The following is a 105,774-nucleotide window of genomic DNA, read 5'->3' as shown; positions in this document are numbered from 1 at the left end:
TATGGAAGTGAAACTTGGACGATCGGAGTATCTGAGAAGAAAAGATTAGAAGCTTTTGAAATGTGGTGCTATAGGAGAATGTTAAAAATCAGATGGGTGGATAAAGTGACAAATGAGGAGGTATTGCGGCAAATAGATGAAGAAAGAAGCATTTGGAAAAATATAGTTAAAAGAAGAGACAGACTTATAGGACACATACTAAGGCATCCTGGAATAGTCGCTTTAATATTGGAAGGACAGGTAAAAGGGAAAAATTGTGTAGGCAGGCCACGTTTGGAATATGTAAAACAAATTGCTAGGGATGTAGAGGGTATGGTGAAACGAAACGACTAGCACTAGATAGGGAATCTTGGAGAGCTGCATCAAACCAGTCAAATGACTGAAGACAAAAAAAACAGTAGCGCGCAAAAAAAATTGTTGATTTATATCAGTTCAATGTCTTTTTGTAATTTTAAACCTGAAATATTATAGGATATTTGCGATTATTCATATTCATCCACCAAGTGACAAAAGATGTAGTGTGTTTTAACTGAATTTTTCTAGTATTTTTGTATATGTAGTATCTTATAACATTACTGATGACATAATCGTGTCAGTTTTTAGGATACACCCATTTTTATCGTTAACAAATGCAAGTAAATCAGATCAGTTTTTTCATATCAAGGAAAAAATAAAATACTTAAAAGAAGTTTCTGTCTATGAATGTCGTTACCACCACGAGCACTTGTCTCGAACAAAGCAGCTACATCTTTTTTCCAGAATATCTAATATTATTTGTAAGATCTTCTGCATTTTGATAATACGTTTAATACCTAATGTGAAGTTTACCTTCAAAATAAGTGGGTTTTTCTTGGAGTAACTGGTTTTATATTTTAAGCACTAAATATTTCAGATAAACTTGTAAAATTGGAGAATTATCAATTCGACCTTACATTTTTATTACAGGTACTGTTAAATACAATAAAATTAACCGATTGAAATATGATAAAAACTAAATATTTTAACAAAAAATTTAAAAAAAAATTTAGTTGGGAAAACTGAGATAAAATAAAAATATATTCCTACATTTTCGAGAGTTGAAGTCTAAACACTAGTAATGTCGTTCTCCACTGCTTATTTTAAAAAAAAAAAACTAAAAAGAAAAAAATAATACTTTATTTTTAGTGGTCGACGCCAAATTAAATTTTTAAATATCGCTTTTAATATCTATTTTATTAAATGGCTTACCATTATTAAGTTATGTACATTTATTAATTCTATTTTACCTAGAATGGCAAGTTGCCTGACAAAAATGTTTTGTAAATAGTTTCAGGCAAACCTTCAATTTTTACATGACTTCTTAAGTGGCTTTCCACCTGTAATATTTGTTTATTTAAACCATAATTTTTCTTAATTTTAGAGAATAAATTTAATATTTTTTGTGCTGAGATCTGATTTATATTTGCTATATAAAATTTTCTGCCTTGTGATTAATATCACAAGATAAGAATTTCTATGAATATCATAACTATATAAAGACATTTGCAAATTTGTTTTTCTGCTGTGTTTAGTACATTTGCATCTATCTGTGAATTCTCTTTATTAGGTATCTGGATGAAGATCAGTCCAGTTGAGAAATTCTAGGGATAGTGTTTTTTATCTTAAGAAGCTTCAGCTGGCTGTATAATATATGGAGAAAAGTAAATTTGATGGAGCATTTATTTAAGCTGCTACATGTAAAATCATTAATCAGTAATGTGCTGTTCCCATCTTAGACTGTTAAAGTCCAAAAGGGTAAGGAATGGGGGGGGGGGATGGCGATCGGAACATCACTAGGCAGGTGTCTTCCCCCTAAGGAGTTGGCATGTTCTCATCTTAGATAAAAATACCCATTATCCCAGGGATTATACGCCAGGTCAATGCCACTGCCTATAGGGAAACCTGAAATTCTTTTCAATAGGTCGTCTCAATTAGTAATACCATACCTTTATCACCCTCTCCTCTCCGTTACCCTAGATTGTTTCCTTCCAGATATTTTTTGCTAGAAGAACTTTGTATCAGGGTTAAGGATGTGAAGACACCTTTGAGTTAACTTTATATTTGTGCGATTTGACAAGAATCCCTGCTATACATGTGTATTCAGTGACTGTCAAAAAAGCCTAACATAAGGCTGAGGTGCTTAGTAAAGCTGAACCTCTAGATCTTTTCTAATACAATACAACAGGGAATGTGCATCCAACCTGCCTAATATTTAGTGGTCACTACCGTCGTTTATAGACTGTGGGATGCTGTTAGGGATTTTGAAGGCACGCAGTAATCAATTTAAAAAAAAAACATCAATTTTTAACCAATTACTCAATTAAGTTAGTTTTTCTATATTTTAGGCATTAAAAAAGCACTACTTGCAACTACAGTCTAATAGATCAAAAAAGATCTTAAAGCAAAGTTCTATCTTTTTATCTAGTGGTTTTTTTTTTCAGCAGTTATGAACATTTCCCACATCCTACTCTCCACGCCTTTATCCTGGGTCGCTTTGTCCAACAAACCATGCTTTTCCATACTCTTCACCACATCCTCCAAGGCCTTCCTCTATTGTATTTGATGGCCGTCATTCTCAAACTTGTTAAGGCAATCAGTTTGGACCCATCCTGTGTATATGACCATGCTATAGCAGTAGCTATATAACTTCTACATTCTCTATCAAAGATGATGAGGCCTTTATAATTTTTCTTACTGTCACTTCTGACTCTATCCATCAGTGTTAACTTGAAAACATCTCCTCCAGTATATCAGTCTCTGTTTCAACATTTCATTAGAGTCCATATGCCACACATAAGTATTTGAACCTGAGACCACCACACAAAATGCAACCTACTCCGCCATGGAGGTCGGCATGTTATTACTTTTTTATTTTTCCTGTTTAGCCTCCGGTAACTACCGTTCAGATAATACTTCAGAGGATGATATGTATGAGTGTAAATGAAGTGTAGTCTTGTACATTCTCAGTTCGACCATTTCTGAGATGTGTGGTTAATTGAAACCCAACCACCAAAGAACACCGATATCCATGATCTAGTATTCAAGTCCGCGTAAAAATAACTGGTTTTACTAGGACTTGAACGCTGGAACTCTCGACTTCCAAATCAGCTGATTTGGGAAGACGCATTCACCACTAGACCAACCCGGTGGGTTGGCATGTTACTATTTAAAATGTATGTTCACTACCTATTCCATCACCACATTATACAAATCAGATGATTTTTTTAATTTCGTAGAGCTTGCTCTTTACTCCTGTGGTGGTTCCAACATAAGATTTTATCACAGAAGTTAAGTGAAAGTATTTTAAATTAAAAAATTAGGTCTTTACGAAGAAAATTAAAATATTTTTCATTTTCCTGTTGAAATGATTGCATAAAGAACTGGAATTTACATAGATATATTGCCTGATGCAATTCTGATATTTTTATATTTTTGTACAAAAACTGGAAGAAAATTAGTTAGCACACATAGAGTAATAAATATTCGTGTATTTTGGCTCAAGTTTGATAGCAGTCTACTTACAATTTCTCTGCATTTATAAACCTACAGTTTTTTTATGTTTTATGCAAACATCTTTTTTTGTAAGCCTTTTCATATGTTTATACTAAAAAAATATATATATTTAAAATAAATTTAATAAAAACAACCATTAATATTTTTAAAATTCTGACTTTTTGCAGTTTGCACCAAATTAAAAATTATTTGTTAATTTTTTAAACTGAAGATGTCAACAAAAAAAAAAATTGTTAACAAGAGACCTGCATTTTGATAATGAAAAAGGGAATGCACAGAAATAATGTTAAGTAACTACTACCAAGTGCTAAGACTGAAATGCGGTAATATGTATTACTTTTTACTTCCTTGTACACAGTAAAGTTAGTAATTGAGATTGTGAAAAATTTCAGATTTCAATGGATATATTCATTTTGACCATCCCTGAATCCATTTTAACTAGTTTCAGCGTGATGATGGTACATAAGTATGTATCTTGCATAACTCAAAAATAATTAGCTGTAGGATGTTGAAATGTTGGATTTAGAACTGTTGTAACATCTAGTTGTGCACCTCCCCTTTTGATTGTAATCGACTAGACCAAAAGTGTCCAAAAAAGCCCAAATTCCAAACAATTTTGACTGCAGTAACAGCCCTCATTGAGAGCTTTTCAACAATATATCATAAGTGGAACTTATTTTCATTGGTTCCAGAGTTATAGCCAAATAAAATTTAATTAATGAAATATTTGCATCTTACAAGGGGAAGGCACATTGATTCAAATCCAGCTTCATCTCTTTTTTTTTAAATTTAAATATATTGATTTATTAATAATTATTATCCTCAGGTTGTAAAAAAAAATGTTACAATAAATAATAATTCAATAACAATAAAAAAAAAAACAAAAAAACTGTGAATATTGGAAACTATTAATGAAATAAAATTTTTTGTAGTTTTCATTTAAAAAAAAAAAAAAAAAAAGGTGTATATGTAATTTAACAGGCGTACAAGGGTGTCCACATCAGATTTTTTATCTCATATTTTTCAACTGTTCATTTTGAAGAAGCTTTTTATGAGAATACATTAGAATAACTTCAAGCTGTATTTATATCATGATGATAATCCAGTACTAAGTTATGATGGCAACAAACAAACAAAAATTATCTTCTAATTATCAACATCACCACATAAATTTTCCAAAAGTTTTTTGTTTATATTGAACAAACTTACATCAGAGAAACTTTTTTTACAAAAGAAAAAATTGGGTTAGCTGAGAACCTCTTTTTTCTGAAATTAAAGAAGTAGATCAATTCTTCTCAGGCCAAACAACTATTGAATATAACAATAAAAATAATTAAATAAAAAACAACCACATCATAATACTTTATTTATTTTTGTATAATCCTTTTTTTTCAATTATAAATATTTTTTATAAATAAAATATTAATAATAAACGATAGCTCAATTAAACAATATGATTTCTTATACAATATCAATGTCTGAGCAACAATCTTGCAACGTTAATATCATTTTACAGCAACCCTTTAAAAAAGCGATAAAGGCTACAGGTTTATATTTTTTCTACAAAACTTTTATCCCAACTGAAAATTTATAAATAAATGAATAAACACAGAGATAAATAAACTTCACCTCACCTTCTATCTGCACAATATAATAAAATATCTAGATTAGAATTATTTATTTTTGTAAAAAAAGATGATTTAATTCACAAACAAAATGCTAATACATATATTGGCCTTGCTTTATACATATAAATTACATATGTTGGTTAAATACAAGGATACATAGGTTACAGGTGTGACTGTTAATGCTGTAAAGATACATGTGGGATCTCAAACTGAACCAGGGGTAGTATCAGGATACCTGACTGAGAGAGGGTTGCTAACGACAAGGAGCTAGCAGGGTTGATTCATACGGATGGCTCAAGAAGGTAAACACAATGTTATGGGTACTGAAAGCATGAAACTGGAGAAGATTTATTTGCTTTGTTTAAACTATTCAAACTGCAAAAATATTTTACCTATATTACAAACCAAGCAGTACAAAATAAATGTTAACAGCAATGATGCATATGGTTAGTCAATCAATCTTAAGATAAAAGTATTAAAACAAATATATAATATTCCATTGTTAAAAAACAGCAGCAACCAGTACATGATAATACAGAATGAGAAACTGAAAATTATATTCAAACATTAATTAACCAATCACTTACAAGAAAAAAATATTTGGAATGATATGGGACATAAGGAGAACAGAAGTAACATTATTATGGAATGTTAAGTGAAAGTTAATACAAATACCTGACCTTTACAAAGGCTTCGAAGAAGAAAAATGATTAAACAAATAAAATTGCACGAAAACCAAATTCAATTACATGAGATTATACTAATTGGAAGATAGATCAGACTATAACAATGTTTTTGAAAAATGTCTAACGATTTGTTAAGTTATCTACAATGGTAACTGTGGTAAGTACTTATTTTATCAACTAAAATTATTTTATTTAAGGCTCATGGTAAAATTATCAAAAATATAATTTTTATCTTCTCATAATGATGCAACAATAAAGTTTCAAATGATTAGGAAAAAAATAAAATATTAATGCAATGTTTTGTTATAGAATTAAACATATTTCACCAATTAAGATAGGATTAGGTGATATAAATATATCATATAGACCTCCAACCACCATAAACTATAATCCACTGATAAAGTCTCCTCAAGAACCATAATGTAATCTCTTAACAATCCCAAATTAATAATGTCTTTTGTACATAGACAGTTTTCTTTTATTTTCTTTTTGTTAGTTGCAAGGTGACAAGAATGGATAGGATTTAGAGTGAAGAAGGATGTCTCTGAAAATGTTACTTATGTGGTGGAAAGAAGACAACTGCAATGGTATGGGCACACAACACGTTTGAATGAGTAAAGATTTTCATTGAGGATATGGAATGGGTTCTTTCCAGGCATGGAATAACAGGACAACTCAAACTTACATGAAGAGATAAGTTGAGAATTTTACATGAGGGGAACCATTATGAATAGGAGGGTTTGAGAATTGGGCTATGAGAAATGGCTGTATCAATTTACCATAAAGTATTGCACGTTATTTGTTAACAATAACCAACTTTATATAATAATAAAGTAAAACTTAAAAGAATTAGTTGGTTTAAAACATGGTCTTTTAATAAAAATTATTATCTTTTTTTTTAATTTATTTACTTAATTTTTAAACTAATCTCTTAATTGTATTCAAATATACTCGTATAACTTAAAATAATAAGAGTAAAAATAATATCAACTTTATAAAAATTAATATAAATATCTATCAATTATGCATAATTTATTTTTAATCTGGCAAATCAGGATTATGAAATTATGCTGAGAATCATCCCAGGAACATAAAATAACACAGGCTGAATTGATAATTTTAGATACATACTAAGTAAATTAATTATGTAAAATTAGTTTTATATTTTCTAAAAAAATGTTACAAAAACAAAATTAAAACAAATTATGATGCAACTGAAAAAACACCTAATTAATTTCATCATTACATACAGACAATCTAAAATATTATAGAAAAGAAAAATACTTGCAATCATTTCTTATAATATATCTTACAATCATTATTAAAAAAAATTTTTTTTAAATTTGATATTCTAAAAAAATATACATCTTTAATTTGGATGGACTTGATTTTTTCCTTGAAAATTAAAAATTATCTCATCTACATTGATAACAAATCAAGAAAATTATAATCTTAAAAAATTACTGAAACGCTACTAGTTTCCTAAAAGAAATGACTAAAAAGCATTAAAGTAAAGCGATTCAGTAACAATGAAATCATATCCACATTCAACTTACATTAAATTCAATTTTGATTTTTTTTTCAGCTGTTTTTTTCTAATTGAAATGAAATTTATAAAATACGTAATATGTATAAATATCTGTTTGCTTACATTTTTTTTTTAACAATATGTTCATCCATATATAACTATAAAAGACTATCTTTTAAATGCAAACTATGTATGGAAAAATCACTATAAAAAGTTCCTAATATTTTAAACAGGAAACAGCAGTAAAGTAAACTAAAAAAATACAAATACAGAAATAACAATGCACATTAATGTGAACTGTAACAAGTCATTGATCAAGACAAGTTTTCATTTATTACATGGTAATTCTGAAATATTAAAATTATGATTCCTAACAAGTATAATCCATAATTAACAAAAGTCTGCTGCTATTTGAAGTTTAATTCTACCAATGAAAATATTTAAAGGTTAAATATCCTAGAAAAAAAAAAAATTAATTCTAAAAAAGAATTCATGAGAGGATTAATATCAAATTGTATATACATTGTAAAGGAATATTTTGGCTTTCTAAAACTGCAAGAATGCTAATAAAAATATGTATTTTGTCTTATGTTAATCTGAATATATTTTCACTGTGGAATGGCATGTTTGCAGTAAAGTGTTGGTAATGCTTTGTTCTCTTTAGTTTCTGTGCCACAGGTAAAATAAATCTAATGAATAAATAATTTAGACCCTCACTAATAGAAACCATAATTAAGTATAGTGATTATTATGAGATCTCATATTTAAAAGAGAAAAAAAAATAACAGGTTGTGAAACTGTTTTTTAATCTACCACCAAAAATTTTATAAAACTGTTTTTTTACCACTATATTTATTTTTTATTTCTCTCCTTTGTATTTTTCGTTCATTCTAATTATCATAATCTCCCACATTAGTTCATTATTTTTTTAATATTTTTTCTTTGCAGTTCTGGACTTTTGTAGTTCATGTTGGTGTTAATTAATACTAAAAGTTTAGTTAATGAACAAAACTGATTAGTTACCTACGATAAGGTGACAAATGAGAAGAATATGTAGCAGTGAAAATATAAAGTCTAACCAAGATTTGAATCCAGAATAAAAGGCAAAAATGTTATTAGTTGTAGAGAGGCAAGTAGAATTTTCAAGGTAATACCTGCTTTTTCATTAACATCATTTGGTACTACCTTGCATGCACATCAAAGATGCTAACTGTCTTATCAAACCTACTGAAGCCACTTTTATTTTACTTGATTGTGACTTGGCAAGGAAGGTTATACTTCTAATATCTTAATGTTTTGTTTGTTCTTTACTAAATGCTAACTCAGTTTTAATCAAAAAAGGTGAAATAATTTGTTTTGACAACCAATGTCTGCTGTGTGTATTATTCTTGAAAAATCAAAATGGCAGTTATTTTTAAGAATTACAACAGGAGTAAATGAGTAAGATAAATAGTTCCTACAAAAACTATTTTAATTTTTTTTGAAGTCGCACATATAAAAAAAAATCATTAGGTATATTTCATAGAAACCAGTTGTGACATTTACTTTCTAGTAGTTGCTTTCTACAATTGCTTCTTAAATTGGATGTTTAGGTATATTTTGTAAGACCAACTAGTGTCAGTTTTTTCTATAGTTCTCTAGTTTTTTATTGTTAATTGTTAGCATGTAGTTGTTATTCTAAAATATGTCACTTAGCAACTTCTGTATGTATACTTAACCTTAGTAGATTAGTAATTATTAGGTATCTGGTATAGAAAACACAATGTAATATATACTGTGGGAAATAAAATTTTTTACTTTTTGGCTTTACCAAAGTGAAATACATTTATAGTGGATATAATTTAGAAAATATGAAGTTTGATAAAAACCTTTATGATTGTAATCATTTTTGATTAACCCAATCTGCCCCTTTGACAAGTTCTACCTCATCAGAAGATGACATGACCTTACAACACTTTGACAAGCACTACTTGCCATACCATAATGGTGCCTAGCCATCTGCCCTTTTGATGTGTATCGTTCGCTGTATGTTTTATAAGGAATAATACACTCAAAATTGTTCATGCTTTCATCGATGACAGTGGAAGTCTAATCTTCATTGTATGGAACAAAATAAAGGCGTAAACCTGAGAAAAGATTTTTCATTTTTTACATCGTATTGTCATATTTCAGCTATAATATAAATTTATTTTTATTTATTTATATATTAATAATAAATTTAGATAAAGTAATCATTTTTTTTAAAACAAAACCATGGCCATAAATATTGGCCAACCTGTTGAAATCGTCAAAACGACATTCATGTATTTGGTTCGATTACGGTGTTGTTAGCTAACCTCATATTCGTGTTACAGTTTATATTCTGATTTCTTTTTTGCAGAAAAATGTCTCTATATTTATCACATTTTCACATTGAGGAATTACTTTTAGAAGGTGACAATGATAATGATGAAGATAATCTGGTGCATGGAGTGACAGATGAAGATGAATCAAGCGGCAGTGAAAATGTTCAGAGCACATCCAACTACTGTTGGAAGTACTTTACTATCATCATAGTAGTAGTAGTAGTAGTAAGAATAAATAAAGCAGTAGTAAGAAGAAAGCAGTTCCTTGGAAATGGAAAAATGCAGAAACTAATGTAAAAGTAATTCTGTTAACTGGTGAACCAGGGATTGATGTAGATGTCATGGATAAGATTATTTCTAAAAATTGTGTGAAGTATTGATTCTAAATTAAATTTTGATTGATGATTTCTACAAAATTATTGCTTCGGTGATACTAACAGGCATGCAAATGAACATAGGCCTAACCTTGTAAGAAATGACAATATTTATCAGTGGTTTGATGTTATAGTGGACAAGCTAAAAAATTATTTTGCCCTAATTATATTAATGTTGCAAAATCCTAAGTCGAAATTGCAACATTATTGATCTAAATGAGCTATAATGCACACTCCTACATACAAGGAAATAATGCCATACAAACGCTTTGTATCAGTTAGCAAATACCTACATTTTGCACATGATGTCGATAGGCTAAAAAATATTAGACCCATCATAGAATATTTTAATATAAAATTCCAGAATATTTATACCCCAAAGAAACAGTATGTATCGACGAAAGCCTTATGAAATGTAGAAGTAGACTATGCAATATCCAATTCAACAAGGCTAGGAAAGCACGTTTTGGTATCAAATTTTATAAATTGAATGAATCAGAATCCAGCTACTGCTGGAAATTTTCAGTATATTGTAGGCAAGATGAATGTAATGAAATGCTGGCTAGTAAAGCTATAGTGTTAGAACTTTCAAAGGATTAACTAAAATAAGTTATTCATTTTTTAAGACAACTGGTATAGCTCACCAAACCTTTATAAAAATTATTGGTAAACAATACCTATGCTGTAGGGAGTGTTAGGCATGATAGAAAAAATATGCCGACCAAATTTGCTCCTCAGCGGCTTCCCATGAGAGTGTGATTATCAAAGTGCTGAAAGCATTTCATGTGTAAAATGGCAAGATAAAAAAACAAGTTTTAGTTATAACCATCAAACATTCAAAACCAAATATGATTGCTATTGGAGTTATTAGAAGAAAAAGAGTTAGAAATCAAGTTGAAATTATTCCAGTTGTCAAGCTGTAGTGTGTAATTGATTATACCTTGGGAATGAGAGGTGTGGGTAAACATCACCAAGTTTTGTCATGTTTTTCTCTAATGAGGTGCTATGCCAAAAGCTACAGAAAAATATTTTTCTACACGTTTGATGTGGCTATAATGCCTATAAATTATGGAAAAAAATAACTAGAAAAGATACTAGTAAACTTTATACAATAAGTGATTTTTGTTTGACTCATTATCATCATTACTATTTGTGACTCAATTATTGCATGGACAACTCGCCCAGTGTATGAAACTCGAGGTAGACCATCCAGTGGCGCAACACCTGTACGCCTAGAGAAAAAAACAGTGGGCTCATTTTGTTGAAACAATTCCTGCTACTGCTAAAAAACCAAATCCAACAAAAAGATGTTTTGTTTGCGCAAAACAAAAGAAAAGAACTGAAACCATGTGGCAGTGGAAGAAATTTCAAATTCCTCTTCATGTCCCACAATGTTTCAAAATCTTTCATTCAAAAACATATTTTTACATGTAATTAGAAACTAAGTATAGGATTAGTTACAAGTGTTAGGATAGGAACTCAAGTTAGGCTAATTTACATAGACTCACTAAATGGTGAAAAAACACTTGTGTTTAGGACAAAATCGAACATTTTTAAGAAAAATGAAACAAGTTGTACCTCAAAAAAAAAGTTAAGAAAATTGCTTTATGTATTTTCTTCTTTTTTTTTCAGTGTATATTGTGGGCTGGATGGGTTGAAGTCTAAGAAAAAAAATATATATAACAAAAATTTTTTTAAATTAAAAAAAAAATGAATAATGTAATGTTATGTTAATAACATCATTTAAAATGTTGATTTTAGATCCGAGTATCAAATTTAATGAAAAAAAAAAATTAAAGGCTTTTTATCAGATATTATTTGCACCTATTGAATATTCTTAAGCAGAAAACAATAACTAATAATAAACAAACATAATTTGAATAAAAAATGAAACTAAAACATTGGGTTCATATTGTTTTTGTTTTTTTGGAATTAGGTGATGAAGAGTCAAAGGAGTTAAAAGGAAAAAAGAATTCCTTTTAACAATGCTCTGCTCTATCTGAAAGAAATTACTAATATCTAATATTTAAAATGAGCTACTTCATTTTTCATGGATATAAATAACATTTTATTAGAAATAAATACTAATAGCTTAAAAAATACATAAGAAATTATAATAAATATACAGTTTCTACTATTTAATAATTGTTATATATCATCACAAATAAAAACATAATATATTAACAAACTGTGATATAGAATATAAATGTTTTATAAAATTCCACATAAATACATAAACAAAAAAATAAATATACATTGTGCATTATATTACGAGAAGAAGTGAGGTGTATTACATATTGCACAAGCTATTATAATTCTCTCATAAATCCATAAAATATAACATTAGATAAAATTAATGAATTAAAATAATATTATTTTTAATCAAAACTAATAAGTTCTGCAGTTTCTGGCGGTTTATTCTGATTTTCTTGTAACTGAGGAGATGGGGGTTGTTGTTGAGGAGGAGGCTGTACTTGTGGAGGAGGTTGAGGCTGGAATGTTTGTGGAAGTGGTTGCATTGTTAAATGGGGTGGCATCATCATGGGTGGTGCTCCAGCTACCATATGTGGTTGTGCAGTTTGAGTAGTTGAATTCGGTATAATTTGTGGATTCTGACTGGTTGAAGTCTGTAACATTGGTGCGCTCTGACTTGGCGGTGCAGGGGGCATCATCGATGCGTTTTGACTAGTTGGTGGAGGCAAAATTTGAGCATTTTGACTACTTGGGGCTGTAATCATTGCTGAACTCTGGTTAGTAGGTGCGATGGAGACTTGAGTTGTATTTAAACTCATAGGGGGATGCCCTTGACTTAATGGAGGTTGTGTTTGTGGCATATGACTCATTTGCGATGGAGGTGGCTGTCCCATATTTGGTGGCATATGTTGACCCTGACTCAAAGGTGGAGCTGGAAGACCTTGACTACCTAACTGTGGATGCATTTGCGGTTGTTGGCCAATTGGTTGTGTACCCGGTGCCGGAGGCAAACTATGCATCTGTCCTGGTGGACCTACATGTGGTGGTCCCATCATTCCAGGAGGTAACATGGGATTAGGAGCAATCATGTAGCCAGGACCCAATGTTGGTGGTAACAGTTGTCTTGCCAAGCCTATTGAAAAACGAGAAAACCACATCAAAATACAAAAAGTAAATTTAAAAATATAACAAATGATAGATAAATAATTAAATAACAAACTAATAATAATTTTAAATATTGTGAAACTTTGAACAATTCAGAAATTTTAACTAGGCAAATTGTAACAGTGAAATATCCAGATATACAATTCTAAATCGATTTCCATGAAGTATTACTTAGAAAAAAACACTATGTACTTTCAAACCATTAAAATTAACCTTAGTTTTGGCAACTTAATGTTAACAGTAATGCATTAACTGGCTAGCTTTAAAAACAGATCTTTGAATGTATTATTCATATTAAATATAACATATTAATATCAAAATGTTCAGAATAAAGTGAAGAATTAATCTTAAAAAGAAAGAATTAATCTTCAAATTAAGATTGGTAATCATAACTTAAATTAAGATTAATTAAAATTATATAATTTATTATTATTAAAATTAATTAATGAAAATTTTGAATAAAAAAAAATTAAGTTTTTCAGAAAAAAACATTTTTACAAGTAAAATTAATTTCACATTATAAATAAATCGCTTATATATATATATTTATAAATAAAAAGTATTTATTTTATATTTTACTTTAGTAGTAATTTATTTTATAAATAAAAAGTTATCATTTATCTAGTATTTACAAATTTACACTACTCATCAACATCATTATTCATTACTGGTTTCTGATGGAAAACAGCAATGGTTCAATTGTCAGAATCTTCATCAACATTGTCATTATTTATTGTAAACTATCTGATTCCAGGTCTTTATGTAATATATGCCCAATACATTAAGATTCATTTTATGAATACAATAAAAAATTATACGCTTGTGGAATAATCAAAACTAAAAGATTCACAGAAAAAAACACTGCAAATATAAAAAAATCAAATACCAAATGAAAAATTTACAGTAAGCAATATATATAAGCTCGCTCAGCTTACATAAAAAATAACAGGGATAAAAAGATAATTTTATCAAACTAATGTATTTTACAGATCTGTGTAAATTGAAGAATTTCCTTGGGTATACTATGAGCAGTAATCAAGAGTTAATTATAGTATTAAAAAAAACCCAGAATTGTTGAATGCGGTTTGTGGTGAAACACTATTGCCTAGGAGTACAATATTTATATATGAATTTGGGTTAGGATTTGATAACAATACAGCAAAGTAATTTTCAGTTTCACTAACAGAAAACCATTACATATTAAACATAAAGTATTAAGAGTACTATCAATTTATCTACTGAAACAAAAAAACTTAATGTCATTTTTATCTTTACAACCATCTAAAAATTAAGTGACAACCTTAAAATTAAGTTTTCATTGCTTAGAAACATATTTCTCAGATTAACCATTAATCAGAGGTCCATTTTAAAGAAAATCTTCGTCATGTAATAGAAAAAAAAAATCACTTTAATTTTCACTGATCAATTTTAGAATTTTCTAACCCTTCCTTTTCTTTTTTCTTCCTTTGCCTACTTGATCAACCTAATTTTTTTTATTTATACAATAATACCTCAATGAAATTAAAATACTAATTATGGATCTGACTTAGATGATTAAGTAACACTATCAGGGTGAAGCAGAAGTCGGTATTAGGGTGGGGACTATGCCCTTCCATGGCGTACGGGCTATGATCCCGTTGATATAGACAGAGTGGTTTCTCGAATGGCACTGAAAAAGACACAGGAGATTAACCAACTTGATCCGGATATATTATTCCATCTGCTGCCTGTCATAAGAGAGCCGCTTGGCAAGCTGTTCTTGGGGTGCCTAGGCTGGGGCTGCTTCCCAACTTGTTGGAAAGTGGCTTTGGTGAGGATGCTCTTAAAATCAGGTTGGTTGTGGAATGGTTCTGGGAAAGAACATTGAGGTGAACTGTTTTCTAAATTGAGGCCAGTATGACTTCATGAAAGGGGTTGGCACTGAGGACTGCATCTTAAATGCTCTTGTCAAGGTGGAAAGCGCCGACTGTAAATATGTTTTGGCAATTTTTATTGACTTAGAGGCAGCATTTCCTTCTTTGTGTTGCGAGTTCTGTCCTCTGTTAATTGGAACGCCGCAATGTTCTCACAGCCCTGCAGGCCGTGGTACGTGACTGTTTGTCTAACTGTACGACTCTGCTTAAGGATGTGCACCTAGTTGTGGAAAAATCTGTTACCAGGGAAAGCCTGCAGGGTTCCGTTCTTGGTCCCCTGTTGTGTTACCTGGTATTCAACGGATTTCTGGGATTGACATTTCCAGAAGAGGTCATGACCCAGGCTTTTGCTGATGACCGTCTCCTTTTGGTTCATGGTAATTCACAACCACAGCTAGAATACCCGATGCAGGCGGCCTTGTCAACCGCAGAGGGCTGGATGGACATTCAAAATTTAAAGATTTCTGTGCCCAAGACAAATTTTATGCTTCTCAAGGGTGTAGACAAATTATTGTAGTCATAAACCCCATATTAAATATAAAGGCCGTGTAATCAGCCGAGTGAGAGTTCATAAGTACCTAGGTGTTTTGTTTGAGAAAAGTTGATGTTTAGCAACCACATTAGGCAAGTAGCAGCAAACACCATCTAAGTGATGCACAAACTTAGGAGGATTGCTCAGAAAGACTATGGGTTGTCGGGCTATCAAATGTACATGGTGTACAAAGGCGTGTTCGAAAGCATGACCTCTTACATGGCGCCTGTTTGGGCACATAGGTTGATTATGAACAGAGCAGTTCTTCAAAATTTAAGGAGTGGCCCAGTGCAGAGCCTTAAGTATATGCACTGGTGTTTTTAAGACAACCTCTTACGAGGCTACAATCGTATTGGGAAAAGCTCTCCCAATTGATTTAGTCGTAAAAGTTTGAGCAGCCATGTGGAAATTGTGAAGAGGCTGAATGGCCAAGGTATTTGGGATGCAGTTTCAAGCCGAGCCAGCACCAAAGTAGAATGATAATTACATTTCACTCGATCTAAATTTCATTCAGTTGCCCATCTCCCACCTGTGGAAGAAGCTGCAGAGCCTCGCGATGGATGCATGGCAGCTGGAATGGCACACCACGACTAAGTGAAGATCCTTGTATAAATTTATACAGGATCTGGGCGGATGGTATGCCTTGAGCTCGTTTTTAAGGTCAACGGGTCCCCGGGTGCTCACCAACGACGCTAACTTGAACCAATATCTATTTCGGAAAATTGGCCACCACAAGCGGTGAGTCAATGTGGCGAGAGCCGCATTGTTGGATTGTGTGGGAGTTCCTAGATGCGATTGTTCAATCGGCATCTGCAATTTACTTAAGGGAAAGACTCTTACTGCATTTTCGTGGGAAGCTAACCCTGGGTATGGCTGACTACCAGCCAATTATTATGGCTCCAACCGCTATAAAATAGTGAACAGGTACTTGCTGGCATTCAGCGACCTAGGCGTGGCAGTGAATTGCTGCCTAGATGAAATAAATTTTATTATGGATATCATATATATTTTTAGTAGTTGACTGGGTGCGCCTCCCCCTTTTAGCAAATATATGACAAGTGATCGGTTGGGACACATAAGCCAACTGTTCGAGGTTCAGTTGGCGTTTGTGGCACAGACATTCGGTTTTATGCTTTAGGATGACTGAATGGGGTGGTGGCAGGAGAAATGCCAAGTAAACCAAAGTAACACTATCAGGGGATGTCCATCAGGAAACTGACACCTTCCTTTAATATCATTTATAATAAATTTTTTTTTTTTGTAATTATAAACCTATATGTAATTTTATGTACATTTCATATACGTAATTTTACATGATTAATTTATAATTTTTTATTATGGTAATGTAGATGAAGGTAGGGGAGGTGGCATAATGTTTCAATGATATACAAGATAAATATGACACTTTCCAACAGATAATGGAGCAACCATTTCTTTACTGAAGTGGTAAATATGGATTTGTGAAGCTCTGTATTCTGAAGTTGCACAAAAAGAAAATTTTTAATTTTCACATATGTCTCTATCAATAAGCTGACTAAAGCTGTATGTAATATGACCTACCAATCTATTTACTTCTCTTTAGAGAGAAGAGATTCTGCCACAGATTTAACTCTTTTCCTACTTCTTTTAAGACTTATTCATTCTGTCCTTTAACAACCTACTAATTTTCAACATCGTCTCAAATACCACACTTCAAAGGCATCTGCTCTTTTTCTTTCTTATTTATCATAGTCCATATATTGTTTCCATAAAGAGTTGCACACCACAAAACAATTTTAAGAATTTCTCTCCAATTTTTATACCCGTATTTGATACTACAAAATCTGTGATGCTGCACTTGCATGAAATCAATTTTTAAGGCTGAATTTATAATTTTAGTCATAATTTTGACAATTTTAACCTTATACACGAAACTTGCACAGATGTAATAAGCATTATTTTAGCATTCAGGACAAAAAACAGAAAAATCTTTGACTGGCCATAACTTGAAAACAAAGTATTTCTGGAACCATTTTTACAAATTAAATTATTATACCTATAACTTCAAGCACGAACTTTCTGGAACACTCTTTATTAGACCCTTTATCTTATTATTTAATTTTTCATTTTTCTATTCTCTATAACTTCTGCTCTTATTTATTTTCAAACTGTGCTTCTCTCCTAGTGATATATCAATTTCGATTATCTTTCGATTTTCTTCTAATTGATTTTATACTTCTGCCAAATGAACAGTGCCATCAGCAAATCTCAACATTTTTATTGTGTCTCCTTGAATAGCTGCTCCACTCTAAAACTTTTTCTTCAATTTCTGTATTGCTTCTTTTAAACATAAATGAATAAACAGAAAAACAGTATAAACAGAAAAACAATTCCTCTGTGAAAGACAGCCTGTCTTTTTTCACTTCTATCTCTTTTTCAGTATTATCTGATTCTTGTATGAACTGCACTTAGTCTTATACATGCCTATTTCAATCCAATTTTACTTAAAATTTAAAAAATTTTACATTAACAAATGCAATAATCTGGATTTTTAAATGCTATGTAGGTGAGTTTATTTTTTTGCCCAACTTCTAAAATTATTCACAGGCCAGAATGGTCCCCTTTATGTCCATAATCTTTCTGAAACTAAAAAAATCACTATATAATTAATATTAACTATTTATTTAAAATGTTAAGCTTATTCCTAGTTCTACTAAGACAATCTGTACAAACAAAATTATTTTTTTTTAATGCCTACATTAATAAAATATAATAAATCAAATATTGATTTTTTTTTTTTTTATATCATACCTGTTTTTTACTGAAAGACATAAGTTTTTACTTTATATGACTTTTATTGGTTAAATCTTTCAACAAATAAAGGCTCATCAAAATATTGATGATAGTGGTCTTACCTGGTTGTGGAAAGGGTGTATTATAATTTGGAGCAACCGTTGGAGGAGGAAAAGGTTGATGATGTGGTGGAGGTGGTGGCGGCATAACCATATTTGCAGCACTAGGTAAACTTGTCTTATCAAAATTAGCACCTGATCATAAAAAACATAAAAAAATAAAATTCTTAATTATTTAAGACTAAGAAATAGTCATCATTATTAAATTCTAAAATTGCAATATTAACAACAATATGAGTTATAGTTTGATATACTTAAACATTATGAGTACAATATATTTATTAAGAGTTGAGTATAATATATTTATTATTCTTTCATAACTGAATTATTTCATAACAAACTGCAATAAAAAACAAAACAAAAATGCATAATGTAAATAGTGGCTAAAGCAACACATTGCTCAGTTTCTGACCACTGCTGGCAAAATTTCACCTGAAAAATTTTGGTTAATATGAAAGATGTTTTATTGTTTGTTTTTAAACCTAAAATGACAACTGTCAACTTTTACCGATATATGGTGTGGTTCAAAATGAAACTACTAGAAAATTGACACTTCATCATCTAAAATAAGAAAATCTAGTCAATAAATCTTCTGGAAAATTAAAAAAATTAGACTGCCAGAACAGAGAACATTTTTACTATCTCTTGCAATGTTAAATACTATAAAAATAAATTTTTTATAGTTTGTTTTTGTCCACAAGCAGTTTTCAATGTGAGGCAAACTTTTTTGCCCTGAGAGAGAAAAACAAAAGTCAGTACTAGTTATTGTGACTAAACATTCTTCTATCTTGCTGTTTAAAAATAAAATTAATGTCATCACCTCATATCCAAGTGTGGGGTTCATTTGTCCCTAAAGTCTAGCAGTAACATTCCTTGCTTATTTACTTCAGTTAAAGAGTAAAAAAAGATTGCAAAACTTCTGGAATGTTAAGACCTTGTATTGATTATGATTTCAAAAACTGTTTTAATTGTGTTGAATTCTTTTTAAATTAGAATCTGAATTACTAAAAGAAAATGAAACTGAAGGGATACACTTTTTGAAATGTTCCATAGCATATTAATTGTATCCAGCTTCTCTAATGAGAACAGACAGTCAACAGCAAGATAACTATAGCTCCAGAATTATAAAAAATAGCCACATATGGAATCAGAACAAGTTAATAACAAGAAAGATACTAATGAAACTAAAAATTTAAGTCAAAGGATGATCAGTTATCTGTTGAACCAAAGGGTTTAATCCTCTGAAAGACAAGTCAAATTAAATAATAAATGAAATATTTACAGAACTGCATCCTACAGCTTTAAAGAAAATTAAAACCTGATTGTTCAACTGAATATTATTAGATAAAATATTACTTTATCTATTTATTTCATTGAGATTAATCTTTTTAAGATTCAAACTACTCTTTTGAACTATTAAATTATATATTTAAAATTTTACTAAAAAAACTCACCATCTAGGCAAAGACAATTGAAATAAGACATTTCTTACCTTAATTTTATCATGATACAATATAATCTGCTAATAAACAATGAACATCTAATAATATTAAATAAATTAAATTCCTATAATGATAATTTAAAATTCACATTTGAAATACATAATAGAATGTTAAATTATTTAGATGCCAATATCAAAATAAATAAGTATAATCTAATTGAAACTTCAGTATTTAGAAAGGCTACATTTAATAATATAAAAATTTATAAATAATCAAATCTCCCTTGGTCACATAAAATTAACATTTATATAAATATGATTAATAGAGCAATGTAGTACACACAAAATAAGAAAAATAAATTATATAATGAAATAAACATAAAAACAGGGATGATCACATCAAATCTGGGACTTTTGTTAGAATAGAGTATAAATGGAGATTCCTGTGAATTCTGTTGGTTGTACACATAGGGTACAACCAACATCAGCTATTACTGCATGGTGCGCTGGCGTGAAGCAACATTAAACAACAACAATCAGTTGTAAAGAACATGGCGTGTAATGTAGTGAATGTATTTGTGGAACACCTGCGTTGTAATGAAAGTTCTCATGAATAAAGGCATAAACCTGGTGAGATTTATTCACAACTCCTTGCACAGTATGATAATGAGATTCTTAGTCACAGTAAAACACTTGAGTGGTGGAAACATTTTAAAAAACGTCATACATTAGTGAGTGACGATTCCGGTCAAGGTGGTTTGGAGCTACCAAAGTTATGGCCTCAGTTTTTTTAGATAAAAGCGGCATCATTTTGTCAATTTTCTACCATATGGAGTCAATACTAACCGTAAGAACTACTGCAAAGTTCTTAAAGATGTGCACAATACTCTCAAGAAAAAACGACCAGGAATGATCATGAAAAAACTTACCTTCACTTGTTTGGGCCCTAGAAATTGTTCCTGGGATGCCAGCATTTCAACAGTAATGATGAGGTGAAGCAGTCAGTCCTATCTTCATTTTGTACAAAAAATTTTCTATACTGTGGGTATCCAGGCATTAGTGAAACGCTGGGATAAATGCAGCAGGGGATTAAATGATGAAATAAGTATTTTATACTATCATAAGTGTGTTCTATAGTTATTAAAAATTAGTAACTCCAGATTGACCTGAACGCCCCTCGTATATAGAAGTTGAAAATGGGTATGATACTACTTTAATTAATAATATTTATAAAAAACAAAGATCAAAACATAATAACAAAATAACTAACTTACAACAACCGATACATAATAAGACAAAAAAAAGTGAAACAAAGTATTTATAAACTAATAATATATCATTGAAAACATTACTGAAATTATTTATAATAAACAGCTATTTAAACTGGTATACAAACATAATAACTACTTAATAAAATATTTAAAATTCCAAAATTGAAATAATATAATACACATATTCTGTGTGGAATTTATAAAATTAAATGCAATGATAGTGATGGTATTTATATAGGAAAAACAAATACACCCTCTAAAAATAAATTTCTTGAAGATGATAGGAATTACAAAAATAATAAATTAAGTATATCTAATTGTTCCGTTCCATGTTGAGCCGGTTGGTGCTGCACTCTAGCATCTACTAGTGCTGGTCGGCGAATTAGTCTCGTATGATGATTCGAGTGCCAAATTCTGTTCAGTGCGATCATGATTTGTTTAATGTAAAATTTCATTCGTAGTCTAATGTGACTAGTTTTATTTAGTGTTTAAAGTCTAATGTGGCTTATAGTTTTTATTGATAATGTTCAATATATTATTCTGACTAATGTGTCATTTATTCATCAGTCTAATGTGACTTGTATTTCTCGATATTCGAAAAATGTCTAATGTGACGGATTAAATTTAATTATTCAAGAAGAATATGTTTTAGCTTATTTCATCATTTCAAAATATTAATACGGCAGACCATCTAGTAAACAATAAACACTTTTTCTGATATTGACACAGAATTTAAAAATTAGAAATGAATAAAAATGACAAAAAATTCACTAGAAAAATATTACATATCACATATATAAATATAAACAAAATTTAAATTTGAAAAACCATCAGATAGTATTTGAGGAAGATATTTCTTATAAAAACTACAACAATACTACTCTTATAATAAATTAATACGTACGATTTTATTATAATATTACAATGCTATAATGAACATTACACCATGTCCATGGTATTATTTTAATGATGCAGCATATTGTTAATTTTTAATATTTTAATTTTAATGTACAATTTAATAAAATGAATTTAATCATGATTGAGGATGCAGGATCCCACAAAAGTATTATCAAGATAAAATTAAGGTAAGAAATGTTTTATTTCAATCTAGGTAGTTTATGTTAAAATTTATAAAATACTACTTTGCTGTTAAAAGACACATTACAATAGAATGTAGCAGTTGTCTGAATTAGTTGAATATTTTTAAAATCCTGTCGTATAAAATTTTACAATCAATTTATTCTTTTTCTGCATCAAAATATTTAATGAATAAGTTTATCTATTCAGTGATACTTTTTACCATAAATTACATCTAAAGGTGTAGTTTATGATAATAATAATAATAATTAATCTGAGCTTAATTTCAATGACAATTATCTCAGATTATTAAAGATTAAATAAATTCATAATTAAAAGAAAAGTTCTTTCATTATTACCTGATGGAATATAACCAAGTTTATTATAAGATCCTATCAGGTATTGCTGCTTCTGTTGCTCTTGTCTCATCTGCATTTCACGTTCTTGCTCTTGGATTCTCTGAAGTGCTAACTGCCTCTGATACTATTAAAAAAATAAAATAAAAAACAGGATTCATAACTTTTATCACACAGATAAACATTTGAAACCTAAAAATAATTTTTTTAAATTATGTAAAAAATATATCTCTTCTTGGTGTAAAGAAATCTTTAATTAAAAACAAGCAATCATATCTGGATTACTCCAGGTGTAGCCACTATACTAACAGAAACATCTCCAAAGTCTAGTAAACTTTATTACAGTAAAAAATTGAACATGAACTTAAAAAAAAAGTAATTTATGTAATCTTTAAAAAATTAAATGGTTAATAAAAAGAAAAATAACTATTTCTTTCTAAGAGGGACACAGTTGAACACAGTTCAAAACTGAATACATTGAACTGCTTACAAAAATTAACTTTTTTTTTTCCTGATGTAACCCTTTTCCTTATATTTTTATTTAATGCCATCCTAAGCAAAATATAACTTGCCAAAAGCAATATTTTTACATGCATAAAAAACAGACTAAATTTTATATTAGATAATAAAGGGTGAGCAACATAAAACCGAACCCATAATGTAACCACTGCAGAATCGGTAGGTTATGTTGGAATAAAATTTTATGAATGATACAGATAAATTAAATAAGAAAAACATAAAATGTAATTTAAATATTGCATTTATTTACCTTATTGTTATAAAAGATGTTCAAAACCACCACCCTGGGCATCGATGAACTTTTGTGCTCGACTGATCATATTGAGAGTCGTCTGGCGCAAAACAGTGCGGTCAATTGTGTTGATTTCTCATTGAATGTTCACCTTCAGTTCATCAAGAATATGGGGATTAGATGTACAAACTCTTTTCTTTAAGTAGCCCCCAAAGGAAAAAATTGCAAGTAGACAACACTGGGAAACATTGAGGCTACCGTCCACTGCTAACAGCCCATTCATTTGTGAAAGCTGCATAAATGCAATTCAGTGAAACGTTTATGTGTGGCACATTACTATCATTGCTATGCCTTGTTGTAAGAAGCTTTATTCTTTTTCATTATCAGTTAATTACTGGGATACAAGCATTCAGAAATTTTTCTACAAATACTTGACGTGATTCTTCAAACGATCCAGAACAAATATAGGCCTAAACTATAGCTAATCTTCTCCTGGACAAAGGATTTTACACAAACACAACTGCATTCACAATACCACACTGCAACAAAACATATACTGCACTAACACATCAGTACTGCAACAATCAAACAATATACTGCAACAATCAGCAGTAACATATACATCCACTGATCGTGCTAGTTGTGTGAGAGTCTTTCATAAATAATGTTGGGTAACTGTTTCATTATGGGTTCAGTTTTATGTTGCTCACCTCTGTATAAGGAATAGGAATAGATTATAAAAGGAAAAGGTTCAAAATGTCATAAACTGAACCAGGGTGGTGGCTGACACAATTACTGTGGTATGCATCCAAGGAAAAGAATAAAAAAATATGAAAATGGAGGGAAGAAAAAGGCGATGGACAACTCAAGAGGGAAAGCTTCTGATCCCATTTTACCGCTTGGGACCAAGAAGGGTAACAGTGTTAGATAATATTGTATGTAAGTATTAACAATTTTATGGTGGTTCAGAAAAGAAGATCAACTTAGATAGGTCAAACGATTCAATCTTTGGAAATGTTTTACTTTATTATTATAACCTTGGACATGCTTCTGCATGTATTTTAATGATTAAGATTATGTGGATGAATTCCAAACCCTTCCAGGGAATCACACCAGAAACCAGCTGCTCTAAAAGTCAGTATGGATCCGTTACATCAACTGACCAACCAGTTTTAGAAGAGAACTACTACTAAAACCCAAAATGTTTTTAAAAATATTTAACACTCAGACCATTTTTTGTTTGGTATTTAAAGACATTCTGGCTGCTGCTTCTAGGATTAAGTGTAGAACATATATAAATAACAATAATACCTGTAAATATTCCTGCTTCTTTTTCCGCATTATATCTAATTTCTGTGCCATTTGTAACTGGCGCTGTCGTTCGGCCATTTCTGCTTCTCTGCGAAGTTTTTCACGATGTTCTTCACGAAGGGCATTTAATGCAGCTCTAGCATCTTTAACTTGAGCTAATTTATCCTGAAGTCCTTCATAATAGACTGTAAATTAAAAATATACTCTTATTAAAAAGAAAAAATTAATTATTTAAATATTAATATATATCTCCTTGATGTTCTGTATGACACAACATAACATCTCTCCTTACAATATTATAAGTTAATCTATTTTCTTATTCTGAAAGATTGAAATCTGAAAAGTATGATAATGTTGAGTAAAATATTAAATTAGAAGAATCAAAAATATATTTAAGGATTTAATTAAATAGTTGTACAGAATATAATGCTTAAGGAGGGAAAGGGCAACAGGAAAGTAAAAACAGAGAGCGAGAAAAACTTTTTAACATTATAGAATATTGAGAAGTACATAAAAATGCTAGAAATTAAGACATTAAAAGACAAATCAACTGAAAACTTAAAATAACTATGAGGAAAATTCTTACAAGAACTAGCTTGGTAGGTCATAAATTAAGGAACCCAGGATATCTTAATTTAGCAATGGAAGGAAAAGAATGTAAAATCAGTAGAAGAAAAGGTATAAAACATACTACAATGATAAGAAGGTCAACTCAGAGATAGAAAAAGAACAAAATAATCAATATAAAACTAGTATTTACGAGTAATAAGGTCTTCTCAAGGAAAGCTGCTGATAATCAAAAGGACATAAAATATCAAACATACAATACAGAAGAAGCTGTTTAAAATGGTGACCTTCACTATTTATCATTCATTTTCTTCTCCCTCAACACTGTATATTGTTAAGAGTGTTTCACATGCAAAGGTCATCTGAGTGACAAGAAAATCAGTTGACCAAGAAGAGCGCTTGAATACTCAACCAAACATTGTAAACTTGTTACACAATCATAGATGTCTAACCTTTCCCACAGCAATACAAACTTTCATATAAAACGATTGATGTATCCATAAATTACCACTATCAGCCAGAAAAACTATTCTGGAATTTGAATGTTGTTATTAATTATACTACATAAAGTAATTAAAACAGATTATTTATACCTCTACTATCATCTTGTTGTTGAATATAACGCAGTAACTTGGAATGCATGGCAGTAATATTCATGAACAATGTCTGAACAGAGGAATCATTTGTAATTGACCGACCACGACTTGAATTTGACTTCATACGATTAATAAAAATTTCCACTTGACTTTGGAGAGCATGAACAAATTGTTCCATTTGTGCTTCTGATTCAACACCATTTTGTTCAACTGTTACATTAGTCTACAGCAACAAAAATTCATTACCAATTACAAAACAAGCAAAATTACAAACAGAAATAATGTACATCAGTTGTAATAATTTAAGATTAAGCTGAACTTAAATTACAGCAAATTATAATTATTGGGTAGAATAATAATTGGGTACGATAATCTTTTATACCAAACTGCTGTTATATTAGAAATAACATATTCATACACAAAGGGCTATGCTAAGCACTGTAATTTGTGCCCAACATCATTCCTCTGCATATTTTTTTTTTACAGAAATATCTATTAGAGTTATATTTTAATTTTTCTTGCTTAATGGTACAAGGGGATACACAAAAAAAAACAAAAAACTGAGACTTATTTATTTAATTTGTTTTATTTAAGATATCTTGAAAGCATCAATCCTCTTCAAAATATTGTCCATTAGATGACATGCACTTGTCTCAACAATTTTTCTACCATTTGAAACATTTTTTATATTCTTCTAGCTAATGCTTATTAAGTACATCTAGCAATTTTTTCTTAACCTCTTCTATATCTTGAAAACACTTTTCCTTTAGGTTTTTTCATTCTTGGAAATAAGAAAAGTCGGGTAAGTAAGGGAGTAAAAAATGGTTGACAACCATTTTTCACTCCCTTAAAATCCTTGATAAAACAGGTTGATTTTCAACACTGTTTGAGCAGGTGCGTTATCATGAAGAAGGAACCAGTCTCTTGATCACCACACTTATGTTGATTTTTTTCTCAATGCCTCATGTAATCGCTTTAGCACTCGCAGATAATGACGTTGGTTCACTGTGGTGCCCTGAGGAACAAATTCAATGTGAGCGAGTCCTATGATGTCAAAAAAACAAACCATCATGGACTTAACATTTGATTTCACTTGTCATACTTTTTTTGTCTGGGTAATGAAACTGTCTTCCATTGGCTGGGCTGCTGTTTTATTTCAGGGTCATAGCAGTAACACAAAGATTGAATTATGAATTTTGACATAAAACCCCGAATAGTTTGCGCCTGTTCTTTCAATTCCTGGCACACTCTCAGACAGTTCTCCCTCTGGTCATTGGAAAGCAGTTGTGGAACAAACTTTACCACAATGCATCTCATGTTCAAATCTTCAGTTAGAATTCTTTGGCATTAACTGCAGGAAATTCCAGTTATTTCTTCCAACTTGTCAATCATTCTGTGACAATCAAACATGATGGGACTTTTTGAACATTTGTTCAAAAATGTGCTGTTCTGAATTTGACTGGTGACCCAAATGAGGCTTATATTCAAATGAAATTTGGCCACTTCTGAATCAAGCAAACCACTCATAAATTCTTACCTGGTTTAGAGCTTCCTTCCCATATGCTTCCTGCAGCATTGCAACTGTTTCTGCCACTGTTTTCAAGAGGAAACAGAATTTGATGTGTTGGTACATTGCTCCTTACAGTTTGCCATCGCAAAACTACCAAAAACATTGGGAGGGACTTAAGAATCCACTGATGGTTTCTCATGAACACTACCTGGCCAACTGAGCAGAGGGAGAATGTCTAGTAAACATAACTAGCAGGAGAAGAAAGCACTGCCAACCCTCTTGCCTACAGAAAATAATTCTTGATTTTTTTTTGTATCCCCCCATATGATAATGAACTGTTTTTTATTCCTTACAACATTAGTGAATAATTAGTAATTAAATTCTTTTTAATGATACTAATTGAGAACGATAGGTTTCATAATACCTTTAATAATTAAAACATCTTGAAGCAAACTATCTGAGATAACTACCTGTTTTGTATTTAGAGTAGGCATTGGACTTGAAAGACTAGCAGGTGCTGATGGGCTGCTGTTGTCCTCTTGCTGTTGTCTATTTTCCCAGTATGGACGATTTAAATATCGTGCTAATTCAGGATCAACATCTTCTTCTGGTGGACTAGAAGTTCTTACCTGCATCAAGTAAATAATAAACAATGACCACAAAAAAACATTCAATCTGTAAACAACATGAACATGATATGTATGGATGAATACACTTAATTTGTACATAAATCAAATTTTGACGTAAGATTTTGGTTTTTAGATAAATGCAGTAGAGAAAATTTGGCCTCAAGTATCAAAAATTAAACTAAAAATATTTATTTCTTCACGCAATACTTCAAGAGAGTTTCATGAAGTTGATAGAAAAAGTAAGTTTATGAAACAAGATTAAATTATTGCATCTTAAAAAAAGGATATTGGCATAAAAATGTGGAATAGTCAAGACCAACTTGATGTTCTTATTACAATAATGTTGTCCACCATGAATATACTCATCTAAACCAGATTGTAATTAAAGACTGAATCATCAAAATTCTTGGCAGGCTGGGGGTTGCAATAAGAAGAAAGTAATATTTTATCAAAACAATAGGGAAAACTTATTTCAGCTCTCCTGTAAACTCAGACATGATACTTGGCAATCACTCCCAAAGATAAAACACCTGTTAAAAAAGAGATATATCAAACTATGGAGAAAGTTCAGAAGATGCAATATAAGAACTGATCACAATTCTGTAAAAGGACCTTACAGGTAGAATTTGCTTTTGCTTCTGTAAAATTTTAAGGAACAGAAATAGAGATCCTAGAACTTAGAAGGGACTATTAAAGTATGTATTATTTTTTTTTCTAGTACTAAATGACAGGATACTTTCCTGTTAGGAAGTTTTGCCTACTTATACTCAAAACAACTAAAAAAATAAACCAGTATACCTTGTTTATCAAGACTGTCAGTTGCATTATTTATTTATTTATTTTTTAAATAAAATTTCACAACATATTTCTTTAGTAATTTTGGTCTAATCTTTTTTATCTCAGTACAGTATTATGAGATGGGCAGTATCAATGGGTTTGGGTGGAAGTTTTTATATGAATGTGCAAGTGGATGCAGTCACAACAGCCCATTGAACTTATCTGCTCATTGTTTGAAAAACTGAAGTGAATTGTTCTTTTGAAGAACGCAAGTGATACAGTATATATACTTTCTCAATGTGTAATGGGAAAAATTATATCTTTACCTATGCCTTTTTCCTAATTTATAGACCAATTTTTTGGGAAATTTTTCTCACTGTGTGTAAAGTCTGAATTTATCATAACAAGATTATTTACATAAAAAATAATTTTTTTTATGTAACATCTGATTTCTTGGAACCATTTGAGATCAAAACAGGACTGTACCAAGGCGATGGACACTCACTGCTACTACTCAAACATAAACAGTAATAAAATCAAAATAGTAACTCTATTTAAATACCTCAAAGAAATATAACAAACAAAAAACTTCAATCCAACCTTGATACATCTACAGTAAAAAAATTTAAACGCAAAAATAAGACACTACAACACAGTTATAAAACTGGAAGCCACACATGCAGCAGAAACATTCTTCTACTTGAATGAGCAATCATAGACAGATAGAATCCAGAAAATCAAAAGAAGGATTGGAAGAACCTGCATCAACATACAGTACCAGAAGACGGGCAGTAGTGGATCATGCCCAACAAAGTTGGAAAGTTGGGTACAAAGAGTTAGAATCCATCACTGATGACATGATAACATATCTTACACTGATAATACGTGTAAGAAGAGTCTAGGATTCTTTGGACACATCATGAAGGTGCAAGAGCCAAGACTTCTGAAACCGTTGGTACAGTACAATCTCGCCTTGAAAACACTGAGACAGGATGCAGATGGATCAGAGAAATAAGAGAGGATCGGAAGGAAACTAGCCTTACACAAGAAGACACTACAGAAAAGAAAATTGAACAAAAAAATTATGGACAAAAACACTCACTTCATATTCATAAGAAAGAAACTCACAACTTGAACATTTTCAACACCAGAAAGGGCATGGAAATCGGAACGAATGAAAACTGTAATGGGAAGACTGCAAGGTTTTCAAACAGTCCCTTCAAAGAAATTTGGATAGTGGACTGACTAAACCAATTCTATGGGATCATAAAAGATGAGAAAAAAGTTTTTAAATGAGTTCCCACATTTTACACTTTATATATAAAGTGATCACAGCATGGCATTTTTCTGACAGTCTGACTTTCACTCATCTATAACACATATGGCTCCATCTATCTGGATAAACAGGGTTACAATGATAACCATTTAAAATAATTGTAATAATAAACCAAAATTTTGGAGATAGACAATTATAATAAACTGAGTAAGGGACCTGTCACCTACATGTCACACTGCTTAATCATATTCACTGTATTTTCATATTTAAAACATCATATTATTAACATTAACAAATAAAACAAAAAAATTATATTTTAACAAATGTTATATATTACAACCTTAGTAATATGCTTGCATTTAAAATTTTATAAAGAAATAATAAATACTTACAGCAGGAGGTGGAGAATAAGTTTTTGCTCTATTACTACCCAACTGACTTAATTTCTGGAAAATAAAACAAACTTAGAATTACATACCTTATATTCAAGTCTTATATTTAACGATAAAATTTATATGTCTAATTTTTGCATTATAGTATCAAGATACTCAACTCTGCGGCCAAAATCATCATCTGAAATTTCTTGCAACAGGTATAGCTTATAAAGGTAAAATTTTTTGTTTTAAGAATATTTTTGAACTGAAAAATAACTGATGTCATGTTGGACAACAGCTTTCTGAATTGATGAATGAAGAAGGTTTTCAACAAAGGTCTGCAATACATCTAATGACTTTGCATCAGTTGCGACAGTTCTTGGGCTACCAGTGCAAGGACAATTCTTTACAGTATCGGTTTCTTCAAATTGCTGTACCGTCTTCATCAAAATTGATTTACTTATTGGTTCTCTGTTTGGAAATCTATTATTAAATAAATCACACACCTCTTATAAAGGCTGAACTCTTGTCACCATACCTGAACATACACAGAGCTATTCTTTCGGTTTCACTTAAAAAAGGAATTGTTATTTGAAGATTTAATATTTAATAAAACTAAATAAATGAACATGGAAACTAATAATAAAACTTTCACCAAAAAAACATAATTGAACTGCTAGGCCTACAAATTAATTTTTACTAGCACTATCAAATTTTATCATTAGAAGTATGTTGAAGTAAAAAGGAGAAATGAAGCGTTAATAAGTTGTATTGTTTCAACTTAATACAAACTGCATTGTTGCAAATTAAAAGGCGTTTTACTCAACTAAATTTGTAATACATTTTTTAAGTAAGTATTTCCAGCCGATTTGTTTCATTTATGATAAATAAAAAATATCAGCTGATGTAGCCATTTAATTATTTGTTGCTGTGTTGTTAATTATTAGTTATTGATATTATTATCAATATTACAGCACTGTTTGAAGTTTGTTATTTTATGCATTATGAATATAAAATGCAACAAAATTGTTCATGTGGCGCACTTTACCTAGTTTTATTGTTAACACAATTTTTTCTTCATTGCAACTTTGAATGATTACAACTCGATAAAGAAGGCATTAACGAATAACAGATTTCACCATTGTTTTTCTTATAAAATTTTAAATTGAAAACATGCGTCATATCTCTTATTTAAAAAAAATTATGTTTGATTCAAGATGATTGATCCAAGATGGCAGACATAAATTAAAAACCCACCATAATGCATATTTTTTTTTAACTATGTAGAACCCCATTTCTTTCTGCCTCCAAATACCTCTCAGATATGCAGTATAAATAGTTTCCATAATTAAATATCACCTGTGTATATACACAGAGTGAGTCAAAAGTAAGGAAACCCATAAACAACTTTAAAACTATTCCAGATAGAATACTGTAACTTTCAGGATAAGGTATCGGTCAACTACTTTACCTTTTGATGAGAAATAGAATTTCAACAACTTCTTGGGGAAGGTGGCCCAAGGTTTGTAACTCAAATATTTTAAATGGTAACATCCTTTGTGTGACATATAATTTAAAGGTCTGTTTAAGACAAGAAAAATGGTATAAATGAAAAGTTGGTATGATGTTCGTAGCCAAAACGGCTGTGGGATAAAGTTTGGATTTTGAAAAATATTACATTGATAATTTAAGGAACTATTACCGCAAATAAATATATTTATAAAAATTTGATCGAATGGATATTATGGAATAAATTTATTTAAAAAAAAACTATTTATTAAGCCTAATAACATTTGTATATTTACTTATATTTCATTTTAATAAATGTTCGAAACGTCCTCCTTCTGTTGTTTGACAGTGTGCCAGTTTCAAAAGGATGATACTGCATTATTCGCTGATTCCCTAATGATATTCTGCACTGATTCTCAAAATTCTATTTCATAAATCACTGATATCTTGGGACTTCTATGATAAACAATACTTTTTAAATAGACCCGTAATAAGTTATCCAATGGTAATAAGTCAGATGATCTCACTGGTCATTCTATTTAACCCCTTCGGCCAATCCATCTTCCAGGATAAAATGCATTTAAAATTTCACATACCTGAAGATCAAAATGAGACAGGTACCATTCTGTTAAAACCAAACATTTTGGAGGTTATGGTCAACAACATTTTGAATGACTGGAATGATATGGGCCAAGAAGCAAAGCCTCACATTTCATTGCGTTTAAATTTCCATCAGTAAATATAAGCCCTATCAATTATCCACCAACAATACCTGCCCATAAATTTACTTTGATTGTATACTGTGTTATGTGCCTCATGATACCAATGTGGATTACTATCAGTCCAGTTTCGACAATTATGGTGATTTACATTGTAATTTTAAAAAAAATATGGCCTCATCATAAAAAATTGTGTTGTTTAATAAATTAGGAACTGTACAAATACTGTTTATTATAATTTTGCAGAACACAAGTCTTCGATTGTATTCATCTTCATTAAGTTCTTGCACCGGAAGAATTTTTAGGGGTTTGAAATTTTCACTTTTTAATGTTTGAATCACTGAACTTTGGCTAATGTTATGTTCTCGTGATGCTATTAGAGTTGAGGAATGAGGATTCTCCATAAATCCTTGCATAATCTCCAATGATTTGCTATTATTTGTTGCAGATTCAAGCCTCCCTGGTTTTCCCCTATTAAAATTATCTCCATTTTTTCAAACTGTTTGATGGTTTTTGACACTGTATAAGGTTTTGATTATTAGATGTTGCATTGAATAATTTACAAACATCATTATATGACCTAACCCTATTACCAAAGCCACTCATCATTAAAAGTGTGGCCCTCTCCTGCTCATTAGGTGATGACATGTTGATGGCAGATAGCACAGAAAAAATTAATTCAGTAAAAAACAATTACAAAAAAGGTAAAATTAGATGAAAATAACAAAAGTGGCTTTCAAATGTGGTAAAGATAAAAAAAATGAATTAGCCAACATATCACAATAAAATCTCTATGATGGAAACTAACAGTGTACTAATGAAACATTCTAAATGGGATATTATACAAAAATGAAGTAAGCTTCATTTTTGCAATAGTGGTAAGGGACTATCAGTGATCAGTATGATTATGTGACATTTTTATTTATTTAGTTGCTAAATTGAAACAAAAACAATTTTTTTGTATTAAAAACAAACATTTAAAAAAAAATTTTAAATAAATTTCAATTGAATTTTAATTTAGTTCAGTTTAATTTCTTTTTATTTAATTTTTATTATTAGAACTTACTAAATGTAGTATTCTTAAAATTCAAACTTTATCCTGCCGCCATGTTGGGAACAGATACTGTACCAACTTTTTATTTATACCATTTTTCTTGTCTTAAAGAGACCTTTAAAGTGATTTATCAAACACAGAATGTTACCATTTAAAATATTTAGTTACCCCTGAAGAAGGGGTTAAAATTCTATTTCTCGTCAAAAGGTAAAGTAGTTGACCGATACCTTATCCTGAAAGTATTCTATCTGGAATGGTTTTACAGTTGTTGAGAGGTTTCCATACTTTTGACTCACTCTGTTTATATTAATGTGTTCTATTAATACCAGTGACACACAAAAAAAATTTTTTTATGTTTCTCTAACTGTGATATCGTTTCTAGAATTGCTTTTCTGCATACATTACAGATCTGTAAATACAATTTTTCTATCATCCTTAATCTTCTTCTTCTTCCATCACAGTATAGATGATTCACCTGTTCTGGTTTCAAAGGGTTACCAGTGCTTTCTTGGCTGTCCCATATTTCTTTTGCCTTTCAGTTGATAGTGTATTATTTCCTTGGGGAACCTTACTTCTAGCATCCTATTAACATGGTCCTTCCACCTCTCTTTGTTCTCTACTATTGTGTCACATAAGGGTAGAACATATAACTCTCTTCTGATATTCTCATTCCTAAAACAATCTTTTCCAGTACACCCCTTTACTGAACGGAGGTATCTCATTTCCGCTGCCTGAATTTTACTGAGCTGTCTCTTTGATAAGTCCCAACCCTCAGAGCCATAAAACAAAGTAGGAACAGCCATCACTTTATAAAACTTCATTTGAGTCTCATTCAGCACCTTCCTGTGCAGTGTACCAAAAAAATGCTGTGTTTTACAAAAAAAATTAAGGAAAAATATAGTTAAAATCTGTAAAATTTATAACTTTGCTTGGCCATACCTGTGTTAGAATGATTTCACTGATACTTTTCTTTTATAAATAGCCTCAGGTACATCTCGAATTAATGTCAAACAGTAATCGGCTAGCATGTTAGTATACCATTTCCCTTTACAGCAGCTTTCCATCACCAAAATATCTTTGTGGAAACGTTCACCGTGTTCGTCACTCACATCTCCGAGGTTGTCCACAAGAATCCAGATGCGAGTGGAGGAAGTGTATTTTCAAACACATATTACGTCCCATAGCTCTGTATGAAGTAAGAAGCTGATTAACAATATTGTGGTAATAGTTGGTTTTCTCTTAGCCGAGAAAAATTTTGCATACGTCTTTAAATGAAGCCCAAGCTGTACTTTCTACATTATTTGAGTTAAATACATCATCTTTGACCAAACTCTCTTATTTGAAGACCAACAAATATTCATTCTTTAATTTTTTCTTCACTTACATTTGGAAATTTCTGCCTGATATACAAAAATCTCGGACTATCCTTCTTCACTGCTTTTACAAAATTTTTCATTAGTCCTAGCTTGATATGGAGAGGGGGATAAAAATATATTTTTGGGTTCAACTAGGGGCTCATATCTAGGAGTTAATATCTTTCCCATTTAGGAGTTTTCCCATTTTGGAGTTTTTTTATCTTATTTCTTCCACTCTTTGGTAACATAATATTTATCCCTAGCTTGGCTGTTCCATTCGTTAAGAAAACACATGTACTTAGAATAGCCTAACTGCATGCCTAACAAAATAGCTATAACTTTCAAATCACCACATTTGTTCCAGCTGTGTATTTTAATAATTTATTTTTTCAAGAACGTCTTTCATCACTCTTATGTCTCTTTCAAATTAATATCATAAGTGATTGGTATCAAAGGATATTTGTTACCATTGTGTATTAGAACCACTTTTAAACTATACGACAAATCTATGAAAAGGCACCAGTCCTCAGGTTTTTGATCATGTCCTAAGTGCAACATAAGCTCACCAATATTTATGCAATAAACCAAATTATTTTCATCAATAAAGTACTGAGAAAATTCTTTTTGTCGACTTTGATATCCTGAAATTTTTGTATTTAAAAAAAAAAAAAGTCTTGATCCTAACAGCTCAGCTTGAGTTTTTTGATAAATTTATATCCCTAACCAAGTTATTTAAATTCACCTTGTGATGTAAGATGTAGTTTATTGGAAGATAATTCAAAATCAAAATCATTGTTTTCTTCTTCAGTACTGTCTGATTCTTCATTGCTGGTTTCGAAACATACAATCACAGATGGCTCAGGAACTGGAATAATTTCAATGTGAGGTACAGGCCTGATTGCAATGAAGGATATTTTATAGTATGTTTAGATTTTTTAGAAATTCTAGACACACTTGTTAAACAAAAGTAAGAATCAGTTACATGATCCTTTGGTTCACTCCAAACCATAGGTCACTAAATGACAAAGCTTTTCGTGTACCTTTCAGCCATCCTCTTATATGAGGAGCCCACGTCTTATACTGATCCCAATTTTACACTGAAAGTACAAATGATATGCTTTTTTAATTAAAGATGTAATGTTTTTCTATTTGATTTTACAGTAAACTCACCACATACATAACAAAAGGCATTCGCATCATTTACACAATTTCAAGCCATTATGATACTGCACTGCTAACAAACTTAAGACAGCAATAAGACTTAATAAAATTAATTCATTCCTAAATTCAGTGCTTAATGCAAACAACAAAGCTGTATTTTCGGCTACATGTTTTGACCTGCACAGACATGATTAATCAGGTCCTGAAGGCTCACTCTTCAGTATTAGATATGATGTCGTGTTATGTGACTATGATACGATTTAATTCTTTGTATAGTATTGTTTATTTATAGCTTACAAATTATGTTAAACAATAAAAATTGAGTTAACAAAATACAATATAGGAGCTTAAAATGTTAACTACATGTTGAAAAATTAAAAAAAACCTTTAATTAAAATTTTAAACTTTTTCAAAAATGGTGGGTCATAGAAAGATTCTGAGTTCATATTTGTTTTCAGCATCAAAAAACAGATTAAAATCACGTATCGCATGTTAGGCAACAAAAATTATGTTGGTCAGTGTAATATTGTCTTCTAATGTATTATAAAAAATTTATTAAAAATGAAAAAAAAATAGAAAACAAAACATTCTGTATTTAATAAAAACTACATTTTCACTTGAATTAAAAGAATATTATAACATTTCAAAGAATTCAACTGTTTGGAAGCATTTCATTTATGTAACACAGAAGAGAGTACAGAAAAGGATTTACAAATCTAGTAATTTTACTTACTACTTCATTGGATTACTGTCTGTGACAGCTGTATTACAATGAATTAACGAAAGTAGTGGTGAACAGAAGAATTGAAAAATTCATCAGCTTGCAGGCAGCATAAATCACTTCTTTAAAATTTATTTTATATGGTGCTATCAGTTAAAATCATTTTTCAAATTATAGAGAAAATGAGATTGACTGTTAATCGAATGTCAAACCTGACTAATAAAGAACAGATACTTAATAAGCAAAGTAAAAATTGAATAATGATGGTTGTGTTGTTATACAGAAATTTCTGGATAAAAACTTATCTATAGAAAACATTTACTAAGATTACACATGGTAAACATCCCAGGTCTAAAGACATTCCCAAATTTTAAGCTATTTCTATGTGCTCCAGAATAACTAAATTTTAAGAGATGAAAGAAGAATAAAAATAAATCTAAATAAATGTAGAATTTAATATAACATAAAGAAACTAATACTAAAAAACAAGGAACCATCAACAATACAGAGATCTATCAAGTAGCATAGTTATATAATTACTGTAACAATTATGTAAAAAATGTAAAGTTTTCTTCTGGTATTATTACTTAAATTACCTGCTTATCTTTCTGTTCAGCTTCTGACTGTGATAATGCCAATGCTAACTGAAGTTCTTCTTCCTCTCTTAATTCATCTTCAGATTTACGTGGTGGTGGTGCCTAAATTAATTTTTTTAAATGTTGAAAACAATTTCAATAAAAAGACTAAAAACACAACACATCATAAAATAAGAATTATACATTTGAAAAATTACAAGTGACTGTTGCAAACTAATTTCATTTTTTAAATTTTATATAGTTGTGATACTAAGCATGTGGGATGTAGTCCTTGAACCAAAAATTTGAAGCATTGGATCTTGTCCTAGATGTTTACTAAATGTATTGTATGAGTTAGAATTTATTTATATAACAAAATGAATTATCAGATATTCTTTTACAATAGCTGTAAATTATCCAAACACAAGTATTTAATAAAAAAATAACTTTATTTAGAAAAAAATATCATACCTGTATAATTTGTGGATATCTACTAACTTGTCTTCCATATTTTTTTGATACATTCAACATGAAACCATACTGATATTATTGAGTTAATGAGGTAAATTTTTGTGATATAATTCATTTTTGAGTAATTTTTTGACTAATGCCCAAAGAATTTCAAATGGGTTTAAGTCTGGGGATTGCCTGGACATAGGAGCACTTTATAATGTTTCGTTCTTTGAAAAGTTTTTCCACTTTTTTGGCAGTATTGTATGGCGCCAAATCTTGTTGTTTCCCTCCATTGCCTTGTGAGAATTTGTTTTGAAGTTGTGTCACAATCCTTTCCTTCAGAATTCTAATATATCCACCATTTTTCAACCTCAATATCAACGAGAAGTAGTGTACAGGTTAAATGTGAAACAACCCCAAAACATTTTTTCTGGGAATGTTTAAATGATTTTTAGGTATGAGCAGTGATGCATTCTCATCAGATGCTTTTCTAACATATAGAACCCTTTGTCCCTGAATACAAAAATGTAACTTGTCGGAAAACATAATATTTTTCTAGTCTTCTTTGGCCCTGACGACCCTATTTTCGCACATTGCTGTTGTTAAAAGCTGCTTTTTAACTGGCTGACAAGCTTTCCGTACAGCTGCAAAAAAATCTGTGTCTAACAGTTATGTGTTCCGCTGGGTGCTAATTCTTGATTTAAGTCCACAGCAGAATCTTGGATCAAGTTTTCTTTTTCTCACTGATTACCAATCCCGTAGTAGTTTTTCTTTTATGATCACATTTGTGTTTCTTTTGAGATTGAGAGGAACCAGTATCTTTAAATTGTTTTAAAACAGCATTCACCGTCCCTAATCAAAATCAGGCTCAGAAGCTATTTTTGTCATTATGTAAAACTGGTATGAAAGAAAAACAATTTTCATATGCTTTCTTGGAATTATGTCCATTATTATATATTCAAAACACACAGAACAAAAAAAAATACAACATACATGATTTTGCAATGAAATACATGATTTTTGAAAATATGATGAGAGAGAGAGAGAGAGATGAGAGAGAGAGAGAGAGAGAGAGAGAGAGAGAGAGAGAGAGAGACGGGGAGAGAGAGAGAGAGACGGGGAGAGAGAGAGAGAGAGATGAGAGAGAGAGAGATGAGAGAGAGAGAGAGAGAGACAGAGAGACGGGGAGAGAGAGAGAGAGAGAGACAGAGAGACGGGGGGAGAGAGAGAGAGAGAGAGAGAGAGAGAAAATTGAAAGTTGCCTGATATCCCTATAAAATTAACCTTATTTCTGCAAGGCTAACACCAAGTATAAAATGTTTCTAGCACTTAAAATTCTGTTTTACATTGTCAGTTTGATTTTAGAAGTGTTTTGTGACTTTTGAATCAACTGTTCATATCACTAATGTACTAGCTGAAGGATAAAAAATTGAATTTAAATTATTCATTACTGAAGAAGAAATGAATAATATTAAAAAACAAATACAAAAAAATAAATTAATTCTTGGGTAACAATCATCAAATGTTTTTTCCATTATTCAATTGAGTTTCATTACATCCTGATACAAATACTATACACATTTATTTAATGAAGAGTATTTACAAAAACACAAATTAACAACTCACATATTGTAATTAATTACTACCTAATTCTTGATAACACAATCTACAGTAATACAATATAGAATTTATAACTAGTTCATATATTTAATAAGTTATGTATATAATAAGTTTACCTTATTTTAATAAAGTACCTTAGCTTAATAAGTTACCTGATTTTGCTGAGCTAAAGAGCTATTAAGATATTCTGCTGGGAGATCTTCAGATTTAGGGGTTGTTGAAGATCTGAAAAAAGAATTCAGATTAATTAAACTTAACAGTAATAATTATCCATATGTAACGTACTTTAATTTCTTTTATGTTATTAGTAATTTAACTGGATTAATGCTATTTTTACTTATAAATCTCAATGACCACATTAAATAAACCTTGTCTCAGTAACGGCCAAGATTCTATAACAAATTTTTCTTCTATCTGTCTTAAGGCCTCACCTTTCATACTTTTTCAATGAACTAACCGAATTCTCAATATCATTTGTAACATCACATTTCAAAGGTCTCCTCCATTCTTCTACTAATGATGTTTTACAATCACAAAGTGCTTTACATTGTATAAATATTTTAATGAATGTATCTATAATTTTTGTTTACTCTATGTTGTTTATAATTTTCCTACAAAATTATATTTTGTATTTTTAATTATTTTATTATTTAACTCTAATTCTCTTTAATTAATAGATCAAATTCATTAAGCATTGTATAATAAGCTTGGATCTATTATGATTTAACCTTTTGAATAAATAAAAAAATCATTGCAGTACAGAACTAGAAATAGCATTGTAATTTATGCATCAGTTATCATTTTTCTGGCTCCTTTTGCATTGCATTGAATGGTAATGTATTATGTACTGCTTAACAATGTTGTGCTAAGAGATAATACACGTACAGTGTAAAATTCCAAAATTACAATTTTGTAAGGGTAGTTAGTCTGTTTCAAATTTTGAATTTGTACTGATACAATTCAACTTTGCATGGTGATCTCTCGCCACTTTCTTGAAAATAAAATCTATTCAGTACTGTAAATGAAATTATCAGGTAGGATAACTATATTCTTTTACAGATGAAAATGTTTAATATATAAAGAGGTAATTCAAAATTGCACACTAATACTTTGCGATTTGGATGCTTTTTAGGTTTGTTTTAAAAATTAATTTAACTGAAGTGCCAATAAACAAATATAATCCACAAATAAAATTTGTACGGAATTTAATTCTAAGAAAACTGATGTAAATCTCCAGTCAATAGAAAACAAATAAATGTTCAGAAGTTCAATTTTAAATCAAAACAAAACAGACCAAGTTGCAACAATTTTAAATATAATAAAAATCTTCTTATACTTGTAAAAATTTGTTGAGAGTTTACTCAAGATAAAAAAATTCAGTAATTATATAAATTATGTTTGCAATTTTTTTTTTTCAGTTCAACCTCAGGTGTATTTATTTTAACTAATCTATTAATAATTACTAGAGAAAAATTTAAACTATGCCCACCAATACTTACTTAGTTGATTTACTGTTGTTGTTATAACATGCATCACATACTCTCACTTCTTTTTCAATTCCAAATTTCGGTAATGTACAATTTTTAGATGAGCACTGATTACAAAACACTTGGCCACAAGCTCTACAGTGGTGCTGTGAACAAAAACAAAAAGTGAATCTAATTAATAGCAATAATATGAATTTAGTAGCAGAACATGAATGTAGCAGTAATATAAATCTATTTTTTTTTTCAGAAAATTTACAATATAGTAAAATGAAAATGGCCACCACCAGGGCTATCAGCCAATTTAGTAGTTTATCAATGAATTATTAGTCTCCTTGCATTCAATGTCCACCCACTAACGGATAAAATAAATGAATAAATAGCTGTATTTACTAAACTTTCTTTTGCAACGTAAATTGCAATTAATTTAAATTTTAAATAATATAAGATAAAAATTCAATTGCATTTACATGCAAAAAGGTTTACAGTAAAAGAAAGTTGTACAATGTGGCAAGAGAAGATTTTTTAAAAATCTCTCCTTAACCCTTCTCTCATTTCTCCCTTTAGATTATGAACCTAATAAAATCTAACCTGATAGTGACAACCCCCTTCCCCACATAATCTGACAATAAATAACACATACAAGTATTTCACAAACTAAGTTTTTAATAATTAAATTCTTTTACAAAATTATTCCTGTATCATATGTAATACAAACATCTGCAATCATTCCCATCAAGCGATTCCATCACTATATGATTTCTTAAATATTTGCTATTAACCACATCCTTTTTATTTCAATTAAATATATCTCCCAAAAAACAAAAAATCATATTCATCCCAAAATTAAGTGGCAATAAAAATCCTTTAGCCTTAAAAATACATCAATAAAATTTCTTTTGTCACTGTGTAATTCATTCTTCATATGAGGGTTATTTTTTTTCAAGGTCTGATCGGTTACGAAATTAAAACCACAGTGAAAATAAAAAATTTTTTATTTGTAACAAGTACTTACATAGTTATGCTATTTATCTACATAGTCGCCACTCTGATTTAGACATTTGTCGTAGCGTGGTACCAACTTTCCAATACCCTCGTCATAGAACGGAGCCGCCTGTGTTTTCAGCCATGTTTCTACACTGGTCTGCAGCTCGATGTCTGTGCGAAAATGTTGTCCTCCTAGCCAGTGTTTCATATGAGCAAAGGGGTGAAAACTGGATGAAGCCAAGTCCGGGCTGAATGGTGGGTGATCAAACACTTCCCAATGAAAACACTGCAGGAGCTTCTTTGTTACAGCTGCAGTGTGCGGCTGAGCATTGTCATGGAGAAAGACAATTCCTAATGACAACATTCCTCTCTGCTTATTCTGAATTGCCCTTTGTAGACGTTGAAGAGTCACGCAGTATGAGGCTGCAGTAAGGGTCGTGCCACATTCCATGAATTCCACCAACAGAACTCCATTGCGGTCCCAGAACACAGTAGCCATACACTTTCTGTTGGAGAAGGTTCGCTTGAACTTATTTGGTTTACCGGGAGAATGAGAATGCATCCACTGTTTGGATTGCTCTTTTGTTTCCTCAGTTTTGAAATGGACCCATGTCTCGTCCCCTGTGACAATTTTGTTAAAAAAATCTTCTCCTTCATTGTGGTAGTGCTGGAAAAATGTTAGGGAGACGTCCATTCTCATTGTTTTGTGATGGTCGGACAGCTTCTTGGTAACCCATCTCGCACACAGTTTGCGGTACTGAAGTCTCTCTCACTCACAATGGTGTAGAGAGCTGAACTTGAAATTTCAAGAAATGAATCACTCAATACAGAAATTGTGAACCGACGATTATCTTGAATTGCCTCATCCACTCGCTCAACGAGATCATCGATTGACACTCGCTTCCTTCTCTGACCATCTGCATCATGAACGTCTGTACGTCCTGCTTTAAAATTCCTGCACCATTGTCGCACTTATTGAAGTTTCACCGTACACATTACTTATTCGTCTATAAATTTCAGCTGCATTACAGCCCTCAGCCTTAAGAAATCTAATTACCGCATGCATTTCACATTTGGTGGGAGATGGTATTGTTGTAGACATGCTTACATGCTAGCTGCGTGTTCAGAACTAAACAAAGTGACGCGGCGAGATTGAAGGCCATACTAGAGATGCTGCGCAACACATATGCGCAAAGGTTCATCCTATTTTTGCGTGGGTTTTTATTTCGCGACCGATCGGACCTTGAAAAAGAAAAAAAATACCCTCGTATTAACTATCTTTTCTATTGACAATCTACTTTACAATCTATCTTCCAATGATATGGCAATCTGTCTTCCAAAATAAATTAAGAGCTTTTGATATATAATAAGAACCAAAAAAACAGAAATAAAATAATATATATTTTTTAATTTTCACAAAATTTATTTAAAAAAGGCAGCTGTTTTGCTATACAGTACTTTTCTCAGATGTTATGTACAGAATACAAAACGTTTTTTTTTTAAGCATCTGGAAGGTCTACATACTGAAACAGCTGTCATTTTTGAAATATTTTTTTAAATAAAAAAAAAAAAAAAATTTTGCTTTCATTTTATTTTTGTTATGATGGATCTTCATCCTGTAAAGGCTTCATCCATCTATTATTTAATGAGTGTGTATCCCTAACATGTAAACATACATAATGTTTAAATACATAAATGGGTGCATTTTTCAGTACCCTTCAAAGTCTTCATGCTATAAATAATCCCACATATGTGGAACACACAATTGTTCTACTAGTAGCAATAGAAACTGCTATTCAACAAAAAAGGGCACATCATTTTTAATTAACAGTTTATGCTAACACACTACTGATATTATTTTGCTACTGTAATTCTCTACTAAATTTTCAAGTGAGCTTGAGTGCAATCTCTAAATATTTATATTTGATTATCATCTATTTGGTCTCCTTCATATCTCCATTTTAAACTTTTTCCAACTTTCTTCTCTTCTGAAAACAATAATATAGAATTTAAATTAACCGAATGAATAATCCAAACATATTTAACTGCAAATTTTACAGTTCACAATATCAATTTTAAATTGTCTATCATCCTTTTTTTCCCACTATATTCTGATCCTGAATAAATAAAGTCCTTTAAAATCCTTTACTTATTCCTGAAAATCCTTTAATTCCTAACTGATATCAATTTTTCTTTCACTCTGCAAAATATTCTGCCCTCTTTTTCTTACACAATTACTACTCTTCTGTGATAATTTTAAATAAATGCATTTAACTCACTCAGAAATTAACCTTTGAAATAAACTTAACAAAAACGAACACCTTGACCAAACTCTTTTACAATCTTTATCAAACCACGACAATTGAATTTTCAAACAAATAACTAATAACTTGTTTAACAGCCTAACATTATCTGATCTATAAATTAATCCATTTAACAAAGTAATAACTCTACTGTTATCTTCTGGGATCACCTTAAACACTGAAAGTTACCTTTAAGTTTACTAGCATGCTCTCCTTAGTTTAATTACCCCAAAGCAATTTCAGTAATAATGAACACACTTTCAGGGTACTGAAAAATGCCCTTGTACTGAAATAAAACAAGTACCCTGAAAAAGTACACTTTTTTCAGTACCATGAAAAAAGTGTGGATAATATAAAGAATGGACTATATCAGGGGTCGGCAACCTTTTGAGTCAAAAATTACAATTTACAAAATTTCAAAGTTTTTAAAGAGCCACAAATTTTTTTCGAAAATAGGTTTATTAAATGACAATTTTTAGGTACTTACACTTATAATTATTATTTTAACTCTAATTTTTAAATAATAAATGCTATAAAAAAGATAAATAATAAAATAGGTAATTTATTAAATATATATTTTAATAAAAACACTTCACGGTAATATCCAACAGTAGTACTTTGTTTCTTTTTTGACAATTCTTATTGACTTCAAAAAAGTAGTTAGGTATCTTATTTGGAAAAAAATATGTAATAATATGTATTTTAAAAATATAATACTTTTATGTTACCTAGCTTTACTTTGGTTTTTTGTTATTATTATTATTATTATATATATGTACATACATAACTTTGAGAAGATAATTTTGGCTTCTAACCCTCTTACTTGAAATAACAAACTATACGTCACAGCCAAAGCACTGGTGAAGACGTCAAATTGTCTTGTGTCGAAAGCAAATTAAAACTTACATAGAAACATCCGACGATGGTGTCATTCGAGAGCTTCTGACGGACTGACGACAGTGACGATGCCTGTCATGGGGGAGGGGTGCGGTGAAAAGCGAGTACAAGTGGCAAAGAGATAGAATCGATGCCTAATCCTCGTTAATCAATTCAGAATGATTTTTAAATGTTTTTTTTTTTTTTATAAAATAAATAATATTTGCGTATGAAACTAAAGAGCCGCAGCTTCACATCCAAAGAGCCGCAGGTTGCCGACCCCTGGATTATATAAATTAAAGTAACAAAATAATTTTATTCACAAAAAAGTTCCACTACATTAAATATTTCAATTACATTTACCTCTTGCCATGACATACAACATAGATCAATAATCGACAAGCCTATTCAATAAAATCAGATAAATTCGCTAATCAAATCCCCATAAATTCTACCATTTAGAATTAATTAAGTTTAATATTTCACAGAGATCTATTTTCTTTTACCTCTGCTATTGTATTAAATTACAGCTCCGAATTGTTAATTTATTATCTGAACTTCCTAGGGTGAATTTTGGGATTTATGAAAAATACAATTTCCATTAAGATTACAACAATCACTAAATGCCAATAAAAATTTCCACAAATTATAACCCTTTTCCCATTCTACTTTCACCCCTCTCAATAATTAAATATACCCCAGGACTATAAAAATATTGTTTTATTATTATGGAATTCTAATACTACTCTCCCAAACTATGAATCTGAAAAAAAAGAATTACACAAAGTTGACCTATACACCAGTATGCTACCCTTTTTTTGCTATCCCAAATTGACCACCCTCTGATCACAAATTCCAACTTCAAACTATATTCATTGAGGTAGGGCTCATAACCAATCTGTCTTCAATCAACAACAAATATTTCTAAAATCACAAAACAATCTAATTCATAAATTAAAAAAAAAAAAAAATCAATGAAAGATTTACCCCTTAATTCTTAGAATGAAATAACACACTAAGAAATAAATAAAAATTAACACACTAAAAATATACACAACAATTCCCGTACTGTTATTATGGCTAATGGCCTTACGTCATTCACACATATACATCCTGTCAATCTTCTGTTTTTCCCTTTGCTTAATACTGTTCACAACTACCACTGCACCATTCCTGACAACATCTTTTAATCTTCTACACCCAGTTATCCTTTTTGTAGTTCCTTATTTTCATTTATCACCATGATATGCAGATCCAGCTGTACAAAGATATTAGATTTTTGTAAAATCAAGAGAATCTTGATTTTACAACCTAACTCTGGCTTTGCTCATTTCTAAGACAAATTGCTTATTAATTTAATTAATTCAAATGAACTCAGAGTTGAAAACAACCACAAAAAATATTTGCTAAATACTTAAAATATTCTGTTTTTCTTTTCTTAATATTCCACACTTAAAATATTCCCTCAAAAAATTCTTTTCAATTAATAGGATTTACTTAAACAAACAAAATACTTCAAAATATAAATAATAACAAACCTTGCGTTGTACCATACCAAACTGTACACGACAACGATGGCAACAATCAGCATCTGCCCATTCAGGAGCTGTATCAGCAGAAAACATTGCATCACTTTCTTTTAATGCAGGAAATTTATAATCTTCAGCCTTCAATATGTTCATTGTATCCTGAAAGCATAAATTATAATTACAAAAAAAGTAACTTTGAATTGATGTAATTAGTGTATAGTAATAAAGATAAAAGGCTCATTACATTAGCATTAAAATTTTTTTTTCATATTACACTATTAACTGAACTAGTGAAATTTTAAATAAATAAATAAATAAAATACAAATTCAACCAGACTTGAAAAAATAAATGAAGAAAAAATTTTACCTTAAACAATATCAGAATAATTCTTAACTCTAAAAAATTCACACTAACAATTACATAATAATATAATTTCATGAACATGATAACAAAACTGAAAACCATAATTTGTTAATGTAATGAATCATTCTGATTTGAAAAATGATACGAACATTTTCCATAAAATAGAAAGTTGCATAAAAACTTAACAAGAAAAACAATAAAACTGGTGAAACTTACAACAATTAAAGATAAACTTCCAGCATTCCGATACAAAATCTTTATGAAAAAAATACATTTTTAAAACAAAAAAATAAAGTCTGTTTATAATGATATAAAACAGAAAAATTTCAACCAACTGAGACAGAGTTGCATAACAAACTTCCAGTATGCTTTCTACACATTCAATAATTTAATTAGGTATTTTTAGATTTGTTATTGTACTAATTTATTGATTTCAGAGACCTTATAAACAAACACATACAAGAAGCAGCTAATATGGATACTTAAAAAAAAATAAATTAAAATACTTGTTAGTTAACAAAGAGGTTATGAATGAAAAAACACAGTTTGTCAAACAACAAATAAAGGCTGAATAATAATAGGTAAGGGATTGTAAAGGCACCCCCCCCCCCTAGAACACAACAAAAAATAAAAAGTCACTATTCATAATCTAAATTTAAATTAAGTGTTTAAAATGAAAACAGATAGATATTTATTAAATAAAAATATTAATCATTAGTACACATGTAATTTAGTGTAATTCATCAATAGCTTTTATTGCTATACCCTTTGAAAATGTTTTATTTATCTAATCAAATAACTATTTTATATATGCAATACAAATAAAAATTTAAAGGAGTGGGAAAAATGTTGAATTAACACGGCCAATATTTGCACAGTATATAAAATATAACACTTTTTTACTTCCTTGAAGTATTGTGATTGCGAAAAGTTTTTGTTTTAAAATTTCAATGGAAATATCCATTTTGACGGCGTGACTTCTATATTTATGTATCTCACATAACTCAGAAACAATTAGCCATAAAATGTTAAAATTTTGGATTTAGGACTGTTGTAACATCTACTTATGCACCTCCCTTTTTGAATGCAAAAAAAAATTGATTTTGGACTTTTTCTTAACTGCAGTAATAAGCCCTCATTGAGAGCTTTTCAACAATACATCATAAGTGGTACTTATTTTCATTGTTTCCAGAGTTATACCCAAATAGAATTTTAATTAATGAGATATTTGGATCTTACAAGGGGAAGGCACATCAGTTTGAATATGACTTAATCTCCTTTTTTTTAACTTAAATATATTGATTTATTACTCTTATTTATATCTCTGATTTATTACTTTAATGATAAATATATTAATTATTAACCTCTGAGTGTACATTTTTTTAAAATAATAAATAAAAATTCAATAACAATAAAAAAAAAGAAAAAATATCAATAGTTAATGAAATAAAATTTTATGTACTTTTCACTTAAAAATTGAAAAGTACATATGTAATTTAATAGGAGTACAAGAAAGTCTGTGTCCACATCAGATTTTACTTAATACGAGACTGAAGGAAATTTATTGAATCTTTATTAATACATATGTACATTTGCTAAATAACATGTCCATATATCCTTTGCTAGTCATGTATATATTACTTATTTTTTACTGTAATTTATAAAAGCGCTTAGAAGAAAAAATATTTTTTTTCCATAGAATTTAATTTAAATTAATTTCTTCAGTGTATGTGTGTTAATAGTAATTAACACACATATACATGGTGTGAGAATCAGAAGATGTGCTTAGTAAAACAAGAAAGAAAGTGCTATTTAGTAAAAGTTGAAAGAAAATGAGAAAAGCTTGTCACACTGACCAGAAAACATAGTACCCACCAACAGAAAAGGTAGCAATACAACAAAGAACATTTTTTTTTCACAAGTTATTTCTCATGAATGAATCTCTTCTTGAATCTTCACTTGAGATTAACTAAATGTTTATATCATTAGTTTAACAATGCTAATTAAAACAATAATTACCAATAAACAATTTTGTGAAATAAATATAAAGTAATAACTTACCAATACTGCTCTATATTTAGGAGCGTTACGAAATGCAAAAGCCCAAGCTTGTATTAATTCAAGCACTTTATTTTTAATATCTTCCTGATTAGTAGTTTTTATTAATTCACGCAACTGTGTCATATATCCAGCAGTACCTATTTCATCATGAATTAAATTTCCACAGTTCTTAACACACGATTCTAATACCTGCGAACAAATACATAAAATAACATCAATATTTATCAGTTTTTTTTCAGACTATTCATAACATATAATATTTTTATTATATGTACCTTAGAGGATTAAATAAAGAACATACAGATTATCACATTACATACTACAGATTATCTCACAAGTGCATGGTCTAGATGCCCTACCTTATATTAGCACAAGTTGGGGTAGGTTTATATTTGTCATTTATATAATGTAAAGTTCTTTTTTTATTGAGAAAACAATAAAATCATTCACTGAATAGTAGACAGATTCATATTTTATGATTGTTGACAAAATGTTATAACAGAATGCATAAAAAGACTACAACTGTGATTGTACAAAAAGGTGAAACCCCCCTCTTACAACCTACTTCAGACATACAATGCATTTGGAAAGTCGCTGTGCATTCCGTTCTTTTGGTGTTAGGATGGTTGTCCTGTGGATTTGGTGGGCATTGCTCAGTAATACACCAAGACATCAGTTGTTGAGTTGTGATTAAAAGTGCTTCATTTTGTTTCATATATTGGAATCAATAATTGCGAGAAATGTAAAGGTTCTTTTGGTAGAACACATTTTTCTTGTTGAAAACATCTTTTGTGAAGGTGACAAGTATACTGATTTAGTGAAGCACAAGTTTTCTGAAAAGTTTCCAAATACAACAGTTTCACACAATGCGGTTCAAACTTTTATTGAAAAATTTTGGGCAACAGGTTCTGTTGAAGAGACTGATAGATGTGGAAAGCCACCAAAACTAAATGAACAGAAGCTGCTTGATATTTTGGATGCTATGGCCGAAAATCCATCAAAGTCAATGCGTAAGTTAGCACAGCACCAAGATATGAGACTTGCTACTGCACATAAAGCTGTAAGAAAAGAACTGAAACTTTGTTCCTAGAAAGTAGGAAACATACCTACAGATTCAGCCAAAGACTAACTTATTGTCATTGGTTTAAACATTTTATTGACCAAAATTCCATAGGTATCCTCGACATTATGTTTGTATTTTACAGGTGAAGCAAGGTTTCATCTGAGAGAGTATTCACAAAATATGTCATCTGCAGTCGTGTATTTTGTGAATACACGAATACTGATGACAACTATCCCCATGAATTACACAAACAATCTTTACACAAAGCAAAAATTGGAGTCTGGGTTGGTGTGAGTAGAACATGTATTTTAGGTCCAATCTTTTTTGAAAATATACTTAATAGTGATTGTTATTGTGCTGTTTTAAGAAACTTCATTAAGTATTCTCATTGTTCTTCAATAAAGAAAATTTATTTGCCTGTTGTGAAGAAAATGAGATAAAGATGTAAACATTTCAGAAAGAGGAATAAAGAATCAGGGTGATAGGCAACTGAGCTTGTATGGTGATTGGCTAAAAAAAACACAAAGAAAATGTGCTAAGAAATTAAAACAAAAGAAGAAAAATCTTAATGGATGACAAAACATCATTCTCTGTCTTTTTTTGTAGATTTTATTACTTAATTTGAATATTTATTGTTAATAGGCGATTTTTTTTATCACCAAGAGGTAAGTGTCCTTTTAGGTAGAATTCTTATTTCCAAAACATTTTCTTATGATAAAAAATATCCTAACTGTACATCTAATACATGTAAACTCACTGAAGTGGAATGAATTCTACAATTCTAATTTTTTTATCAAAATAATTAGCAATATTGTAATACCAACACATAAAACAAAACTAGAGAGGAATTGATCACCGATGGTGGTGTGTTCCTTACTGCACTGTAAATATGATCTTATTAGAAATTGTGACTGAAGAGTGAGAAAGAAATGAATTTACATAGAGGGGAAGTAGAAGTAGATGAGGCACCTCATGCTGGTTAAACAAGTATGATTACATTTTCTATGTAGTTCTAAGATGCTACCTGTTAATTGAAAAGATTCTATACATTCTACCATTTCAAAAGTAAACAAGATGTGAAGGATTCAGTAAGATATACAAATAATTGGAAATAAGACAGAAAAAGCCTCGATGACAAATAAGTACCATAACTGGTTACATTGTACACCTGTTTTGGAGAAAGGCAAGAAAAAATAAATTAAAAACTGGCAGGAAAACTATGACCAACAAATACACAAAAACATTTACTTCTAATTAAAGTGAATAATAGTAAAGGTTAAAATATGTAATTTTTTTCAATGACATCATATCCTCAAATTGTGCATACAGTTAATCAAATTTTGGAGGATTTGACACTTAACTTGTGAGAAACTTCACAATAATTTGCTGCATGACTGACCAGAGAGATTGAATTTTTAAGATGGCTGGAGCATCAACATCTACATCAACATCCCTCCACACCAGCCATGACCTTCTGTGGTTCATGTTTGTATACAAGCCATGTAGACAAACGTTTGGTTTATATTTTTTATTGACACTCATAAAAGTAACAAATGCCTTTTATTTGAAAATTTAATGGGTTTCAATCTCTGATGGGCTATAAAAAAAAGACACACTGACATAAAATGATTTTATTACTAAAAGTTGAGTAGTACCTAACTCATTTTTCTACATAATCGCCACAATGATTGAGACATTTGTCATATCGTGACACCAGCTTTCCGATGCCCTCTTCAAAGAAGTTTGCTGCCAATGAGGTAAGGTACATCTTGACAGCCGCCTGAAGTTCTTCGTTGGTGGCAAAGTGCTGTTCGCCCAACCATGTCTTCAATTTTTTAAAGAGGTGAAAATCGCTAGTTGCTAGGTCTGGACTATAAGGTGGATGGTTGAAAACTTCCCACTTGAATTCTTTGAGGTCTTGCATCATGTTAGCAGTGCAGTTGTGGATCAAAACCATGCTGGATGATAGCATGCCTCTTCATTTGTTCTGGCTCACTCTGCAGAGGCGACATAAAGATTCACAATAAACTTCCTTTGTAATTGTTATCCTCTGTTCCATAAAGTTCACAAAGACACATTTATGATCCCAAAAAAACTGCCATTGTTTTCTGGTTGCTCAGTGTCTGTATGAACTTTTTCAGCTTGTTTGGAGAAGTACATCAACTGCTTAGACTGTTTTTTGGTTTCTGGATTATCATTCTGGATCCAGGTCCCATCGCCAGTAGACTTTAAAAACTTTTCCGTCTCATTATTGTTAATGCGTGAGAAACATTAAGCTGATGCGATTTCCTGCGTTTTGTAATCGTCACTCAACATTTTTGGGACCCAATGTACACACAGTTTTTGGTATCCTATGTCTTTAGAAGAAAAACACAATTTAAAAATTTATTTTTAAAAATTTGCTGATTTAATACCTAAATTTTGGGTTCTGGCTGGTGGGTCAGGTACTCATACACACACTCTCTCTCTCTCCCTCTGTGTGTGTGTGTGTGTGTGTGTGTGTGTGTGTGTGTGTGTCACCCACCAAAATGTAAAACTCATGTTATCTGCTCTAAAAATGAAATTTAATAATAAAATTCTCCTTTCAACCGTGGTATGTAACATAGAAAATGAAACGTGCATGCTGTCACAGTGTAAAAAATGTTCAGGCACTAATGAAGTACTCAGATTATTGCAAGAGAGCTGGGATGATTCTGATTCTGAAATTATCTTCAAACAGTAAATTTCTGTTAACCGTTGTGAACTAATTACTCAAATTCTTCCATTTCAAGAGTACTTACATAAACTTACTGAAAATTTAAATAATCTAAAAAGGCGTCATTTTGTTGCAAAGAAATAAGCTAATTTCCTCAACATTAAAAAGGAAAACTTGTTCGAGGGTGAATGTAATGTAAAGGAGACTTTTCTCAAAATCTTCCTTTTGTGTTAGAGGATGAAGTTCAGTCATATTACTGATCAAAAACTTATGCCACAGTACATCCATTTCTCATATATTTTAAAAAATAAGGAAAATTACAAAGCCAAAGCTACTGTGTGATTAGTGAGTACTTGAAGAACAATACTACATCGTTCTTCTGCTTCCAAAAGCAAGTTATAAATAAAGTAAAAACACTGTAACCAGAGAAGTAAAACAATTTTTTTATTTTTCTGATGTCACCTCAGTCCAGTATGAAAACAAAATTTCATAAATTTGTGCTATCATCATGAAAATTTTGAAATACCACCTGAATGGCATTTTTTTGTTTCATACCATGGAAAAGGACCATGTATTAGTGGTATTGGTGGAACTGTAAAAAGGATTGTGACTAAAGAAAGTCTTCAAAGGACAGTCAACAATCAAATTGTTACACTTTCTGAAATGTACAATTATTACAATTATTGTTAAAAGTATAACATTTATTTTCTGCTCTAATAAAGATGTTCAAGAGACTGAAAAATACCTCAGTTCTCGTTATCAGGTGATCACAATAGTCACAGAAACAAGAACCTTTCACAGTTATGTTCCAACAAGTCGGAAATATATTCTGAAAGTCCAGGCAACCTCTGAATCAGAAACTTTACATTAGTATTGGTACACAAGGACATCAGTGTTTCTGATTGCTTTATAGGTTTACCAAAGCCAAAATGTAAAAAATTATGTCTGCTGCATATACGATGATGACAAGTGGTGGTTTGATGAGTCATTGAAGTCAAAATACACAAAAATGAAGAGGAATATTGAATACACTTTTTCCATCCACAGGGTCCTGGTATTTCATTGAAGAAATCATTGTGGAATAATCAAATATGGGTTCAACTAGAAAATATTTTAAAAATTTTCACACCTTCAGAGCTTTTTCTATCAACTACTGGAAGAGAACAATAAAAAATGGGGCTGCAGTGCTGCTATGGTAGAACTGCACAGCAGGAGTGATGCTTGTGCAAGTGCATACGTGAAATGTACTTCCTCTACTAATACTAAGTCTGCCGATACTAAGTTAGGCATATATGTGGTAACAAAACATAACTTCAGTAAACATTATAAGATTTGGTTATGTAACAAAATACTTAGTACACATCTTAGTAAACTAAGATGAAGTTCCATCTTTCCTCTTTCTGAAAAGCCCTTTTTGATCCTCTGTACAATGTAAAATAAGAATGCTACAGCTCATTGAAAAGGTGATGAAAATGGCTCTTTTTACCTATCGAGTTAGAAAATAGTCTATTACTCAAAAAAACGTTTTTAAAAAATAAAAAAAAAATGTTGGCCACTATACGGTGGGTTAGTTATCATATACTAAATATCATCAAAATCAAAAATGGTGATACACTGATTATTTGTTGAATTAAAATGTAATACCCCATATTCATGGGAGAGTCCAGGGGGTGGAGCCCTCTGGGTAGACAGGAATGTCAAATTGCAAGCAAAGTGAGCTCTCAGGCCATGGGGTGGGCCTCTTGGCACTGAGAAGCCCCCGAGTTGGCTCCGGGATTTGCCTGGACAGACGTGAGCCCTGAGGGTCCAGGTTCTGGCTACATGGCTCAACTAAAAAAAAATAAGACGAGGAAAAACTCACCATTCGAATGTAATTCTCAAAAATTATATATATATTTACACAGTACAGTCAAAATGACATACTGCTACTTCTTTAACACAAATAAATCTTATGTAAAGCGGATTTGGAAATTTTGATTTGTACTTTTTTCTTGAGGTGAAAATCTTTAAATGAATGTTAAATATTATAAAACACTCAGTTTTCTTATATTTTAGATTAGAGCAAATTGGATATTGTGAAATGGTAATTATTGAGCACAATAATGATAAAAAAACTTCACTTCTCTCTTTATAGTGATAAATTTTAAAAATATTTCACCAAAAATGTAATTTAGGTAATGGAAGCAAAACATTTCTGATCAATTGTCAGTCTCTAAAACTTATCAATAATTTTGTTTTTATATTAACAAAAAGTAGTACTTTTACGGCTTTCAGTCCAGAAAATATATGACCAATAAATTAAGATAAAAAAGGGACTAAATGTAAATAAATGTGAGGAATGATGAACTATGCTATTTGCAAAAAAATTGTGTAGACTGAGAAGTTTTGCTGTTAGCAGACATGACGGTTAAAATAAAAAAATCAAACAAATCTGCTAATGAAAATTTCAATATTGATATAAATAAGAATGTTTTTCAATTTTTTTTATCATCATGAGAAGCAGAAAACCACCAAAATTAGCGCTGAACAGAAAAAATAAAATAATGTTTCAAATCATTCAAGTCATTTGATGCTAAACAATAAATCTTTTATTAAGAGGTAAATGATTAAATCCATTACATCTGAAAAAATTATGATAATGTCAAAAAAAAAGTGGAGGTTTAATGAACTAAAAGGATTCTAAACTTAACTTTCTCATTGGAGTCCTTCTATTCAGAAAAATAGAAAGGGGCAATGTCCCTTTTTACATCACATCTGCATCAAACAAATAAAATCATTTTACATGATAACCTTGAGATTTATCTTTAGTTTCTTTGATACCAATTACACAAATGTATGATGAGTTCTATTGGCGTTACCAAGTATTCTTTAACGCTTACTAAATTAATTCAAATCTTTAATAAAGCTGAAAACTTAATACTAGTCATAACAAAAAAACTGATAATTTAAAATCAAGCTAGAAAGGTAGGTATAAATATGTTTGACTTGCGGATACTATTTTCAGAAACACATTACATTAATTGTTGAAGTATTATTGTAAATGATTTTATTTCATCATGTTAGGTTTCTGTTTAAAATACACGTGGTATATTATTTTTATCAAAGAGTTTTATAAGTAAAACGATTAGGTTATTCTGGTATTATATTTTTATAACCATGTAAAAAAGTATATTAAATACTATGACTACAATTAATGAACAATTTATTTCAGTTAAGTAATATTTGTTTAAAAAAAATTAAGATTAAAATATTTCCAAAAATATTTCGTACTTCTTGTTGTAATTTATAAAAATCATTAATAGAAAATGCTCAATATTTGTTAAAAAAAAATCTAAAGTGGTAATTAAAATGATAATCTATGGATGACAAATGCTAATTTAATGCTTCACTTGTTCCCAAAACAATTATTTGTCAAAAGTGATTACAACAATACAGTTTATTATACATAAACAAAAACTTTAATATTATGTAATCTATTTACTCTCGTTTCATAGCAAAAGGCCTATGCCCACTTGTAAATATTGTAATTCATCTTTTTGAACCTAGAACCTTCAGGATGGCAGGTAGAAATGCTACCACTCTACCACAGGGGCTAATAAAAGTGTTACATTAATAGCATTCATTTATCTTTCTAGTGATAACAAGCTGACATCCAACTGCAATCATTTTATATACATTTATAACAGGCGAGATGAATTGTAAAACTGGATATATGGTATAATTAAATAATATTCAGATAATGGGAGAGGTTATGCTCATCATTTACAGTGAGCTGAAAGTTGTCAATAACAGAGTTCATGATAGATTTACATGAGTTTGAAATATAAGTGGAATGGGATTAGACATCTATTTAAAATGTTTAATAATTGTCATCAATAAAGATAGAATGGTTAGTAAAACTAAAGCAAACATAAAAACTAAATGAAACAATTAGAGAAGTATTGACAATAAAAAATGACGTATGTAAATTAAGTGTCATAATCCTAATGGCTGTGGGCAACATGACAAGATACCAGTCACTTTCAAAAATAGCACAGCCATTCCCAAGAAGAACAATCCTCTCAAGCTACAGAAATTGAAGTGTGATATGGTTTCCTTCTTCTTCGAGCCAAACATACTGTTGGCATGTCAAGCCCACCAAAATGCAGGTGATATTCAACTCTTTAAGTGACATCTCTCTCTATTAGTATGAAACTAGCTGTATTTTGAATATCATTACTTTTAGAGAAAGCAACTCCAAATAGCACTGCTTACAACTCAAATGTTTTACACGCATCACAAACATACGAGGAACAGATAACACAAAAATAAAACCCACTGATAATATCTCTTTCTGTGAGAAACAATATAACCATTTACATTCAGTAAGAGATTTAAAAAAATAAATAATAAAAAATAATGACCATTACCAAATACTACAAAAAGAGTATTTTACCCTATATATAAGGTACAGATAGGATGAGTGATGGTCAACAAGGAAGGAAAATAGTTTAGATTGTTTTGAGCTATATTTCTGTTGGACTATCTAAAACAATATTGTATAATTTTTTAGTTAATTTTTTTTAATAAATACAGGTAGATACTATCAATGTAGTGTTTCACAGATACAGATTAATTAATTTTTTTGTCAATAATTCTTTTAATTGTTTTATAGCGTTTTCAGTACAGTAAAATGCTGAATGTGAACTATATATAACTTAACTTTAATTTTTAATAATTACTCTTAATTACAAAACATGTACACTTAATTCAAGCTTGTACCACAAAAAAAAAAATATATATATATATATATATAAGTAAGCAACATTACCATTAAACCAAACATTGCTGTATGAGGATTTTCATTGAACATTTTCTTTTTAATAGCAGCAAGAGCATATTTTGGCCTGAAATTACATCAAGTATTTATTATAATTTTCACAAATATAAACACATATTACAATTATATAACACTAATGTATCAATAATTCTTATTAATTATAAACAAACTGTTAACTTGATGCAAGGCAGAGATAGAATATTTAATTGAATTTAATAACAATTAAAATTTTAAATTAATATTTTATTAGTTTTTAAAAAATTACTTATTTTAAGAATGATATTTATAAGAAGAGAACTTAAAACACATTTTTGACCAAAATTATTTACACAAAAGTTGTGTAAAGTGCAAATTTTGTGTATTAACAAAACTGGTTATTAAAAGGTATTTAATAATCAAGACCTACTGTTTAATCATGGAAATTATCCAGTAGTAATAATAAGATAGTTAGCTAAAAGTTAAGAGCAGAATAAAATTGCCTAGAACAACTTATTTTCCAAATCTGGTTAAAAATAAACTACTTTAACACATTAATTTTTTAGTATTACAAGAAAATGTTGCTTACTACACATGCACCAAAACATGCTTACAATGACTAGTTGTCTGTAATTTTAAATCACAAGAAAAAATTTCTTTTTTTTTTGCCATTTAGCAAGTATAAATTTGATACACTTTTTAATTTCTATTAATTCTAGTCTAATCTTTACACTGCAATGTGTCTGATATATTAGATATGTGAAAAAATCAAACAATTTTTTAACTACGAAGAAAATATGAGATAAAATGTGTTGACAGAGTTGCAATAAAAACTATAAAATCCAGTCTTATTAACGGATTTTCTCATAACTGTAAAGGCATGAATTGAAAAAAAAAAATGGTTTATACATGAAGGTTAGTTATATATAAAGCACACTTTTTTCTTCATGGTTCGTGTATAAGTAGGCTGGCATGGAAGAATATTGAGTATGTTGAGGGGGAAAGAGTGGACACTCTAGCCAACTCTACATTCGCATCTCTCTAGTAATAATGTTATATCAGAGCAAGATATTCTGTCATCTGTCATCAGTTGCACAGAGTATTTTATTGTGAAATTTCTCATGAATGAGGGCAACGAACCCTCTGAAATTTTAACTACACTTTGTCCACTGTTTAGGGTTATGATTCATGTACCAAAATCTACAGCAGTCAGTACAGTAAGTTTAAAGTAGGATATGAAGCGGTAATAAATGAAGTCACAACAGATTTTCAAGGACAAGAGTGATGGTGACAACATTTGATTGATCTGTGATGTCACAAAAGGATTTATTTTAAATTTAATCATTTAAATAATAGGAACTTTTCTTGCATTAATCTCTTTTCATATGGCAAACAATTTATCTTATATTTTGTTAAAATCATCACACTTTTGTTTAAACATACATAAAAAAATTGTAATATTCGTTTAAGCATTATAATCTTCCAAATTAAAACAAGGAGGATGATGAATAAGCCGTCTACTTAATTCTTGATAAGACGCATGGCTTCAACTGAATAACTCTGATCATTCACAGACTCTGAATAACAGTTATAATAGAACGTACTAAAAAATAAACAATTTTTAGGGTAGTCTTTACTTCTTTAAATAAATAAAAATTTAATTAAATTACTGTTATTCAATAAATGTTGAAAACACTCACAAATATTAAACTGATAACTTTTACAGTTTGTCAGAAAACTGAATTTACAACTTAAAAATTATTTATAAGAAGAAAAATTAATATAATGGGATTTATAATGTTTGCATTAAAATTCATTAATTTATTACGTATAGTACAAAATTCAATTAATATCAGATTATTATGTATAATCTTATTCATATCTTTGCACAGATTTATTTTGAAAAATGTTCTGTATGGAGAAATGATAGATAAGTTATATTTATTGCAAACAATTGAGTATTTATAATTATACATGTGCATCTATTGTTAAGCGATATATTTCACTTATTTGTTCTTTTATTTATTATCAGTAATAATAAATAATTACTAATCAATATACCTACCTTATGTTGTTATGATACAAATTCTAAAAGATAATAAAATTTCAGAAATTATTTAACAATCATTCACAAATTTTTATGATGAAAAAGTGCAATATTTTTTTAATTCATTATCTTAGACACTCCAAAAGTGTTATAACCATCATTAAAAATATAATTAAAAACAAATACTTTACATATCAATAACTTCTTTATATGTTTGACATAAAGAAATTCTAATAAAAGTTAATGTAAAAGGAATAGCAAAAAATAAAAAAAATATTCCAGCTATTATTATCATTATTGCTTTCATGGTATCATAGCTCTAGAGCTACTGCTGCAAGAAGGAAAGTACGGTAATCAGTCAAAAATATGGGGTATGGGTTTTTTGCATTTCTCGACGAAGTTTCGTGAGCCAGGAACCTTTGTTAGTGTGTGTGAAGCTTTAACTTTTGACTGGATAAAACATTTTTGATGAGATTTGGCACAGAGACTCATGTATACGGGGCAATTTGTTGGTAAATATTTGGGGGATCATCTCTGGAGGGGGTAAATAGTTTCTCTGGGTCAATTTTCTCAAAATTTTGCAAAGATAGCCCCACTTTACATTAAGCTCACTCAATACATGTATACTGCTTATCTTATTACTAAAAAAAAATTTGTGCCCAAATTTTCTCCCCTTCCCCAAAAAAATTGATAAAAACTTCCTTTTTATTTATAGCATATTTTTTAACCAAATCTTTTTTTATGTCTTACTAACCACAGTAGCAGTGTACATGGCCCCCAAAAAAGTACTTTGGGGGAAATATTGTGGGTGGAGGAGCTGATCAAAGTTAAAAATATTTAGTTTTTAAACTTTTTCATGTATGATTATTTTTCCATTATATAAGAATAAATAACCAGTGCTAGGAAAGTATAACAAATTTGTTGTCAGCTTTAATATACACATATATAAACAAAAAATAATATAAAGCCAGAACATGTAACAAAATAACACAGTTAGTTTTAAAATGCACTAATTCACATTACAATATTGGTTTGCTCATCCATATATGCATTCTGCAATTACACAATTGTTGGTAATAAATATGGGGTAAAAAATCTAAACTTAAAATATTCTAGCTAAAAATCATAAAAAACTGTACACTAAAATTAAATACAGCATATAATAGTTGAACTTATAGTATGCAATTTCTCACTTTTTAAAACAGATATAAAAGTTTAAAAAAATTAAGACAAAAATAACCTTAACTTGAATTAATTTACAAAAACAGATAATAATTCTGTAAATTTGTTTATTTTAAAACGTATACTCCACTTGAAACATGTTGAACTTACTATAATAAAATAGCAACCAACTTAAACACACTAAAATATACACAACACCAACAATGATAGAAATCTTACACAAACATTAACTATCTAACCACATATAGGTTATCAGCTTTAACAAAATAATATTCACAGACTATTTACACACCCATATTACATAAAGACCAAACTGAAGAACTCCACATTATAAAATACCAGGCATATACAAATAAATATAACAACAAACTTTTGCTCTTTCCACATAAAATAAAAACGAGAATAAATAAAACCAAAACAGAAAATTTGTCACACAAACAAATAAGATATAAACAAATAAAATTTGTCACACAAACAAGATTCAGATAAAATAGCTTATACATTTAAATAAAGCTGAGTATAATGTAGTCTTCAGAACAAAAACACAACAGATGATGATTACATGTAGACAATAAATAAATACAACTTACCTACCTGGAAAAGAATCAGGTACATTGAACCCAGAACATTATTCCAGGTTCTTAAAAACTTTATAATTATGTAACATGCAACAATAAAGTGAATGAACAGACAATCTAAATTGTACACACTTTTCAAACACATCTTAAACATAAGTTTTCCTTATTCAAGAAAACCACCAGTAATAATATCAGCTGACATAAACATAGAGAACAAAAGCACAAGTCACTAAAAATGGTGGGAAAAATAACTGACATTTTTTATTGATTTTGATTTTAAAACATTACATAAATCTACACCAATTTTTCATTATAAAAAAAAATTACAGAATTTTCACTGCTGATTATCATGGACAAAAACATACAACAGATTTAGAACATAAAATAATCATGAAGATATTAAATGAACTTGACATTAAACAAGGGTGCAGAAAAACAATATTAGTCTATTAATTAGAATTGTTAAATACTCATCAAATTGTTCCTGTAAAAGGAAATGTTTGATTTAATTTTAAATAAATTGGTCACAATATCTTTAAGATGGTTTAGTAACTTGTAATAGAATACAGAGATTGTCTGACACAAATGAATGGCTGCTATCTTAATCCAATGATGTGTTGGTGAATTGGTACATACCACCAAAATTTTCTATTCAATTAGTTTCCTGCCACCAAAATTATTAGTAACTATTCCTGAGATGTCAAGGGCAAAATCTTTATAATCCAATTTTCTCAGCAAGGGGAAGGAAATCCCCAACAGTAATATTCTGGTCCTTAAGGCTGAGTTGGTTAAAGAGACTGAGGCTGAGTTGGAAAAATTAACTGAAATGAAAACTTTTTTAATAATTTTATTATAATTTTTTAAATGTAAGTGGAATAACCTAAATCCTTATATTTCTTTAATAATTGGGATAAAGTGGCCCTAAAGGGGTTTATATTTATGAATATCTTAAATAATACCATTAACTTAATATAGAGAGATAATATGAGTTACTGTGAAAATTTCCTGACCCAGCAATAGAACCAGGGACCTACCATATGTTGGCTAGAATTTTCAATAAGACAGCCAAGTAGGCCCACTTCAATCTACAAGTATTTCAGATACATAGTGGCCAAACGTGTACAGATTTGACTATCAACATTTTGGATTATTCATTCGTAAATAACCTTCTATTACACAGTTACAGTAAACTTCATTACAACTGTACTTACAGAATACCTAATTTTTACACTATCAACATTTTGGATTATTCATTTGTAAATAACCTTCTATTGCACAGTTACAGTAAACTTCATTACAACTGTACTTACAGAATACCTAATTTTTTTAAACTTCTCATCTGCTGGGTGTGATACTCCTAAATTAAATACAAACTAACAAAAAATAATATGGTGCAATTATGATTATATTTTTGAACGAAATTAAACTACATTAAATTCATTTTTTTTAAACATTATAAATAATTACAACTACTTACTGTACATCGCCTTGACGAATAAGATCACAAATTTTCAAAATAGTAGGCCAATCTGGTTCCAATTTGAGGTTACTAGTTGCTTTATCTGTAAAACAATATGTCAGGGTTAGGTTCTCTGCAAACATTTAAACAGATTTAATGTTTTTACAAGGAAAAATTATGATTACTTCATTGGAATGAAGAAAAAATGTAATCTCTTAAATTTTACCTTACCTATCACATAAACGTGAAGTAATTTATTTACGCATTAAACAGAACATAATCCATTAATTCTAGTTTCTCTATTAAATGTACAGAAAATAAGTCCAAAAGAACTTCATCAATTAGTTACGTTAAAACAAAGTAAAATTGGAATTGATCTTCAAAAATTAATTCATCTGAAAAACAACAATAATTAATGTAATAGTTATAAAAATAATGCATACCTAAAAGTTTATCAAAATTTGACGCTGAACGAAACATCCTATTTCCCGTAAATTTCTACTCCCGTGATATTTACGTACACAAAAAAGTAAACACCCTAAAACATAACATTCAACCACTACGAAATAGCTTTTGTCACTGGAAAAAATCATATGACTTCTGACAATGTGAAGCAACGTAACAATTTCTAAACTATGTGAAGTTGTAGCAATTGAATTATTTATTTTAAGTAATAGTAAATTAAAAATGAATTCTAAATATTTTCAAAAAAATCTTAATACGTTGTTTCAGAATTATTGGACTAAACTGTGACTACTTTAATAATTTTCATAAAATACAGATATTAAAGATGCATTTGTAATGTATTGGTATTTTTTCTAATTTATCTACATTTATTATCCTACGAAAAGAAAATTGAAAGCAATAATTACTAACAATGAATTCTTACTATTTATCCTAGATTGTGCCTCAACTTTAGGGTATTTTGGAATTTATGTTGGCTGCAAGAAAATAAAAAACGAATCAAACTTACAAAAAACCACGAAATGTCAATATGGCACATGACGTAACTTTTGGTATGTATGAAAGTAATTTATCACTTTATTGATGTATAAGACACGTTTTACCCAAAAGACTGCCTTATATTAATATATTAATTACATTAAATTTCATTTTAATGTAGTTATAGGTAATCATGATTTTGTAAATTTGTTTGTAGGCTAATAATTTACTTCGTTAACCTAATCATAGTAGTAGTGACGCAAATTCATTAGTAGAAGTCATGCGAGTCAAAGTTCATTAAAAAGTCAGTGCTTGCATAAGATTGTACCGTAACTTTTACAATTAATTTTTCTGCAATTAATGAATGAACAATTTTTTATTGTTCTTTTAAAGCATAATTTTAGTTTAATCGCCTGCGTTTGTCATTTTATCTAAAATTAATTATGAAATAAAAGAAAAGGGAAAGGGGAAAATATTAGAAAACTATTCACGAAAATAATTTTCTTGGATACAAGAAACATCGTTGAAGTAATGTAGGACACCTTTGTTACTGTTTTAAAAACACTTGTACCACCTTTTTTTGCATAAAGAAACTGTATGTATTGTGATGCAACATTTGCGAAATAAGTATATTTATTTGGCTAATAAAAATTAACAGAAAATTGAATTAAAAATTTTCCCCTTAATTAAAATAAAATATCCAAAAAAACAATAATAGACTCAGTTACACAGAAGGAACGATTTTGAGTCTTAAGGGATCATTGAGATTTAATTGTAGGGTTTCCTTGTTAACTTTGGTGAAAATTAGAAATAATTAAATAGAGAGAGTAATTCTCCCCTTAAACGAAAAATAATTTAGATTGAAAAAAATTTAGACATTAAACACAGAATATGAAGCTTTGTATGTTGAGTTAAATTAGTTATTTTTAAAAAAATAAAAAAAATAATAATTATGTTGCTAATCTTACCACTATAATTAAACTCAATTTCCCTTGAAAGTTGTACGCATTTTAAATATTTCTTTCTTTTATATTTACAAAATTGTTGGGTCAATTTCTTAGTTTTTTAACAATTTATTTTTAACTAAATTTGTAAATACTTAAAAACATGCTTTCAGAAGCATTCTTTAGAACATTATTTTCTAATATAGTTCTGAGATTTTTTTCTGGAAGATATTTCCTTGTAATTTAGAAAACTAGTATGTACTTGTTTTCTATGAAGTTAACAAAATAAGATTATGTAATCTTATTTTGTTAACTTCATTTCACTGTACTGATTACAATTAAAACTAAATGTTTAATGATGGTAAATATAAAGATTAAATATTAAATTCGTAATTTAAAATAATTTAAGAGATTAAAAAACATTTAAAACAAGGCCATAAAATACAATTTTTGTATTTTCCATTGTAGAAGAAATAAAAGGGGAAATATATATTGTATTTTATTAAGAAAAAATTGTCAAGTTTTAAAATCACAATAAATTTTATTGATAGTACTAAAATAAAACAACAAGAAAATGTGTAATTAACAACATTATCCATTTCTTTCAAACATCTTCCTTTTGAAAATTATTGTTATGCTATTGTTGCATGGTAGCAAGAGAAAATATTTAAACTTTTTTTTGGATGATTGTAATAGCATAGCTTTATCATGCATTTGTTAATGACAGTTAAAAAAGTTATGTAAAGTTCAAATACTAATACCAAACAAAATAAACATGTTTTTAGTATTTGTGATTATGTTATAGTGAATTATTTTTTTTCAAGTGTTTTCCCATTCAATATGTAAATATATTCATTTATTTATATATTGTTGCTTGTCATTCAAAACTTCCTTTGTCAATTTTTGGTAAAATAGGGTTTTTTATATTATGGTTTTTACCCTTCTTTAGCATTTGAAAAAACCTGCTGTATACTAAGCTGTGATTAAAAAATAAAAATTATTTTTAAACCTCCCAAGTATAACCTTTCTTATTGTTTGTTTGGAAAAATCTCTTATATGTTGCTGTTGGACATTAGAAATTTTTCAGAAAATTTGTAATGTACATGTAAAACTTCTTTGTACACCATTATGCACACAAAGGTTTTCCTGAATTATTGTTAATTAATGTTGTAAAATATCATTTGTGTGGCTTTGTGCATATGAAAGTAAATAGAGCGTGAGCTAATTAATAAAGTGTTCTACATTAGTTTTTAATTTTATGTTTTTTTTTGCTTCTATTGTAAAATTTTATTTTTATCCCATAGGAGGTTTCCCCTGCCAAGCAATGAAATATAAATTTTCCAGTTTTAAAACTATTATCCCAAACATTACCTAGTGAGGATGAAGAAATGTTTAGAAACTTGTTACTGTGAATTACAAGTAAACTGAGTATTAATTACACCCTTTACATTGGACAATTCCATTCTTTGTTTCTTCCTTTTCCTTTTTACCACAAACTATGTTGAAATTATTATTTTTTTTTTTTTTTAGTGACCTTTCCTTGTGTTTTATCTTTGTTTAATCTTTAATTTTTGTTTATAATAACTTCAATATTTATTGTCGTCTTAACATTAAAAAAAAATTATGTTATTGATATAAAGAGTTAATGGTTTTATTTCATTATGTTTAGAATTTGTCTCAAAGTTACTTTAATGTTTTTCCCATTTTTATATATATTTAATTCAAATTTTAAGAAAAAATATTTTTGCTGTAACATAATGCGTGTTCCACAGTTATTTATTAATTTTGTATTTATATCAGAAAAAATATTCTGATAAATTTTAGTGTGGATTTTTATATTAAATAAAAACTGCTATAGTTCTCAAACTCTTAAAAATGTTTTCTTTAATGTTGGTTAGACACATAATTAATTATAAAACTTCTGTTAAACAGACAGTTCCACTAAGATTCACATTAAACAAATTAATTTAGAATAGTTATGTTTTAGAGCTTCATACACATGTAATACTGGTAAATTATTCTACAAATTAAGGCATCACTAAAGGCATATTTAAACAATAATCCATTTTATTCACCTGATGATTTATTTTCTTAAAATTAAGTCTGCTATAACAAAAAATAAATGATTTATTCAAATCTGAATGTAATTATACATTACGCAAATCATGTCAGTAATGGTAGCAGTGCTGTTCCAGAGATAAGAAAAAGACTGCTCTAGTGATTGCCTGAAAATATCATAGATTAACTGTGACCAGAACCGCCTTATGAAGTAATTATAAGAAAGAACAGATGTTATAATTCATATTGATAAATACAGATAATAATTACATAAAATAATTATACTTTTACTAGGAGTTAAAAAATAAACAAAATTTCAGTACAAATTTCATTAAGTTGCTGAAATAAAATAATAAAATTAATTAATTACCTAAATGTAATTTAATTTTACTTAAGTAAAAGTATAGTTTAATTTTTACTTAAATATTATTTAAATAAATATTGCAGCAAAATTAAGGATTTATTTTTAAAATTAATATTATTTAAAAACTTAACATATTATTGTCAAAAAAAATTTTTTAAATTGATGATAAGATTGCTAACATCATTTAATTGTTTTTCAAAAATGGCAAGTAAAGCATAATATAATAATTTCTTACAGATTTTAATTACTATGTTGTGTAAAATAAAAACATTTCTGTTGCTTGATTTGATAGATATGCAATTTATAACTAAATGCACATCTATCAAATCAAACAACAGAAATGCATCTCATTGTACTGTTTCTTTTTTATCAGAGTAGACAGTCATAAAATATTATTACATGGGATTGCTAAAATTTGTATTTTATTAAATATCAATCTGAGTAAAATTTACTAGTACCAAACAAATATATAACAATCTATCTTTTAACTAATTTTTATAAAAAGAGGTCATTGATTCATCATGTATTTCATTTTATCTTCATTTCATCATCATCCATTATTTTAAACTTCATCAAATAGATTGACTTTGATGTTATTTTTTTTAGAAGTCACTCTGGTAATCCTTTGGTTTGTTGTAGCTTTTTTCTGAATACATTTATTAGAAGATTTTTAAACAAAGAATTACATTGTCAACATAGATTAAAAGATTTAAAAAAATATTTTTTTGTCATCCTTGATTAGTATTGGATTGGATTGTATGTATCTCATATTATTGTGCTAAATAAAGAGATATATAACAATGTGAGATATGTATATAGATTATACATAGAATAATGTTAATCTGATATTCAGAATAATTCTCACAAGAGAGTTAGTTTAAATAAACTTATTTTTAGTATTAAGTAAAAAAAATTAAACATAGCCCTGCATTCCAGAGAGCTGTAATATATACTTACAGCAGTCTGTGTATATTGTTTCTCTAAACTCTTTTCTTATTTTTTAATAATATGCACGGTTTTGTCTTTAACATTTCTTGCAAACAATTTTTTTTACACATAGGCAGCATTTAAAAAATTATGCATATTTCAAATAAAATAAACCCAAAAATTGTGACAAATATGTTTTTTTTTTGTAGTTTGTATCAATTTAAAAACAAATTAAGTACCTTAATTTGGCATTAATTTAAAATGTTTAAATTTAAACAATAAAACCTCTTCAACTTCTTAGGCAGTTTTATACTCTTTATAAATAATTATTTACTTTATACTAAATCTCATTAAAATTTGAATTATCCTTTTTGTGTAATGTTGCTTTTGTGGTGGTATAAGTTGGCGTAATAGGTATTTAATAATGATAACTACATTAATGTTTGATTAAATTTACTGATGAAACAATTGGTTTGTCTTGGTGCAAATTAAGTCAATTTGACCATATTAAAATTTATTATAAAAATCTTATATTGTAGACAACAGAAATACTACATTATTATTAGGAGTAATATTATCTATGTATTAGCAGAGTTCACCTACATGAGAAACACATTGATAGGGGTTTAGTATTATGGATTCTTTTTATTACTGTTTAATACTAGGTCCACTTATATTTTTGATTGTATGAGATTTCAGTGATAGTCAAATAATACTTTATGCAGATAATACAATACCAATGCAATCCAGTCCCAATATAAATATTACAGGTTGTATACATTTCATAAATATATTAGCTATTCAACATTTTATGCATAATGTTTAGTAATTAATAAAAATAAATAAACTTTTATAAATTTTAAAAATAAATGTAGCAAACAATAAAATAATATTAATTTCATAATAGATAATAATTCTATATAAATCATTAGTGTGAAATTCTTAGGTATAATGTTAGATCGTACATTTCCTTGAAATGTCTTTATAGATTATATTTGCAACAAAAAAACCCGCAAAATCTTTTCCTTCCGGGCTATGGCAATGTATGCTGCTACAGCTATAATGGAAAAATATACAGGTTGGTAAAAAAAATAATCAAAAATATAGGTCATTTTAAGTTTTGTGCTTTAGGAGACATTAAAAAAACCAGATTTAAATAAATTGTAAATAATATGAAAAAAATTTTATTCTAATGCTACCAAGTCTCAAAAATTTATTTTTGTCAGACTGCTGCTTTTACATATGTGTGCTGGCCTGCATTTGGTCATATAAGAATGGACTCTGTTGACTGATTTTCTTCAAACTTCGTAGACAGGTACTACCTTTGGGGGGGGGGGGGATAATGTATTGGTTTTTAGCAAAAATTGGAAAAAAGGTTTTTTTTGGCCAAAATAAAATAGCAAGTCTTTATTGGGGTACCTAAGCAAAAAAAGCTTCCTACAAAAGTTGAAATTTTTTATACAGATCACAAATTACAAAAAACTATTAAATTATTAAAAAAATTGTTGCCCATCCCGCTTCAGTGGTGTGGTAACAAAATATATATTTTTAATTTTTTTAAAAATTATTTTAAATTTAAATCTATCTTGCAAGTTACCAATTGCATTTAAAATGTAAAAATCTTAATTTTTTGGTAGCTCTTATTACCTTATAGTATTTCTTGAAAAAAAATCAACCAAAGATTTGCACCACCTCCTCCTTCCTAGAAAATTATAACTTTGTTTATTTAGAATTATACCTTTATCTTTGTATTTTTTAAACAATTCTGTAAAGTTCTTTTCTTAAATTTATTATCACTACTTAGGGATTATTTTCTTAAAAATTAATTTTACCTGAATGCTTTCCCTTTAGTATAGGAATCCTCAAAATGAAAAAAATTATAATTTTAGATTTTTAATGCTTATACTGTATTTTGTTAAACAATAAAGTTACTAAAATAACTTAATACCCCTTCCCTGATGAGGGAGCTAACTAATTGTTTTAAAAATTGTTTAATTTTGATTTTAATTTATTTAAAATCAAAATAAATGCATTTTCCTAAAATAAGTGTGATAAGTAAAAAAAATTTAAATGTAATAATAAATAACATTTATTTCAAAAAGTTGAAAACATATTTTTTGAAATTATGATGATATTTAAAATGTTTGTTATTACTTTATTTTGTTGAGAATCTTGGCTTCAAGAATTAAGTAGTTTAATCAAATAAGTAGTTTTATATCTAATAAAAACTTCTTTTTTTTAAATCATTAACTTTAAAATTTATTAGGATACTTTATTTATTTATTTTTTTTTGTTCAAGAAATAACTGAAGATTGCTAATTGAACACATTCTTACGTTGAAAAAAGAATTCATAATTTGATTATTGTTTTGCAATAAAAAGGGATTATTTTATCATAAAGATCTAAATAAATAGAACTTAAAATGATTGAACTGAAAAAACTTTCCGGCTTTAGCCAGAGTTTGAATAGCCAAAAATAGTAGTTAGTCAATTCATTGCTGGCTTTTTTAATTGTGACTAACATTATAGGCTTGATGATAAATTGTTAAGATTAGTTTATGAATTCTCAAATACAATATTTGATATTACTATTTTGGAGCTAATCAATTTAACAAAATTTATAAAGTATTTTTATGCCACAAATAAAACCAATTCTTGTGTAGGTAGGAATAAGGAAACATGAAACAATTAATGTTGTCTTTATTATGAAAAAATGATCTAGAGACATATTTTAAAAGAAATTTATGTATTTTCAAAGAGGTGAAATGGGAAAGTAGGTTTGTGAAAGTTCAAAGAACAATATTTTTTAAATAAAAGCTACTCCATATATGTATGTAGTGTCAAATGTGTTGGAGAAGTTATAATATGATATGGTCCTTTGGTAATATAAAAATATTTCTATAAAAGAATAAAAAAATTTTTAATTAGAAAGTGTTTTTAATCTATTAAAGAATCCCTTCCTAATCATAGTAAATTAGGTAGTTGCAGGTTTAAGATTACATTTTAAGATTTTTTAACTTTTGATTCGCTCGATGCTCAGTACTGAGTCACCAAGCTCTGGGAAAAAATCTTTTTTTTTATTAACATTCGTCTTGTACGGAGAAAAAAATTACTAAAATGTTTTACTTAGAGGGCTTATTTCATTAATGTATGTTAGGTGCAAAAATAATGGTTGTAGGCAACCAAAACAAGGTCACTTCCAAAAATTGACTAAGCTGTAAAACCAAAGTGTTCATCCTACACCAGACTTGTTAAGGAAAGTGTGTAATGAAATGGTTTCGTGAAGGTTTCTTCACCAAATATTTCAGCACATCCATAGATGTTGAAGCAGCAAAAAAATATCTTCTATAGAATAAAAAAACAATTATTTAAGTAAATGATTATTTGTCCAAATAAGTGATTAATGTAGATGAAAAATGTTTTTTTTTTTTTTTTTGTAGAAAAGATGCCATAGATACAAAGGTTATGTGGGTGTTTACATAATACTACAGGGTATTTTAAGCATTCATGACTTTATATGATTTCTGATTACACAGATAATCAGGATTATAACTACTATATGTGATATAAGCCAGCAATATTTATTATAGTTCATCAAGTAAATGAGCAGTTAAAAATCATCAGTGATCAGCTTTTATGTGAAGTTGCAGGAACTTGCTTCAAACTAGACAAAGGATACTTTTAAATTAAGTTGTAAGGGTTATTGTTAAAGGTTGTAAGTGATCTGTCATGAAACAACAGAAACGTGTATAAACATTGTAATGAATCTCAAGAATTGTAGATAATTTTCATAGCCTTCTTCATTGAGCCAAATATAAGTTTCCATAAAAGCATGCCAAACGCATTGAAATATTATACTATTCCCATATTCATACCTTAACTGTATTCATTTTTTGAATTGGGTTTTTGTTTAATGAACATTATTCCTCTCACAGAAAGCAACTTGAATTCGTACCTTGTTTACCTCAGATGATTTACTATGGTTTGGAGTTATGATATGACTGGGTAGATGTTGTAATGCAACAAACTAATGATAAAATAAAATGAAATGAACACATATCCTTTGTACATGTATCCTTTCTGTAGGAAACAGAGTACTTTATGCTGTCACCATTTATTATGGAAATATAGCATCAATATATGCTATAAATATTGAGTTTTGTATATATATGTTTTGCTTTATCTTGCATTTAAAATAGTTAAAAAATTTTTAACGTATGAAAAAGTAAAATATTTATTTTAAGAGAATGATAAATTTTAATGGTATTCAAGCATAATATTGTTTGTTGATAGCATGTAAAAATAATTGTATCTGTTACACTGATGAAACATTTACTCAAATTGCTAGTTAATTTTACTGTGATAACAAGAGATAAAAAGAAGCTACTGAATGTGATTATTAATTCATACTGTATAATACAATTTCTTTTTAATTGTGTTATTAGTGTTAAATTTTTTGATATTTTTAAATAATGTCTGTTAATAATTATACAGTTTTATTTACAGAAAATGTGCCAAATTTATATAATGATATCTGCAAGACAATCATTTCTTCACCTGTACATGCTCGAAAGGAAATTCTTACTAGAGTTTTATTAAGATCTAAGTTACCTAATGATACATTAAGTCAAGTAAGTATTTGAATTTTATATATTTTATAATTTATATAATTATTATAAAACAATTACCAATGTATGTATTTTTATACCATATTCCTTTTAACCTAATTATTTCACAATATCTACAATGTCTTATAGATTAGCAACCTGAAAATTAAAGGATTGTGCAGTAAAGATGAAATTTTACATCAGCACTTGAAACTATGTTTAATAAAACAGTTCAGATCGATTATTAAAGTTAAAGAACATTGGATTCAGATTTTTTTTAAAAGTATAGTTGCGTGTTGTAGGCGTTTAATGTTTAATTACTATAGTAGTGCTGTTAAAAAAAATAACAGTTTATTAATTAGATTATTGGTAAGTGTATATTGTATGAAAATTCAATATGAAAAAAATCTAATTCTTATTGGGTTTAGATATTAAAATTTTCAGCTATTTCTTCCATGATAAACTGATTGAAGTACAGATTGAAGCAGAATGCTTAACATAAATACACTATTGTCTACCTTGTGAGTTCTACAGTCAACTTTATGAATAATGGATTATTAAATTTTAACCTACTTATAGTTTTATTGTAGTTTTCAAGTGGCTGAAAACTGTGTATGAAGGCTGTTTAATAATTAAAGAGACAAATGACTACAGAAAAACTATTATTTATTCAATGAAAATGAAACTAATGCTACTTTTCTATAAAATCCCTGCTCTATTTAGGCAGTTGTCCATCTTTCTTATTTCAATAGTAAAGAATTGTTCTCCTTGTTGTCTTGAGACATTCTTGTACTATATGTTTGATCTGCTCATTGTTAGCTCTCATTTAAAAATTTCTGAGATGATCAAACAAACAAAAATCTGACCAAAAAAATATAGTGTGAGGTTGGGACTATAAGGTAGATGTCGCAATACCTCCTGACCCAACTTTTGAATATGGGTTGCTATGGTACGGATTGGGTGTTATCATGTAGAAGAATATATATTATTGATTCTATGTTATTCTTCCAAATAAATTAGGCTTTATAGTCCCAAAACACTGCTAGCATCACAGCTGATGTATAGGTTTAGAATTTTTGCTGTGGGTGAACTCAGATTTTCCCATTCTAATACTCTAATGTTTGAATTCCAGTTCAGTGATGAATCCAAATTAAGCATTCTAAAAAAAGCATTACGTTTGTTAAAAACTGTCATTTAAGTTCTTACAAATGTAAATTCAGTTGTATTTGGGGTTTTGAGTGTACTATCTCAGAACTCACCTGGAACATGTGGTAATTTAGCTTATCACGAATAATGGAATAGACAATACCGATACTCACACTACAAGTTTCAGCAGTTTGCCAGATTTTTGTGTGTCTGTTCTTGTAAATAAGATCATTAATGTGATTTTACAAAGCATCAGTCAAAACTTCCATCAATCTTTTGCCATGATGAAAATCAGTGACATTTGTTCTGCCTTATTTTAACTGTTCAGTCCACTTATCAAAATTTTCACATTTTGACCTCAAAGGGAAAGCTACATGACGGATCCAATTGTCACTCCACCCCCCTATGTACCTAGCCCTCAGGGGGTTTACCAAAGGTCATCTTCAATAGGCCTCAAGACATCATGCAGTCTGGCCATAGTAAAGATGCCACATGTGTTGTTCCCAACACATGTTGGGAGCAAAGTCTCAAACAAGACCATCCTGAATGAGCTGACTAATCCCTATCCAACAGAAGGATGAGTCCAACATGCAACTTTGTCAAACATTAAACACCTAAACCAAAATTCAAAACATAATAACTTGAACAAAAACAACTAAACAATCACGTAAAAAAGTACTAACTGAACTATCCCAGTCAATACTTTTTACCGTACTGTTTTAACATCCGCGAGTAAATTTTATTTGGTTTTATACGTTTAGAATATAAAAATCTTATCGCACGCTGTTCTTCTGTAGTACACATTTCAAGTATAGCCAATGCTTTGAAATAAAAGAGATTATAACAATAGAAATTATTTTCAAATTGCTAAAATTTTCTATGTCAAGAATGCCAACTTGAACATCAGACAGTTTCAATTTATTATATTAAATAGTTTTCCCTTGTTACCATTTGTCTCTATTAAATACATCTCGTATTTCACCTATTAAATAAATATACAGCTTAAGTCTTTGTATATATGCTAATGTACATCTACGCAAAGATTTTACTCTGCATCAGCTTGGACAGTCCATTCTGTTAATTTGAGATATGAAATGTGATGAAATATGAATTTTATAGTTTAAAACTGTTTACATTTCAAAATCATATAAAATAATTTATTTTTTTTACAAAAAATCTATCTACCCTATTGTACTTTTATTAGTTATCTTCTATTTTATCTAATAATACTATTAATTGAATTACATTAAATTTTCATGGATGTCCATTACTAGGACAGTGGTCTCTTGCTGGTAAACATTTTGAAAACAGGTTTCGAAGTTCATTTACTGTAATTTTTGGCCAATGAAATTCATTGTCAATTTACGGTGCAAGTGAATAAGAAGAAAATTATTTCAGCAATCTTATGGAATACATACACATAAATCAATGTAGGAAGCCAATTTATTTCATATGTTTAATAAATAAATATATACATTTATAACAAAAAAATATATACATTTATTCTTAGCAGTTTACAGACAATTACTAACTTTACCTTGATGATAGTAACATAATTGAAATAATGTGGTAAACAATTTATTACACATAATTCAAGGTCGTAATTGCCTGTAGTTTTGTAAACATCTTTATTATGTATTGTCTCATATTTGTACATGTCCTTGAATATCCCTTACCTTTTTAATTTCTTTGTAAGTTTTTATGTATAAATGTTTTTTTATTTAATATGTTTTTTTTTTAGATTTGGGAACTTGTTAACAAAAATCAAAGAGAATTATCACCAGACTATGTTTATAAAGCATTAGCCCTAGTTGCATGGGCTCAACAAGGAAACCTACCATCACCTAGTTTATTTGACAACATTAGTGAAGGTAATTTTTTTTTTTATCTGTGGGCAAAAGTTTTTATATCTTTTCTGCACACAAGCTTCCAGCTTAAATGGTGAACTATTTCTTAAAATAAACTTTTTACATTTATATTTGTTCCTAATTATTTTGAATTTATTATTATTTTTTTTTTTTGTTAACATTCAAATTATCTGAATAATTGAATACAATTTTATTCAGATCAGTATTTAATTTTACATTATGTATATCATGGATGATTGAATGGGAACTGCCAACAAAATTTGCTTAAAGAATGTGGAAAAATGTGGTTTTTCAGAGCAGTATTATTATAAAATAAATTTAATTACCATAAATAAAATGTAAGTGGGTTAAAATCCATATTAATAAATGAATAAATAGTAAAGGAAATACGTGTACATGTATGTATTGCCAAATCCTAAATTATATGTCTTCATAATTAAAAAAATTATTTTAACCGAAATCATATGGCAAAACAGCAATCCATTTTAGACATTTATATTAACTGAACAACTTTTGATATAAAAAAACTACTCATTAAGTTAAAATTTGTTTCAATTCTTCATTAAAAAATGAATCATTTATTTTTTAATACTTTGAAAGTATTAGAGATTTTTTGAAAGCAGGAGATTTTTTTTTATAATGCTTTTAAAAATTAGATTGAATCTTTTTTTATAGTTACTATAATAAAATATAATTAAATTCATTGTAATAAATCATGTTTATACTCACTTGGGTATTTTCCAGATCGATAACTCAATCACTGCAAAAATATGCATCCTAATTCTGAAATATTAGAAAAATGTTAATATGATTTTTGTTGTTGTGGATCATAGATACTTAGCAAATCTTGTAAACCTGACAGTTTTGAGATATTTAAAAATATTTTCAGAAAATTATATATTTTTTTTGGATAGGTTTCATGACTGATAAATCACAGAATTTTATAATTTATTATCTTGTATACAAGCTGAACTATCCTATGTTCCTCCAGATATAAGATTTTATTTATTTGGTGGAAGAGTCCTCAGCAAAAAAAAAAGTTATGAAAATTTCTCAAACTTTATTTTCTTAAATACTCAGAAATCTTTTATTAAAATTTATCTACTTTGTGTAAATTACAAAAATTATCATGTGAAATGGAAACCACATTTAACATTTAAGAAGTTTCTGTTCAAGAAATAAAAAATAAAATGTTCTAAAAGGATTTAATTTGTTCCTATTTTATTAATTTGTATTTTTTTCTATTTTGTGAAGAAAGATAGCCTGTTGGTAAATATATCATGAAAAAAAAACAGACTTATTTAATATTTTGTTATTTATTGTATATATCATTATACTTAACACATGGGTTAAAAATTAGTTTTTATTTTGTAAAATCAGGTGATAATAATGAACCTTCATTGTGTGCTCAAAAAAAAATTGAGATTTTAATTGTTTAGAATGTTATTTCTGGTTAAAGTAAGTTCTTTCAGGTTTCATTAAAACAGGTTATTTTCTTCATATGTAATCCCATATAAACAGTAAAACATGCAAATTAAGATAATTTGTGTAAATTGAAATAAAGCTATTGAAGTAAAAGAGCTTTTGATTTAATAGCTTCGTATAAATGTAAAATCTCGCTTTCAGATAGATCATTTTTTGGCTGAAAATAGATACAGGAATGCTGTTAAGAAGACAAATGGGCTTCCAGGAGCCGACATAGGAGGTGATCATATTCTGTTAATGATGGAAATTAAAATAAGATTCAATCTGCAATGAAAGTGAAGAAGTGGGATATACAGGGACTAGAGGGCATGTACTGATAGAATTAAGTCATTTTATGATTTAATAATAAAAAAGTAATTTTATTGATAATTATTTATATTGTTTGGAACCCAACTTGACAATGTAATTTGTGGTATTAATAATTAGAATTAATCAGAATTATAAAACATTTAATACAATACATTTTTGTTGCTTTGTGTAATATGAAAAATATTATTGTAGTGTGATTGGTATAATAAAAATAACAATTCTTGTTGAAATGTTAGCAATGCCTTTATGGGTGTGCTGTTGAATATAAGATACATAATTTAATGAATTTTATTATGTTTCATTTTTGTTTTATTCTTTAATATTTACTAAACAGTTATATTTTAAATGTAGGTTAAGATTCTATTACATTAAGATAAATGTATGGTTTATATCTCCATTTCATATTAACATGACCTTCGAGCTGATTTGTAAATTAATCAAAGCAAAGAATACTTGGAACACATAACATGAGAATTATCAACTAAATAAAATTTAGAAAGAGTAGGGTGTAATTAAAACTAAAAAATTTTCATTTACAGAAATAATATTCTATATCAAATTTTTAAATATTATAAAAAGTGATAAAAATTCTGTATTTTCTGCATCTCAATTTAATATATACAAATCATTTGTAATCACACAATTTTCTTAATGTCTTTTGAATTATATTTTATTTATTTGTTGGTATCTATTTTATTTATTTGTTGGTATCTTTATTTGTTGGTATTTGTTGGTATTTTATGATTAATTTTTCGCTTAAACCTATTTTTAATTTTACAGTTCATTATTATTTGTGGTGGTGCTCAGATCAAGGCTTTACACAGTTTTCTTTGCTTCAACCAGGCAACTCTGGACAGTTTATTTTTTATCTGTAATATAGGACATCTACTTATTTCAAATGTGATCTATCTAATGTAATATTATATTCTAATCAGAATAAGCTATTTATTTAATGGTTCAAATATTGTTGTACAGATAATTGATGTCCATAAAATATGATTAGTTTAATGTGAACTATAATAATGAAATTATCATATGACACTGGTACTATCTATAATGATAAAACATTTTTCAAAAAAAAAAAAGTTTAATAGTAGCTTTTAATTTAAAAAAAAAAAAATATTTTTACTCTGATGAATTTTCCCTTCCCAGTACTTCGTAAACTAATAGTTCTCTTTAGTAATCTAATTAGGATTAGAGGATTAGTTCTGTCATACTCTATACCCAGCACTGAGTAACCATGGGATGATATTAAAAAAAAATTGGCCTTTACAAATCTGTTCATAGAGATATGTACATATACACAGCAACCTTAATAGAAACTTGAAAAATTACACAAAGCACATAAAAACCAAGATCTGGAATACTTGAAAATACATTTTATTTAATAAATATAACATAAGTTAATTACATTATTAGACTACTTATTAATGGTTTCTTGACATTTTTAAGATGGGCTATATAAATACTTTGTGAAAAAGTTGCTGATAATTATTTCCAAAAGGCAATTTAAAAGTGAAGTGTTAATAATTTATTAGAGTGTTATCATATGCTGTTCATTCACTGTTTATTAATTTTGTTTTAGGTTTGCCAGTTCCACAATTAGGTGATTTATCTGATCTAGTTCAAAAAAATGATCCAACAAGATTAGGTCTAAGATATTCTGATTTATTACGTATTGATACTATTCATGTTGATATTGTTCCTGAAAGAAAGGGTATTTTTTTAAAACATGTAGAATATCAAGTTATTAGCAAGGTATGTTAATATTTTTTTTTTTTTGAAATTTTTTTAATAATATTTATGAAATTGAAATGTAGTATATAAAAGCCGAAATATAGTACATAAAAGCCATGATCTCAGCGAGCTTGAATTAACTTAAAAATATAATAAATTTGGTGAAAAAATAACTTATTAAATGTGCAGACTTAATACAGATTAAACTTATTACCCATCTACATAATACAGGAGATATCCAGAACCACTTCAAGATGGCCACTCTTTGTCAGTTGTATCCATGTAACACCACTGATAAAGAAACCAATTGTTTAGCTCCATAAAGATTTTTTGGAACACGATTTTCACATATTTTGGTAGTGAACTTTTAATATAAAAAGGTATCTTTATTTTTATACTTTCTGTTTTAAAAATAAATATTTTGGGTCCTAGGGGAGAAGATATACTTGCTTATATATAAACTGCAAATACATAATTCATTTCCACATTACAGCTATCTGTTAAAAATATTTTCCAATGGTCTGGATGTGCTAATTGAAGAGATTTTATGAAAATTATACTAAAGAAATTAATACTTTTGCTTCATTTTGTTTGAAATATTATAAAATTGTAAGGTATGGAAAAGCGTTTAAAAAAGTATTTTGATAAGTCCAATGGTAGTTTTAAACTATTTTAAAAGTTTTACTCACAAAAGGTTCTATAAAAATTGTGGTTCTAAAATTGTGCTAAGCTCTGTAAATGGTAATAATATGGGAAATTACATTACATAACAACACATTAAACTAACTGGTTAAATTACAAAAGTGCTAATATTCATATTTTTTTATGATTTTTAAACCTCAATGTTATTTTTGGGTGGTGAGTAATTGACTAATTGTAAGTATCAAGGGAACAGAAAAAATAATATCTGTGTTTTAATTAACTATAATATCTTTTGGGTGAGATGTGAAATGTTTATTTAAGGGTAGAATCAAAGAGCAAGAATGACAGTTTTAGTTGCATGCATGGCGTAAATTGATTCCTTGTTTTTCTGTTTACACCACCACTAGCAAAGATTGTGATTCCTGAACAGAAAGCCTTCTGTGTTTTGGAGTTTGCTAATTGTGAGTCTGTAATGAGTTCTGTAGAAAGTTTAATTTTAATTATTAAAGTGAAAATAACATTTATCAATGAAGCGACCAGATGTTTGTGTAAAGGGAAGAGTAGGGGGCAACCGAAGGTGTTTGAAGAAAATGTTGGCCATTTCAGGGAGTCTACTCTTCAGTCTTAAAAAATTTAGGCTAGCCACAAACTGTAATGCCAGTGGAATGTTTTAAGGAGATGCTTACATATGTGTCTACACCATTTATAGCTGTTACAGGTTTTAAAGCCTACTGACTGTGCTGTGCTTGCAGTATGAAGAAGACAACTTTCTTGATCATATTGTGCTTATAAGTCAATATTTCATCTTAGTAGAAAATTTAATATACATAATGTCTGTATCTGGGGGGGGGGACAGAAAATCCCTAATATTTTTTATTAAAATTAATTTAAATTTGGGACTCCCAAAATTGAATATTTTCTTTGCAACATCCCAACAGCGAGTTTACAGGCTGAACTTTTTACATCCTTGTATGATGTAAAGGAAGTATTGTGATCACGAAAAATTTTGGTTTTTAGATTTCAACATAAATATCCATTTTGGATAAATAATAAATTTTGGATTTAGGGCTGTTGTAACGTCTAGTTGTGCACCTCCACTTTTGATTGCAATTGACTGGACTAAAAGTGTCCAAAAAAGCCCTAAATTAAAAAAAAATTGTATTATTAATGATTATTAACCTCTGATTGTAAAAAAAGTTTTACAATAAATAATCAATAATAACAATAAAAAAAATATATGAAAAACTATCAGAAGTTATTAATGAAATAACATTTTTTGTACTTTTAATTTTTTTAAAAATGTGTATATGTAATTTAATAGGCGTACAGTGAAGTCATGTGATGTCCAAATCAGATTTTTTCTGATGCTAATGTAACAGTGTAATAGGAGTTGCTTATTTGGATATCCTGTGTACATGGTCTTTTTCAATTTCAAGATGAATCATAAAAATTGCCTAGTTTGGCAACTAGGCAGTGCATCTTCACACTGACATAACTGTCTATGGGATCAGTTGAATGATGTTTTCCCCAATTCTAGGATCAATCAGCATGGACTCAATTTCAGAGCTTGTTTGTGGTAAACTTTAAGATCACTTGATTTTGATGGATCTTTTCCTTTGGTGTTTTATAAAGTTGTGTATTATATGCTTCTTATGTATTATAGCAGCTGTTGCGTCCATTACTCCAGCCAGACATGCTGGTTAAAGTATGGGGATGACCTTTTCTATCGATTGATGTGTGTTGCGCTCACATTGAACTTTGTAAGGAAAAACTATAAGAGCTATACTTTCATTTTATTTGAAATTGATATATTTTGTTTGTATGATAGGTCTTTTAACAGTGATGTAAATCTGTTTTTAATAACAAGAGGCAAACATAAAATAGACACTTACATTCAAGTTTTCATAATTACTGTAGTTACATTGCAAAAATGTTATTAACAGTAAGCTTGCTTGCTACATACCAACATGTATGTTTATTATCATTATTATTAATTCAGCTACTTAATAAATATTGAGTGTTAATGATTTAATTTTTTTTAAAAGGCATATTCATAAAGTCTGCTTATGTTTAAATATTATCATGTCTGAACACAGTGTCACACATGCAGGACCATCTAACAGCTATTTATGAAGCTATTAGCTATTATTTACAACTATTTCAGTAGTTGTTTGCCTGCCGGTGAATGCAGATCACAATGTCCGCAACAATTGTTTCTCCCACCAGTTGTGAAGTGCACACTGTGATTTGACTTTTGTGTGCAAAAGGATCTTCAGCTGCTGAAATTAATTGGGAGTTGTGCTTAATATATGGATCTACAGTAATGAGTGAACGAAAAGTTAGACTTTAAAAATAGCCACAAAAATGTGTATGACAAAGAGTGGAGTTCCAGGCCCAGTATTCAGACCGATGAAATCATTGTACAAGTGAACTAAAAACTGTGATGTGTTCAGTAATTGACGATTAGTGCTCTGGCTGATGAATTTCCGCATGTTGGATGCACCGCTATCTACATGATTCTCACAGAAAAGCTTCGGTATCACAAATTGTGTGCAAGGTGGGCATCAAAAATGCTCACCGACCAGCACAAAGAGCAAAGAATGTGCAGTGGAAGAGCGTCTTTGGATCGCTATCGACGAGATGGAGATAATTTGTTTTCTCACATTGTTATGGGCGACGAGACATGGATATTCTACACCAATGTAGAATCGAAACAACAGTCAATGCAGTGTTTGCCATTCAAATTCCCGAAAACCAAAAAAGTTTAATCAATCTCCGTACTCAAGTTGAAAAATGTTGACTACTGTTTTTTGGGATGAATAGGGCGTTATTTTGGTTAATTTCATGGAACGTGGATTAACAATTACAGCTAACATGTACTGCGAGATGCTCGCCAAAGTGAGATGTGCCAATCCAAAATCGCTGATGTGCTAAACTGTTGTCCAGTCTAATCCTCCTTCACAACAACACACATCCTTACATTCCTGCCTTAATGAAGAAGAAGATTCAAGATTTTCATTGGAAACTTTTTGATCACCCTCATATAATTCTGACCTTGTACCTAGCGGCTACTTCCTCTTCTTGCATTTGAAAAAGTGGCTTGGTGGACAACAGTTTGAAAATGACGAGGAACTCAAGACTGCCATTGTCAACTGGTTCAATTCCCAGGTGACGAATTTATACACAGAGGGGTTAAAGAAACTGGTTCAGTGTTATGAAAAGTGCTTAGAATTGAATAACGATTATGTGGAAAAGTGAAGTAGATATGTAGCAAACTAAAATTGTAAGTAAAAACCTTTTCTCACAAGTTAATTTTTTTTTAATGACCAAATGGCCCTTACTTTATGAATATGCCTCGTACTTAATTCATTATCTCATTCTATTATGAATAGTATAAATATAATGAATATTATGAAATTAATTAATTTGTGGTACTGTTTTTATTTTTTCAGAGATTTGGTTCATCTGTTTGCAGACGTTATAATGATTTTATTGCTCTTTATGATTTACTTTTAAATAGATTTCCTTACAGGCTTATACCAAAATTACCACCAAAGAGAGTCGTTGGAAATGGTAACATTTTGTCATATTGTTATTTTTCATTATATCAACCAGTAAAAATAAAATTTTGTGTAATACTTTTTTTGTTTGATTAATTTTACAAAGAATTTTTTTTTTTACTTGTTCTGAGTTTGTATGGGAAGGATATTTATTACCAGATGATCTTTCTAGCAAAGACCTGCTAGTGTATTTCAGCAGGAAATGATGTTAATGAATGGTCATCTATCTCAATTTATTTATTTAACCCTACACTTGCAAAGAGGTCAAATTTAGCAGTAGTTTGATTATTTATACTGATTTCTATATCCTTATGCATTCAATTTTTTTTTTTAAACTGAAGTAAACCATATGGCTTCAAAAGTTTGATAATGATGTCTGTAAAAAAAATCACCAAAGGAAAGTTTTTTCTAACAAAAAATAAATCAGTTTTTTTTAATGAATGAAGATTTTTCTAGATACATATTTTTGATTTAATGTTTTAGAATATAAATTATGTATGTAAAGTTGTTTTAACTGAAGTAAATTTTGTTAAAATTTATGACAAAATTGAAATTAAAAAAAAAAATCTGTGTGTTAATCATGAATTATCTGAATCACATAGTATGATTATCTGTGTGAAGAATCTGTGCACAGCAGTTTCAGGACACATGCGCATCCTGGTGAGTTTGTATGTTTAACAAAACAACCTGTCTCAGCGAAGATTTGGTGTCAAGAATAAATTGTATGCCTACTAGGAAGGTCCCTACCTTACTCTATGAAAAATTGTGAAACCAGAACACACAGTGAGCACGTTCCGCACCTGTAGATGTATCCATTTTTAACAATATGGTGGTTCAATTTGGTATTTATAAACTACGCGATTCAAAATTGATGTGTTTTGCAATGAAATGAGACCTATGAAGTTGTGAAGTCCTTTTTGAATCACCCACTTATATATATATATATATATATATATATATATATATACCAGTTTTGTATATGTATATATATATACATATACAAAACTGGTCAAAATACTAAGTAAACAGGTCTATATAACATGCGAGTGATTCATAATCATTACCTAACAAAAACTACTAGAGATAAATTGATGAAAATTTATATAAACACTCTTCTTACAGTGTAAGTGTACACTAAGAAAGGACTATTTTAAATTCTAAGTTTAAAGGGTTAAAATGGATTTTTGAAACCACACTATTTTTTTTTAAATGAAGATATCAACTTGATTTTTGGTGTGTGTGTCATCTTCATGTGAATATACAAAAACAAACTTCTAGATTTTCTGTAATTTGACCTTGAAAGGGTAGAAGAAAGGTAAAAAATTGTTATATAATGATGGCAAATTTTTCCCCATTTCTGACTAATAATTGAGATATTCAGTTAATTTGGATTTACAATTACTCTTCAAATAAATATCTAAAAACCATTTTTGGGTTTTTTTAACTTTGATTTTTTAAGGGGTGCAACAATGTACAGTGTGGTGGCTCAACAAACAGTCACTGCCACTGTTACTGTATGTGCAATGTGACTGGCTGCACCTGCCTCCAATTACTTGACTAAAAAACATAAAGTAAAAAATAGTTGACCAGGAAATGCAAGTAACCATACAGAGCAGATGAAGCTACGCTACATAATTCACATCTCTCTATGTGTGGTTCTAAATGAACATACATCTTAATGAATTTTACTTAATTCATAAATATTGGTTATAATGCAGTTCATAATTTTTTTTTGAACTTTTGTTTACAAAAATTTTATTTCTAGTTAGATTAATTATATTCTAATATATATATGCTAGCATTTCCACCACATGTATATAGATATTTTAAATTCTATTAATATAACTATTCTGTACTAGGTGGTTTATAATAATACAATTTAAAATATATTTAACAGTACTGAAAAATAATATGAATCTTGAAATGATTCATTTCAGTAAAATAATAAATATATGTACATATGTTAATTTTATATCAAAATTAGATGGTAACATTTTTTAATTTAATAGTAAAAATTTCAGTCCTGATGTCCAATTATTTTTCCATTAAAATAATATACTAATCACTTTTTACTTAATTGAATTTATATTATACATTTAAGAATTACAATTTACAATTACAAAAATATGGTGATGTAATTTAAATTGCATTTTAATTTTGTTTAGCAGCAGTTAGAGAACAGAGATATCCATAACTGAATAGTAAATCTGTGAATAATGAAGATCTAAATGATTAGAACATTTTAGTTGTACTACAGTACTTAGTTTTTTACTGGGAATGAAGGTAGTAATAAATATGTGTTGCTTTACAGATGATGCTCAGTTTGTCGAAGAAAGACGTAAAGCATTAAGGCGCTGGTTGACATTAATTGCTCGACATCCTGTTCTAAGTGAAGATCAAATATTGATATACTTCTTAACAAATACTTGTACTGATTTACAATACAAAATAAAGTCTGTTTTTCGAAGAATGCCAGATGAATTTACTACATCAGAATTGGCAGCTAAAGCAAAGGTATGTAGATTATATATTTAAATAAAATAAAACAATCTTTTGTAAAGATTTTATGTTGTTTTTAGAAATTGTAAAAATAGTTTATTGACAGTATAAATCCAAATGAATTATCAAAAAGTGCTATACTGCATACTAGACTACATATACTGCTATACTGCTAGTGCTATACTACATATTATCCTTTGAAATAATACCTGAATGGTAATTCCTAGAGGCTAAACAGGGAAAAGAAAGGTCCATGATCTTAGTGTACTTTTGATATGTTTAGTTAATGATACTCTTTAAAAGAATAGTTCCTAAGAAAGGTAAATATTCCACCCTGTAATTAGTTTGAACTATAATTAGGATTGTAATAACTGGTTGTAATCGAAAAAAAAATTTTGAAAGTTTACGTCATTGTAGTATGTAAAATAAAATTTGATCTTTATTTTCCACATACAACGAGGGAATGGAGATTTAGGTAAAGAAAACAATAAAAATATTTATTTGAAATATTAAATATATTCTTTTTGTGTTTAATAATTTCTCTTGTTCTTTGGATGTAAATGTTTATGTACTCAATATTCGTACCTTGTCATTTACTGAGAATTTTTTGAGCGTTGCAGTGCTTAAACTTCTTTTCTGAGTCCCAGAATAAAGCCCAATATTAAGAAAAAGACCAGTAAGCAAATTTACTGATGCATATATTTACATAAAAAAGCATTATTATCTAAGGATCTTTTTGCTGTATATTTTACTTAGAGAAAAGTAAGAACAGGTGATCTAATTTTTATAATAGGTCACTTTATAAGTGCGTGAGCTTTAACAATCTCATTGCAGTTCTTTGCACTGAAAAATTTGCCAATTGGTTTGTTTTCATTGACTAATAGGTATTTTGATATCTCAGGGCCTGCCTCAAATCCAAGTAAAAAGTTATCTTACAAAAATGATTGAATATCCAGTAGTTTTCTTGGAGGTTATACTACAAGGAATGTGGTGAAGTATTACTATACTAAGAAGTAGAAGCAGAATACACTGGCTAATAGCTCAATTTACCTCATTTTTCTCTAACCATCCCCTCCACATTTCATTCTAAGAATAATTCAATTCTTTTCTATCCAGTATCACCATATGGTGTCAGTAGCATTCCATCCTCTGAACTATAATTGTTTTAAGGCACCTTTGATTTATAAATCTATTATTATTGTTGATTGGGATGAGATATTTGTAGTATTGCTGCACTTCAACAAGTTGTTGGGTTTACATATAATTGCACTTGTTCAGTTTTATCTACCAATCTCTGAACAAGATAAATTATGAAACTAGTATTTCATTTAATAGTCTGATTTAAGGTTGTATAATTGCAAAAAAAGAAAAAACTTTTTGATGATTGTTTATGAATTATTTTAAAGTAACATAAAAATTGATTCATTGATCATAAAAAAAAAAGTTTAATGAATTTAATTTATGGTGAATTTGAGAAAAGTTTCGCTGTAGTATTAGTAAATGTTTGTGTTTATAAACTTTCTTTATTCTTTTAATTATCAAATATTTTCACGTCTTTATTTCAGGATCTTGTTCCTGGAGAGACACACACAGAATTTGCAACCAGTAGAGAACAACTAAGAATTATTCTAAATGGTGTTAATAGAATAAAGCAAATTGCAGATGTTATATCGCTTAGGACTCATGGGTAAATAATTAAAAAATTGCTGTATTCTCGTTGTGTTTATTTATTAATTATAATTATTTTGCATAATTAAGAAATATTTACTGAATTATTTTTATTGTGTTCTTAGATATGCAGAAGATATGTCTGAACTTGGTACTCAGCTTACATATCTTGCAACAGAAAGTGGTCCTACATCACATTGGGCTACTGGTGGAAATTCTTTATGGCCAGATATACAAAAGGGTCTTGGTGTGATTTCAAAGTAAGATTTTTTTAAATAATAAAAGATTATAAAAGCTTGAGTTTATAAATTTTGTTTTATATTCATTGTCTACAAACAAAAAAAATTATTAAAAAAAAATTCTGACATCTCAACACATTTAAATAAACCCCTAATGTATAAATTAAAAAAAAAAAACTTAGAGCAATGGTGAGGTAAAATAAAGATCTAACATAATCAGTTCTTGCAATTGTTTTAAATAAAATATGTTATAACTATCAAATTTAAAAATAATAATATAACTGAATCCCAAAAACACGTAAAATAAAAAAAACTACTCAGTTCTTTAAATGTCAACTTTTTCAAGTTGGCACAAAATTAAAAACAACTATGGGTATATATGGGTAAATATTAAATATGGGTATATATTTTATATGAAAAATTTGCCTATAAGAAAAAAAAATGTTTACAAGAAATATAAGAAACTTGTCTGTTTTAAAAATAAGAAAAAATATTCAGTGAAATGTGGCATTAAGTAACTATTGAACATGAAGTAAGGTTGTCTATGATATTTTTACTTTTTACCTCAAGATTTGGTAGTAATTTTCTTTACAACGAAAGTTTTACATCAAAACATTTGAATATCAGAAAAACATCTGGCTGTATATTCTTCCTATATACTACAACTATTCAATACTAATTTCAGTACTAAATAACAATGATAATAAACAAAAAAAATATACAAATTGCAAAATGATCATTTAAAAATCTTTGACTGATTTTTAAAAACCTTCAAAGAATTTCTTTACAAAGTAAAAAAGAATCATTATTTTGTTTGTTTTGAGGAAAACTTAAAACTAAAATATTTAAAAAAAATAATAAAACCCTATATAAATTATATTGAACCACCTTTTTTAAGGCTATAATAAAAAAAAAGAAAATAAAAATTTGAGTTACTACAAACAAATTTTTTTATAAATTTTATAATAAAGTATTTATTTCTGTAAAAGAAATCATTATCAAGAAAACTGATTTTACCTTCCAATATTTTCAAAACTTTCGGTTGAAAAATAATCATAAACTTTTAATCTTAATTATCAATTTATTATTCAGTAAAGTATTTAGTCATAATGTTAATTACACCTGTCTTAAAAGTTAAGGAAACCCAATAGTTAAATAATAAAATAATGTACATTTCAATTTGTTATATTTTAATACATTATTCAGTTAAATACTTAAGGGATGCTTACATGCTTCTTAAAACAGATGTCATTAACAAAAATGTGACTGGATACTGCATTGAAGAAACTGATGATAATTAACTCCAAAAAGCCTGTGCAAGTATAAATTCCATTATTTTGAAAGTGAGTCATGAAATAATTTTAAATCATGTTATGTTTAATCTAACTGTTTTAAATAAACAAAAAAATTTCTACATATTACTATTTTATGTATTTGTTCTTGATTTATATTTAAAATGTTATGAGAGAAACATGAATCTTTACCCCAAGATGCCACCGATATGGTTGGTTCATGTGCTATAGAACAATTGGATGCAAAATGTAAATTTATATAACAAATCCCGGATGTGCAAATAGCCATATTAATATTGATTTTCTTTTGGTTTACTAAATGTGGAAATATAAATTGATAAAATAGCTTTTGAATTTTGTTTATGTTTTATGTTCATGAAAGTGAATTTGGGAAGTTTTTATCAAACAGAATATTTTTTTGAGGTATGAGGCCTGTTCAAAAATAAAACCAGACTTTTGAATTGCGCAGCTAGAAGAATTTTATCGATGTAGTTTGTTCTACTTAATAAAACAAAATACTTTTCATATCCTACCAAAAACTTTTCTATATGTGCTTTTTGCATGTTCTTTATAAGTAAAAGCTTCATTTTGTATGCTGTGACCAATTTAAGTAAGTCATTGAATCAGTTTGCCATACAATAATTCTTAATAAGTGATTTACACCAGCCATTATTAAGTTGCAGTGATGATTGTTTAAGACATACTAAATTTTGTAAATGTTTTACGCAGTTTAAAAATGAACATGAATCAGTTGGTAATAATATGTTATTAAAAAGAAGGTCATTGACATTGACAAACAGCTTTCAAAAAATTTGTATGTTTTAATCGCTTCTTAACTATGGAAACTAGCAAACAAGGCAATATTTCAATTAGCTCATGTTGTGATATTAACTGAAAAATTGTGGGTACATTAAGTGGCAGTAAATTTCATGCTTGGTTGATGTTATAAACCAAAAAAAATTGTTTAGCTGTTTGTCAGGGGTCATTAAATTATGTTAATGATAAAAAAAAATTAAGTATCGTAATAAGTGATTAAACATGGTTTTATTGGTCCATTGTTGAAACTAAAGTTCAGCTCTTAAAATGGATATGAAAACATTTTTCAGAACAAAAAAAGAATATCAAGATCATTTTGATAGTTTTTTGGCAGTAAAGATGTCATAAACATCATGGGTTTTTGTTTGAAGGTAAAATTATGAGGGTGGTTCAAAAAGTAATAAGACAAAAGCTGTAATTCAAAAAAAAAAACTTATCCTAAATCTACATTTACATGTTCCTTCTCAAAATAGTCTCCCTTAAGTGCAATATGTTTTCTCCAGCACTTTGCATTTTGTCTCCACAGCTTTTACAATTTTAGATCTCTAGATTTGTTTCAAATTTTCACCCTTTCAAGTCCTTCGCGTCTGGGAGTAGCCAGTAGTTACATGGAACTAGATCTGGGCTGTGAAATAGCGATTTGCGTTATTGCAATGCAACAATAGATCTTCATTTTTTTCTAAAGTTTAAAGTAAATTTGAAGATAATGTGTAATGTGTTGAAGCACATTGATTCACCAGAGAGCATCTAGAATTTTTTTTGTAGATGCTTGATGTTGGTAAATGTATCCTTCATGATCAATAAAGATGATCATCCTGACTTTATTTATCTCCCTTTCCTTGTATGCAGATTTCTTTTTCAGAGATGGTGAAGAAGCTCATTTCCATCGATAGCTTTATTGTTTTATCTCATGTGGATCTTATATTTCATATGCTTCTGCTCACTCAATATATTGTGCACTACGTTTGGAGATATGTAGCTTTTCTCCCATATCAGTGTCCCGAATGATAACCTTCACTGTGTTCATTTAACACCATTAATCAATGTGCTAGTCGGCCCACTCTCAACATGTCTTCCATGCTCTCTCCTCAGGCCAAAAATGTGGCGTGCAATAAAAACAAGTTGCACATGAAACACACTCTTCATTGAATGCTTTTTTCAATATTTTATACATTTCAGGAGCTGATTTGTAAATGGACACAAAACTGAATTGCATAAAGTTGATCAATATTTTTTCCATGGTAGGTGATTACCCAACATACTTTACATGAACAATGACAGATACTACTGAGTATCTGTCATTGTTGTTGTTGTTGTCATGAGTATCTGGTCTATAATAATCAACTTGAAATTGACAGTGGAAGTATACAACATATCTGGGTACTAGTATGCATGCAATACTGCCTCTTTATGCACTTTAAATTTCCCTGTGAAAATCAGTCTCATTTTTCCCTGTAAATAAATCAATTCCATTTGGTTTTTTCTCTTGTAAACCAATGTTAGTACCTTAAAGTTTTAAAAAGACTATGAAAAATATCAACAGGAAGAAGGCGAAACCCTGATGATCCTATTCGTGGCTGCTCCATCACAATCCACTTAACATTGACCTCCATCCCTAACGCGTTAATCCATTAATTTTGATAAAAGTTAAAAGGCCAAATATTTGACCTGACAAAAGGATTAAAAACCATTTGCATACAACATTGAAGTCAGTTGCAGCTTTTTATGACTGGTACCTGAAGTGAAAACACTATTGAAATAAATATTTCAGTAAGTAGTGGAATCTACTTCAAGGGTAACAAGAAACAATAGCTACCCTAAAAATCTATGTAGGAAAAGTCTGATTAATGAGATATTGGCTTATTTTCAATTTAAAAGAGTAGAAATAAAATTTCAGAAAGGGTCAACCATTTATATATTGATGGAAAAGTAACTGTTTATATTGAAAGCATATCTTGATTCATATACATTTTTTTTTACAGAGAATTTAATCAACTTTCATCTAAGGCAAACCAGCAAGCAACTTGGGAGGAAGAAGAAGTTTGTGAGGAATTGAATTTGTTATTAGATGTATTAATAGGACATCGTGATTTATGTGAAAGAGTTGAGCGTGGTGTTGCTCAAGACCATCAGAAAGCATTAGCCAGAATGTTAGCACTAAAAAAACGTCAAATACAAGGAGTTCTTCGTGGTACTGATGTGAGTATTAGTATCTAATATAAAAACAAGTGCTAAGTACAAATACTTAATAAAGATATTAATACAATGCTAGTTTGTTGTTGTTTTCTTACTTACTGTAAAACTAATGATTTGCATTTTCCTCCTTTATATCAATGTGAGAATGTATTTTGCATCAATTGTAAATCAAATTTTTGCAAATAAAGTTTTAGATTAAATTAAATGTGAAACTAAAAAAAATTGACTGTTGATATCAACAGTAAATATAAAAAATAACTTGATATCAAGTTGGGCCACGTAAAATAACTAGTTAAAATATAATAGTGAAAGATAATTTATCTGAAAATTTACTGCTTTTTAACCATAAATGAACCACGTGATTTGTTTTACCATTGCAACCTTATTTAAAAAAAAAAATATGTAGGGTTCGCTAAATGTGAACTTAAATGTATTGAGATCCAATTCACAATAGTTACTGGTTTTTATAATTAGTAAACTGTTGAATAAAGTGTTACCAGTTTACTCATTAATAAACTGTGCCATTCTATTTATACAATCAGTTTCTTATTAAGAAATCAAGAGTGTGCAAACTTGATATAGAAGCACTGCTTAGAATAACTAAAATTAGACTGCAAGTCAAGATTTAACTTTATTGGTATTTGCAGATTTTTAAATGTAAGTAAACCATGTAATTTGATTACACATGGAAAAAGTCAAGTGATACTACCAGGTATCAGATAGATTATATTATGTTTATACAAAGATTTAGAAATCAATTCATCGACTGCAAAGCTTATCCTGGAGCAGACACTGATAGCGACCATAATTTAGTATGAATTGTAGATTGGGGTTTAAAAACCTGAAGAAAAGATGTCAGATGAATTTGTGGAATTTATAAAAGTTTGAAGAAGAGGAGGTAAAAGAAGAATGGGAGAATGTTAAAAAGGAAATTCTAAAATTAGCAGGTGCAAACTTAGGCGAAACAAAAAGAACTGGTAGTAGAAAATCTTGGATGTCAAAGGATATATTGCAGTTGAAGAATGAACATAAAAAGTATAAGAATGCAAGTGATGAAGAAGGTAAAAGAACAACTAAGAAATACTATAAACAAGAAGTGAAAATTAGCGAAAGAAGAGTGGATTAAAGAAAAGTGTTCAGAAGTAGAAATGGAAATGATCATTGGTAAAATAGAAGAGCATACAGGAAAGTTAAAGAGAATTTTGTGGTACGTAAATTAAAATCTAATGTGCTAAAGATGGTACACCGATTTATAATACGAAAGAAAAGGTCAATAGGTGGGTGGAAGAATATATTGAAGAGTTATATAGAGGAAATGAATTAGAAACTGGTGTTATAGAGGAAAAAGAGGAAGTTGAAGAAGATGAAAAGGGAGGTATAATACTGAGATCTGAATTTAAGAGAGCATTAAAAGATTTCAATGGCAGAATGGCTCCTGGGATAGACAGGATACCTGCAGAATTACTGTGCAGTGCAGGTGAGGAAGTGATAGATTATACAAACTGGTGTGTAATAATTATGAATAAGGAGAAGTTCCGTCAGACTTCAAAAAGAGTATTACTGTCATGATACCAAAGAAAGCAGAATCAGATAAATGTGAAGAGTACAGAACAGTTAGTTTATCTACTCATACATCAAAAATCTTATCTAGAATTCTGTACAGAAGAATTGAGAGGTGTGTGGAGGGGAAGAAGTGTTAGAAGACCAGTTTGGTTTCAGGAAAAGTATAGGGACAAGGGAAGCAATTTTAGTACTCAGATTAATAGTAGAAAGAAGATTAAAGAAAAACAAACCAACATACTTGGTATTTATAGACTTAGAAAAGGATAACGTAAACTGGAATAAAATGTTCAGTATTTTAAAAAATTTAGGGTTCAAGTATAGAGATAGAACAACAATTGATAAAGGGAGTCTGACAAGGATGTTCCCCTATCCCCATTACTTTTTAATCTTTAACAAGCAGTTAATTATGTATGTTAAAGAATAATTTAGATCCGGGGTAACAGTGCAGGTGAAAAGATAAAAATGTTATGATTTCCTGATGATATAGTAATTCTAGCCGAGGATAAAAAAATTTAAAGGAAACAATGAATGACATGGATGAAGTCCTACGCAAGAACTACCGCATGAAAATAAACAAGAACAAAACAAAAGTAATGAAATGTAGTAAAAATAATGAAGATGGACCACTGAATGTAAAAATAGGAAGAGAAAAGATTATGGAGGTAGAAGAATTTTTTTATTTGGGAAGTAGAATTACTAAAGATGGATGAAACAGGAGCGATATAAAATGCTGAATAGCACAGGCGAAATGAGCTTTTAGTCAGAAATATAATTTGCTTACATCAGAAATTAATTTAAACGTCAGGAAAACATTTTTGAAAGTATGTTTGGAGTGTAGCTGTATATGGAAGTGAAACTTGGACGATTGAAGAACCTGAGAAGAAAAGATTAGAAGCTTTTGAAATGTGGTGTTACAGGAGAATGCTAAAAATCAGGTGGCTGGATAGAGTGACAGATAAAGAGAGGTGTTGCGGCAAATTGATGAAGAGAAAAGCATTTGGAAAAATATAATTAAAAGAAGAGACAGACTTATAGGCCAAATATTAAGGCATCCAGGAATAGTCGCTTTAATACTGTAGATGTGAAAAATTGTGCAGGTAGGCAACATCAGGTAGGATGTAGGGGTTGTATTGAAATGAAATAACTGGCACTAGATAGGAAATCTCGGAGAGCTGCATCAAACCACTCAAATGACTGAAGACAAAAAAAAAACTGAAATAAATTTTTTTTCAGTTACATATAATTTACTACTGCTTCTCTATTACTTTAATTTATATTTCCAATATAGTCCTATTAACTTGATATTTGAGTTACGTATGTGTCCATGAACAAAGAATTGTCCATTCATGATAAATGCCAACTTGATAAGTAAAGGTAAGCTTATGCAATCAGTATCTATATTTGTACTAAATTACCAATTTTATTATATTATTTGTTAAACATTAAACCTTTCCTCTGTTTGAAACATCTCAGAAAGAGTTATTGAGAAATACTAATTTATCTGGATTGAAACTAAAATTCAATAAAAAAGAAACCTTTCCAAATCATTTCCCGCATATTTCCAAGAATAAGAAATTTCAATTAAAAATGAGGAGTTTTCATTTATATAAATCATATGTGACTAAGCAAATATATTATTATGTACTAGCTTAAAATAAAAAAAAAATATTAAATTAAAAATATGGGAATATAATGAAAAACTTCAATCCCACCTTGGTGTGAAGGAGATAGACTAACCTTCATCCCACTTTTCAGTTGTTACAAATTTTATATCACAATGCACAAAATACATGAGTTACTGCATCAAATGACTATTTCATCCATTTTAGCATGAAGACCCATTATATTTGTAAGAGTAAGCAAACTAGATGCCAAAATTATGCATACAGAATTACATCCTACGGTTTTTTTATTTTATTGGGACTTCAGAAAATCAGAACTATAAAACTGGATATCTATTCCATTATGGAAAATAATGAAAACAATTAACTGTGTATATTTGCAACATTCATTTAATAAACTTTTTTTGAGTCACAAGCTCCATTCCATGGTAGATAAAGAGAGCATTTTATTTTTCAGGCTGAATCTGTTGAAGTTTTAGAACGGAGAATGTTAACACAAGAATCTGTTATAGCATCAGTAGAATTGAGAACATCTTTTTCATTACATTGTGTTCATCTTGAAACACAGTTAGTTCATGCTCATCTTGATATACTTGCATCTGTGTTAAATTCACTTGTATCAGTTCAAGCGAGAGGTCATTCTGAGGTAATTTTATTATTTTTGTGTAACAGAATTTTTATTTATTTATTTATGTAATGTATCATTGCTGACAAAACTACGCAGAATTTCATATTTTTTTATTTCATTACTTTTATGTTTTATAATAATAAAATGAAAATAATTACCATGATATTAAAAATTTTTCCTAAATTTTGGCGAAATAAAAAAAATCTGCTGAGGATTTTACGATGAGCTTGTATTTTTTTATAATGTCAGCTTGAAAAACTAATTTTGATTTATTGTCCTTTGATAAATTGATTTCTGCATGCTTTTATAAAAATTAGTTGTAAGTTTAATTGATTTTTTTTGCTGCTTTTCTTTGAATAAATTATTTTATTACCTAAGTGGGAAGAAAATTTGCATACTAATCAGGTTAGAATTTCCTAAGAAGATAAAGAGGAAGATCATAAAGGGTTAATCCTTTGTGAGGTGTTGTTAAAACTATTGTATATCTGTCATTAACTGGAGCTCAGATCAAAATTTGTATTTGAGTCAACTACTTGCTGTATAAAATTACAAAAATAGTAAAGACAGTAGTATAATATCATTTATAAAGCTTTCATAAAGGATTTTATCTTAATTTCTCAAACATGGTTACTGCTGATATGTTTAATGAATTATTAAAAAAGTGAAAATCCATCTTACCAGCAAATTAAATGTGGCTTTGCAGATCTTTCAGTCCTTAGACCATTATCAGGGTTTTATCTTATACATGATTAGAAATGATCTGTACCTGTGATTGATCATAACCAACCTGATTAGAGATGAGGTGCAAGCATTTTCAGACAGTTGGATAATGTGTTAAGGTTTTTAAAACCCAGACCAATAGATTCTCTTATGATCTGGAATACAATGAAGTATTTTTAAACCTTTCAGCCTGTATTGATGTGAATTATACTGGGTGTATAGACACTAAGCAGTTGAAGTTAATGAGAAGGTGATTAAATAGCCAGGAAATACTCCATGTATTGGTCCTGAACGCTCATTTAGTTAGCTTAGCCTCGGCCGGGGCAGTCGTTAAAATAACGAATTTCCAATAAAATGAGTAAAGGAAAACTAAACTTGTAACAAAGATTTACAGATTGTTATTCAGGAATTTTTAAAGGCCTTTGATTTCTTACTAAATCTGAGAAGACCTAATTTTAGAAAATTTATTGGTTTTCTTAATGGACAATGGTGTGTTCAGGTGTTAGTAGAGAATTATGGAACTGAATGGAGAAGATCTGAATAGATTATTTTTATTCTATTTATTTATACAGCAATAACCGGCTTATGCCCACTTACAGTTATTGGTGGATGGTAATGAATTTTTTAGGGTGCAAAAAATGTCATGCCTGACTAGGCAAGAATTCTATGAAATTACTGGACTTTTTTCCTAAAAGTTCAACATTTATGTCTTTTGTGTTACAAAAATCTGTAGCATACTTTTTTGCCTGGTATTGTATATACGTTATAATGTAAGAAAATAAACAATTATATTTGAAATACATAACTCAAATACCAAAAAATATAAAAATATTTACTATATTATCTTTTTCTGTAAATTTTTAGCTGTAATTAATTACAAAAATCTGTAGCATACTTTTTTGCCTGGTATTGTATATACGTTATAATGTAAGAAAATAAACAATTATATTTGAAATACATAACTCAAATACCAAAAAATATAAAAATATTTACTATATTATCTTTTTCTGTAAATTTTTAGCTGTAATTAATTTGACCTACATTAAAAGTATTATACACTAATTTTTTTATTTCCTAATTTCCAAAGATCAGATTTTATTTGTGAATAAGCGCGCATGCGCGCACTAAAACAAAAATTTTCTGTATTGTGGTAAATGAGTTTTGCATTATCTTTGTCTTCCTTGGTAGTAAAAAATTATTACAAAAAGAAAATGAAAACAAAAATGTAATGTTTTTTGTTGCTTTTTATTTTTATGTATTTTTTTCCATTTTGGCTTTATGAATTGAGCTTTTTCTTTATATCATACTTTTAATCTTTTTTATTCTGTATGTAACATAACATCTGAGTTAGATACTGTGTACTGAAATAGTAGTCATTTTTTATATAAATTTTGTGAAAGTTTTTTTGTTTTCATTTTCCTTTTGTTATGATGGATTCAAGTAAAGGCTTTTGTCCAACAATTAATTAAAATTATCACAATTTTTTTTTAATAATTTGATCTATTAGGAGATTTCATTATTTTCTTCTGTTCTAAAATGCAACCCAGCGATACAAAAAGGTGTCAACTTTAAAGGAAAAAATAACATAATTTTGTTATGGTAAGAGAAAAAGATTCTAAGATGGCAATTGAATAGTGTGATTGTGAAACTAATATTGTAATGAACATTTTGTATTACAGGACAAAATGTACCGTTCACACAGACCATCCAAAATTGCTAACATCTACAGACAGTGTAGAACTTTTATCAGTTTTACTGTTTAAAAAATATGTAATAATACATTTTTCAATGATTTTTTTTCTCAATTGATGTTTATAGTATATTGATTTATTATTAAATTTTGTTTTTTATTGTTTCAGTTGGCTGATGTATGGAAATTAATACATCCAACAGTTTTAAAATGTTTACCTGAGAATATAACATTATCTTAATAAAGATATAATATAATTTAAATAATTAATTGCAATTAATTATTTATTGAATTTTATAATGTTAAAATAATAGTTAATCTTTACATTTATTATGGTTTATTCTTAATATTGGATTATGATTTAATTTTTACATTTAAAGTTATATGGTTATTGTTAATTAATTTTATCATATATTATATGGTATTTTATGAAAGTTTATGTTTATATGCAAGTAAATGCAAGGAGACATCATAATGTTTCTTATTTGTTACCAATGTAACAATAATTTAATATTAAGTGATATTATAAAATTTTAATATTTAGTGAGAATGGTTCTTTTTCTGACTTTACATTGGCTATGATTACTTGGTTTTTGTGAGCTAAAGAAATAAAAACAATTCATATTTATCATAAACTTAAAACTGAATCTTATGGTCACAGAGTCCATGAGATGGTTAAAGAAAGTGTTGTGTCCTTATCTGACAATAGAATAATTCCTGTAAGTACTTATGTTTTAATTGAACAGTGATTAGATTGAAAATTAGTGAATTTTTTAAACATTTATTGATTCTGGTAACTACAGGATTCCACCCTTTTACAGCTACCCTAAAACTTTTTTTAATTTTAATAAATTGTATAGTGTGAAAAAATGCCAAACTTGATTGGCCTTCAAAAAACCAGTCTTCCGGATAAAAGACACAGATGCTGTCACTCCCCACAGAGACCAACTAACGTATTATATATATCAGTATAATAAATACTGCATTAAAATCTTTAAATAATAATTTTTGTATATAATTTAACTCGGCGTACTTCTTAAATTTTTATATGATTATTTGAATCAAATTTAAATCTGGTTCAAACTGGTATCTATTAATTGTTTCTTTAATCAAATATATTTTGATATTAGTGGTAAAAAGCTGCTAGTAGTACTTTATTGAGTATCAATTGCCTCATTATTTTGTTAGGGTAGTTTTGATCATTATAACTGTTGTTAAAAAATAGAAATTACCGACCAGAAGATATAATTAAGGGCTGTGGTATTATTTAAATGTGGTCACTATATTTCAGAGTACATCTGTTCAAAAAATTAAACTTTTAGTACATAAGCCAAGATTTATCTCGAATGAGTTCAGATCTCTTTCTTCTGACATTCTCAAATAGTCTTTTTAAAGTAACACTTTATACTTTGTCCTTTTGGAAAAGAATTTGTAATGAATGAGCCTCTTACTGTCAAAATAACTGTTAATATGACATTAAAATTTCATTGAACTTTTCCTTTCCCATTGATTGCAAAGACTGAAATTTATTTTTCATATCGTAGTTGTAACTGATTCAAAACCTCATTTTATGATTTTTTTTTAGCATTTCATATTCTTTGGTATGAAAGACCATGATAATGAATTTTTTTGTTCTTGCCACAAGCAAGGCATAAAACTTTATCTCTATTTGAAAAACTTCTTTAATTGGTTAGTATATAATGCAACAGGCTAACTGAAAGATTATGGTTGCATAACCACCTGCTAATTCCTGCTTGATCAAATGATAATTACAATGTATAAGTTCATTGACTTTTGAGAGGTAGCTGTCGCCCATTTCTTATCATCTGATTCAAGTCCATTTTCATTTTTTTTAAACCAATCAAGTCAGTTTAATATAATGTATGGTTTAAAAATTCATAAATATTATTCCAAGTATTATATACAATTTCATATTAATATGTTGTTAGTGCAAGGTTTAATTTGTTCACTCCTCACCAAAGGATGCTAAAAAAAACTTTCATTAAACAATCACTGTATTTGTACTACACAACATATATGGATATGTGGATGCAGTAAATAAGATAATATGATGTGTTGTCTTCTTTTACAAATATTGGCATTCCTACACATTGTTAAAATAACTCACTGTAATGTAATTCAAAAAGTTTGGTTACCTTTGACTACAATACCTGTGAACATTAATGAGAATTTCTGGTTTGGTCTCCAGATCAGCTAAACTTAAGCGGTATTAAGACATGTACTAGTTAATGTTATGGGTTTAGTTACTGTTAGGTTTGGCATTTTCCATAAAGCTAAAGCTATAAAAATTACTATAAAACAAGTGGCTTATGTGTTGACCTAAATGATGAATGGACAACCTCAACTGTCCAACCAAAATAGGTGTTCATAATATTTTACAAAACAAAATTATAAAATATTACAACATAATATTATCACCCGGTTACTGTTGATGTATGTAAGTGACAAGGGTGTGCTAAACAACATCTATAAATAACTGTTCTGGTAGTAAATAAGCAAGTAATTTCATAGTTTCTTTTTAAGTAGCTGTTATTAATAATACTACACTCTCTATAAATAATAGTTACTATAAGATTTAATTATATCCATTAATATTTACACAATATTTTAAGTAAATTGGTTTTTTGTTTTGTCATCTTTTTGAATCTCAGTTTTTTAATTAACGGTAATTAATTTTGTTTTTCTTTGAAGAGTAAAATAATCAATTTTCTTTTACATTTATTTATTCACAAACAATCAGAAACACTTTCAGTTTGAAATGTATAGTTTCAGTTGTACTGAGAATAAAAATTATATTTTTTTACTGTATATTTATTTTGTCCTACTATTATACATTTATCTATTCACTTAATAAAATACTGTCCTAGGAAGGAGTTAGATAATTTCATATTTATTTATATCACTCATCTTAGAGTTAACTGTTGTAGAATATTTATTAATATAGTTACTATTTAACTTTTATCTTCAAATAATACTCTTTTTTTTAAATTTATAATGTGACCAGTTAATACTTTCGCTTATTATTATTATGCGTATAAAGATCAAATATTATTAGAACAAAATATTAGAAAGTGTATTATTAACCCATTCACTGCCAACTAAAGATAAGACTATTCATACCTATCAAAAACTGAAAAATACATCATTTTTTTTAAGATCTAATAATTCAGTTTTTTGTAATTATTTTTACTTTGTCAAAAAAAAATATTTGTAAGGTTGGTAACATTAGTAATGTTAAACTATATTTGCTTCTGGTGACAGAAAAATATTTTATAAATTTTTTTTACAATTAATTTTTTCATTAAAACATTTTACAATTCTGAAGTGTCATTTACATGACACTTCTGAAAAATAATAGAATCGGTTAACTTGAAATGAAACAATGTGTTATAGTAGTGAGTGGGTTGAACATAAAATAAGTTTTTGTTTAATTGTATCAGTGCCTGCAATTTTAATAAGATTCTTAATTGGGACCAATTTATTATGAGACTTAATACATATCAACACATGTATGTATAATGTTAGATAGAAATTTTCTAATTATTTTATCTTAATTGTAAGTATATAATATTAGAAATGTTTACGTAATTTTCTTTTATTTATTGAATTTTTTTTTGCTTTTAATGCTTTTTATTAATAGTTATTTATTGTGGATAAAATATAAACTAGTATAATGAAAATGAAAAATTTGTTTTACTTTTATATGGAAGGTGAAGATAAAAATGTCACAGAAAAGTGTAATTATGTAAATGTGTACATAAAATATTCCATGAAAAAAAAAATTTAATAATTTTATATAAATGTTTCTACTGAAATATAAAATTTGTTTAAATAAATCAGGTCTATCTACAATTTAATTTTTTGTGATTATATAATTCAAAGAAGTAAGAAATTGCAGAGTTTAGGTTAATAAATTTTTATCTGCTTTAATTTTTATTTAATTTTCTAATCTTTAGTCCATTTTTAATAATCTAACGGAGCTTTGTGTAATATATTATTTAGAATTATATGAAAACAACAATTTATTTTTATGTTTATATTCATATTAATATTTAGAGGTAAAAGAACAAATAATATCTCTAGAATTATTTTAATAAATGAGTGATTTAGCATATAAATTAGAATAACAGATCTGATTAATTAAGCTATATTTATAACGTAATTTCTTTTAAAAAAAATAATCAAGTTTAAAAATGTTTTAAAATATATTTTGGTAATATTAAAAAATGAACTAACAACAATGTCATTATATTTATATGTAACATATAAACATGTTGAATTAAATGTTGAACATATTTTATGGATCAAAGATTTATATTTATATTAAAATTATTTGTTTATATTGTTAAAATGTTATTTATTTTGATGAAATAATTATAAAGTATAAATTAAGATCAGAATAAAAGTGTATGGTTTTTAAAATTGTAATTTTTGTGTAACCTTCAAATACAATAATCACTAATTTTCAAAGGTGCAAAGTCTTTGTACCAGTCTTTTGTACCATGGCACATACAAACATGGAAGAATATTATTGGTGGTGATGTGGGGAGGAGAGCATTTCTATTGTCAGTTACGTTATGTATATATATTATCAAGAAGTATAATGAGAGCACTGAACTTATCTGACTAAAAACTGGGCCAGCAAAAGTTCCTGAATTGATGACAAAAAAGAAATAATCTTTTGCATCAAAGTTACATGTGATGAAAAATAGGTCCATGACTACGCCCCTAATTTGGTGAGTACGGAGTGGCATAATAATGGCATCCAGCTTGTTTGGAACTGCTTATGAACTCAGGATGAACTGTACAAAATGTATTTTATAATCTTAGAATATTCCCTGTATAATCCAGTTTTCTCCATGATTACTAAGAGCACATAGATTCCAGGGTGACAACGAAGTAGAGGAGTTCATTGGCTTTTGACATACCCTTAAAACTTTTTACGAGGAGATCCACAAACATATTGGGAAAAATGCTTAGAACTTGAGTGAGACTACATAGAAAAGCAATAAATATGTTCCGTAATTTTATTTTGTACTAAAACAAAAGTCTGGTGTGTAATGTAAATACGTATTATATATTTTTACTATATTATGAAGCACCCTATGAACTAGTTGGCTTAAAATATTATATTATGCACTTTTTGAATCGATAATAAGATATAGAATTGTTACTTTGGACCGAGCATATACTAATGAAATAGAGAATTTACAAAATATACAGGAAAAGATAATTAAAATAATTTTTGTTAGAATAGAAATGTATATGAAATTTACAAACAAGAATTTATATTATCAGTAAAAAAAATTATTATTTTATTAATCTACAACTACAGTCATGTGTGAAATTTGATCCTGTTCAAATAGTAAGTACCACATTGCCTATTCAAATAATTTGAAGACAGTTTTCATTTTTTTGTTGGAGTCATTGCTTAATGTTAGATTGTTTTAACACAATAAGCGTAATGTCATTCTGACATTCAAACTATTTTGTTTTGAAGAAAAATACTACATATAAAAAAATATTCCTGGATTTCAGACTCACTCACTAGAGATTTCTTTAATTTGTTTCTCTGTACTGCTTTTCTTGTACTAAGAGAATACTTTAACAAATTATATTACTACAAAGTAAAAGTTAAGTTAATTCTCTATTCATTTTTTTTTTAATCTTGAATTTTTGAGTCACCACTAAAAATTACTAATAATTTGCAAACCTAATAATTTAAAAAGTTGATACAGACTTCAAAAAGAAATATTTTATACAATTTTTCTCAATTATTTTACAGGTCAATTTTATTATTTTTTTAAATAATTTAAAAAAAAAAACCCATAGATACGTCTTGGGTAAAATTGTTTTACTTGAGGTGGCTTGTAATATCAAATATTTGCACTTCACTATATTTATTTGTAACCCTTTTAATCTGACAGATCAATTTTAATAGTTTTTACCGTATGAATTACGTGTTTTTTTAAAAAATATTTTCTGTTTGTTGACATAGTACAATCTATTTATAATTAATTTTTACTGTTGGGTTTTTAAAATCTTTTTACTTTATACTTTTTTATAAATATGATCAAAATAATTCCACTGTGATTTCTAAATTAACTAAAAATAGTAGTGCGAGATATTTCAGAAATTAACAGTATAATAAAGTTTAAAATTTTTATGGGATTAAAGGATTTTAATCTCATGTTTCATATACAAATTCTCATTGATTATAGAAATTGATAGTGGGTAGGTTTCTTTGGAACATGACTGCATGCTGTTTACAATGGACATGCCAGTGGTTCAAAACAATGTTTTTTTGAAAATTATTTGGCTTATTGTTTAAAATTCTTTGATCCAGTATTAATGCAGAAAGAGAGTAAAGAATGACCAAAATTTTAAATTGCACTGCATAAAACAAAATGATGTTAATGAAATAAGTTTGTTGACCTATTCCTAATCATTTTATGTCAGTTGCCATTATTATGGAGTCAAGTACATCTGTTAAATCATTGCATTTAAAAAAAATATTTAGTGATTGAATTTTTGACAGTGGAAAAAGTGAAACGCTATAGACATTCATTGTTGTATAAAAATCATTTATGATGATGAAATATTGTTAATAAATGGGCAACAGAATTTCATGTATCAGAAGCTGGTAAAGTGAATACTGAGGATAAACCTCACAGTGGTTGACTAGTTCCTAATTGATAAGAAACATCAAAAACAGATGGATAAATTAATTCAAAAAGACTGTCACCATCCCAGATAGGCATATTGAAAGAAAGAGTTAAACACATATTCCACATCTGGGCTGCCATAAAAAATGTGTACATGTGCCTCACAAACTCGCAGAAAAGAACAAACAACAATAAAAGCTATATTGTGAATAACTTTTGAAGCATAATCGTGTCGAGGGAGATGACTTCCTTTTCAATTTTTTAATGTAAGACAAAACTTGGATGGATCATTATACCCAGAAGAAAAGTGGCATGGTATACCAGCACTACAGTTTGCCAGAATCAAAAAAATTCAAAATAACCCTTTGCAAACAAATTCTTTTGACAGCATTATGGGATTCCAAACACGTATATGCGACTGAAAATCTGACAATTAGGTTGATTATAAACTCTGTGCAATACACAGAGACGTTAA

The 105,774-nt window shown here is 28.8% G+C and overlaps 2 protein-coding genes across 3 annotated transcripts; one reads left to right on the top strand and one right to left on the bottom strand.

Moving 5' to 3' along the window:
* Nucleotides 1-4,884: 4,884 nt before the first annotated feature.
* Nucleotides 4,885-63,689, bottom strand: Hrs (Hepatocyte growth factor regulated tyrosine kinase substrate). 2 transcript variants are annotated; one of them, XM_075375879.1, is made up of 15 exons: nucleotides 63,536-63,689; nucleotides 63,111-63,195; nucleotides 57,842-57,917; nucleotides 49,274-49,462; nucleotides 46,858-47,007; nucleotides 41,169-41,302; nucleotides 39,822-39,894; nucleotides 37,618-37,719; nucleotides 30,521-30,574; nucleotides 27,917-28,075; nucleotides 25,934-26,159; nucleotides 24,774-24,958; nucleotides 22,715-22,838; nucleotides 18,570-18,701; nucleotides 4,885-13,198 (listed from the first exon to the last, which is right to left on the bottom strand). In XM_075375879.1, the coding sequence occupies exons 1-15, from the start codon at nucleotides 63,570-63,572 to the stop codon at nucleotides 12,471-12,473; spliced, it is 2,454 nt and encodes an 817-aa protein (XP_075231994.1). In that variant the 5' UTR covers nucleotides 63,573-63,689; the 3' UTR covers nucleotides 4,885-12,470. The 2 variants fall into 2 exon arrangements, with proteins under 2 accessions (XP_075231994.1, XP_075231995.1); XM_075375880.1 differs by lacking the exons at nucleotides 57,842-57,917; nucleotides 63,536-63,689.
* A 361-nt stretch (nucleotides 63,690-64,050) lies between these two features.
* Nucleotides 64,051-102,937, top strand: LOC142329776 (sorting nexin-8-like). Its single transcript, XM_075374556.1, has 11 exons — nucleotides 64,051-64,108; nucleotides 72,833-72,957; nucleotides 75,821-75,950; nucleotides 79,327-79,499; nucleotides 83,573-83,693; nucleotides 85,992-86,194; nucleotides 87,745-87,866; nucleotides 87,973-88,107; nucleotides 92,177-92,393; nucleotides 96,033-96,221; nucleotides 98,783-102,937. The coding sequence occupies exons 1-11, from the start codon at nucleotides 64,087-64,089 to the stop codon at nucleotides 98,852-98,854; spliced, it is 1,509 nt and encodes a 502-aa protein (XP_075230671.1). The 5' UTR covers nucleotides 64,051-64,086; the 3' UTR covers nucleotides 98,855-102,937.
* The last annotated feature ends 2,837 nt before the right edge of the window (nucleotides 102,938-105,774 follow it).

The sequence above is a fragment of the Lycorma delicatula genome, chromosome 9 (assembly GCF_047948215.1).
Source record: "Lycorma delicatula isolate Av1 chromosome 9, ASM4794821v1, whole genome shotgun sequence".
NCBI classification, from domain to species: Eukaryota; Metazoa; Arthropoda; class Insecta; order Hemiptera; family Fulgoridae; genus Lycorma; species Lycorma delicatula.
The sequence above is the reverse complement of the archived record's forward strand: the minus strand, read 5'-3'. Positions and strand labels throughout refer to the sequence as shown.

What these genes read in the sequence shown, in the direction of transcription:
- Hrs (XM_075375879.1), bottom strand. Translation starts at nt 63,572, where the DNA reads ATGTTTCGTTCAGCGTCAAATTTTGATAAACTTTTAG. An exon ending in CTTTAGCTCAGCAAAATCAG is followed by an intron (nt 37,720 to 39,821) that starts GTAACTTATTAA and finishes AAATTAATTTAG; the next exon opens with GCACCACCACCACGTAAATC. An exon ending in CTACTCTAAATACAAAACAG is followed by an intron (nt 26,160 to 27,916) that starts GTAGTTATCTCA and finishes TTGTTGCTGTAG; the next exon opens with ACTAATGTAACAGTTGAACA.
- LOC142329776 (XM_075374556.1), top strand. Translation starts at nt 64,087, where the DNA reads ATGGCACATGACGTAACTTTTG. An exon ending in GGCACATGACGTAACTTTTG is followed by an intron (nt 64,109 to 72,832) that starts GTATGTATGAAA and finishes TTTTATTTACAG; the next exon opens with AAAATGTGCCAAATTTATAT. An exon ending in ATATCGCTTAGGACTCATGG is followed by an intron (nt 87,867 to 87,972) that starts GTAAATAATTAA and finishes TTGTGTTCTTAG; the next exon opens with ATATGCAGAAGATATGTCTG.